The 139,207-nt window shown below is 45.0% G+C and overlaps 9 protein-coding genes, 2 long non-coding RNA genes and 1 pseudogene across 15 annotated transcripts; 7 read left to right on the forward strand and 5 right to left on the reverse strand.

Moving 5' to 3' along the window:
• Positions 1–7,494: 7,494 nt before the first annotated feature.
• LOC133736379 (flavanone 3-dioxygenase 2-like) lies at positions 7,495–9,976 on the reverse strand (annotated as a pseudogene).
• A 3,651-nt stretch (positions 9,977–13,627) lies between these two features.
• On the forward strand, positions 13,628–16,469 carry LOC133739823 (uncharacterized). 2 transcript variants are annotated; one of them, XM_062167628.1, is made up of 5 exons: positions 13,635–14,121; positions 14,294–14,344; positions 14,903–15,036; positions 15,584–15,684; positions 15,804–16,469. In XM_062167628.1, the coding sequence occupies exons 1-5, from the start codon at positions 13,762–13,764 to the stop codon at positions 15,977–15,979; spliced, it is 822 nt and encodes a 273-aa protein (XP_062023612.1). In that variant the 5' UTR covers positions 13,635–13,761; the 3' UTR covers positions 15,980–16,469. The 2 variants fall into 2 exon arrangements, with proteins under 2 accessions (XP_062023613.1, XP_062023612.1); XM_062167629.1 differs by lacking the exons at positions 15,584–15,684; positions 15,804–16,469 and adding an exon at positions 15,361–15,565 and having other exon boundaries at positions 13,628–14,121.
• A 610-nt stretch (positions 16,470–17,079) lies between these two features.
• LOC133735236 (uncharacterized) lies at positions 17,080–19,489 on the forward strand. Of its 2 annotated transcripts, XR_009858850.1 has the most exons (4): positions 17,080–17,686; positions 18,020–18,232; positions 18,743–18,783; positions 19,183–19,489. It is a non-coding gene; the product is annotated as an uncharacterized LOC133735236 (long non-coding RNA). The 2 variants fall into 2 exon arrangements; XR_009858851.1 differs by lacking the exon at positions 18,743–18,783 and having other exon boundaries at positions 17,081–17,686.
• A 4,998-nt stretch (positions 19,490–24,487) lies between these two features.
• On the forward strand, positions 24,488–26,155 carry LOC133739991 (hyoscyamine 6-dioxygenase-like). The gene is made up of 4 exons (XM_062167818.1): positions 24,488–24,831; positions 24,933–25,183; positions 25,289–25,604; positions 25,699–26,155. The coding sequence occupies exons 1-4, from the start codon at positions 24,619–24,621 to the stop codon at positions 25,978–25,980; spliced, it is 1,062 nt and encodes a 353-aa protein (XP_062023802.1). The 5' UTR covers positions 24,488–24,618; the 3' UTR covers positions 25,981–26,155.
• Positions 26,156–27,308: 1,153 nt separating this feature from the next.
• On the reverse strand, positions 27,309–30,050 carry LOC133740017 (protein KINESIN LIGHT CHAIN-RELATED 1). Its single transcript, XM_062167846.1, has 2 exons — positions 28,273–30,050; positions 27,309–27,888 (listed from the first exon to the last, which is right to left on the reverse strand). Exons 1-2 carry the CDS (start codon positions 29,967–29,969, stop codon positions 27,672–27,674), a joined length of 1,914 nt encoding a protein of 637 aa, XP_062023830.1. The 5' UTR covers positions 29,970–30,050; the 3' UTR covers positions 27,309–27,671.
• A 1,170-nt stretch (positions 30,051–31,220) lies between these two features.
• On the reverse strand, positions 31,221–37,684 carry LOC133735765 (autophagy-related protein 9). Of its 3 annotated transcripts, none has more exons than XM_062163205.1 (10): positions 37,350–37,684; positions 35,726–36,333; positions 35,267–35,587; positions 34,467–34,689; positions 33,559–33,738; positions 33,253–33,459; positions 33,077–33,154; positions 32,800–32,870; positions 32,568–32,678; positions 31,221–32,385 (listed from the first exon to the last, which is right to left on the reverse strand). In XM_062163205.1, exons 2-10 carry the CDS (start codon positions 36,301–36,303, stop codon positions 31,473–31,475), a joined length of 2,682 nt encoding a protein of 893 aa, XP_062019189.1. In that variant the 5' UTR covers positions 36,304–36,333; positions 37,350–37,684; the 3' UTR covers positions 31,221–31,472. The 3 variants fall into 3 exon arrangements, with proteins under 3 accessions (XP_062019189.1, XP_062019187.1, XP_062019188.1); XM_062163203.1 differs by having other exon boundaries at positions 35,726–36,352; XM_062163204.1 differs by having other exon boundaries at positions 35,726–36,406.
• A 173-nt stretch (positions 37,685–37,857) lies between these two features.
• Positions 37,858–41,491, forward strand: LOC133735766 (CDT1-like protein a, chloroplastic). Its single transcript, XM_062163206.1, has 7 exons — positions 37,858–38,326; positions 38,413–38,532; positions 38,634–38,889; positions 39,373–40,221; positions 40,621–40,822; positions 40,917–41,004; positions 41,106–41,491. The coding sequence occupies exons 1-7, from the start codon at positions 38,007–38,009 to the stop codon at positions 41,161–41,163; spliced, it is 1,893 nt and encodes a 630-aa protein (XP_062019190.1). The 5' UTR covers positions 37,858–38,006; the 3' UTR covers positions 41,164–41,491.
• Positions 41,492–43,829: 2,338 nt separating this feature from the next.
• Positions 43,830–45,917, reverse strand: LOC133740105 (WAT1-related protein At1g44800-like). Its single transcript, XM_062167968.1, has 7 exons — positions 45,596–45,917; positions 45,396–45,458; positions 45,171–45,287; positions 44,834–45,062; positions 44,548–44,706; positions 44,312–44,463; positions 43,830–44,242 (listed from the first exon to the last, which is right to left on the reverse strand). The coding sequence occupies exons 1-7, from the start codon at positions 45,799–45,801 to the stop codon at positions 44,041–44,043; spliced, it is 1,128 nt and encodes a 375-aa protein (XP_062023952.1). The 5' UTR covers positions 45,802–45,917; the 3' UTR covers positions 43,830–44,040.
• A 3,031-nt stretch (positions 45,918–48,948) lies between these two features.
• Positions 48,949–49,418, forward strand: LOC133737754 (protein DOWNY MILDEW RESISTANCE 6-like). Its single transcript, XM_062165252.1, has 2 exons — positions 48,949–49,149; positions 49,224–49,418. Exons 1-2 carry the CDS (start codon positions 48,949–48,951, stop codon positions 49,416–49,418), a joined length of 396 nt encoding a protein of 131 aa, XP_062021236.1.
• A 7,030-nt stretch (positions 49,419–56,448) lies between these two features.
• Positions 56,449–70,034, forward strand: LOC133737755 (hyoscyamine 6-dioxygenase-like). The gene is made up of 3 exons (XM_062165253.1): positions 56,449–56,876; positions 69,293–69,614; positions 69,783–70,034. The coding sequence occupies exons 1-3, from the start codon at positions 56,449–56,451 to the stop codon at positions 70,032–70,034; spliced, it is 1,002 nt and encodes a 333-aa protein (XP_062021237.1).
• A 13,059-nt stretch (positions 70,035–83,093) lies between these two features.
• Positions 83,094–83,608, reverse strand: LOC133735580 (uncharacterized). The gene is made up of 3 exons (XR_009859140.1): positions 83,530–83,608; positions 83,368–83,445; positions 83,094–83,231 (listed from the first exon to the last, which is right to left on the reverse strand). It is a non-coding gene; the product is annotated as an uncharacterized LOC133735580 (long non-coding RNA).
• A 47,691-nt stretch (positions 83,609–131,299) lies between these two features.
• On the forward strand, positions 131,300–132,383 carry LOC133736485 (uncharacterized). The gene is made up of 3 exons (XM_062163985.1): positions 131,300–131,579; positions 131,965–132,044; positions 132,277–132,383. Exons 1-3 carry the CDS (start codon positions 131,382–131,384, stop codon positions 132,317–132,319), a joined length of 321 nt encoding a protein of 106 aa, XP_062019969.1. The 5' UTR covers positions 131,300–131,381; the 3' UTR covers positions 132,320–132,383.
• The last annotated feature ends 6,824 nt before the right edge of the window (positions 132,384–139,207 follow it).

Here is a 139,207-nt window from a genome sequence, read left to right on the forward strand (position 1 = left end):
TATACATTAGTACCTAAAAACTAAACGGTCGAGATGTGGATATGCGACCGAAAAGTGACCCTAAACCCAGTGGCGGATCCAGAAAAAAATTTCAGGTTAGGCAAGACAATGGCAGGTTGAAGAAAAAGGGGAAGGGAGGAAAATTAGAGGGAAGCTATAGATTTTGGAGGCAATTGTGAAGATTTTGGAGAGATTTTGGAGGCAATTGTGAAAAGTTTGCCCTGATTTTGCGCTGGTTTTGCCCTATTTCTGCCATTTTATTCAACAATTCACTTGATTTTGCCTTATTTCTGTCAATTTCACATACCTAGCTTGCTTATACCAAACTTGTATAGACTCAAAAATCCAGTCTAGGCAAGTGCCTAAGCTGGCCTCTATGTGGATCCGCCGGTGCCTAAACCCTAACCTCGCTCTGAAATTTCAAAGCGAGGCATCGCTCTGGATAGGATCTGTATATATATATATATATATATATATATATGTATATATATATATATATATATATATGTATATACATAACCTGCAACTGCAGGTGAGGTGGCTGCCCAGAAACCGGCAAGCCCGACCTCCTCCGACCTCGAATGCCGCCCAGAAGAGGTCTGGGACGTCTCCGGCCTCCCTCCGGCCAGCCCCCGCGCCGCCGCCGCTGCCTGCTGCATCGACGTCCGCACTTTAGCGAAGTGAGGACGTCCGCTTCAGAACCGGCCTCTATATATATATATATACATATCCTATCCAGAGCGGAGCTCCGCTTTGAAATTAACGTGTGAAGTTCGAGTTTTTGGTCACTTCTCGGTCGCATATCCACATCTTGACCGTTCAGTTTTTAGGTACTAGTGTATAGATCATCTCTGCAAATTTTCAGCCAAATTGATGAACGTTAAGATATCTAACTCACTTAAATCAATGGACGGATTGAATCTGTCAACCTGAACCGTACTAGGTTTAAGACAGTTATCAATGCCTTAACGATCATCATTTTGGCTAAAAATTTGTAGAGATGATCTATACACTAGTACCTAAAAACTGAATGGTCGAGATGTGGATATGCGACCGAAAAGTGACCAAAAACTCGTACTTCACACGTTAATTTCAAAGCAGAGCTCCGTTCTGGATAGGATATATATATATATATATATATAGGAACGGCTCTGTCTAAAACTACAAACTTACATTATTACATTATCACATTATTACAGAATATATTCTCTATCTAAAAAATAGAAAACCTTACATTATTACATAAATTAATACATAGAGTGCACACAACCAGAAAAAAAAGTTTGAAGATGGGGCCTTTACGTCGGGTTCTTCGAAAGCAAAATGGTTGGTCTTCTTTGTGCATTACTGTAGGGGCCGGCCGGCCTCGATCAGGAAAATATTGATAAGTTTTGTCCGATCAGAATATTAATTAAGCATCAGGATAAACTCACCCATTTAATTTCGATTTGTTAATCTCATGCATGTGTACCACGTTGGTTAGTTTTCTAATCTGCATGCCATGCATGAGATCGTCTTTATCTTTGGAGAATCTAATGGAACTGCAGATTTTGTTTTAGTTAGTTGGATGGCCGGTTTGTACTTATCACTTCATCAGTTAACAGATAATTATTAATTAAAGACCAATTAATTGCTTAATTCTAGTTTCTTACTATCTTTTCATGTCCTGACTATGTACTTATTGATCGTCGAGGACAAAATGGCGGCGGCGGTGGTATTGGAAGCGGTCGATCTCTTGTAGGTGTACTCACCAAGAAACTTACATACTCACCAAGAATCACTATGGTTAATTAAAGCAACATTATAGAAGACTACAAATAGATAATATATACCTTTTTCGAAAAGATTTCGGAATCCATTCCATATCCTTTTTCACCTTTGGCTTTCCCTCTACCTGTTTTTGGAGAATGACCAGACACTATTGACAACAACAAGCAACAATAAGGAATTAATAAACGGAGATAACAATTTGTTATGTATAAGTTTTTACACCATACCTTGATCTTCTGATAGTGGAGCCTCAGAACCTATCTCTTCCATGTCTTGTGTTTCGTTGTGAGTCGATGACCCGTTGTGACGGTTTTGGTTTGAAGGGAGACCAGATGACTCAGGATGTGAGAAGCTTGATGCCCTTTTGAGTCTTTGCTTTGCCATAACTGCAACAATTAATACCAATGAAAATCAATGATAGACGCAAACAGAAAACCTGCAGAAGAAGAAGATTGAAGAAAGGCCATAATACGCAAACAGAAAACCTGCAGCGTTATTTTTTATTTTTTCCTCTAAACGCGATAAGGATTGATTGACAAAATTGAAAGGATAACTGGAAGAGTCGTGGGAGTTTCCACTAATTTTAGTGAATAAGTTTGTCACATTGTCCTCAGATCAAACTTTTTTTTTTTTTTTTTTGATCAAGGAGAAACTTCATTAATAATGAACTGGATACAATGAGTTTTGGCAACATCTCATATTCAGAAATGGCCACTGGACTTCACACTCGAACTCCAAAATGACTGACTGACAGAGCCAAAAAAGGCCCCGACTCAACTACAGACTTAAAACTTGCACAACAATTAAACAACAAAGACAAAATGCGCAGGAGCAGTTAATCCTTGACACACAACTTTGTCAACACAAACTCACCACTCAGAGTCCTACTGACCTGCCTTTGATCGACCAAGTCTACACTCGTTGTGACTTCGAACCCAACCAAATTGAAATGCTGGACAGTCAGACCTGAGACTAAATGCTGGACCCTAATGTCAACAACGTCAATCCACAAATGCTCCAAATCACCATCACCTCCGACCCGAAATCAGACAGGAACAACCCACTAGAAGGCCAAGGATGATTGTCTATGCTAGTATGCCACCGCCAGACATTTTCGCCACCGCTGCTGACCCAACTCCAGAACAGGAATGCCCCTTAGACCGTCGAAGAGAAGATTGTCTATGCCAAAATTGCAGTGCACCCGACCCAACAGCTAATACTTAAAACAAAACCTTGAAAATGACTTAATGCTGAAAAACAAAACAAAAAAAACCCAACCCTAAAAATAAGTAAAAACAGGCCAACGACAAAGTCCATCCGCCCCACCCCCTTCGTCCCAGCAAGGGACAGCGTCGCACCAACAAACCCACCTCGCCGCCACCTCCTTCAGACCCCAACCGCCGTCAACCAACATCGCCGGCCAATCCCCAACAAAAAACATCCCCTACCACCTTCACCTCAATCCTCGAAAGCCCAAGTTGGAGAACAAACCCAGCACTGAAACACTCGCCACCGCCCCCTGCTGCGCAATCCGGGACACTCACCACCGTGGTCACCGCAGGAAGAGTGCCAAACTGCATCAGTATCAGATCCACACTCCCAATTTCAGATCACCTCCAACTCAACACCACCACCACCCCACCCATCCCCCCTGAACCAGATCGGGAATGAACCAACTATCACCCCCGATCTGGGGTTTCCCGTCCCCAGCCAGCCACCAGACCATCCAAGCCGGATCGATCCAGCCACTCCATCCAGTCCCGATGAGTCGCGCCCATTCCAATCCATCTGTCCATCCTCCGCCGGCCGAAAACCCCACGAACTCACAATGGTCAAAACCTAATACCTACTGACCAAAGATCGACGCCACTACTTGCCGAGAAACATAGACACTAGGCCTACCCGTCCGGCAACAACGTCCGTCGGACGCGTCGCCGGACGAGTGAGAAGAAATTTGAGAGAGACTCTTGCGGCTAGGGTTTTTTGATATATTCGATGCACTTCGTCCTCAGATCAAACTTAGTGTTGCTGATCAAACAACAACACGTTTCATAACATTATTCATGTTTTGGTGAGGAGAAAGGGGACGTCGACTGGTGGCTATGGAGGCTGCGATAGCGCTCTCGATGCTCTGTAGGGATAGAACATGCCTATATCTGTTGTACTCTTCAAGTATCGAAAAATAAATTTTACACCAGTCAATAAATCGCGTTGGCGCAGAGTTATATCTAGCTAACAGGTTCACAATAAATGAGATATCCAGTCTTATGCATTGTGCTAAGTACGATAATGCACCTAATGCACTTAGGTAGGACACTTATGCTTCTAACACATTTTCGTCATTATCGTTGGGAGAAAATGAATCCCTTTTAGGGTCAAGATTATGGACAACCGTGGGAGTGCTTATAGGCTTGACTTTATTAAAATGCTTAAGCGTCCATCGACATGATGCTCAAGTTACAAAAAAAAAAAAAAAAAAACCGTGTCTTCCCAAAATCCTTCATCTCAAAACTCGAATTTAAGGTGTTCAATGGTTTCTCTTAACTCATCAAGGGTTCCAATGATGTTCATGTCAACATAAACCGTGATAATAGCAAACTCGGAACTTGTCATGGATATGCGTGAGCATAGTTCATTATTGATATATTCCTTCCCAATCAAGTAGTCACTTAGACAGTTATACCACATCCGTCTGGGTTGTTTCAATCCATATAGTGAGCATTTCAACCTTATTGCAAACGCGCTCCGGGATCTAGAGCCACTTGATTTGGGTAACTGAAGTCCATCAAGAGCCTTCATGTATATTTTCGTATCAAGATCCCATAAAGAGCACAATCAAAAGCTACATGCTCAGTTTTTCAGAAACTACCAAACTGACAAAGTAGTGAAGCGTAATGACGTCCATTAAGGGAGAATATGTCTCCTCGTAGTTGATTCCAGGGCGTTGTGAGAAGCCTTGCGCCACGAGGCGAGTCTACAATTTCGTTTTTCTCATCATGCTTTCTAACGAAGACCCATTTATGTCAACAAGTTTTATGTTAGGTGGTATTGGTGCAAAAGGCCCAAATACCTTCCTCTTCGCTAGAGAATCCAATTCAACCTGGATCGTATCTTTCCATTTAGGCTAATTTTCTCTACGTTGACATTTCATTCATTAACTGAGTGTGGTTCGGTATCAACGGACTCAATAATCTCACGCAAAACGAAATGCCGAATACATCATTTATGATGATGAAGTTTCTATCCCACGTCTCATGTATACTAGTGTAGTTTTCATAGATCTCTATATTATTAGGAATAAGTTCTGACGTTGAGGCATCCCCCAACGATAACTACAATTTGGAACATTCTCATGAGATGGATTTTGCGTGTTGATGATCAAAGGATCGGGTTGTGCCAAAGTATTCTTCGAACCCACGGGATTCCCACGCTTTCTAGTTGGGGCCATGGCCTATAACGCCATAGTGCCACTCTATGGTGTTGACCATGCCTACCTCTATGTAGGGCGGCGTCACGTCCTCTCGTAGGGACGTCCATCTTTGTAGACACATTTGCAGCAGGTATGTGTGATCTCATTATTTTACTAGGGATCGAGAGATGAGACAGAGTAGGGACAGACCAGGATAATTCCTATCATTTATGTTGAACGTTTGACTTTCTTATCTCCCTCTAACGATGGGAAAACTGTCTCATCAAAGTGACAATCCGCAAAACGAGCGGTCAGGAGATCGCCTGTTAAGAGTTCCAAGTAGCGGACGATCGTTCATATATGCTCATTCGTCTTCGTAGACTCATGCATCTTGGTGCATAATGGTGACGCAATTGGCACATAAACCGTGCACTCAAATATGCATAAGTACGAGATGTCAGACTCATACCCAATCACTAGCTGTAACGTAGAGAAATGTTGAGTAGCGGTGGGTCGTAGACAAATTAGCATAGCTGCATGCAATATTGCATAACCCCAAGCGGAAAAGAGATTGATGCGCATTACCAATGTCCGGACTACTATCGTAGTCGTTTAATGGTGGCTTTTGCAAGGCCATTTTGGGTGTGTACATGGGAACTTGATACCCAAAATCAATCCCCAATGACATGCAATAATCATTGAAAGTCTTTGATGTAAACTCTCTAGCATTGTCAAGTCGAATTGACTTAATAGTATAATTCGGGTAGTGAGCCTGTAGCAGTATGATCTGTGCTAGGAGTTTAGCATAAACAGCATAACAGTGGACGATAGCATGACACGTGATCAGTGTGTATGCGCATCAACCAACACCATAAAGTATTTAAACGGCCCGCAAGTTAGATGAATCGATCCACAAAATCCACTCGGATTCTATATAAAAACGGATGAGAACTTTCGTATCCTTTGCATAGGACAGTCTCAATCCTAGTTTCTCTAAGGAATAGGCTTTGCAAAATAAGCGAGAGGCCTTATAAGCGATCAATTAGGATTTTGGTTGGACCGGGGCACTAGAAAAGGCGTTGGCAGCAAAATTAGAGTGAATGGCGTCATCAAGAGGGACGGCACCGGCCCCTTGCCAATGGGTTTAGGCGGCGGTGCCAGTTATGGTGGCGGTGGTCCTACATGGTCCGGGAACCAATTTTTGATTCTTGGTTCATTTTACTCGAAAGAAATGATGTCCGTGTGAAGTCTTTAATGTACGAATCATCACATTACGACCAGGAAGACATAACCTGTCGTGTCAAAGCCAATATGTGTCAGAATCCAAGAGATCTTCTCTTATGACTTTATTGAATTCAATGGTTCGAACAGTGGTAACATAAAGTTCCCTAGAGAGGCACATAAGTTTATCTGAGATGCGCATTTGTCTGTAATCGTTAGAGGTGATGCAACGTGTGTTCTGTTCTCACTATGCATTTCCTCAAATAAAAGCTCAGATGGAGTTGAAATGAATGAACTCAACATTTTATTAATATAGCCAACGAGTACATCAAAGTTTCTGAATCATCAAAATCTAATCCAAACAACTAGCTAATGCAAGACAATGCTTGTCACTTAAATTCTTTCTGTAACTCCAAATTAGACATGACCAGGAAAGGAGGAAGAGATGTCGGTGGAGCAAAACTCTCTTACGTACCGCTAATCTCAACTACTTCCTAGGCCTCAGGCCTACCTTGGGTGAGACTATTCAAAGAAAATTAAAACCAAAGGCATCTATTAAAACATATGGCAATTGCCTTATTACATCAAGGACTCCTTACATCAATCTTGAAAAACATGAAAGACTTAAATGAAATCGGTAGTCTCTTGATCCTGGCCTGATTTGAAGTCTTCAACCCTTAACTGGAGATCATCATCTTAATCTTCTTGTTCCACATTGTGAGCTTCTCTTGTTTCGCAATACACTTTGTAGGCGATGGCAATATTCTCAGAGGTTCTACAAATGTGCGCCCAATGACCGGATGCTACAAATGTACATTCTTAGACATTACTGAAAATTGACACTTTATGCCAAAAAAATGCTGCTCCAAACTTCATAATCCATACAATTGGAAGATCATGCACAAACCATCTGCATAATCCTATAACTCCAGACATATATATTCAACCAGTTCTACAATATTGCTACAAATAAAGTTAAACTAGTTGTTCTGTCTTTGCTTCCACATAAAGCAATAAGACATTATTCAAATACACAAGACTCGTGGGCTTTGTCCTCTTAACAGTTTGACACCATGATCATCGCTCATCAACAACTAAGTTTGGAGTTTAAAGGGCTCAAGTACAACTTCGGTATTGCCCTGATCCATTAAGTAGTTGGCAAGAAACTCTTTGAATTGGAAGCTCTTATAGACTTGGGGATTGCTTGCACTGATAAGAGTTGTTGCAGGTTGTATGTGGCAATCTTGGGAAGGCGCAATGAAATATGCACCAGATGTGCAAGCATTACTTGAATTCATCACTGCTCGATGTTCTGCACACTTCAGCTTCCCATTACTTATGATCTGCATGCATCCGAAGTAAACCAAAATTTGTTATTGTAAGGAGGAGTGATTGAAGTTTATAATTTTCAGCATGAAAAATGGTGTACCTGTAACTGATAGCCTATGTTAACCACTAGTCCATGCGAAAGAGGTTCCACACCAATCCATTCCCCATCCTTGAGAACTTGAAGGCCATTTACATCCCTTTGAAGTAAAATTGTGATGAGGTTTGGGTCACAATGTTTACTTAATCCTAATGTCAAACTTGGGTCTGGCTAAGGTGGATAGTGATTAACTGAGAGAATCGATTCTTGGCTGACTTCATCTTTGAAATACTCTGATCCAATCCCCAGTCCTTCACTGATGAACTCCAAAATGTTCAAAGCCACTTTCCTCACTTGGGTGGAACATTTGCCAACATACTTTCTGAAATGTTACAGATTTCTAGCTATTAGATGAATGCCAAGTTACTATATTCAATAACATAATGTGATGTAGCCGGTATTTAATCGGTTGTTGAGGCCAAAGTGGAATGGATTTCTCTAAAGCATGACAAGGGTGTCAGAGGGCATCGCGCCAAAGATGAACATCTTCCCTATCATTATTTGCACTGCATGTGAAGAGCCTGCAGAGTTTGCTGGGGTCATTAGAACAAGTGCACCGCATCAGGCAAATGGCAAAGGCAAAAGGAGAGGTTTTGCCTCCTAATTATGCACTATTCATTGATTTTGCCTTTGCCTTTCATTTTTTTGGTGCACCCCTATAAGGAAAGACTTTCATCTGCTGCAGAGTGCATTTTTTCTTCTCAGTTTTGCCCTTGCTTCTGCTTCTCTTTCTTCTTCCCCTTCTTCTCTGTTTCTGTCTTCTTCTCTGTAGCAAGGTCAAAAGTGGGAAGAGAAAAAGTTGGCAGATAAAATAAAGTGTTTCATATGCTTTAATTACATAGGCCCCACTGGATTGGTCGACCAGATCAAGAGGCAAAAGCTTCCAGTGTGCTTGGTCGATCAGGCTTTTAATTGGGCAATAACCCATGCGGTGTATGGATTTTATTTGATTTTGGGCTGATTAAGAGGCAAGACCATGCCAGTTGCGGTGCATTTGCTAGAGTAAAGGCTTGCCTTGTCCTCTGGAGGCAACTCAAAAAACTCATTGTGTCATTCAACAAATTTTCAGATATGCCATGTTTGATCACCTACAGATAATTGATAGCTACAAGAAGTACTACTTCCTTGCTAATGTTAAATCAGTAGAAGACTTATCTATCCAAAAGTAAGAAGCAGTGAAGAATGAAGATATGGTTTAAGAGCCGAATATTTTTATTCTCCACTATTCTTTGCTCATGTTCTATTTTTAATTCCCTAGTATTTTTACAATTATGGTTGTTATGACTTTCTCTATTTTGTAAGACTCGATGATGAATTTCTTGGTTCAATAAAATGTAACTTAATCTTTTTTGTTGTGGAATCTTATTTATCTTTTTAATATTATTTTTATTCAAAAAGAATTCTTGAAAATATAATTTTTATTCCAAATCCTCGGAAATACTATTGTCAAAAATGATTAGTTTTGACAAATGTTATTGGTCAATAATAGTAAAATGTTTTAGTCAGAAATAATTATTCTGACGAAGTAGTCATCATAAATATGTTGTCGGAAATACAAGATGTCGTCGTTTACATAATGCATTTTCGACGGCATTAAAATATTTTTGACGGAATATTTTGACGGAAAAATTAATCTTTCCGACCACCACCGACGGCAAAATGCGGTCGAAAATGCTTGTTATTCCAACGACTGGTCGGTAATAGAGTATTTATGACGAGAATATTCCCGACCACCACCGACGGAGATTTTTTGTCGGAAATACGTATTTTCAACCAAAAAATGTCTTTTCCGACCGAATTCAGCTATCAGAAATGATGTTTCCTATTGTAGTGAGAGTTCATACATAACAAAGAATTGGATGATGATATAAGATTATAAGCATAGAGTAAGTGCAAGCAAGAAGAGCGAGATTTTGAAGCCAGCCTTAGTAACCTGAAAAAATCCAAACTCTTGGCCAGCCTCAAGTATTTGCTGAACCATACGAGTTCGATCATGACCTTCTGCTCCACCACCACCTAAATCAATCACAGGAATATTGTTGGATGAATGAGGGAAGAGTGCTAAGCTTCCCCGGTCTTCTATTGGGTGGGAATATGTATGTCTCCGGCAAGGGTTGAACATTGTACCAGCTAGAAACTAGCTTCTCCATTGCTTTAATTACTTGATTGTGATCAATCTGATCTCACGATGAACATTGACGAGAAACTAGTTCATTAGAAAGGCTTTGGAATTAATAAAGAACATATCTGTTTCTCTCTAATAATGGATTATTCTGCTCAAAGTCTTGCAGATATTTAAAGTAACAGTATAAATTAACAAACTGAGGAATGTGTCCAGGAAAAATGCTCAATTACCCCATATGTCTGTCAGATTGATGCCAGTTGAAGCATTGACCAAGTTTTAGATTGGCAACCATTATAAACAAAACTATATATGATCTGGTAAATAATGAACAATGGCATAAAGAGTGAATCAATTGCAGAAGATGAATGATATCGACCGGATTGAATATTATTACATATAAACCAGTGGTTGCTGCAACAGAATTTATTTGTGGGATCGAGATGAAGAAGCTTTCATATAAGCTCTAATTAAAACAAACTGAATTGCGAAGGATGGCAAATTCAAACTCAAAGCTTACAGCTTGCTTCTAGTTTATAGACAGACCAAGCTAGCTCCAATTCTCCACCATTTCTTGTATTACAGGACTAAAAAAACGTTAATATGGATTAATCATTTGTAAACTAATTAGAAAAATATGAATAAACATGAACTTATTAAAATGACTGTTCTACTATAAAAGAATCCATGATAATGACCCTTAACCACTAAATACTACGTACAGAAAAATGCAAGCACAAATCGTCTGCATAATCCTTGAGCTAAAGGCATTGAACTAGTTTAACAATATTAATAAACATCAATTTCATCTAGTTGTTCTGTCTTTCTTCCACATTGATAAAAAAAGGCATTCATATGTCTTAATGCACAAGACTGTTGGATTATTCCTTCTTAACAGTTAACAACATTAGGATCAACAGTTAATTAAGCTTGGAGCTTACATGTACGGTTCCAGAACGTACAACTTCGGTTTTGCCCTGCTTCGTAGATAGTTGACAAAGAACTCTTTGTATTGGAACCGTACGTAGAGTTAGGGATTGCTTGCATTAATAAGAGCTGTTGCAGGTTCTATAAGGCAATCATGGGAATGGAAAATGCAGCAGAAGTACGAGCAGTACTTGATGTTCAGCACATTTCAGGTTCCCACTAGTAGTCAGCACTTTGCCTAAGTTCGCTGTGAAATTTTCGAAATAAATGTTAATCAAAATATATTGTGATGTACCTGTGACTGATAGCATTTGTTAACCAAAATTCCATGTGGAAGAGTCTGCATAACTATCCAATTCCCATCCTTGAGGACTTGGAGGCCATTTACACCCCCTTGAAGTAAAATGGTTATGAGGTTAATTTGGGTCACTGTTCTTAGATAAGGGTAATGTCAAACTTGATCTTCTGCTCCACCTCCACCTAGACCAATCACTGGAATGTGTTTCCATAGAGGAACTGGAAGCTTCCGCCTCGATCGCTTCTGGTGGGAATATGTAACGACTCTCATCCCGGGTTCGAACATTGAAACAGCTCGAAATAAGCTTCTTCATTGTCTGCTTCAATGTGATCAGTTTGTTTACTAGGCTTACTAAGTTACTATAGCGCTTTGAAGTTTCGAATCCCAAGCTACATGAGCTTACCACATCTTTGAGCAATTGGTGTAATCACAGTTGAGCTCGGTTTTTTTTTTTTTTTTTTTTGGTTTTTGTCCATTTACTCAATTCTAGGGATTTTTTTTCCAAGTCCCCAGTAAGTTTTTTTTTTAATTCTCCCTTACCCAAAACACTCGAAGGAAGTCTTCCCTAGTAGCACATTAAGTTTTTATTTATTTATTTATTTGTTTTGTTTTTAGACTATTTTACCCTCACCCATTTGTAACATAGTGAAGAGAGAGAAACTATAGAAAACTTCGCCGGAGTCTGGTCACCGGCTGCCGAAATCTGTCACCGACCGCCGCCCACTGGACTTTTCTGAAAAACCTCGCCAGAGGTCCCCAAAGAGGTCGTCGAAGTTCTTATAGGTGGCCGGAAAGGTTTATTGCCCCTAAATAGACCTTTATTGGCCCCCTGTGAACCTCTATTGTGCCCGCGCAATGTACGTTTGTTGCCCCCACCCCCCCCCCCCCCTAATAGAACTTTCGATCGCCGGAATGAGAACTAATCTTCCTAAAATTTAGACAAATAAAACTTTGATTAAAGAAAAAAAAAAAAAGATTACATCAATTCAAAACGTCTATTGCCCCCTAATAGACCTTTAGCAGACTTCTATTGCCCCCCAATAGAAATTTTTTTTTTCATTTTTCTTTCCTTCGGGGCCTTCTACCCCATTTTACCAAAAAAAAAATAATTGATTTGGGCACCCACATCTTCACTTTTCTTTGCCGGTTGTTGTTTTGGGGCAAAAACGGCGTTGTTGTTAGAGCAAGAGCTTCGAACTCAGAGAGAGAGAGAGAGCACCGGCTGAGAACCCGAACCCTTCTTCCTCTTTATCGACCGCGAATCCTCCAATTCCAATTTCGATTCACTCTTTGCGACAATGACACTTTGATGTCTCCGATCAGCAAGGCCCGAATGAACCCCCCGCTCACCGATTTGAGCTCGGAGCGAACACCCTCAGATCGGTGATTGTCGGATCGAACTCAAACCGGCGATTGTAGTTGGTGTTGTCGTAGCTGCTGGAAGCCACGCTGAGGGACCACGAGACCTTGGATGGCGTGCTAGAAACAACGCCGGGCTCTGTCTCGTCGTCGTCACCCCTCTCGCTGGGACCAGTGATCTGTACGTACGGGGAGGGGGAGGGGGAGGGGGAGGGAGAGAGAGAGAGAGAGAGTGCAGATCGGAGGAATGAGTCTCTGATGTAATTGTTTATTTTGACTGAGGATAAAATTGTATTTTTACGTTAAATTAGGTTAGTGGGAATAAAAAACTGTTGTTGGGGTAAGTAGGATAATTTTGGCTAATTTTAGTGCCCGTACATCACAGAGTACCAAAGAACGACACTTGCTAATCCAAAACAAAAAGTAAGGTAAGCAGGCAATTCCATACAAGCAACTAGTTGAGCTCGGTTTATGCAAACTAGATACACATTTTGTTAGATGCTTGGCAAACTAAGAAACATCTTTGTATGTGTCTACTTTTTTTTTTTTTTTGATTGAATCTTGCAGTATCCCAAAACTTTCAACTAAAGACTAATCTGCAGTTGGGAGATTTTGTCAGAATGCTTCTTCCCCTAGCGGCAAACAATAACTTCGTGGATTGAACACAAATTGAGGGGTTCCCAAGCTGAACACTCAACCACTAGGCCGCACGTTATTTTGTAGCATTGTATTATAATATTTTAGTTTAGGTTTCGATAACTTGTTTTCTTGGTTATTGGCTTACTGCTTGGGGAGGTTTTGATTTAGTCCAATCCTTATTGTTTCATAATCTTTGATAAATGCAAGTATCACTCGTGGGACACTTTGAGAAAACCCCGGGAACTTACAAAATTCTTTTTGTGTTTAGAAGTACTGAAATAGATGTATATGATTCGAAAAATCTAATTAATCCAATAAGAGAATTATAATAGTATGTACGAAGTTTTTCAGTTAAGCAAAACAAAGTCAATGCACTGGAAATTCTAATCTTAAACCTAATCAAATGTTTAGATTTCAATATAAATATCTATAATTTGGCTATGATATAACATGCACCTTTTTCTAAACCAAATTAGTAAGTTCGTTAGAGGAGTACTATAAACGGTCCCCTCCAGACTTGGGTTTATCCGAAATGGCGGCTCCTCAAAGTCTGAAACTTTAGCACCTAAATCAGTAAATTTGGTGCCAAAATGAAATCTTTACACCTCTCCGCCCAATTTCGTGCCCTAAATCCCAATCGCACTTGTTCTTCTTCTTCTTCTTCTTCTTCGATCACTCTCCTCCGACCCTGCAAATTCAACTCTGTTTCCCTCGCCTCACCTCCCAAGCCCTCCCGCTTAATCACGCTTTGCGCTTCCAATTCCGACAAGCCGTCGTCGGAATCGGCGGCGGTGGAGTCCATCAGGGAAGGGTTTCTTCAGTTTCAGAACGACCCGTCGCAGAGTCAGTGGAATGTGGAAGTCGGAAGCCCTAACGTTCCGGGTCCGTCCGTGGCGAAATTGAGCTTGGGCGACCAGGCTTTCTTTCTCATGGCCTTCATCGCCTGCACGGTATGACCTCAATTAATCATCTTTTCTGTCTCTACAATTTGTTTTTTTTTAGTTATTTAATTTGGATCGATTTGTAAATGTTTCAATTCGATGATAGCTATAAAGATTTTATTTTTATGTGAAATAAGCTAATTTTGTTGATATGAGCATGAATTGAATTCCTTGTGTGCAGACTTCGGTGGCATTTACGAGCCTTGTAATTGCAGCTGTCCCGGCGATATGTGTAAGTGGTCTGCCTGGCTTAAATTCACAGTTCAATTTGAATGAAACGTATTAAGTAAGTGTTTTAGAGAAGAAGTAAGAGTTTTATGGAGTTCTGATTTCAGCATAGGATTTCCTGTTTTTGGTTAGGACCATAAACCTGAATCGATTCTATTCAGTTTATGCATGTCTTTGTAGTGTTTGCTCATATTTTCACTATTGATTGTCTCATTCACTGCTTGATAATAGTAAGTGGTTATTTTGAAGACTTTGAGTGCTGTTAAAGAGTTTCTGAGTTGTAAGAAGGTTGATTGTCTGCTGGCATATCATGTCATCATTTTAGTGACCTTTGGTTCACTATAAGCTTTCCTTTAGCTGGGCAGGATTCCAAGAAAGCTAGATCTGTAATACTAGACAAGGTTATTATTTTACAAAGCATCATTGGTTTTTCTCCAAAATTAGAACCTTAATGCTCGACAATGTTATTATTCTGGATTCCTTTCTTTGGTTTAACTGTCATGTTTAGAGATTGTCCATGTTGTGTCTCCATTATGCCTCTTTTTTCTTGTCTGTACTGTAGGCAATGGGGAGAGCTGCAACATCTCTTTCAAAGCTGGCAGATACAGCTCGTCAAGAACTCCCTAGTACTATGGCTGCCATTAGGCTCTCAGGCATGGAAATAAGTGATCTCACACTGGAACTGAATGACCTAAGGTGTTCATTTTATCTTACTTCCTGATTAGCTATATGTTGTACATTGGTTAGTTGATCGGCCCTTGAACCTTTTAGCATTACTTAAAGCCCTCTTTATCATGCAAGTCATTCTCTTCCTATGGACCACCCAACAATTTGTAGTTTTATAAGTCCTAACTCCAATATGAATCTTCAATGGATGACTTTACTTGTCATGCATTCAATATGCAATGAGATTTTTTAAGGGGGAGATCATTGAGTCTAATCTGTTTTTGTTTTTTCCTTTTTCTTCTTGTCTTCTAAAGTGTTTATTGTAAATGGTGATCAAGTGTAATTCTCCCACAGATATACTACATCAGGTTTTACTGGAGGAACTACTTCAAAAGGCAATTGGTCATCAATCATATCTGTTATAATCTCTAATTCATTTTTGAGTATTGTTATATGTTTCATGATGTCCCTTAGGGGACATCCGATAAATTTGGAACAATATATATGCTTCATGTCATCTTACTAGCTTTTTTCATAGTTGGATGGTATTTCATGATATTTTCCGATTTGACCACAGCCAAGAGATAGCTGATGGGGTCAACAAATCCACTCAAGCTGTTCAAGCAGCAGAAGCTGGGATTCGGCAGTTTGGCTCACTCGCTCGGCAGCAAACGATGTGTATGTTATAAGCTCCATCTTTGTGACCCCTGGATAGAAATTATATGCTGCTGTTTTCCTTATTGCAGGCTCTCCATTGATTTTCCTTGACTTCTAAACTACTAGATTTCATGATGCAGCAATGATTCAAGAGAGGGCAAACCTGCCAGTAATCTCTTTGCAACCTGCCGTAATTGGAGCAGCAAAGAAGACCTCTCATGCTGTTGGCCAAGTGACTAAGAAGTTCATGAATATAATCTCTCAAAGGGACTCAGAGGATGAGGATGACATTGGAATTGATAGGGTGGAAATTTGAGTTTGCTGTACTTACAAGCAGCAACTATATTTTTGGGAACTCTCTGCACAGACTTGTATGTACTGCAATATTTCAACTTGAGGTGGATATGAACTCTTTGCAGAAACGTGTGAAAATCGCTTGCTACCAAAAAGGTTATGCACTTTGTACAGCTTGTAGAGCATGGGGGCAGACCTTAATTATTGTTAAGTGGAAAGGTAAGCAGTCAAGGTACGTTGTTTCCATAGAAGTCCCCTTTGATCCCGTTGCAGTGGCAGTCCGCTTGTCTGTATTAAAGCTGTCAAAGTTGTAAGAAGTTTCCTAAGCTCCTATTGCCATGGTGGTTCGTTTCTTATGTAAGATCCTATGTTACCCTTCTGAACTAAGGTTGCTGTTAGAATGTTGATGGAACTTCATATGGATAAACTTGAGGCCTTTATACAATTACAAGGCTATTGAAATCAGAACTCGGGAATCATATGAAATCGAAGTGAAATTATAAGGGCGTAAATGCGTAAGGCATTGCCTTAGATTTGCAACTTTGATAATGACCAACATTCTTGTATAGGAACTAGGAAGAACGACAATATGCTGCGTGTCATCTCTAGTCTAAAGCAACCTCTAAAATGGTCTCTGTGTTTTTTTTTTCCTGAATTTAATCAAATTAGGTTATTACGATGTTATAAGTTTCATTTCAAAATGCAGTTGACTTTAGCAGAAAGAGATATGATTGGCCGGTGGGAGTTGGCTTGTTATAAACCGTTCACATGCATCAACGGCTTGCTTAGAATAGACAAAGAAAGCTGCACCTGGCTTTTGTTTATGAACTAGACTAAAGCTTAGTTTGGCATTGCTTTTGGAGCTGCTTTTGGGGTTGCTTCAGCTTTTGGACTTAAGATATGGTGTTTGGTAAACTCTCTAGAAGCTGCTTTTGGTCCAAATAGATTCTCCCAGAAGCTGAAAGTGAGAAGCAACCAAGTGCTAGCTTTTGAAAGTTGCTTCTCTGGAAAACACGGAGTGAACAGTGCTTCTTTAATGAAATTTATCAAATTCCCGATTTTGTCCTCATCATTTTCTAAAATTTACACTGAACCCAGTCATTTTTCTTCATCTGTATTCTGTGCGAGGCAAAACCATCGCACTCTCCTCCTCCTCCTCCCCCTCCCTTCGCCGTCAAATACTTGAGCATGATTCATACTCATCGGAAGAAATCGAGAGAGGGCGCTGACATTTTTTCCCTCTCAGTCTCTCTCTTCGACCGTCGAGGCTTCGACGACCCTCGCTCTCATCGACGGTAACTCGGTGACGGACTGCAGTCGAATAGTTGATCGATCTGTCTGGGTTTTTACTTTCTGGGTTTTCAATCAATCTCTCAAGTGTTCGAATAGCCTCGAACTCTTGGTTGCTCTCTTCCTCAAGCAGCAAAGCAGAAATTCTTGGTTGCTTTCCGGTTCGATTTCTGAGTTATGGAATTGATCAAGTTGTTTTGGACGTTAGTTACTGATTGAAATTGAATTGTATTGTATATTTATATTGCATCTGTTTTGAAATTTGGCATCAGTTTTGCCAGTTTTGATGGGAATTGAATTGCATCTGTCTTGGTATTTGGATGGAAATTGAAATTGTATCTGATATGAAATTGTTTAGGTGGAGGTGGAAACAAATTGGTGATTTCCCAAAGGGGGTTCTGGAAAGCATTGTGGGGATTAAACTCATTAAAGCATCCAAGTAAAGTGAAAATCTTTATGTGGAGAGAATGTTGCAACTGTTGCTAAAGATTGTTGGCTTTTCATGGAAGCATATTTATGATTGTAGATTTGTAATTGACAATTACAATATTGTTATTCAGAACGTTTTGAATCACAGTTTGTTTTGTTTGTTTGTTTTGATGCTTGTTTCATATTATAGCAGATTAATTGGAATTGCAAAGTTGTGGCATTCCAAGCTTTGGGTTTTCTAATGATGGATGAATTAGTTTGGGAAGGACACTCTAATTAAGGTTCTTGGTAATCATGCAGCTTTGGACCAAAATTGTGATTTTAGTTTGGTTTTGATATACAGGGGATCACAGGAGCCACAAGCTCAGCCACGTCCCGAGGATGCTCCAGCACAGCAGTCCTATTATCCTCACTCTGTTAACTCCCCGAGCTCTTCTCGTCCTTTAACTCCGAGTTGAACCTCTTCTTCTTCCAATTTGAGTTCTAGGGGTAACTCCCCGTCACCTGTTTCTCCCACTGAAGTTGCTGGTGTTATTGCTTCTTTGAAGGACAAAAGGTAGGGATCCTGGTGCTACAGATATCTATTGATTGTATATAAATAATGGTTTACTCATAGCACAGTTTTTTTAATTCCATGATCCTCATTATTCACCGTCTATTAAGTTCATGTTTCTAGGTTGGTGTATATCTACTTGTTGCTTCTTGTGCATCAGATTAGATAATCTGCAAATGCTTGTTCAGTCCTTTTGTTGCCATCCCTTACTGCTTGTTCTGGGGTAGTTGTAAGTTTTGTTTGAACTGGTTCATGACTTGAAATTGAGAACATACCTCAGAAGGTTTTGATAGACCGAAGAATGTTGAAAAGTAGTTGATGACTAATAGATGAATTGATACTGATCAGGATGAAAAGATGAGCTAATTTGTTCTCTCGTCATCAAGCTTTGTTCCTAGTGTTGAATCTTTCTCTGTAGATGAATAAACTTAAGTAAAGTACTTTCTTTTTCCTTAGTAAGCCCCCGGCCTTTTTCTTTTTTTAATATTGTTTCTACTTGTTATTCTTTTGCAGCGAGACCTATCAGTACTATGATTTGTCTTTCTGCCTTCCAGGTTAGCCTTTAGGACCGTAGTGACATTCTTTTTACGCAATAATTATGGAAGAAGCAATTGAAACCTGATATAGTTATTCAATGGAAGTTGGCTGCTAAGCTATCATATGCATACTTAAGATGCCAGTTCAAAACAGTAAGTTTGGTAGTTGAGTAATACCGACTGTATTAAAACTATCAACTTGTATTATCTCAATATTGAATGCTGATCTTAACAAAAACTTGGTGTCGAAAAGTTAAACAACAAATAATCAAGTTTTGTTGTTTTTAACTTTGGTTTTGTTCATAAGCTATTGCACATTAGCTTCCCAATCAGAATGTTTGATTAGTATTTACTTCTAGGATGATTTTATTTTCAAATATTTATACGAGTTGTCATGTTGACCATCATGACTTGCAGATCCAGTAATTCAAAAGAAAGAATCCATTGGGGAAGTTTTTTGTGTGGTGATCGTTTGACCAACAACTTATATCAGTTGAATTTCCGGCAGAACAAAAATGAGGAGAGACTGTGCCAGAAGAAGCTTAGAGTTTCTGAAGTTCGGAAGTTCAGGGATGCTATCCTTATTTTGTGTAATAGTAAAACATAATATGCATATTGAAGAGTTTAAAGTAAATCTTTTATTCGGTCCAACCAAGGGTACAAGAATAATACATGAGAAATATAGTTACATAATCAAAAAACAAAATTATGTATTTTAGTAGCATATCTTAGCATGTATGCCTATTTTGGTAATTATACCCAGCCAAAGCACTTTTGCCTTGCAACTTACCAAACACCTACAAATTGTTTTTCGTTCTCACAGCACTTTTAAAAACAGTTTACCAAACACCTCAGCTGCTTCTTCTCACAGCAAGTTCGGAAGTGTTTCCTCTCACAGCAAGTTCGGAAGTGCTTCCTCTCACAGCACAGCAATCCCAAACTAAGCCTAAAGTTGATGTGAAATTTACTTTTATTAGTAGTGGACTTATTATTATTGTACTCTTAAGATGATAATGTATGTTATTCCCTATGATATGTCATGTTGGTGTTTTCAAATGAGCCCCCAGGTATTTCAATTTTAGGGGAGCTGGTAGAAATGAACTGTGAGGTGGTCGAGGACTCAGGTCTGGCGCCAGCAGCTAGATATTTGCATATGAAAATAATCATATTTTTGGGACTTTGGCCCCAAAATAAACCCAAAAAAGAAATGAAAATTAATACTTGTGAATTCGTCTGACTTAGGGTTGAGATTAGGAATGGGATGGGCAAACGGGATATAGAGCCCATCCCTGCACCTACGTAAAAACAAATCGGGAATTTCACAATTTCACTACTTAATTCTTCACACCCTCGTATAACAAATCGGGAAATCTTTCCCCCTGCCCCGCGCCCATCTGGTACCCTTGCAATGTCTAAGTCTAGAAGTTTTCCTAGCTGGAACAGAAAACAATTTGGCATGTGAATCTCGAAAATTAACTCTGATTTTCCGTTGTTTTTAATATGTTTGGAGCTTCATGCCTTTATATATGGTCAAACTAGGAAAAACCAACTCCTTGGCACAGTTGACATAAAAACCGGTGTTGAGTCTTGGTTTGCGAGATTTGAAAACAGAGAATTTTGGGGTGACGATTAACTGCAATGGATGATAAATTTTAAATCTCCTCGCCCCACATCTGCAATGTACATGAGCAAGTCCCACACCCCCATCCCCGTCCCCGCAACGTGTTTGCAAGGTTTGAAGAATACCGATCATCAAGAGCTTCTATCACGTCTATAAAACAGAGCTGCACTAAGCAAGGACGATATGCCTTTATAACACAAATTCAATTAGCTAGAATGCGCAAAGTGATGTAGGACGAGCATGTGCCTGGTTTAGCCGGAAAATTAGAAAAATAAAGAAGCGGCGTGGAATCAAGAAGAGTGATTGGAAAATAGGTAATTCACGCATAATGAGGTTACTAGCCGCTGCAATATCCAAGAAAATTTGGTTTTGGACTTTTCAGGTTTCTCGTGCGAAAAGTCAGATATTAATTGTGAATCAGATTGGGATAAACTTTTGGCCAGAATGTCCGTTTGAGACGCATGATACATTTCCAGAATGGGAACGACGAGATCTTCAAGAATCACTTTGGTGAGCCCTAACAGATTTAGGCCAAAATATGTCGTTTTAATAATCCGATTCGGGATTTAATATTTTTACGTTTGTCTTACATTTGTTTTAGGATTCTTTTTATTTTATGTTTTTAATTTCCTTTTTAATTTGGATTCTTTAGGATTTCTTGTTAGACTATAATTTAGGGTTTTGGATGCCTATATAAGCACCATTATGCCTTGTACTAGAATCAGTTTATCACATCAAATTTAATAAAAATTAGAGATTTTTCTCTCTTTCTCTGGTGGATTCCATAACTATATCTTTTAGGGTTTATCGCTTGAAAACCCAGGTTACTTCCGACTGCGTCAGGTGGCATCAGAGCAGGTCTTTCCTGTCTCTCTTATTTACCTCGATTATCCATGGGTGACGAATGTACTACCGCAGTTACAAGAGCGGATTTGGATGCCCTTACCGCTCAAAATGATTGCACAGATGGCAGCCACGAACGCTCAAATGGCAGAATTTTGTGGGTTGTTGGAAGGAAGGAACAACAACACCAACGGTAACGGAGGCGGGGAAGGACAACGTGCTAGGGCTCCACACGGTGGTGGAGGTGATGTTGATCATGATTCCCAAGATCTCATAACCAAGGCTGATATTCCTTACTTTTCTGGTCACATGAGCGTGGAGGATTTTCTAGATTGGCAGGTTGAAGTGGATAGATTCTTTGAGATCATGGAGGTTCCAAAACACAAGCAGGCTAAGACGGTTTCTCGGAAGCTAAAGAAGGATGCTACTTATTGGTGGGATCAGTTGCAGAGTTCTCGTCAGAGGCAAGGAAAGGAGCGTGTTCGGACATGGCGGAAGATATGAAAGGTCTTCTTAGCGAAAATTTTTTGCCTAGAGATACAAGAATTACCCTCCTACGGTTTTTGAGAAGAAGTTACGGTCCAAAGAGTTTTCTTTGCCCGTTGAGATTAATAGTTTATCTGAAGAAAAGCCAGAAGAATTTCTAATGGAAGAAGCTCCACAAGAAATTATCCATGATAACCAAGAAGAGTTTAAAGATGAAATTGTTCATGTAGACATGGTTATTAATAATGAAGAAGTCTTGGAGCCTGAAATAAATCATTCAGAACCAGATATCATTCAAGAATGCAACCTTGAGAGCCAAGAAGAATCTACTACGGTTGCCTATGAAAGCCAAAATGCATATGACAGACTCATCCATGGTGTTGGGTTCATGATTGTGCCATCAGAATTTGCAGAGGATCAGGCCAATAGCTCACAAGTTCAATTGTCTAATTTTTTCTCGGGTCTTTTGTCTATCTATTCTTGTCCTTTATTCAAGAGGAACTCGAGGGCGAGTTCTTTCATAGTGGAGGAGAATGATGTAGGACGAGCATGGGCCTGATTTAGCCGGAAAACTAGAAAAATAAAGAAGCGGAGTGGAATTAAGAAGAGTGATTGGAAAATAGGTAATTCACGCATAATGAGGTTACTAGCCGCTGCAATATCCAAGAAAATTTGGTTTTGGACTTTTCAGGTTTCTCATGCGAAAAGTCAGATATTAATTGTGAATCAGATTGAGATCAACTTTTGGTCAGAATGTCCGTTTGAGACGCATGATACATTTCCAGAATGGGAACGACGAGATCTTCAAGACTCACTTTAGTGAGCCCTAACAGATTTAGGCCAAAATATGTCGTTTTAACAGATTAAGACTCACTTTAGTGAGAAAAGTTTGGTTCTCAGAAGAATCTGTCGTCATTGACATACAGCTACAAGCAAAGCATGCAATTGACGATCTGCCAAAGTTGAAAAATTGCAGTATTAAATTGTATATAGGGAAGCTGGCATCTTATTATAGGCTTTGAGGTTCCAGGTCAATTGGTGCATATATATTTTAATTTTTAAGGACCAACTTATATACAGTACATGTTTGTTGAGAATAAATTTTTTTTTTTTTTGAGAAGAATTTGAGAGAGGGAATATGAATAAATTGCATCAATTTTTGCCAGTATATTCCTCTAGCCTGTTGAAAATGCTAGCTAGCACTACTAGAATTAGTAGAATATATGCCCCGAGTTGCTTTCTATATGCTTCAAACTAATTTCCTTAAATGGTTAAATATTGCAATTGATGATGATGGATTATAGGTTCAGATCTCCCTATAATCGATGATCATATTCTTGATTGATTGGTTGATTGATAATGATAATTATCTAACTTGTAACCAAGGATAGTATTTGTGCCTTCAAACTAATGTTAGAGAAACCATCGGTACGGTTTTTAGTGTAGGTAAAACTCATTTTTATATACAATTAATGGGTCTTATTTGTATTTGAAATACACAATGTGGTCTTTAAATACCATTGTCAGGTAGCGGGTAGGTATGTAAGACCATCTTGGCATGAGTTTTCATCATCTTATATAATTAAGCTAAGGGTGAGGCTATTGCCACCCTATAATTTTCTTTGTTCACCCTACTTGCTCAGTACAGTACCCTACATTTTAATTTCAATTATTAGATTTACTTATCCAATCCATTTCTCTTTCTAGGAATATCCTCCATCATATGACATATCAAATTAAAAAAGAAATTTTGTTTAACGAAAATTTCTCATTTAATTTATATCAATTAAAAAGACGTCCTAAATTATATTAAAGTTTCCTAATAAAATAATAATTTGATTTACTTCCATTTTTTTATTTTTTCCATTCAATTTCAATGTTCGTTTATTTCAATCCATATTAAAAAATTAGTAAGTGCTACTATGAGCAATGAAAAAAAGATTGATTTTTTTTTTCGTGTTTTAAATTTTTTACTTTCGGTGTTTATAAAGGTATTATAAAGATTTTGATGAAGTTAACATTAGTGGTTTTGTGAATTGAATAATGAATTAACGATGAGGACGCAGCAAAAAGATAAAAAAGAAAATTGTAATAAATTGAATTTTGGATGGAGAAGATGAAGATTAATGTTATCAGAAGAGAAATTAAGTAGTTTTGTATTTAATTAGTTATGTATTTAGTTTTCCTTAAAGATTTAAATTTTAGAAAATTAGTGTACTTATTAGTTATTTTGCATTTGGGTAATATAGTCTTTCAATAATTCAAATATTTGTAGGGTGAACAAAGAAAATGGTAGGATGGCAATAGCCGCACCCTTAAGCCAATTCTTGAGGGAATGGTTAAATTTTTGAACTACCATATACGCCCTCACATAATATAGATATTAATAAACAAATTATTTCTATATGAGGATAAGATAGTCAACAGACTATATCATATTTGAAAAAATTGCAATACCTCCCTTGAAAAAAGGAGAAGCTTCCCCAAAATCAGGAGAGAAAATTGCTGTAACTATTTAATTTAAAAAATAAAAATCAATTGACATGTGCGGAGCACATGTTAAGGGGCTAGTTGAAATTAATTAAAAAAAAAAAATGTGGTATGTAAATGTAATATATTCTTATTTTTCCAAAGTCTTTAACTAACAACATCATGTCATATAGTAAATAGTTTATAACATTCAATCTCGAAATTTTTAATTAATATTTTAATTATTATACATTGGCTAAAAGAATTGCAACTTGGTCATTCTTAATGTTAATAACTTGTTGATGCATGTGAAATATGGCAGATGGCTTGCTATAAAAGGCAAGTTGGTGAGATCAGATGTTGTGCATGTTTGCTTTAGTTAACCATTTGGAGTACAACTACATTGAAACAACCATTCTGTTTCAAAGATTGACATGGAGAGGATTTTGGATCAGAAGCTTGTTTCAAGCTGGTTTGACGTTCATCAATCCGTGCCCGAAACATATGTTTTCCCACCCGAAAAACGACCCGGCAAGCTCAACGTTCCCCTATGCAAAAGCATTCCAGTAGTTGATCTCGGGAGCCATGATCGCCGTGACACCATTCAGCAGATTTTCAAAGCCAGCCAAGACTTCGGCTTTTTCCAGGTAATTCAAATTCATCACCTTCAGCGTCAGTTCTGTACTTTTTATATGATCTTCATGGCATATCAACAAGATATGCTAAACAAAAATTACACGATCATCAGGTTATCAACCATGGAGTTTCGAATAAGTTAATCGATGATACAATGAGTGTTTTCAAGGAGTTCCATGAAATGCCCTCCAAAGACAAGGCAAGAGAATGCTCCAAGGATCCAAGTCGAGACTGCAAGCTCTACACAAGCAGTGAAAACTACGCAAATGAAGAAGTTCACTACTGGAGAGATGCATTGACTCACCCTGGTCATACTTCAGAAAAATACCTGCAATATTGGCCTCAAAAACCAACTCAGTACCGGTAAGTACATAACGAGATTATTGCTTACTAATCTTAATGAGAACATGAACTGAATCATGTGATTGATCGATGATACGCTTGATTTTGTGATGTACGTCTTTGCAGAGATGTTGTGAAGCGGTATTTGGAGGAGGCGAGGAACTTGGGTGCTGTGATTCTGGAGCTGCTTGCTGAAGGGTTGGGACTTAGCGCTGAGTTCTTCAATGGTGGGCTTAGTGATAGTCCGATGCTGTTGTCGAATCATTATCCGCCGTGTCCGGATCCTAGCTTAACCTTGGGGTTAACCAAACACCGGGATCCTACCCTCATAACCATTTTGCTTCAAGATACAGAAGGGCTTCAAGTTTTCAAAGATGGGAATTGGATTGGGGTTGAGCCTGTTTCTACAGCTTTTGTGGTCAACATAGGCTATGTACTCCAGGTTGGTATATAAGTATATAACTTAACCCGATTATTCGATCTTTGTACTAAATTGCCTATGAGTAATTAACTTAATCTGCATGGATTAATTGTAGATTATCAGCAACTCAGAGTTTAAAGGTGCAGAACACAGAGTGGTGACTAATTCAAGAGTCGCAAGGACAACCATTGCTTACTTGATTTATCCTTCTAATGAGAACCTTATAGAACCTGCAAAAGCTCTATGCAACCAAAATCCGCCACTCTACCGATCGTTGACATTCAAGGAGTTCCTTAAAAACTTTAAGGCAAACTTTAAATCTAAAATCGACAGTACTGAATTCAGTACTGTCGATTTCGAAGCAGTGTTGCAGACTATAAGCCTCTCAGGTAGCTAGTGTTGTAATAGGAACTTTTATGACTAGGTGATCCTTGCAAAATGAATTAAACTTGAAAAGTTTATACAGGAAACATATATTTACAGTTTCACTTTCACATCGTTGAGACGTTGTTTTTTTTTTTTTTTTTTTTTTGAGAATATTGAGACGTTGTTATCATATTTGTAAGTTGTAACGGGAAAAAAAAAAAGTTGATATCATATTTGCTTTTAATCTCTTCTACAAACTAAGGATATGCAGAAAGCCAGAAATCAAATTATTACACACAAAAGTGTGCAGCTGTTCATACTGCATACAGAGATACACATCCCACCATGCTGACTTTCCACAGAAAAAAAGAAAGAAAAGAAAATCAAAGAATAATATATTCAATAGAAGGCCATTATTATAGAAAGGCCATCAACTATAATTATTGGTTACAACTTATAAAAAGCAACTTATTTTGAGCTAATCAAGCTAATCATTATAAAAATCTAATTGCTGTGCAGATAAGGACACGGGGAATCAATTACACAACCAGATAGAGAAAGAATTGGATTTAAAATGGTCGTAGACATGATAGTCTTGAATTTAAAAGAAAGAACAACATATCTGCTGCTTTGCCTACTTGATTAATACATATAGAGGATTGAATGCATTAATCAGATTTCAGAGACTTGAGAATTATTTAATATGATAAATAACGCAGGGGTCGAAAATTCAAACAATGAGGTTCAGTGCTATAGCCTAGCTTGCTATTGTTCTTGGCACATTTATAATACTAGCTAGGTTGTTGACTTGGAGTTGCAATGTTGCACACGATTTGTGATGTGAAGGAAAGGAAGAAACCATTAGTTTGACTAAAGAACTGTCACATGTAACTTTGATTATAGGTGCATATATAAACATTTTAAAATCAACATATTTAAGAGACAAGCATATAGTTGACAATGGCCTCTCCAAATCCATCAATCTAGCATAAGATAGCTACACAAAAGTCAAATTACAATAGTGTGCGAAAATTATACACAAAGATATGCAGATATGCAATAAAAGATAAAAAATATCAACCAAATCGTTTATTTTCTTACCATTGACATAACATGGGATGAGTATGACAGTAACATATTGTGTTTTAGGAAGGTAGCATCAGTCGAAGTTTAATTGTCATAACATGTAAACTCAGTGCCCATTGAGAGAGCACTCTGCAGCAAGTACAATGTTCTGCCAAGGCTCTTTACCAGGATTTCTTTGTAAACAGACTGTTTAGTCTATTTAAACATTGCAGTGAATTAGTTATATAGATGATCATCACAGTTCACAATATAAAGAAAGGAACTCATGCTGAGGAAGACAATTTGATTATTTGATAGAACTTTCTTCATGATTAGGAAATAAACAAAAATATTCCTCAATTCTAAAGCAATATACAATTATACATGAGCAGAAAAATGTGTTCTTCAAGATAATACAGTATAAGGGTAGAACAATGGCTTATTAAGATTCTTTCTTATAAAGACATCATTCCCCATCACCCGGGAAACAAAAAAAACAAAAAAAATATAGCCAAAACATTATGAGAAAAACTGAAACCAGCAGCCATACCCCCTTACACTCCAAGGATGAAGTTAACCACTTCCTGCAATGTGCTTTCTTATCCAGTATATCAATTACACCGAGCATCTTTTAAATTAAGTCCGATCACTTCAAATTCACAGGAAGTCAGCTTGTGAGCTCCTGGCAGATGGATGAGTTTGGGGCAAGGGCAAGGCCTTGATGGTTCGCTCATCATTTAAGAATGTCCCACGGGCTTTTTTCCTCAACTCTTCAAGAAGTCGCTGTGCTTCTCTGAGTTCGTCATGAGCACTTGGTCCATGGTTCTCCCAAGCATCAACTACTTGCTGCTGGAATTGGATTGCAAGGGCATAGCTGAAAACCCAAGAGATCAATTATGAGATACACATGATTGTGCCTTACATAAGACTAGCAATTTCACTAAATGCATCATGCCTTACATAAGACTAGAAATTTCACTACATGCATCAATCACCTCTTTTAATGGATGCTTGATGATTAGATACCAAGGGAAATGAAAGTGGGTGCATGTGTCAACAAGAAATGCCAGACCTATATTAAGTTTACATTTTCCAACCAGAAAACTATGGGAAATAGCACAAGCATTACTTATAACATGAATTAGAAACTATGTCAGTAACATAATAGGTTCTCTATTGCATAGATTAATAGAACCATATACTGGCCAAGTAAACATATACTGGCCAAGTAAACAAGAACGAGCAAGAGTATTTATACCTTTTCATGGCATCATATGCTTTTGAGACGTTCTGGCATGCCTCAATTGAATCTGCATGATGTGGACCGAGTGCGACATCCATGATGTCCTTTGCGACAGCAAACATCTGTGCAGCTGACTGAGGCCGGTCTAGTTCCAAATATGCTGCCCCCAAGTTGTTGTAAATATACCCCACACCAAAATGCTTGGGCCCAAAGCTCTCTTTCAATCTCTCAGCTGCACTCTCCAAGTACGGAATAGCCTGTGAGACCTTGCCAGTCAACAGAAGTAACCACCCTATCCTAGCAGAAACACTTCCCTCAGAATGTTGTTCTTGAGGGAGCTTCTCAAGCAATGCCAATGTCCTCTTTAACAGTGAAATTGCCGTTTCAAACTCGTTCATTGTCTCGTATTGCATTGATATTTCTGAGTATGCCTCGGCAACATCTACCGGGGCGGCTCTCTCTTTCTTGTCAAGAATTCCACAAGCAATCTCCAAACATCTCTTTGCATCCGAAAGCTTTTCCTGATTACATAATGCTTTTCCCATCGAGATAAACACTAGTGCCCTTGTCTCACTATCCTTATCCGTTTGCTGAACAACACCCTTCAAAGTATTAATAGCGTCATCATACTTCCCCAGTGCAATCTGCATATTCGCAGAATCAATCTCCGCACGAAGCAGATCAGAACCAAGACCCCAATTCTTCAAAACCTTCTGTGACAACATGTTTTGCTCCAAGGCCTTCTCATGCTCCTCCAACCCGGTATAAATAACCCCAAGAAGCCTCCTGTCATGTGCAACCTCCACTGAATTCTGCCCCAACTGTTCTTTATGAATCTCCAATGCCTTCCTACAGAATCCCAACGCCTCCTTAAAGTTCAAAACCGCAACATAAGCCTCAGCCAAGTCCCGGTTGGCCTTGCCAAGTTCCTTACTATCTTTCTCCAACATCACCTCCTTAATCTCCAAACACTTCCTCAGATTCTCAAGAGCCTCCTCTCTCCTCCCCATCGCCGTCTTCACATTCGCCAACTCCAACTGCACGGCATGAAGCACCGGCCTAATATCCCCAACATTACAACCCTCCTCCTCTAACCTACCCAACATCCTATTAGCCCTATTCAGATACCCCAAACTATCATTAAACCTTTTCAAGCTATAATTCGCAGAACCCATCAATTGTAAAGCCATTGCAACAAGAAACGAAGGCTTATTACCACTACTACTACTACTACTATCCCTATCATCATCTTGTTTATCAAAAGCATTAAAGGCCCTAGTAGCAAAAGAGAGAGTCTGTTCAGGGTCCTCACCTTCTTGGTCAAGCTTGAGCCCAAGTTTCAAACAAGCCAAGGCCAGCTCTTTCTCTCCGAAAACCGACTCCATTTCCTTGAAAGCCCTACGCATCTCTTCGGAAGTAGTCGCTGATTCAAATGCGTCTTCAAGCTCGGACCTTTCCTTGGTTTTTCTCTGCCTTGAGGACATTTGAGGGGCGAGGGTGTCCATGTTTCGAGATGGGTTTGCTTGGAATTGGGTGTTTTTGAAGAACAAGCCATGGAGTTTGGTGCAGGACCTGAACCGGGTCGGCGAAGAAGAAGAAGATGAAGAGGAAGAGAGAGGGTCAGAAATGTAATTTCTGGATACAAGAGGAGCAAAGGATTTGGAACTCCGACGACTGAGATGGGAGAAGAGTGAGATTGAAGACTTTCTCATGGTCGGAACTGGGTGAGGTTTTGTGGGTTCTAGCTTTCTGTTTAAACCCTTTGAGTCTCTAAACCCTCGCACTGAATTTTGGAGTGACTTTGAGGTCGGCGAAGTAGAAGGCGATGAGAAACCGAAACGACGCCGTTCAATAGACTCATTATTTCACATTTTTTCTTTTGTTTTAAGTTTAACCTGCTCTGTAATTGATCACGCAAATTATGTTCAATCACCGTTGGATATAAATTTAAAGATGGAAAATAAAATAATTGAACTTAAAAATAAGTATTTCTATAATTAAATTTACTTTCAAATGTGATTGAGCATCGATTTGCCGGTTGCTGCCTTGGTGGATCACGGTGCCGGATCCTCCTGGGGTGTGTTTGTTGGGCCTTGTGGGTGTGGTGGTTGGGCCGGTTCTCTGTTGGGGCCTTACTGTTGGTTGTGGGCTACTGTTTAGTTTGGTTTTGGTGTGTTTGTTTTAGTTTTAGTTTCTTGCAGTGTTTGGGTATTTCAAATAAGTCCCTTCTCTTTCGAGTTAGGGTTTGTGTCATGGTTCCGACGTTTTGGTTTGGATTGGGCTGCTGGTTTTGGGTTTTCAGGTCCTCTGCCGGCTTTTGGCCGAGCATTTCTCCCAGCCTGTGTTGAGTTCTCCGGGGGATCCGTGGATGGCCCGCCCAATAGCTTTCTATTGTGGTTTGAACCCATCCTCGTCAATGCTGCTTTATCGGGCCTTACTAACTCGATTGGCTTTCCAATTCACCCATCGTCGTTGAACCTTTTGACTTTCAGTATCAGTGTTGTATAGTTTGTTGGTTTTCAGTGTTTTGTAATGGAGTGTGGTACTCTTCCTTACTTTTGTGGTGAGGTTTAACGAGGCCACTATGTACTCCTTGATGTAAGTTGTTATATCAATAAAGTTTCTCTACTTTGATCAAAAAAAAAAAAAAAAAAATGTGATTGAGCATAATTCTTTTTATCAGTTACACCAGATGAATATATCCTATTACTGCTATTGCTAGTAAAGAAAATATCTGGTTAAATACAGAAATGTTATTCACACTTCGATCTATGCGTTTTTTGTGAGCGTATAAAGATGCGAAAAACATTCCCAGCTTGACCGGGTTTCAAACCCCTTATTCAACCAAAAAAAAAAAAAAAAGATGCGAATAACATAGCATCGAATTGAGTACAAAATGACGTCCTGGGAACACGAGCAATATCTCACTCTAAATAAGTGATCAGCTACGACAGATCTATTGGTGTAATGAAAAAGAAATTCGAAATGATCAAATAGTTCAATCTGTACATTTTTGGAGGACTTCTGGGTTTTCCTGTGACCTCAGTAACCCTCACAACTGGGAGAATAAAAGAGCATCAAGAATTGATTGAATTTATATACAACAAAGAATACATGATTCCTGATTCCTTAACGAGAGATCCAGTAGTGGATAACCAACCAAATACTTGAGCAATAAAGAACCTCTTGAAAAAGCTAGAGGAAACAAATAGATATCACTGAAGTTTGGTGGTTATATCTTTGGGGGTTTCGGGACGTCTACTATATACATCATCAAAATGAAGATTAAATTTTCCTGCCTCTAAGTCTAAGTCATCCATATAAGTAGTTCGAGATAAGTTATGGTAGTTCCTCCTCCAATCCAAGTTCTGTTCCTGCTCTACATCTTGTTCTGCATCCTGTCGTTCATTCCGTTCCTGTTCCTGTTCTTCAGCCTGTTCCTCTAAGCTTCTATCTGAGAAATTTTCATAAAAATTATCTGAAGGCCGGCACGTGAAATTAGGAGGCTCAAGGAAACTTGACTGTGGAGGATCAAGAAAACTTGACTGGGGCTGTGTACCATGAGGGCCAGTTCTAGCCCACCAGTGACTCCGAGTTTGGTGTGCCAGATTACCAGTATCGTGATGCTGAAGTACATTATCTCGGGGGAAAGGGGCTGATGTAGAAGCCCCCAGATAAGACCGTGATCGATCCTCATAATGATGGTCCCAAAGATCTTCAAATCTTGCTCCATTGTCTGTGAAGTTGGGTGGCATCCAATCCACAGACTGCTGCTCAGCACCTTCAAATGGTTCTTCCAGAATATCCCTCTTGTAACTCGTTGTATGGTGTGGGGCAGAGGTGTAATACCAATCAAGAAGGTATGGATGATTCTTCTGATCTGCATCAATTAACCACAGAGAACCTAATTGATAGCCAGTTCTAGGATTATGATGTAGCCTTTCCCTTGAGAGATAGTTCATGCCACCAAAAGTTCTCAAACTGGGGCTACCCGGTGACATTCTCTGAGGAGAATATGCATGTCTAGTTTCTTGTCCCTGCAACTTTTGCTCCCTGAAAGTTCTAAGATTTAAAAGAAACTGATGTCCTTGTGCATTTGGGTCCCACGAAGGATAGCTACTCTGGAAACTGCCACAAAAAATGGAAAATTTTTAAGAATTGAGATGTGCAAGGAAATTATTTGGCTAGCATGTAACTAGAACATCGCAAGAAGTAGTTTATGCTCTAATTGGAAAAGAAAAACATAAAAATGACACAACGAGCATCCCCAAGTAAATCTCTCGTGAAGGAGAAATGCCTTGTGATCATACCTCAAGAATGATTTCTCCATTTTACCCTGAGAACTCCTCTGTGAGCGAGGTACATTGAAAGGTGACCCATAGTTCCTATTACCATGTTTTTGAAAATCAAAGGCACTAAAACTGCAAGAAATGAACAGGCAGTCAAATTTTAGAATCTTGTCAATGTGAAAGGCTCAGAGCACACAAAATGGCTAATCCCTATCTGCACAAAGCCAAGAGAACAGGGTGCACAAATACTAACCTGCAAACATGACCAACACCTTCAACATCAATTGTGAATTCTGCAATAAACTCTAAAATGTCATCCACCCTCTGCACAGTAAACATGGATCAGACTAAATCAGTAAACCGGAAAGTGCATAGATGAAACAAAACAAAAATGAGATCTGCAATTCTCTGACCTTTGGAACAACAAATATAAGTAAATATGGAGTGAGAAAGATAGAGGCCATCTAAATCAGTAAACCGGAAAGTGCATAGATGAAACAAAACAAAAATGAGATCTGCAATTCTCTGACCTTTGGAACAACAAATATAAGTAAATATGGAGTGAGAAAGATAGAGGCCATCTCCTCAAGTAGCATCATTCCAGTATACTGCATTTAAAGAAAAAGAAAAAGAAAGAGAATAGTATGAACAGCAGCTTAATATTGGAGGATAAACAAAAGGAAATAGAGCTTTGCAGGGGGATTACCTGAAACAGGGATTCAAACTCTATCCGAACACCCTCAGTATTCTCTTTGCCACGCCATGTCTTGGGCATATAATGTGTGTATTGAACCACCATAGACATTGCCCCCTCTGGATCAAGGACCAGAAGCTCATCACTAATTGCAGCCCTGCTAATAGCTGTTATAGTTCCAAAAACAGCAGCATACCAGAACAAGTTGCGACCAAATATCTGCCCATTCATATTAAACTAAAAGTTAGCATCATATCCAGAGTTCCAAACAACATAGCCAAATGTGTCATTAAGAAAGTAGGAGTAAGAACATCTTACATGGCCCTCTAGCAGAGATTCCTCTAGGAACGCAATGATGATTAAAATAGCAGCAAAGCCACCAGAAACAAAAGAGATGAATTTTGCTATAATGGATATAATAGGAGAAGGAAATTGCTTCAAATATTCAGAAGCATGTACCAAACTGCTATTGATTCTGTGTTTGAACAAGTGGTCCACCTGCCACATTATGATGCCAGTTTTAAAACTATAGCAAAAGAGGACAGAATTCATAATTATAGACAATGGAAACAAAACCAAGAGGGAGGGGGAGACTAACTTTTAGAAAGATATATAGATGCATAACTCCTTTCAATAAAGTAAACCAACCATACCAAAGATAATTGATTCAATTTTGAAAAGCCATGATTCTTCATATAGTTTCATATCAAGATACAGGGGAACAAAACTCTAAATATATGATGAAGTGATAATGATCATATAAAACCTTTACCAAGGTGAAGTTTTTTGAATCTAACATGTTAAATCCAACCTTTTATTGTTACTGAACAAAATTTTGTGCAAGCTCATCAATTAAACATTGAAGGTTTTAGGCAGCAAATTTGCATGCAAATGAAAGGGAACACAAAAGAGCACAATAAAAAACTTTATGGTTCGCAAACAAGATTTTGGAAAGTTGGTTGATCCATATTAAGAACCCATGCAGTCAATTTTGGGAAAGAAAAGTGTTGGCTGGAATCGCAATTCATCTTTTCAGTAAATGTCCAAACTCCAAACTAACTTCACACAGTGGTTATCAAAGTAAGAAAAAGATGCCAAAGAAATCACAGGTAATGCATCTTTCAATCACAAGCACAAGTACCATACATGAACATGCATTACTTTGTTTCAAGCAAAGGACCATCTGAACTTGAGAGAAAAAAAAAAGAAAAAAAGAACAATATTACCTCATTGAATTCCCTAAACATCCACCTTGACAAATTTGACCATCTTCTAGAAGAAGCAGTGCTCGGATGATTATAAAATTGTTCTGCATGCCTTAAGAAGAGATATACCAGCATGAATATGACAAGAAATGGCGAAAGGAGAAGCATAGCAAGCCCAACTACCATAAGTCTTTTCTGTAATGTTCTTGGATTTGATACAAAGTCCCTTCTAACACAAAAATTCCTGCAGAAAGAATACACAGTAAAAAAAGATCATAACTATGCACACCATTCCAAAGTAGGCCCACAGTACAAAACAACGATGCATGAATATACAACTCTGAATCAAGCCATTTTCTACAACTCAAATCAAATCGATCAAATCTCCTCCTGAAATGTTTGGTGCCGGCAACAAAGATTCCCATTGTGCTCTTTTTAGAGCCATTATCTACAAGTATACCAAGTAGATGTAAAAGCTTCAAGCATCCATCATAATGAACATAGTTTGACCAAGAGACTTTTTCTGCTAAACCAGTCTAATCCTCATTTTCGCCATTTTTGTCATCAGAGAGATTAGCTGGGGAAGATCTCATCAGAGATATTAGCTGTTTCTCGTTTTTTGACCAAGAGAAACTAAAGTTTTCTCATATCTATAACATTAAAGTTTTATTTACAAAACCAGAAAAAGAAGGCAGAAAAATGATGTCCTTATATTCTAGACAACTATATTGGTCATGCCACCTGAACATAAATATCAAGGCTAGAAATTATAAATTAAGTATACAGGTATTTCAATAAGTATGTATTAAGATTGACCATACCGATCAAACATGCTCTGCAGTATGCACCAATTTAAAGTCCACTCAAGGGTTTTTGTCAGAATTAGACGCTCTCGCTTTCCATCCGAGGGCAATTTAACAGTTGGGCCACTACCTGGGACCCACTGTGAGATTGGAAAAGCAAGAACACCCTTGTTAAGCATTCCAATTAAATAGTTCTCCTTCCGCATCAAACGCATAACCACATCATGAGCAGAAAGATCTTTGACCACACAAAGCTGCTGTGATCTTTGTAGCTGGACAACCTTCTCCAGAATTGATGCCCATGGCATGGTCTTAATTTCATTGTCCGTGACATGGAGGCTGCAAGAAAACAACCGTGCCCACTTTTCTTTACTAATTGAATATTATAAATGCGTATACTTTTGAAAAAAAAAAAAAAAACTTAAGCAACTGCAGTAATTGCATTATAATTTCAATGCTAATACTCTTCAGACATACCTGTGGTGATAGAAGTGACGGACTCCCAAAGTATCTCGTAGTTGAGCGAAAAACCTCAGAAAACAGAAGATCCAGTAAATGGAAAATATAAACAAATATCCAACAATTATAGCTTTGGAAAGTGTCAGAGGGCTTAATGGGTGCTGATGAAGAGCTTCAGTAGCAAGATCACAGGGCTTAGTTCCAGATTGAAATGCATCCATCCCACACTTCGCATTACGAAGACCATTCCAATCAACAAATAATAAGAAGAACCCAGAGAAGCATATGGTGAAACCCAAGCTGAGAAGCTCTACTATCCACTTTATGACGATACACCAGAGGCCTTTATCACAATAGTAACTGTACAGCCTTTCAAAGAACAGGTCCAAATCAGCAATTGGTTCCACATTTACACTCTCGCCATTAAGAAGCCCAGTTGGGCTCTCGCTGCCGGGACTTGGACTCGGTGCCCTTCCATACGCAGATAATTCAACCTCAGGAGCTGCATCTCTAAGCAATGATGCTGTCAAAGATGATTCACCGCGCCACTTAAAACTGCCGAGAGACTTCACACCCTTAAGCCAACCGAACATCATTCATACACACTGACTATGGGTAGATACAGCCTGTCCATTCGACGGACAACTGAAATAGTTAAGCAAGATTTTGTAAGAATGAGGGGATAAGATATGGTCCCATCTATAGGCACGAAAACAAAGTTCCATATTAGTGAGTAAAAAAGAAAAAGAACAGGGTAGCAACCATAGTAAACCATATGCATATGCAACCAGGAAATAACAAAAAAAAAGGTAAAAGAAAACATTCTTCTTCTACTCAATTATCATGGCAAGCTTCATATCGTCTTCAGCATTTCTAAACTAATCGGCTAAACCCTTCTTTGTTCGGATCAAAAGCAATCTAATTAGCAGCTAAACAAACCAATGCAACCAAAACTTAGAGAAGAGGTTCTTGTATCAATACCAGTCTATGAACCTAGCAGCAGCTTGTTTTTAAAAATAACATCTGTCACTCATTTCCTTCAGCTGGTTCCTCTATAATGATTTCAAACTTTTGTACAGCAAAGACATTATCTTACTACCTTATATTCATTTACTCAGCACTAAGAGCTAGTTTCCTTGACCACAAGTCAATTCATCAAGCACATATCCAAGCTTAGCAGCTACTCAATAATCATTGCAAAGTTCCGATTATCTTCAGCATTCTTAAACTAATCAGCTGAAACCTTTCCTCAAATAGAAACTAACATAATCAGAAGATAATTATCCCAATCATCCCAAACCTAGGGAATAGGTTCTCATATCAATATCTGCTCTAGAAAAACCTAATGCCAGCTTTCTTTTTCACCATAGACTTCACCTGGTTCTTCAAATTGAGGTTTTTTCCTACAGCAAACCATGATCACCCTAGCTAGCTTGGTCAAGCAAACTCAATTCATCAAGCAAATATCAAACTTTAGCAACTAAATTATCCAAACCCAGCTATAAACAAAACAATAAACAAGAATGAAGCTATCATCTAAACCACAATCAACCCCACCTCCAAGATATTCCCTTTTCAATTTGGGCAGAACAAAACAAAACAAAACCCAGAACCAAGAAGCAGCAAAAGAACAAAACTTTACCTCCACCCAATTGACAGCCCCAAAAGAAGAGTTCAAAGCAATCAAATTTCACCTCCACCGGAAAAAATACGCCACCGAATTCCAAGACGGTGAGAACCAAAACGGCGAGGGCACGAAAACCAAGAAGCAGAAGCAAATGGTCCAAAACGAATCAATTCCGATTAAAAATTTTTTAAAAAAAGAGGAGAAACCGAAGAGAGAAGAATAATATGAAGCCTTTTTTCGGGTTTCGTTTCTCTCTCTGTTTGTTTTGCTTGTGTAATTGTCTCTCTCAATATGATATGATTGGGGAAGACGAAGAAGAAAGAAGAATACTTGCTTAACCCAACTTTGTTAATAGAAGCCGCTTCACTTTCTTCACTCTTTCTAAACCCCTTTCTTGCAAACCCAACTTTGGGCTGGGCCAAGACACGGCCCATGTTTCGCAATTTGAGGCCCATCGGACGTGTCCACTAGCTTCCTACCCGACCCGAATCCGAGATAAAAACTCGCGGGACGCAACGGATCGATTTGGCGGGAGGCAACGGTAGCACGCTGGTCTTTCCCGCCAAAGGACTATAATAAATACCCGAAACCCTCATTTCGCCGGCGCCTCTCTCTCTCTTTCTTTATCTGAATCTGTCTCTGTGCGACTGAGATTTCTATCTCTCTTCTACAATGAGTTCCTCAGAGACCAAAGAAGGTTCAGATCTGGCTCTGAAATTCAAATCGAAGAAACCCTTAACCCAAACGAAGCCCCAATCGGTGGAGAAAGACCCGATTTTGACCGCGCCGACGCCGGAGAAGACCCTGCAGCCGGCGCCGCCGCGAGCCCGGAACCGGAACTTCGCGCTGTCCATCGGAGAAATCAGGAGAGCCGCGGCGAAAAGCGTCGGCGAGAAGAAGGAGCAGATCGGATCTGCCAGACGGCAAATCGCGTGGCCGGAGGAGAATCCGAAGAAGGCCCGTGCCGGCGCACGGAAAAAGCTACCGGAGAAGTAAGGTTTCTGAATTTCTGGGATTTAATTAGGCGATGGCAATTTGGGTGGGTTTTGATTTTTAGGGTTTTGTGGGGTTTATGCAGGTTTGAAATGTTGGGTGAGTTTTTCAATTGCTTGGATAGTTCGATTCGGTTGTTGAGGTCTAAGGGATTGAAGACGAGCTTCAGGAACATCTGCCCTGCGGTTGAGGATTTGACTGATAGGTACTTTTCTTTAAAAATCTCATCTTTTTAATTTTCTATGAAGAAATTTAGGGAATTGAAAGTGATGGATTTTTGGCTATCTTGGATTTTTTTTTTTTTAGGAGGTTTACATATAGTCACTTGGCTCAGATGAAGTTTATTTTGCCTGAGGTGATTGAGATAAAGAAAGTGCTTGTGTTGGATGAGCGAACCAGTTGTTTGAAACCGGATCTTCATGTTGCCTTGAATGTTCAAGCATTAGAGAACGATGGCAAGTCGAAATCTGAAGGTGGGGGGATTGTGCAGTTGAAGACGACACTGAATTTGAGAAGGGTGTTCCGTGATCGGCTTGTGGAGGTTTCAAGATCTTATCCTGAGGTAACAAAACTAATATGCTTTCATTTGTTTTATGATGATTAATCAACTACATGGTTTTTAAGGGTTTTGTAAGCCCTCTGCAGAATATTATATGTGAGTCGCACCTTTACTTTTAGATAGTGTATTATTCTAGCAATCTATGAGGCTCTTGTGTATAACAAGGGCTCAAATAATCTTGATTATGATGCGTAGCCTATATGAGTCACAGCTTTACTAACTGATGATCTGGAATTATATGACCAAGTTCAGTGTTGTCTTATGCCTGGATTCAATTTATCCCCAAACAGTTGTTGTGCAATCATATTAGACTAGGACTTGAACAAAATGCAGAAGTTGTTGTCTAGCTGAGAAACAAGCTTCACGTTTTATAAATAATAAAGTTAGCTTACACTCATTTACTTAGGACTTCCAGTTTTATCATGTCTATAACCTTCTTGAACTTCTGCGTAGCATGTGGTCAAATAATTCTAAATCATCTTTCAGGATTATGAAATTCCAGAAGAAACTCTGCCCCATCCATTCAACTGTGGCAAGCAAGATATACATTCAAATAGGGTCAAGTTTTCCTCCTCATCCTCTCCTGGGGAGGAGGTGTCAACCAGTGTAGACACAGTTGAGCAACCAGCAGTTTTTAAGACCTGCCTTCAGGGTGATGAAATTCCAGATGAAACACATCAAACGCCATCTAATCAATCAATGGAGGATTTGAATTTTAACATAATCAGAACCCCCAGTGTTCCATTGCCTATTAAGACATCATTTGAAGCACCTAAAAATCAGCAACCAGAAATAGCATCTCATCTTTCGCTATCTTTTCGAAGGCACTTTTCTCAGAAAGCTAAACACAGTGAGTCAGAGAACATACAGGATGATCCACCGAAGGCATCTCTCCGAGCTTCAAATCTTTCAGTTTCAGAGTCAAATCTCAATACAGTTTGCTCCATTAAGGAAGATAGTATTGCTGCTTCTTCCCATGGTCAAGTGCCTGCAACCCCAACCAAAAAGATAGACCCTGTAGAGGATGATGGTTTGCCTGGAAATAATACTGCCATCCAGTCTGCTCCAGGAAAGCTTGCTTCAACTCCAGCAAAGCTTGTTTCCACTCCAGCAAAGTTGATGTCCATCACACCTGCACCGCACGCACCAAAGCGATGTTTTATGAGCCCAGAGGATAGCTCACCGAACAAGTTGGTCAGGCGTCCTCCACGCACCAGGTCGTTGAAATTTGACACTCCTGTGAAGAGTAGAAATGCAGATGAAGTTCTTGATACGGATGACGCATCAATGGATAAAGACATTCTTGATATTCTTCCTAGGGATCTTTTGCAATCGGTATGCCTCTGCGTAATCCTTATTGAGCATTTCTATTTCTATAATTGCTTAAAATTTGCTAGACGTACTAGTTATTTAATTTATCTCCATAAAATTTCATATCCCTATTGTTTGTTCCATTTGAAAGTCTCTGAGACTTGTTTCATAACCATTCATGTATATGTGACAACTTTTTCTGCATACAGCCTGCAATGTGTTTTTCTGCAACCTTTTTTGGGCTTCCTAACATATCAATATAATGTAAATGTTTACTTTTGCTTTTGTTTCATACCAATATAATAGGATCAACATAGGTTGGATTTAGTTGTGCTCAAATTAGTCATGATAGTTTTAGCAACCAAGTGACAGTTGGAACACATGCTTATTAATGGATTAATCTCAATATCAATATCTTTGCAGCTTAGAGATAAGGAGAGGAAGGCAACAGAGGAGAGAAATCCAGCCATCTCACAAGCTAAGAGGCGGCAGAAAATGATTGCCAACCTGCCTAAACTCTTTAACATGATTCATTTCCTAGTTCAGTCAATGAACCGTTCTTTTATCACCAAACAGGAGCTTGTACACAAGATAATTTGGAACCATTGTGACATGATTGACAGAAGTAAGCAGATAATATCTCAGTCTTTCTAGTAAAAGTATAATTTCTTATCCCATGAAGTTTCTTCTGAGCCTAAATCATTTTGTTCTTTTCACAGAGGATGTTGAAGAGCAACTGAATTTACTGCTAGAATTGGTTCCAGACTGGATCTCTGAAAAGAAACTTGGAGGAGATTTGCTTTTCTAGTGAGTGTTCTTTATAGCTAGAAAACAAGTTCATGTTTTTTTCCATTGAAAAGCTTGAAACTTGATCATAGTGTTTAATTTTATTTTCTGTGTTCTTGCAGCATTAATAAAAGATCATGTCCTGAGGCAATACGTTCCCGTCTTGAAGAAGCAAACTGAGCTGGAGAATGCTAGATTTTCTTTAGTTTACTGTAAGAAACTAATTTAGGGTGGTGTATGATTTCCCTCCTTCATTGAGCTCCTTGTAATATGTTTTGGTTAGCTATTTTGTCCTGTAAAGTTAATCTGGGTGGCCTAATCAGGTAGTTAGCATGAAGGCTTTTGTCTAGAGGGATTCACAACAAGAGTATGATTTGTCAAAAAGTATCTATTATCTATTCACAACAAGAGTATGATTTGTCAAAAAGTATCTATTTCCCTGTATTCCCTTTCTGGTGTTTTTGTAAATGAAAGCAAACAAAAGGTTCTCAGAGTCCTGGATTGAATGTGCAAGTTTTCAATTATCATCGCTAACTCGTACTGATCAATTGGAGGTTTTTAACATAATCAGCATACCCGACCAGTCATTTTCCCAGTAAGACATCACTTGAAGAACCTAACAACCAGTATCCAGAAATATTATCTCATCTGTGAATCAGAATACATATAAGAAGACCTACGAATGGCATCCTTCGAAGTTTCAAAGTTTTCAGTTTAAGAGTCAAATTTCAATACAGTTTGCTTCATTAAAGAAACTATTATTGCTCGTTCATCCCATGGTCAAGTTCCTTCGACCCAACCAAAGAGATAGACCTTTTAGATGATGATAATGATGGATTGCCCAGCGAAAAATGCTAGCATTCAATCTGCTCCAGAAAAGCAACAAGGCTGAAGATGTTCTTGATACAGATGACGTACAGATTGACAAGGACATTCTTGATATTCTTCTTCCTGGGGATCTTTTGCAATTGGTATGTCATTCTCCTTTTTCCCACAAAAGCTTCTTTCATTACTGCATCATATTATGCACGATATGCAGATAGCCATAAAGCTTTTTGAAAAGTGATTAACTTCTTAGGCATCCAGCCTCCAATAGGTTATTGTGCAAACATTTTTTTTTGGCTCCCTAAGATATCTAATAGTGTAAATAATTTTTTTTTTGTTTTTTCAATTGCATTATGATTATGCGCAAACTAGTCATGAAAGTTTGTAGGAACCAACTGGCAGTTGAAAGTTGAAACACATGGTTGGAAATGAACCTCAGAATCAATAATTGAAGGCTTGCGACCCCATGTGTTTTTTTTTTATGTACTTCCAAATGAACCATCATAGCTGTAATCTTGAGAAGTATTCCATGCATTTCTATATAGTGTGACTTTGTAAGCTTCTACACAAGATAATTTGGAAACGTGGTGACATAATTGACAGAAGTAAGCAGATAACTAATCTCTTAATTCTTTTGGTAAAATGATACTGTCTTATTCTGCGGAAGTTAATTCTGAGCCTAAAGTCGTCTTTGTTCTTTTCATAGAGCATGTTGAAAAACAACTTAATTTGCTGCTAGAGTTAGTTACAGATTGGAATTCTGAAAAGAAACTTGGAGGAGATTTTCAAGCGAGTGTTATTTAACTTAGAGAGCTGAGGTAATTGAGATAAAGAAAGTGCTTTTGTTGGAAGAACAAAGCATTTGTATAAAGCCAGGATCTTCATGTTACCTTGAATGTTTAGGCAATAGAGAATGATGGCAAGTTGAAATCTGAAGGTGGTGGGATTATGCAGTTGAAGAAGGGTTAGAACTTAGAAGGCAGTAAATTGCAGAAGGGTCTTCCATGATTGGCTTGTAGACTTTTAAGATTCCATCCTGAGGTAACACAACATTCATTTCTGAAAGCATTTCATGTTACTAAATCAACAAGCATGGTCTTAATAACGGATCTAGAAGCCTTTTAAGATTTTGTGCTGAATGTTCCAACAATCTAGAGGCTTGTGTGTTTAAAAAGTGATCAATTCATTTGTCATCAGTATCCAGCTTTGTGAGTTGCACCTTCGATCACTAGCACAGAATCTGGAATCATATTGCCCTACTGGAATAACTTTGCTGTTGTCTTATGCCAGAATTCAGCATTTTTTTTTCCGAACAGTTGTTGTCCAATCATATTAGACTAGAACTTGTGAAGACACTATTCAAGTTTTATAAACATAAAGTTAATTAGATCATACTCCTATACTTGGGATTTTTTTTTTGGCTAAAAGATCGTGGATACGAGAGGAAAAAGCCTCCCTATCACACCATTTTATTAATCAAAGAAGAAGAGCGAAGGAGGGGGACCAAAACCAAAACCTCCTAAAAAAACAAACAACAGACTAACTAAAACGAAATTGAGGCAGACCTCTAATGTCACTATTACAATACTCCTATACTTGGAATTTGTACGGTCAAGTGTAAAGAGAAAATGCTTTAGATAATGATGATGCTTAACTCATACTCACACGCAAAAACTGTTCTTTCTTGATGAATTAATAAAGTATTCTGTAAAATCAACTAAACTATCTGGAAGATGGGGTACTCTTTTGCTGTATAGAATGAACATTTCATTAGGAACCTTGGAAATGTTTAGGTTAGTTATTTACTTACGTGAGTAAATTTCGGTCCTAATCAGGTACCTTTTTTTTTTTGGGCCTAATCTATCGGCTAGTTAGTAACTTAGTATACGCAAGCTTTTGTCAAGAGTGACATCTGTAACAAGTTTATAATTTATAACATAGAAACATATATTCTGATCTCTTCATTTTCTGGTGTTTTCTTAAATGGATGAAAAAAAGAAACTGCCAGATCAATGCTGGATTGCAAGATGACTGGATGGAGTGAATGTGAAAGTTTTCAATTAACTATAACGCCTAACAGGCTTGGATATTTATGGTACTCATGGACCTTACATATCTACCAACTTCTTATTTAGTAAAGTCATGGATAGAAATCAATAGTACTAAAGGCACAGACCCAGCTAACTTGATGATTGCCTTATTTCCCTCTTAAAATGTTATTCTGAATCATATTCAACCATCGGTTTTATCTTTATCCTCAAGGTCCATTTGGAGGACCTGTCTTTCTGCTGAAGATCCCACTTGCATCTTGGGTTCCTTCTGGTTATCACTAATCACGGTAGGTTGCTCTTGGGATTTGAAATGACTTTGATCTCTATCTTTGCCCCATAAGACTAAGTATAGACCGATAATGATAATGACCGCTCCCACTATTCTGAGTAAACCAAATTGCAAGTTAGACATTAACTTAAAAGAAAAAATTTGACATAAACTGTGTTACTACCTGCCAATGTGCAGCTTTTCGCCGAGAATGAAGTAAGCTAGAATAGCCACTAATGCTGTTGCAAGAGGACTGAACATGGTCACGAAGACAGGTCCTTTTTGTTTTGTACACCATAGTTGAATGAAGATTGTTATACCTGAGCATACAACTCCCTACAGTTAATCATCATAAAAATATTAGTATTAGTAGCTGATCAATAAATCATAATTTCACTCATATCATATACTTTTACTTACAGCATATATGATGGACCAGAAATCATTGTTGTATGTAATTCTCCATGCTTCCCGTTTGTGCTGTATTATAACTGTGAACACAGCGGATTGTGCTGCAGCGATACAATTGATCCATGTGGTTAGTGACAGTTGTGCAGGATATTTCTTCAATGTAATCCCCTACAGTTAGCAGAATAGTTACTGCAACTGAAACTCTTTGATCATGCTATTATATCATTCTCATATTTCTAAGGTGATTTTATTTGTTTTGTAACAAATCTTGTATTTCTATGAATTCGGTAGCTACCTGCATTATGTACCATATGGACCATGTTATACAACTTGCAATCACAAGGATTGAACCCTTTGTCCAGCTTTTGTGAACAAAATTACTTCTTATGTGTTGTGATGCTCCTGAGAAGCTTTGTATTGCAGGTCCTTTGTACGAAGTCATGGTGATGACCCCAGCCAGAGATATTAAGGTTCCCAAGAGTTTAGCTATTCCGCGCAGATTCCTTACATCTAGAGCCTCCATCCTATGGGTAGTGAGTATCAAAAAGTATCAAAAACATGTTTGTCAAAACAAGAGGAAGCATGTAAGATGTATACGTATCTAACCATTGTTCATGATTTCGATGCCTCACCTGAGTATGACTGCAATCAGAAAAGTCAGGGATGGTATGGTATTGGCTATTGATGTGACGAAGCTTGAAGATGTGTACTTCAGGCTTGCAAAATACATATTAAGGGTTAAGCTAACCCTGCTTTGCATCAAGAGAAAAAAAAGTGAGATTTTCCAGCAGGGAAATTAAACTTGAAGCTCAAATTCATTTCATGCATGTAAATTTGAAGAAATGCCAATATCCTACCCTAGAAGGGAAATCACAAATATCTCCATAAACAATGCTAGAGTCAACTTTGGCCTTGCTTTTCTGCAGGGAAACAAAAAATGTAAGAGAGATTAGTATGCCTCAAAAGTCACAAAAAAAAAAAAAAAAATTGGTGTTCTGATTGTTTAATTAGTTCATGTTAGAAGGCTACAAGAAACTGTCAGAGCTTCGGCCTCTACCTTTCAAGAAAATAGGCAAATGGAAACATGACTAAGCCACCAACTATATGTCGATAGGTTACAAAGACATGAGGGTTCATCCCATGATTGAAGGATGCATCGGTAATGAAGTAGAGAAATGCATAACCGATCTGTGTCAAAACCATGAGAAGGTGTGGCTTGAATCTTCTGTAGATCTTCATGTATGGACTCACTACAAGAGCCATAATTTGTTTGTCTGCAACATATCTTTTTGCTACTCAGGTTGTTTATAATTGAAGCATTGAAGCCTTAACATGTTCATTTTACGAATGTGAATAAAAGGATTCTGTTTTGATTGGTTATGCCTTCTTGTTGACAGTATCATGTTCTTAAATTCTTACTTAGAGAGTGAGTTTTGTAATGAAAATGGCAAAGTACAACATACAAATATTGTTATATTCCTGCTAATAGGTTAGCTGGGCTACACTAGTTAATTATATTCCTTAAACTAGATCAATAGTCATTCTCTCCTCAAAACTGTAGATGCTTAGTAAAAGTGAAGTACGTTTACTCTGGAATACTTTCTATAATACAGAACTAATGCAGAAATTTGATAAAATATGACTTGTACTTGCATGAACTGAACATTACAACTTCATGCATCTTCAGTTCTGATTTTCACCATCTTGTGAGCTTATAAGATCGGAGAAAGCGAAGCACAGGCCGCATAAGCGAGACATAACAAAATCTGTATAGAGCAACATTACTAAAAGATCATTTGGCCATCATGTGAGCTTATCAGATCATATATACTTAATAGTGATTTAGATTGTCTTAATTAATTAAGTTCTTAAACTATAAGGCTACAATAAATCTTTTGTGCACATTTTTTACTGATGCACGATATAGTGACACACTATAACACTTGGTCCTGTGGAGAATCAGAATTATTCTTCCTGTTGGTTATTCTTTCATGTGAGTGACTTGTGCAGAATACCATCTGGGTAAGGGAACAAATCCATTTTTTTCAGTTTAGATGGATAATATTGAAAGATAGAGGAATAACAGAGCTTCTAGTCAACTAGAAGATTTGGACTTGATCTGCAAGGAACGAAGCTTCTGTTCATCAAATATATTGCCTCCTTGTAATGTAAGACTGAAATACACCAAGAAGTTCCATTGAAAAAACAATGAAATAAAGATGGAGACAACAGAATTTAACAAGAACAATCCAACTAGGAAATTACTTTGTATCTTCCTATTGTTGGCATCTGCACAATTTTTTCTACAGAAATGGACATTTGCACCACCATGCAAGTTCTTGAAGTAATCGTACCGTTTTGTCTTCATCGAGTCTGAACTGTTCCGATAATTGGAATTACCAATTTGGACCTCCTGAGAAACAATACCATTCAAATTATGGCCTATGTAGCATGACTCAAATACCAGTTAGGACAGTATTATTGTTAAAATTTACACTCTTAAGTCTTAACTGTTTACTGTAATTGCAATTTTTTACTGCAGTGAATTTTTGTATGGTCAGATTATATGCCTCATGTGTGGTTCTGATCATCCTCAGTCTTGACTTAGGGAGATGTCCTAAGCCTCACAAATCAGTTGCTTAGTGATATATTAACGAAAATAGGTCGTAGCCAGAGTGTGAGCACGACTCCTTTATTCTCTCTGCCTCTCTTCATCTGCTTTCACCGCAGTTATCTGTCACCGCAGTGATCATATTTGTTGTTGTGAAATTGTGTGAGTGCAGGTGGTCGATCAAGCAAAGAGCTAAACTCCAACATAGCTATAACCCTCTGACACATAGGGAATATATTCCTAGCCTTGCATAAGAATATATATCTGAGTACTGTGTGAAAGGTACCATACTACCATGTCATTAATTTTCTATTATAGGCAGCCGGCAGTGTGTATGTGGATGTTATGGTAAATTAGCTCCTAATCACTAATATAATTGAAGGTCTTACAATGAACTTTGAAGAAACCAATGAAGCTTTGGAAATTTTGTTCCGGCATCTGCGATAAAAAGATGCCCAAAATACCAACATAATGACATAATAACATTTTGGAGGTGAGAAAGAGAGAAGGCAATGAGGCAAAGAGAGTTGCTGGAGTTTAGAACACCTCAACACCCATCATCATTGGGTGCAAACAACTGGGGTGGTGCATCTCCCTTATTAGCAAGAAACATACCGAAAGAGTCACTTGAACAGAAGTATCTGAAGCTCAACACCATTCGCCTGCGTGATGAAATCTTTCCTGATGCTGAGGAAGATGAGTCCATGGATTACTTACCTAGAAACTCTCCTGGCCCTAAACAAGAATGTCCACCAACGCCGAGCCGAAGAAAAAGATTTCTATCGAAGCTTTTCTTGTCATCTCCAAAGCCAAAGGCTAATTTGGGTTCAAAGAAAAAGTCATGGTTCCCTAGATGGGACCCTCAAAATAGGTGGCCTCAAGGTTGGTGATGATGCCATGGCATACATGGCAAAGGTTGGAGAAGAAAATTCAAGTGGAACCAAAGCATGCTTCAGAGTGGGGGAAGAAAAGCATTGCTTATGTGTTGATCGGAGACAATCGATTACTAAATTCTTGGTTGAGAGATTTCTGTATTTACTAAGATATATAGATTAATGAATTTGATTTGAATTCTTATTAAAGCCTACATTGTGGATTGTGGTGCATAGCTGTATACTACAGATTGAGTTCATGTCTTTCTTATGGAGTGGGAATGTTTTTCACAGGCACAGACAATAACTCTGTATCTTCATTTCCAGAAGTAATATGAACCTTTGCATTTACTGGTTTGTTGCATATTTTACTGAAGTATATCAACAGTTGCACAGTAGTGAGTCAATTGAACATGCAAGTTAACTTTTTTCCTTTTCCCAGTCAAAGATGGAATGAACAATTATACAACTTCATAAATCAAACAAAGTCAAAAGAAAGCATATGCAGAGGAGGAAGCATAGTGCTGCTTGGAATGAAAGAAATGGTGTTATTCATAAATGTTCAATGAACTTTTAACAAATTATCATGGCTACTAAGAAAAGGATCCAATGTTCTGGGTTCCCTCATAATCATCTTTGTTCTTATTTGGCCTAGTTGTTTGTTTATGCATTTATTAACGAATAAAAAAATCAGGGGAAAAGGATTAGTTCTTATTTGGCCAGCTTACATAACATTTTGTATATTCATCTAATTTCATAACAATGACCTTTTTGTCAGCTCACCCAAAAAAAATCTTATCTGCTTCTGTAAGCTACTGTACAAATGAATCAATGAGTAGCCACATTATGGTAGGAATATGCTTAGTTAAAGCAGCTGCAAATCCAAGGACATTTTCACTTGGTTAAACTGCACTTTATTTGGGGGTAATGGAGAAGCTCATCTCCAGAAGAAGTGACTTGCAAGTTGTACCTGAGTCTTTCATCTTACCCCTGGAAACTAGACCCGGAAATACACAAGTTTTTGTATTGGAGGACATTCCGGTTATTGATTTTCAGCAACTTGGTATTGACAGACAACGGCTGATTAAGCAAATTATAAACGCAGCCCAAGAATTTGAATTCTTTCAGGTTTGACATTCTTTTTAGGTCACCCATTCTCTTTTTCATGGTATTTAATCAGGTAAATATTTGACACAATGCAGTTGATCAATCATGGAGTTTCAACACATTTGTTGCATAATGTATTAGATGTGGCCAATCATGAGTTCTTTGAGCTGCCTTTTAAAGACAAAGCAAGCTTCTATTGTGAAGAAACTAAGAAAAGTTGTAGACTATACACCAGCAACGACGATATATATGAGTGGGAAGGCACATTACGTACTGGAGAGAAAAATTAAGACACCTTTGTCATCCATTAGAGGAACACATGCAATTCTGGCCTGAGAAAAACCATCTAGATACAGATACTTTGGCCCTTCAAGACATGTAGTTTCAAGTCACCTTTTATATGTAGGCATATAGCAATCTGTTGAAGGATGTCGACATAATGTGTGCCTCTACAAACTAGGGTTTAGAGTTGTAATAGGAAAGTGTTCTAGGTATTCAATTGTATTCTATTACCTATTGTGTACCTTGTAATTAACTCCCTATATAAAGGGCTCCTATTATCAATAATAAACACAATTACAATTCTCCTGTAACACGTTATCAGCACGAGTTCTAACCCTAGCCCAAAAGAAAAAAGAAAAAACCCTAAAACTGCTGCAGCCTCTAACCATAGCCGAAAACACCTAAAACCACCCAGCTTCCTGCCGCAACTTTTCTAACCCTAGCCGCAGCCTCCTACTGTAGCCTGCAGCCCCAACCCACTGCTGCGAGTCCTCACAGCCTCCCTGCTGCTCCTGCCGCAAGTCTGCACACTGCTGCTGCTCCACGCTGCTGCCCCCTGTGCACCCTCCTGCACACCACGCTGCTGCCCCCTGCACACCACGCTGCTGCCCCCTGCCAGCACGCCTGCAACCTACCGCAAAGCCCTGCAGCCCTGCAATCCGCAACCTGCTGCACAACCGCGCGTACGCCCCCGCGTCCCTGCTGCCGAGCCCGTTTCCTGCTGCTGCCAAATCTGCCGCTGCTGCTACTAGTCACTGCTGCTGCGTCCCTGCTATTCACTGCTGCCCCAAAACATGCCTGCTCCAACACGCGCGTGTCCTCAAGCCAAGAACCATCACGTAAGATTTTGTGAATTAAAGTTGCTGCTTTCATGTATTTTAAATTCTTTTATTTTTTGCAGAATATTGGAATATATGTTGCCAAATGGTTTTTGAGTATTTAACAAAGCGGAATTGTGGGGATTCGCGCTTAACGAACTAAGAGTGTTCGTATGAACTAAGAGTGTTCATAACCAAACGAACTAAGAGCGTTCGTATGAACTAAGAGTGTTCATAATGCTTGGACTAAGAGCGTCCATAAGCATCAAATTGTGACCATATTATTAACATCATTGTTTGGTCTAATCCAAAAGAGATTCTTGGAAATTGATTTCTTGGTAGCATAGCTCGGAAATCTTATTATTTTAGTTTTCGTGGAAGTTTAGCTCCGAAACTAACATATCTTCTCTTCTTATTTTCAGGATGTCGAATGAACCTAGACTCGATTTTCCCATGCTTGACTCAACAGGCTCGGAGTACCATAGCTGGGTAACCGATGTTGAGAACCATCTCACTTCAAAGGGAATATTGCCAATAATCCAGGCACCTAACCCGGATCTTGTGTTCGTCCGATCATTTGCAAAACATGCTCAAGCAGTCATCTTGATGCGACGTCATATGGACAAAGCACTCAGATTGGAGTATATGTCGATCAAGGATGCAAGAGAGCTATGGGTAGCGCTAGAAGAGCGCTTTGGCAATGTCCAAGATTCCCTCCTCCCTGACTTGAAGGTTCAATGGAACAATCTGCGCTTTGCTGACTTCAAGTCTGTTGCTGAATATAATTCAGAAGCTCTTCGCATATAATCCATGTTGAGATTTTGTGGAAAACCTATCACAGAGCAAGAGCTAATTGAGAAGACTCTCTCCACATTCTCTGTTTCAGCCATTGTGATATCAAAGCAATATCGTACTGAAGTTAATGCTGGACGGATCACGAGGTTTCATCAGCTTATCAATATCATATTTGTAGCTGAGAAACATGATAACATACTCGTGAGGAATTATAATTCAAGGCCCATTGGAACTAAGAGAGTTCATGAGGCGAATTATAATGCACCCAAAGGAGGGCGCAAGGAGCAGAACCCTAGGAATAAGGGATATGAGGGACGTATGGGTCCATATAACCGCCCGAATCAGGAAGGAAACCGCAAGTTTGGAGCGGATACACGTGGTGGCAATGCCACACGTGGGAGAGGGGGTCGTGGCAACCCTAACCGTGGTGGTGGAGCCATAGTTCGTGGTGGTGGCGCCAACCCTCCTAGGGAACAACCACAACGTGCACAACGTGCACCTCAATTAAGGGGAGGTAACCACAATGACATGTGTCATCGATGTGGGTCTAGTGAGCATTGGTTCAAGCAATGCAAGGCAAGCGAGCAACTAGCTACAAGATACAGGGCATATAGGGACCTGAGGGAGCAAGAAGTGTACCTTGCAGAAGAAGGAGAAGAAGATGGTGGAGATGTCAACCTCACCATCGAGGACTTCAAAGGTGAAGATGAAGTGCACAAGGATGCTGTAGACTTTGATTAGAATAGTCCTTTTATTTTCCAAGAATTTTTGTAATGGCAAATAAGTCTTAGTCAATAAATGACAATTGTATCAACTCTTTCTTATGTGGCGCACCTAATAAAATATGATGTCTAGGAAAGTCATTGAGATAATTGGTACTTAAGTGAGCCTCGCTCCACCAACATCTCTCTCTACTTTCCTGGTCATATTTGATTGGAGTTACCAAACGGATAGAGTGACTACAATGTGTCTCAGTTTGATTTTCTTTATTTTTGGATTAGACTTATTGGAACCTTTGATGTAATCATTGGCTATTTTTATTAATAAAGTATCGTATTATTATTCAATGTCATGGACATGTTTTTTAATTTCGAACTTTATTATTTTTCAGTATGTTTCCTGGAGAGTTGGAATGCCTTGTTGATAGTGGCACCACACATACTATATTGCGACATAGGCAACTATTTCTATGGATGACGCCTAGTCGATCTTCTGTGACTACGATGGCTGGACCATCACAATTGATTCATGGTCGAGGACCAGCTCAATTTATGTTGCCAAATGACACAAGTATTAATGTCACCGAAGCTCTATATGCTCCTAGGGCTGGAAGAACCCTATTGAGTTTTAAAGATATAAGAGCCAATGGTTTTCATGTGGAAACACATTGTGAGAATGGACAAGAGTTCATTTGCATCACCTCTAATGACTACGGACATAAACGAGTATTGGAGAAACTTATGTGTCGCTCTAGTGGGTTGTATGCAACCACTATTCGAGTCGTTGAATCTAATCATGTCATGAGAGATGACTTATGGGATTCTGACACATATAGGCTTTGGCATGATCGTCTGGGACACTCAGGTCGTGATATGATGATCCGTATACTAAAGACTTCACACGGACATCCATTTTTCAAAACGAAAAGAAGTCAAAACCATAATTTGGTCCAAGGTAGAGCCAAAGCCGCCTACCCCCTGCGGCCCAACAGTGGCATTGACACCACTAATGCCTCCTTGGTTCCTTTTTCTACTTCTAAACTCAATTGTGACTTCGTGGTACAACCAAATTCTTCCTTGGTTGCTTCCAAAGCCCATCATTCGTTTTGCAAAGCTTGCTCATTAGCAAAGTTAGGATCTAAACCATCCTATGCAAAGGACACCAAAGAAAATATACCATTCTTACAAAGAATCCAAGGTGATATTTGTGGACCTATCCAACCAACTTGCGGACCATTTAGATATTTTATGGTGTTGGTTGATGCATCGACACGCTGGTCACATGTCATGCTTTTGTCCACATGAAATGCTGCATTTGCTAAACTCCTAGCACAAATCATTAAGTTATGGGCTCACCACCCTGATCATCCCATTAAGTCAATTCGTCTTGACAATGCTGGAGAGTTTACATAAAAAACTTTTGATGACTATTGCATGTCCATTGGGATTGAGGTTGAACACCCTGTTCCTCATGTTCACACCCAAAATGGTCTAGCAGAAGCTACCATTAAAAGACTTCAAATGGTTGCTCGAGCATTGGTTATGCGCACCAATCTCCCTGTTTCTGCTTGGGGCTATGCAATATTGCATGCAGCTGTGCTTATTCGTCTGAGGCCTACTGCCACACAACCCTTTTCTGCGTCCCAGTTGGTTACTGGATATGAGTCTGACGTCTCACACTTACGCATATTTGGGTGTGCAATTTATGTGCCAATTGCGCCGCCACAGCGCACCAAAATGGGTCCTCAAAGACGAATAATTTGGGTGTGCAGTTTAGGCATTTATGTTGGATATGACTCTCCAACCATTATCCGCTACTTAGAACCCTTGACAGGCGATCTATTTACCGCTAGATTTGCGGATTGTCACTTTAATGAGACAGTCTTCCTGTCGTTAGGGGGAGATAAGAACAATAATTGTTTCTGGTGGCTTTCTCCGGGTACCTCACACAGAATGCTATACCGTCTGGGGTACCGATGCACCTTCTAAATCCTGTACCAAGAACACACGCTTAGAGGGGTAAACCGTACCGGACGGTTTACACCTCTCCGATGCCTGAGTGAGAAGCTAATATAAGTGTACAGTAAGTAAATAGTAGACGAAGGAGTTATTACCCGTAAAAGGTGGTTGTGCTAATGCCTTTATACTCGAGCATGTCAAGGAAGTCTCCCCCATCTTCGATGTGGGACACTAGTTGTTCTTCTGATGCCATATCAGTTCTCCTGTGTAAATAGTTGGGCTGTGCTGGCCTTGCCCAGGGCCCTGGATGCCCGGGGTGGCATCCCAAATGAGCCCCGCCATGGTGGGTCGTGAACCCGGCCCATGGCATAGTACATGGGAGTACCGATGGGCCAAGCCGATAGTGCCAAACTTAGTTGAGACTTCCCTAGTATGTACAAGTCCCCCAAGTTCCCGTTCAAGATGTTTCTTGGGTGGGGACTTATTATTGTCTCGGAAGTTTGGCACTAGTGTGCCTATAGGGAGTCCCCCAAGTTCCCGTTCAAGGGATATCTTGAGCGGGTTACGCGGTAGGTAGCTAATCTACACGCTTCGATAGGGTGAGGGTTGGGCCTCCGGTACCCAATGGGGTAGAGGATGACTCGACTCTGATACCCGATGGGGTAGAGGAAGTGAGACTCCGGTACCCAATGGGGTAGAGGATGCGAGTCTTTGGTACCCGATGGGGTAGAGAGAGGACTTGGCTCTGATACCCGATGGGGTAGAGGAAGTGAGACTCCGGTACCCAATGGGGTAGAGGATGTGAGAAGCTCTGATACCCGATGGGGTAGAGGAAGTGAGACTCCGGTACCCAATGGGGTAGAGGATGCGAGTCTTCGGTACCCGATGGGGTAGAGAGAGGACGTGGCTCTGATACCCGATGGGGTAGAGGAAGTGAGACTCCGGTACCCAATGGGGTGGAGGATGACTCGGCTCTGATACCCGATGGGGTAGAGGAAGTGAGACTCCGGTACCCAATGAGGTAGGCGGTGCATGTCAGCCACGTGGGGCAGACTGAGTGCAATAAATGCCCGTCCCCTCAACTGACGGTTTTCGAGACGTGGGACACGTGTAGTGATCTGGCGGTTGAAGTCTTTTTGTCTTCAACGGTCCTGATGCTTTGGAGATTGAATTTAAGAGGGAAACAGACTGTTTCCCTTCTCACTTTTTCCAAAATTCTGAGTATTTGCGAGTTTGCTTTTTCACCTTCTCTCTGTGTGCTTCTGTTGCTGTGAGGAGTGAAGACGAAAGCCTTGAGGTGCGATCACAGAGAAGGCCTTGGCCGGATTAGCGACTGCAGGAAAAAAGGTAAGAGAATGTGGTTTTCGTTTGGCATGTTGTTTGTTTTTCTTGGGTTTTTTTGTGTTGCGCTTCTGGGTTTTTTCTGGGTTTTTGTTTGTTTGCGTTTCTGGGTTTTGTTTGTTTGCGTTTTCTGGGTTTTTCAGAATAAGCAATATGTGAAAGTGGGTAGGGATTGCTACAGCCGATTGGGTGTTTATGGACTTTGCTTGAATTTCTGGGTTTTTCTGGGTTTTTCGTTTGAAGTGGGGAGTGATCCGCGCTTCACCATGGTCTTAGATCTGGCTAGGCTAACCCTTGTGCTTCTGATTCCAGATACATCGAGTTTGAAGTCCCCGGTATCGTAGTTAGGATGGAATCAGAAACCAAGGGTGGGGATGCGGGATCGTCGTACCAGTCCTCTGCCAGGCAAGCTGAAGTGGACATCGATCGGTACTTAGCGCAAGTAAGTCAATTAGCAGAGAACACCGGATCCTCGACTGGGGTGTTCTCGGAGAGCAGTGAGGAGTCGGACGAGGGTGAGAGCGAGGGAGGGTCGGCGGAGGCCCCGGTAGTCACAGTGGCAATTCCCGAGGGCATACCGAAGCCTAGGTATATACTTGCGGACGGGACCGTGTGCGACGAACCCCGGAGAAGTATGACGATGAAGGAGATCATCGCCATGCGACTGAAGTGGGGAATACCGGATACAGTGGAGCTGAGGCCTCTCAAGGATGGAGAGATGGCCGCAAATCCTGCCCCGGGGTGGGTAGCGCTGCACGAGAACCAGTTCCACCAAAGATTATCGCTACCTCTGCCCCGGTGCCTACAGTATCTGCTGCGGATGCTGAACCTGTCACCGGGGCAGTTGACCCCGAATTCTATTCGTCAAATATACAGTATGTTGGCCATGTGGGACTTGTGCCAACAAGGGTGGCCTTCCGTAAATGAATTCCGCGCGGTGCACAGGATCCTGTACTCGAGGAAGCTATCCTGTGCGGGTACAGTGACATTTGCTGCTAGGGACTACGAACCGCTAGTTACCGATATGCCTTCCTCGATGAGCAAAAGGTGGAGGAACAAAGTATTTCTAGCCGGGGGCCGGTGGCAAATCAAAAATAAGAAGTGGCAGCTGACCGGTACCTTCCAAGCCATCGGGGACCAGGCCTACAGTTTGTCTGAGGTAGAAAGGAAGAGGATAGCCCGGGTATATGCTGTTTGGAGTGAGAAGGAGAGGAGCTCTTATAGATTCATCCGGCACTCAATACTTTATAGGCTAGGACTAGGATGGCTTCCCGGTGAGGCTGAGAGGTTTTTTTTTTGTTTTTTTTTTTTGTATGACACCCTATCCTTTTTCCTTGACTAACTTCGAACTGATTGCAGTGAAAGCACCGAAGAGGAAACCCCGGAAAGGCAAAGAGGAGGACAGGATGGACGATAATCAGCTGATGGATATGCTGATGGGGCAGGGAGAAGACGCCCTGCACATTGAAGTCGACCTCGGGTCGAAAACTACGGGTCGGTCCGTCGAAGAGACCCTACTGGAGCTTACCGATGCGGGGTACGGGGAACCTGATCCTGAAGCTCCCGCGACCCAAGTCGTACAGCCGTCAGTTGCTGACGTTATTACAATTGCTGATACCAGAAAGGAAAAAGCACCGGCCGCCGTATCTATTTCCTCCCGCTCCACTGGGAGTGATGAGGCCTTGCTTCCGGGTGAGAAGAAGAGATCTCACAAGCATCGGCACCGAAGTGAGAAGCACGAGGTGACTTACACCGGCCGGGACGTTAAGGGGTCCGGTGCTAAGAGACAGAAGAAGGATCACCCGGTACCCGAGTCGTCGCCTTCGCTTGCCCTGTTCTCTCCTTCCCTTCCGGTAATCCCCAAAAAGCCCATCAAGCAGCTGCTGAGTGAGTACGGGGTTGCTGACGAGAAGTTCGTGCGGTCCATGCTTAGTGACCTGAAGGATATTGATCTCGACCGGGTGCGGGCGAAAGACAATACTCCCAAAGAGAATCGCCGTATCGCCCGGGAATCCATGATGCGGGTACGGAGTTGGCTTTACCCTTGTAGCCTTTTATTATCATATATATATTTTAATCGGTGCGCTTGCAGGCACTCTTCAATGTCTACGCGGTGGATGCCAGCGAGGAAGACACTCAACTGAAGGAGGAGGTTAGCAATCTCTCCGGGCAGGTGAAGTTTCTTCATGGCGAGAAGGCCAAGCTGGAGAAGGAGCGGGACTCCTTGAAGAAGAAGGTTGAGTCCTTGACTCCCCTGGTTGCCGAGATGGACGCGGCCAAGCAGCGGATCGCCGAGCTTGAATCTGAAATCTCAGAGGCCCGGGAAGAAGTGAAAAGTGCCCGGGACTCCGAAAAAGAGGCTGCGGAGTCTGCCACATCCTGGAAGGAGAAAGCAGACTACCTGGAGGAGCGTCTTCCCGCGGAGAAGCACGAGGCTGTGGAGGAGTACAAGGCCTCCGAAGAGCTCATTGCCATGCTGGCTGCTGCCCAAGACAAAGCTGTTATCATGAAGTTCAAGGAATGGGTGGCGGCCGGGTACCTGGACGAGGCCAAATTCAGGCGGGGCCTTCTTGAGAAGAAGAAGAAAGACATGGATGCGGCGGCCAGGTCTGGTGCCGGTGGATCCCAGAGTACCGGTGGGGAGCAGTAATACCTGGATTCCCTTCTTTCTTTTTTTGTATATGTTTTTTTTGTAGAAGTAACCCTTGCCTTGAACAATGGCGTAATTCCTGTGCTTGGTAGTCCAGGCTTTTGTGGATTAAAATTTTTTGAATTTGAATGGGAATTGGAAAGGAATTAAAATTTCTAGGATTTTGTACCTTAAGCATTTACTTGCATCACTTATTACTGGAATAGAGTAACTGACAATAGCTATGTCCGGGCATGTCCGGGGTAGGTAAAAAAAAATGCTAGAAATGGTCTGAATAATTCATTTTTCCATTCAAATACCACATGGTGGTTAAATACAGAATGAGTACCCGATGGGTAGCTTGCCATAGCTATATGGTCAAAAAGCAAAAGCTAGGACAAGATGCTCCCGGAGCTACTTGTAATAGTACCGCAGGCGCTGGGTATTCCATGGATGCCGGGATACGACTCCGTCCATGTCCCGGATAAAAAAGGTTGCGGGGCCTACCTCTTCAATGATCTCGTAAGGGCCTGTTCAGGATGGATCCAGCCCCCGGGGCTCTGGGTAGACCTGCTTCATGACCCAGTCCCCCAACTTCAGTGTGCGGGATTGTACCTTGGCATCGTAGTAGCGAGCTATCCTGCGCTTGTTAGCCAAGTTATGCATGTGTGCCACATCCCTTCGTTCCTCTAGTAAATCGGCATCGAGTTGTAGGCCTTCCGAGTTGGTACCCGCATCGAAGTATTCGATCCGGGGACTCTGGACCTGTGTTTCGATAGGGAGTACCGCTTCTGTCCCGAAAGCCATGCAGAATGGGGTCTCTCCGGTGGCCTCTGTTGCCGTGGTCCTGATAGCCCATAACACCTCCGGGAGTTTAGCAGCCCAAAGTCCCTTGGCATCGTCGAGCTTCTTTTTCAGTATCTTCTTGATGATCTTGTTGACAGCTTCGACCTGACCGTTGGTCTGGGGGTGGGCCGGGGACGCATACAGAATCCGGGTGCCCAGGTTCTCCGTGTAAGCCCTCAATTCATCATTGTCAAACTGGGTACCATTGTCCGTGATTATGGTGTCCGGGACTCCAAACCTGCAGTAGATGTTCTTCCACAGAAAATTTTTTACCTTTTCCGTGGTGATGGCGACAAGAGGTTCTGCCTCAACCCACTTTGTTTGATAGTCCACAGCGACGATGGCGTATTTGAATTGTCCCACTGCAGTGGGAAGTTTACCAATCAAGTCCAAACCCCACTGACAGAACGGCCACGGTGCCAGGAGGATGGAGAGCGCAATGGGCGGTGCCCTTGGGATATTTGCATACATTTGGCACTTGTGGCAAGAACTGGATATTGTTTGGGCTAGGGCCGACATGGTTGGCCAGAAATATCCTGCCCTTAGGGTCTTGTGTGCAAGAGACCGGGCTCCGGCATGGTTACCGCATACACCAGCATGTATGTCCTTCATTATTTTGTGACCTTCCTCCGGTGTTACACACCTCAGACTGGGGAAGCAGTGGCCTCTCCGGTATAACTTGCCATTCATGATCGTGTATCGAGCTGACCTTAACTGCAATCTTCTGGCCTCGACCTTATCATCCGGTGCCAGGCCGTCGATCATATATTTCAAAATTGGGTCCATCCACGAAGCTGTGTGATCCACAGCGAATATTTCTGACACCGTTTTAGAGGTGCTGGGTCTCTCGAGTATTTCGACTTTAGTGGCTCCATAGGTAGGACTTGGGGAAGCTGACGCAAGCTTAGCAAGGGCGTCTGCCTTGTCGTTTTCTGCCCTCGGTATTTGGGTAAAAATGTAAGAGGTAAACCTCTGCACTAATGCCCGGGCCAGAGCCTGGTAAGAGGACATGTGGGGCTCCTTTGCCTCGAAGTTACCGCTGACCTGGTTCACGACTAACTGGGAATCACTGAAAATACTAAGGTGCTGCACTCCTAGTTCCCGGGCGATCTGCAGACCTGCTATGAGTGCCTCGTACTCTGCGGTGTTGTTGGATGCCTTGAAGGCAAATTTGAGGGCGTACTCGTACGCTTGATCGTCCGGGCTAATTAGCAGGATACCGGCTCCACTTGTTTTCTTGTTGGATGCGCCATCAACATATAATCGCCAAGTGCTCGGTGCAGGCGGATCCGGGGCTAGTGGTTCAGATGATTCCCGGGAAGGGTTATGGGAGGGAATCGCCTCAGAAATAAAATCTGCCGCTGCCTGGCCCTTGATAGCTGTCCGGGGTTGGTACTTGATATCGAACTCTCCCAGCTCGATGGCCCACTTAATTAACCTACCCGATGTCTCCGGTTTCTGCAAAACCTGCCTCAGCGGGTGATTAGTAAAAACGGTGATTGAATGTGCTTGGAAGTAATGCCTTAGCTTCCGGGCCGATACCAGGAGGGCCAGTGCTATTTTTTCAATGTCCGGGTACTTGGACTCTGCACTAGTGTACCCCTTTCCAGCATAGTACACCGGGTACTCGCAATCGGAGTCCTTCCTAATCAAAGCTGAGCTTACAGCCGTCGAAGATGCCGCCAAATATATGTAGAGCATTTCTCCTGGAACAGGTTTGTAAAGTAGAGGTACCGCTGATAAGTACGAATTCAAGCCAATAAAAGCAGTCTCGTGCTCAGCTGTCCAGGCTATTACCTCGACGTGCTGGGTTTTCAGCAGGTTGAAGAAAGGAGTACACTTGTCCGTCAGCCTGGAGATGAACCTTGACAGGGCGGCCACCTTGCCTGTAAGAGATTGGACCTCGTTCCGGTAGGTTGGGGATACCATGTCTAATATAGCCTGCACCTTCTCCGGGTTGGCCTCGATTCCCCTGTGGCTAATGATGTACCCGAGAAACTTTCCTACTTCGACCCCGAAGATGCACTTCTGCGGGTTAAGCCGCATACCATTGCGTAATATGATGGTGAAGACGATTGACAAGTTGGTTACGTGGTCCTCCGGAGTTAAACTTTTTACCAGCATATCGTCCACGTAAACTTCCATGATAGTACCGATGACCTCTTCAAACATAGAGTTGACGAGTCGCTGATAAGTGGCACCTGCGTTCTTTAATCCGAAAGGCATGACCTGGTAACAATAGAGACCCTTGTCTGTGGTGAAGGCAGTGTGCTCCTCGTCTGCCGGGTTCATTCGAATTTGATTGTACCCACTGAACGCATCCATGAAACTGAGTAACCGGTACCCAGCAGTAGAGTCGATTAGTTGGTCAATTCGCGGGAGCGGGAAGCTATCCTTGGGGCATGCCCGGTTGAGGTTTGTGTAGTCCACACACATGCGCCATGATCCCTGGGATTTCTTTGGCACCATGACCACGTTAGCTAACCACCGAGGATACGTGACTTCCCTAACAAAGTTGATGGCCATCAACTTTTTTACTTCAGCTTGGATAGCCCGGTACTTATCATGTGTGAAGGCCCTCCTCTTTTGTCTTACTGGTGCTGAATAAGGGACAATACTAAGATTGTGCGTGGCTATCTCCATTGGTATACCGGGCATGTCCTCATATGACCAGGCGAATGCAGATGAGTTTGAGCGGAGGAACGAGATCAACCTTTCCCTGATAACCGGAGGGAGCTTAGTACCTATCCTAACAGTCCTGTCCGGGAACTGCTCTGATAGAACCACTTCCTCAATGTCCTCTACGGCACCGGGCCGTTCTTCGTCTGAATCGGTATCATCCCTGGGATCCTCGTACCGTTCCGACAGAGGGTTAGTAGCCACCGGCAACATCTCAGACTTTCCCTTACTGCGAGATACGGTCAATGAATAGCACTTCCTCGCTGCGGCCTGGTCACCCCGGATCGTAGCAATGCCGACCGGGGTTGGCACCTTCATCATCAACATGTGACCTGCAATGAAGGTTTTCAGACGCCAAAGTGCCGGTCGGCCTAGGATAGCATTATAGGATGAGACGCAGTCCACCACGATGAACTCTGTTTTGATGGTTGAACAATTTGGGCTTTCGCCTACCGTGATTGATAGGTAATCTGATCCGAGTGGTTGGACAATATCCCCCGAAAAGCTAATGAGGGGCTCATTATCCTGCGACAGCTTGGCTCTCCCTCTGTTCAAAGCTTTGTACGCATCGCGAAATAATACGCTAACTGAAGCCCCGGTGTCCACTAGAACCCGGGACATTATATAATGGTCCATTTGGAGCGTGATTAAGAAGGGATCATCATGGGGCATTTTCAGATCGGCCTCCTCCTCCTGCAGGAATGTCACCGATGTCCATCCAGTACCCCCGTCCGGCCGCGGGGCCTTGTGGAAGTTGAAAACTTCCGGATGACCGAAACTAGAATTTCGCCTCTTCCTTTGGGGATGTAATTCCTTCGGGCCCCCACCGTGGATCGTGAAGATTTGGCCGTACACGTCCACCGCTCCTATCTCCTTAGCAGGCAGGTACCGCTGAAGCTTGCCCCTCTGGATAAGGGACTCGATAGTATTTTTTAAAGCAACACAGAGATTGGTATTGTGTCCGGCATCCTCGTGATAAGTGCAGAACTTTCCGGTATCCTGCTGGGTAAGTTTATTCTTCGGGAACTTCCTTGGGGGTGGGCCCGGTATCTCATCCTTACTTTCGTTCCAAATAGTCTCGTATGAAGCGTTAAGGATTGTGAACACCTCATACCGGGGGGGTGGTGGTGTTCGCGGGGCCTGCTGTACCCCTGGCTCCCGCTGATGGTGAGTGGTCCCATAACTGTTAGTCCTGGACGAGGACTCCTTGCTTCTTTTGCCCGAGGTATGGGGTGACCTGTCATGACTATGGGCCCACTCCCTCTTTCGTGGCTCATCCCTGACAGTTGAAGCCGGGGTTGGCACCCTTAGCTCTGGTCTGGGGGTGTCCCCGTAGGTTTCGAATTCGGCCTGGGCGTGTCTGATGGCAGTGGCCATCAGCTCGTCGTAGTTGGCTGGAGGATTATGGTTAATCCCATAGAGAAATTCTCCGCGCCTCAAGCCTCTCCTGAAAGCCAGCTCGGCCAGTTCCTTGTTAAGGTCCCGGCATTTGGCGGTAGCCGCCTGCCACCGGTTTACAAAAGACTTCAAAGTCTCATTCTCTCCCTGCTGGACCTTTAATAGGCCCTTTGGTGTGTGTATCCCATCGGTGCGTAAGATGAATCGAGCTACAAACTTGTCAGCTAACTCCTTGAAGTTCCCTACAGAACCGACCGGCAGTTCGTAGAACCAACTCAAAGCTTCCCCTGACAAGGTTTCCTGGAACATATTACAACACACCTCATCCGTATATCCCTTGGCGCTTGTTTGTGAACGGAAGGCCTGTAGATGCTGATAGGGGTCTCCAACCCCCGTGTAGTCAATCTTTAGTGGCTTCGACATATCCGCTCGAATGGCTCCCCTGACTTGTTGGGTGAAAGGACCCGGGCGGTCCTCGTAGGTGGCCAGGGCCCTCCATGTGTCCCTGGTTTCTGTGGCCCGCACCCTTGCCTGCAGAGCATGCAAAGAGTTGCTCATTTGCACAAGTAATGCCGTGTTTGCGTCGGTTACCGGGGGAATATTCGGTACTGGCTGTGGCAACGGTGGTGGTGGTAGATGCCTCAAGCTTTCCGGGAACAACTCTACCGGTACTTGGATTACCCGCTGGGCAGCGTTCACGCCCGTTGCTGGTTGGGATGCCCTAGCCAGGGCCTGGGTGAGCGCCTCGTTGTGCTGATGCCTCCGGTCCAGTGCTCGGGCCAGCGCTGTGTTTTCATCTTCCAGCTCCTGCATTTTCTGTTGCGTAAGGCGGTTCGTTTCCCTATCGGTACTCTGTTGTTCCCGATCGATCCTGGATTGTTCCCTGAACGCTGCTATCTCCGCCCGCATGGATTCCAATTCCGATACCGGAGACACTTGGTCCGGGACATGCGGGTCCGAGGATCCGAGACCATGAATTTCTTCAACACCTGGCGCTTGTGCTGATGAAGTACCCGGAGAGAATATCAGTGCCCGGGCGACACTTCTACCCTCTTCTGCCGCTCCTTCCGGCTCAGTCATGATTGCTCCCCTATCTGGCGCGCCAATGTTTCTGGTGGCTTTCTCCGGGTACCTCACACAGAATGCTATACCGTCTGGGGTACCGATGCACCTTCTAAATCCTGTACCAAGAACACACGCTTAGAGGGGTAAACCGTACCGGACGGTTTACACCTCTCCGATGCCTGAGTGAGAAGCTAATATAAGTGTACAGTAAGTAAATAGTAGACGAAGGAGTTATTACCCGTAAAAGGTGGTTGTGCTAATGCCTTTATACTCGAGCATGTCAAGGAAGTCTCCCCCATCTTCGATGTGGGACACTAGTTGTTCTTCTGATGCCATATCAGTTCTCCTGTGTAAATAGTTGGGCTGTGCTGGCCTTGCCCAGGGCCCTGGATGCCCGGGGTGGCATCCCAAATGAGCCCCGCCATGGTGGGTCGTGAACCCGGCCCATGGCATAGTACATGGGAGTACCGATGGGCCAAGCCGATAGTGCCAAACTTAGTTGAGACTTCCCTAGTATGTACAATAATGTTCAACAGGAACGACAGGAATTGTCGTGGTCTGTCCCCACTTTGTCTCATCTTGATCCCCAAACCGCACAGTCCTAAATTGAAGTGCGGAGAATTCTCGATCTTTAGAACGTAGCAGACTCTATGCCTGACGCGTTTTCTGATATCGCTAAAGTGACAAGATCACATATACCTGCTGCAAACGTGCCTGCAAGGATTGATGTCCCTAAAAATCATGGATATGGCGCCACCCCTAGGGGTATTGGGCATGGCGCCGCCACCACTAATAGTGATGGTAATGTGGCTCAGGCCAGGCTCCTAGCAAGGAAACGTGGGAGGCCCAAAGGTTCGATGGATTCTCTGAAGGAATTGTGTCCTAAAACAATCATTTTGATGTAATTATTATTAATCAAAAGGGCAAGTTTATTGTTCATTGCTTATATTTGATATTTGATTGAACAAGGTCCAAGGAATATGAGTTAAAGAGAAAGTAATCTAAAGAGTTAGATGTGTGAGACCTTTACTCTTTCACACTCTTATCCTAAAAAGTTCCTAGTCATAGGATTATCACTTGGACATTGATAATCCGGAAAGACTAGCACATACTATGTATGCTCAATATGGAGGATGATATGTCTCTTGTCATTTGTGTAGAGACACTAATATAAGTATGTGGGTGCTCTTAATTTAAAGAGTACACTGAACGCGATCATTAGAGTTCTTGTATGGAGTCTTACTTACATGTCAAACTTGAACTCTAAATTGCAATAATACAAATTAGTCCTTTGACCTGAGACACCATAGTTGTCTTATGAGTGAATGGATTATCTCTTGATGATGCAATAATATTGTGTCCCTTAATGGATATAATAGATGCATTCATTGGTATAATCAATTCGGTCATGGAGACATGTGAGTGTACAATAAGGAATCTCTATCCTTAAGTAAATAAGATGTATGTTCAAAGATATGATTCAATGAGTCTTTGGCCAAAACATTGAATGAGATTAAAAAGGAGTTTTTAATCACATTCTAAGAATCACATAAGAATGAAAATCACATTAGGGGATTGACATATCAATTCCATACCCCGATGATGTGATTTAGAACATAGTGTTAGAGAAGGACCGTATTGTATTGTAATTCCAATTGAATAGGTTCTTTGTCATTCTACATTAACTAGGGTAGTCATGATATGTTGCAAGACGTCACTCATGACTTGTGAAGTCCCCGAGTGTTAATGCTCAAAGTCTGGCGGTAGCCAAGCCTTCGTTTAACGCGGGTCCGGCGGGCGGACCGCTACTCTGTATACTTGGTGATTCCTGCTAGCTGCCAAATGAAAGGCAGGGCGTCAGAGGGAGACCGCGCTGGGCGGTCTTCACTTCTCCGATGCCTAAGTCAGTTGATATATATAGGCAGCATAGTAATAAATGAGAGTTAATGCGTAATTTAATGAAGGGAGAAGAGAGGACCTTTTATAGGTGAGGAGAGGTCTGATCTTCTCCTTGTTTTCGATGTGGGACTGATGTGCTTCAGTTCCCAGTTTCAGTAGCTTCTGATGCCGTCTTGGCAGAGTGCGTGGCGGCGCGTCAGCGGTGATCCTGGGGAACTCTTGTGCTCCGGCCGTGGCCCGCCTGGCTGCCTATCTGTGGGTTACTCCTTTGATGATAGTTGGTACCTCTGGCGGTACGATGAGTGTGTCTGATTATAGCTAATTATGCTTTGCAACGTACATGTAGGTACACCGAGGATTAATAAACATTTATAATCCTAATAACAAGGGAGAATCAAAAATGGAGTTTTTGATTCGTAAACAAAATAGAATGGTTTCTATAAACTTCACTGCCTTGTTAATTAGAACCTAAGAGATCGCACACCATATAAGTGGATCCTTGAGATTGTATATGAAGAAGATTAAACAAGAGTTGGTTATGACCAAATAATTAATTAGATTTATTATTTGGACATAATTAGGTTTTTCGGGTAAAACCGAACCTATTGGGCCTAAACGATTGTCGGGCTTTTCGTGTGGACTTGGGCTTCACTAAATGAGATTTAAATGAAAGCCTAAGACACATTTTTAGTGCCCAATAACAAGTATGGACCAGCCAAAATATTGGCTTTATGAAAGTCAATATTTTCTTTTAGTAATTGGAGTTATTTCCTATTATATAAAAGTGAAAGCATGGACAAAGAGAATAAGAGTGTCTCCACACTATTATTTTCAGATTTGAGAGAGAGAGAGAGAGAAAGAGAGTTCTCTCTTGGTCCATTTTTCAGAAATTAAAGGAAAGAAGAACACTTGCATAATTTCTTCTTTTCTTTCATCTTTCTTCATCTCTTGATTCACTTGGTGAAGATCCTTAGAGGCCATATCCTTTTGTGGCTTTACTTGTTACATCAAAGAGAAGATTACAAGCACAAGAAGGAGTACAAGAAGGAGTTCTTAATCCAAGGTGCTTCAAGGTGGAGGAAACACACACAAGGAGAGATCAAGGAGAGGAACTTTGGTGGTTCACTTGGATCGGATTAAAATCACGCTCCAAGGGTGAGTAGAACATAAACTCCCTCTTTGTTCTTCCTTACTATGCATGCTATGTTTATATACATATCACAATAAGCCAAGATCATGGGTTAAAGGAATGGATTTTATGTTTAGTTAGTAGTTTAATGGTTAAACTAATTCCGCACTAATTAAAAAGTTTTGAAATCCATCCATTCCTTCATTCTCGCCCAAGAAAGAAAGCGAGTTTGGCACAAAGAGATCCATTAATTATCGACACAAATAACCGGTCTCATGAAGATATTCCGGATTATGGTTATGTCCAAGAGACATCATTGGGGGACGCTCCAATGGTAGAACCAATTCCAGGGAATAGGGAGATCTCCATGAATTACACTAGTGTACATGAGACGTTGAATCGAGATTCTATTATCCTTGATGATATATTTGCTTATTCTATCGCTCAAGGAATTATAGAACACGATGACATCGAACCTCGCTCCGTTGAAGAATGTGAACGAAGAGCAGATTGGCCTAAATGGAAAGATGCGATCCAGGTTGAATTGGATTCACTAACAAAGAGACAGGTATTTGGGCCTATAACGCTGACACCCCCAAATATAAAGCCTGTTGGCCATAAATGCATGGGTCTTTGTTAGAAAGCGTAATGAGAAAAATGAGGTTGTTAGATACAAAGCCCGCCTTCTGGCGCAAGGTTTCTCACAACGCCCTGGAATCGACTACGAGGAGACATATTCTCCCGTAATGGACGTTATAACATTCCGCTACCTTGTCAGTTTGGTAGTTTCCGAAAAACTTGACATGCAACTTATGGATGTGGTTACAGCATATCTCTATGGGGATCTAGATTCAGAGATATATATGAAGGTTCCAGATGGACTTCAATTACCCAAGTCAAGTGGCTCTAAACCACGGAGCGTTTTCAATAAGATTGAAACGCTCACTATATGGATTGAAACAATCCGGACGGATGTGGTATAACCGTCTAAGTGACTACTTGATTGGGAAGGGATATGTCAACAATGAAATATGCCTATGCGTGTTTATAAAAAAGACAAGTTCCGGATTTGCAATTGTAGCAGTATATGTCGATGACATGAACCTAATTGGAACTCTAGATGAGTTAAAGGAAACTGCTAAATACTTGAAATCCGAATTTGAGATGAAAGATATTGGGAAAACACGGTTTTGTCTCGGACTAGAGCTCGAGCACCTTAGTGATGGGATTATGATCCATCAGTCAGCATATACTCAAAAATTACTAAGGCGCTTTGACGAAGATAAAGCAAAGCCTGTGAGTACGTACTCCCATGATCGGCCGTAGTCTTGAGCCCGGAAAAGATCCGTTTCGTCCAAGGGATGAGGACGAAGACTTATTAGAGGCTGAAGTGCCCTATCTAAGTGCAATAGGCGCATTATTGTACTTAGCTCAATGCACAAGACCGGATATCTCATTTGCAGTGAACTTGTTAGCTCGACACAGTTCTGCGCCAACACGCCGCCATTGGATTGGTGTAAAGACAATCCTTCGATACTTGAGAGGTACAATTGATATGGGCTTGTTTTATTCCTACAGAGAGAAAAGAAATAACGGAAGTGTGGGATCGGACTCCACAAGGCAAAACGCCACATTCCGTGCTCCTCCCCCCCTCCATCAAAATGACAACGATGTCTTGATGGGTTTTGCTGATGCAGGGTATCTCTCTGACCCTCACAAAGGTCGCTCCCAAACGGGTTATGTCTTTACCATGGGAAGCACTGCGATATCTTGGAGGTCTACAAAACAGACCCTTGTTGCTACTTCCTCAAATCATGCAGAGATTATTGCTCTACATGAAGCTGTGCGAGAATGCATATGGCTAAGGTCTATAGTTAGACATATTCGAGGAACTTGTGGTTTGAAGTCTACCACAGATGAACCTACATGCATTTATGAGGATAATGCAGCTTGTATTGAACAAATGAAATTAGGTTTCATCAAGGGTGACAACACCAAACATATATCGCCTAAGTTCTTTTACAACCAGCAACAACAGGCGCTTCTAAATATTGAAGTGAACCAAATCCGATCTGAGGATAATGTAGCGGACTTATTTACTAAGTCGTTACCAAAATCCACCTTCGAGAAACATGTGAAGAGCATCGGATTAAGGAAGTTATCCGAACTCCCATGATTGTAGCAATCAGGGGGAGATATGGACATCAGGGGGAGGTATGATGTCTACATGTTAGATCTCGAAGAGTGAAGGACGTGTTGTGCTCTTTTTGTCCTTCGACCAGGGTTATTTTTGTCCCACAGGGTTTTTGTTACCTGGCAAGGTTTTTTAACGAGGCAACAATCAAAGCGTAATCACCAAGTTTGAGCGGCACAAGGGGGAGTGTTGAAGGATGTCGACATAATGTGTGCCTCTACAAACTAGGGTTTAGAGTTGTAATAGGAAAGTGTTCTAGGTATTCAATTGTATTCGGATTCTATTACCTATTGTGTACCTTGTAACTCCCTATATAAATGGCTGCTATTATCAATAATAAACACAATTACAATTCTCCTGCAACACAATCCTTGTTTTACACATCTTTTTATTCTTCTCACTTAATTTCAGAGAGGTCATTGGAAGTTATTCTGTGGAGGCGAGGAAGCTAAGTTTGGGCCTTTCGGAACTTATATGTGAAGGTTTAGGACTCGAATCTGGATTTTTTGGTGATGAACTTACCCAAGTGCAAGTAATGGCTTTGAATCATTACCCGCCTTGCCCCAACCCTAGCATAACCTTGGGATTACTTAAACATTGCGATAGCAACCTCTTAACTCTGCTTATACATGAACAAGAGGTTCATGGTCTTCAAGTCTTCAAAGATGAGCAGTGGTTCGTTGTTGAGCCTGTCCCTGATGCCTTTGTGGTTAATATAGGCCACACTTTACAGGTGCATCCACTAATCTTTTAGCATTTCCGTAAGGGCAATGCTACTCTCACTCCCAGTTTATCATCATGCAAGGCAATAAGGTATATTAATTTTGAAGACGAACTGGGAATGATACAAGCTGCCTTTCGAAAATTTTTGTAGTCCTGAGTTTTGTGTTTGTGAATACAGATTATCAGTAACGGGAAGCTAAGCAGTGCTGAGCACAGAGTTGTAACAAACAAAAAGGTTTCAAGGATGTCAGTGGTCAGTTTCATCCATCCTTCCGGAAACTGCCATATTGATCCTGCAAAAGCACTTCTTGATAAGGATTGCAGTACTCCACTCTACAGAGATTTGATATATAAAGACTTTTTCAGCACCTATATAACAGATATCCAGGAGGGATTGCCCCCACTTCAGCATTATAAGCTCCGGCCTTGAAGCTCTTCTTGCTCCAGGAAGAGGCAACTATGACATCAAGCAATGTAATCAAATTTCAATTTTCTAAAAATAAGACAATTAATGTTCTATTGTACCTGTAACTTCAGCAGATCAGAAGCAAGCATCATTTTCAATACTCTCTTCTTATAATTTAACACGACTTATTGATTGTCTACATAGCGCCAGACCTGAATTTACCTAGTTCGCCTAGGAAATTAAGTTGGGTTGCCCAAATGTCAATCATAACACTACTCAAGGATTGCATGATGCCTAGACATGCACTCCTCCAACTAGTTCAAATGTAAACCTTTGCATGCATGTAGTGGTAGTGAGTCAGTTGAACTGAACAAATATACAGCTTCACAATTAAACAAAGTGACAGAAAAGATATGCAGAAGCAAAAGTAGTGCTGGGAAAGGGGGTGCCAATTTCAACCCCCTTGATAAAAATTCATTGAACATCAAATGAAACAAAATCATTTCTATTATTATCATGGCTACTAATAAGAAAAGGATCCAATGTTCTGGATTCCCTCATATATCATGTTTGTTCTTATTTGGCCTAGTTGTTTGTTAGTTTTATGCATCTATAACCAAATAACAAGTTATTAGACCTCCCAGCTGACGTAACATTTTGTATTCATAGATCTGATTTAGTGACAAACTGACAATAATCTATTTGTCTGATCACCTTAAAAAATGAACTTATCTGCTTCTGTAAGCTACTGTACAAATGAAACTATGAGTAGCCACATTATGAAAAGAATAAGTTTCGTAAGTTAAAGTAGCTGGAAATCCAAGGGCCTTTTCACTTGGTTAAACTTGACTAATTTGCGGTAAATGGAGAAGCTTATCTCAAGCAGAAGTGGCTTGCAAGTTGTACCTGAATCTTACATCTTACCTCCGGAATACACGTACAAGTTTATGTGTTGGAGACCATTCCTGTTATTGATTTTGAGCAACTTAATTGGTACTGACAGACCACAGCAGATTAAGCAAATTATAGACGCTGGACAAGAATTCGGATTCATCCAGGTAGGACATTTTTTTTTTTTTTCTTTCACTCTTTTCTTCATGGGATTTATCTACAACTATTTGACACAATGCAGTTGATCAATCACGGAGTTCCAGAAAATTTGTTGCATAACGTATTGGATGTGGCTAATGAGTTCTTTGAGCTGCCTTCTAAAGATAAAGCAAGTTTCTGTTCCGAAGAGAGAGGGAAGTACATTACTGGAGAGAAAAATTAGACACCCTTGTCATCCATATTAGAGGAACGTACGAATGCAAGCCTGGCCTCAGAAACCATCTAAATACCATTAATTTGGCTCCAAAACATGTAATAATTTTAAATCACTTTTGACTATATAGCAAACACTTGTTTAACAAATAATCCCATTTTTTCTTAAATTAATTTTAGAGAGGTAGTTGGAAGTTATTCTGTGGAATGAGGAAGCTGAGTTTGTGTCTTTTGGATCTGATCACTGAAGGATTGGAACTTGAATATGAGTTTTTTGAGGGTGAACTTAGCCAAGTGCAAATAATGGGTATAAACTATTGCCAACCATGCCCGGACCCAACATTAACCTCGGGATTACTTAAACATTATCACATTATGATGGAAATCTCTTAACTTTTCTTCTACAAGAACAAGTTCATGACCTTCAAGTCTTCCAATTAAGGAGCAATGGTTGGCTGTTGAGCCTGTCCCTCATGCCTTGGTAGTTAATATTAGGGTTTAGGTAAAATTACAGATGCATCCACATCCCTACCTAGCTCCCTCCTATTTTCTTAACATTTTCGGTAATGGCAATGCTACTATCACTCCCAGTTTATCATCCAATTAAGTCCATAAGGTAGTGACTTTGGAGTGTTTGCAGCATATGAACTGGGAGTGAATAGTATCTAGCTTTCGAAATTTTATAGCCATGAATTTTTGTGAATTGTGAGTACAGATTATCAGTAGTGGGAAGCTAAGCAGTGCGGAGCACAGAGTTTTGGCAAACAAAAAGGTTTCAAGGATGTCTGTCACCTATTCAAAAAAAAAAAAAGGATGTCTGTCACCAGCTTCATCCTTCCTTCTGGAAACTGCCACATTGAACCTGCAAAAGCACTTCTTGTTAAGGACTGCAGTACTCCACTCTACAGAGATTTTATATACAAAGACTTTCCTAGCACCTATAGAACAGATATTCTGGAGGCATTACCACCAGTTGAGCGGTATAAACTCCAGCCTTGAAGTTTTACTAATGCTCCAGGACAAGGTCGACAGGCATGATCAAGCAATGTAATCAAGTTTGGATTTCCTTGGTATAAGAGAATATGCATTTCTATGCCCGCTGTACTCATTCTCTAATAGGAGGGCTGGAAGTACAGATGCTTTGGAGCATCATTTTCAATACTCTCTTCTTATAATTTAACTGTGTCGAATTACTAGAAGCAACTTATTAATCATCTCTGCAAGGCACCAGATCAAAATTTACCTACTTCTCCTAGGAAATTGTTGTGTTGCTTATATCAAACCACTACTCAAGGATTGCATGATGCCTAGACATTCCTCTAACTAGTTCAAATGGAACAAAACAAAAAGACATTCTTATTTGCTGCTTTTATTTATGATGGTTTGGCACTTAATATTTTTCTATGCATTTTATTCTGCCTCCTGTATTTGAATCGATTCAAGATGCAAAGACAAAATCTTTCCACTTTAAGAAATAATCCAATCATTCTTTTTTTTAAAACCCTATTTATTCATTTCTTTGTGCTGGGGACGAATCAAATGGTGTTGATCCCTTTCAAGGTCAGCTCTGTTCTTATCTGGGGCTAGCTGAGTAAAAAATTGTTCTCCAAAAAATCCAACTAATAATCAATTAAAGAAGACCAACTAGTCTAGCTAGTGTCAAGATTGTTTTGTTTTGTGCCTCTAACATATTAATCATGGAGTTGCTCAACAATAACTTGTCTGGATTTAGGAGTCACTATCAGAATAGGATATGGTTATGGAATGAAACAATAATTCATGTTTTTTCCTTCCTTCCATTGACAACTAGCTGCAATCTCACTACTATGAAGAAGCTCATCATCTCACATAGAAGTGACTTGCAATTTGTACCTCAACTTTACATATTACCCACGGAAACTAGACCTGGGAATACACAAGTTTCTATATTTGAAACCATTCCTGTTATTGATTTTCTTCAACTTGGTACTGATAGAGCAGAACTGATTAAGCAAGTTACAATGGCTGCTCAAGAATGTGGATTCTTCCAGGTTAATTTGACATACTTTTCCTTTTTCTTCATTTTTGTTAACAGGTTTTATTTGACTAACTGTTTATATGATTCCAACATATAATGCAGTTGATCAATCATGGGGTTAAAGATATAACTTGTTGGATAAGGTATTGAATGTAGCCAATGAGTTCTTCGAGCTGCCTAGTGATGACAAAGCAAGTGTCTATTCCGAAAATTCTATGCAAAGCTGTAGATTATACACCAGCATCGACTATATGAGAGAACAGGTACTGTTTGAGCCCAAAAGTAATTTTGGCAAGATCCTTTAGTGGATTTAGCATAGCAGGCCGATACATGCGTCCCAAAAATAAGCCTACTTGGGTTTGGGTTACAGCTTCATCCATTCCAAGGTCCATAAGGAAAACGAGCCCTTATTGGAGTCAATTAGCGGAGATTGAATAGGAAACTTCAATCAATAATCCTTCTATGGCAAGGAACAGTCGAAACCCTAGGTATAAATACTAGGTTTTAGGGACGTATCAAGGACAACTCTCAAATCAACTAATCGCACAGATTATCAAGCCTCCCCGGAGCAAACCTTCAACCTCGTTGAAACCCGGCGACCGTACTTCCAGTCCTAGTCTCCCCAGGAGCCGACTGCCAGTATCACTGCCACCGATACTACCAGCGAAGCAAGGGTAACGCCCTCGCAACCCAGCGAAGCTAAAGTCACGCTTTAGCAAAACCCGTGCTTTCTCAGAACTTCCCAGTGATTGCTCTGCTCAACCTACAACGTTGAGTATCGATTTGGTGACGCGAAGAGATCACAACTAAAGCCCTTATCTGTAAGGCAAGAAGTCCTTTTCAGGAAGGCAGAGAAAAGAGCCTTGTGATGAGGTTGGTGCTCTCCTCGTCCGCAACGCTTGAAGAAGAAGTCAGGTCAAGGGACTCCCCCGACGACTGCACCCCACGGTGCTGGCACGCCCGCACAATCACAGTAGCAAAAGAGACAATTTGTACGCCAACTGATTTTTGTGTCAAACATTTTGGCATGCCCAGTGGGACCTACATAACGTTTCTTAGCGAACGTAACCATTGGGAAGTCAAGCGAAAACCTTTACCAAAAGGTTTACGCTAACTGCCCGAAGCACAAGACCTCCAGCTACAGACCTGTACATACATGTACATTTGCAAGCATAATTAGCTATAATGGGTCACGCTCATTATACCGCCAAAGGTACTAATTCCAACTAAAGGAGTGACATACAGATACACCGCCAGGCGGGCTACAACCTCAGCGTCAGATCACCCCCAGGTCACCGCCGACGCGCCGCCACACACCGTGCCAAAATGGCATCAGTAGCTCCCAGAGCTGGGAACTGAAGCACATCAGTCCCACATCGAAAACAAGGAGGAGGTCAGCCTCCTCCTCACCTATAAAAGGTTCTCTCCTCTCTCCTCATTAATGACGCATTCAATACTTACCTACTGTTACTTTGTCAACATAAATACATTGACTAACTTAGGCATCGGAGGGTTGAAGACCGCCCAGCGCGGTCTCCCTCTGACGTCGCTGTGTATTTTACTTGACAGGTAGCGGAAGCTTTGAGAGTACCACTAGTATCGATCCGCCCACCGGATCAGTGTTAACAAAGGTTCAGCTACCGCCGAACTTTTAGACATTAACATTGGCGCCGTCTGTGGGAATCCTTGAACAAAAGGTCATCCCACCACAATCACCATGACTAACGGTAACGGGGGAAACGCTGAAGAGCAGGCAGACCATTCTGCCATTCCCCAACCCCCTGACCCAGCGGTAGCTGTCAACCGCGCACTATTCACAACCCCGGCCAACCCCGGCGGCGAGGCAAATCCAAGCAGCAGCCGCCCGCCGGGCCAAGATCTCGTCACTATGTACGAGCTAGCACTGGCGGATCTTCATCAGGCAAACAGAGAACGTGAGGAGGAGCGCAAGGAAAAGGCTGAGGCCCAAAGACAGGTGGCTACGCTCATGACACGTTTTGAGGAACTGAAGAGGATGCTGGAGGCCACCGCCCGCCCAGCACAGAGCGAGCAGTCACGTAGCACCAGGCGTAGTTGACCAGGCACTGGCACATTGTTACCAGGGCCAGTCATACAGATGCAGGTACCGCTGGACCCACCTGAACTTTTGGGGATGGGACCACCGCCCATCCCCCAGCTAATGATAGAGTAGGAGGCGGAATCACTGCCACACACCAACCGCTCGGAAGCTAGGGCGAGGACTGAAGGCAATCCGCCTGCGCCGAGACGCAGGCAGACCCAGCGGATTATTCAGGCTGATTCCGTCGGCGATGCAACCGCCCAGATATTGGAAAGGATGCACCAGCTGGAGCAGAGGTTGATCCGGGCAGAGTCGGGCGCCCCAGCGCCAACTCAGAATTCACTTTTCGCCTCCAGACCTGGGCCCTTCACCGCTGCAATTCTGCAAGCTATCAGACCAGCGTCTGCAAAAACCCCAAAGATGTCGCATTACGGCGGAATGTCTGATCCCTTCGTCCACATGGACACCTTCAAGAAAGTCACCAACAACAAGGGATTTGACGACGCCACCCTGTGCCACTTGTTCAGCGAAACATTGGACGGTGAGGCGATGAGCTGGTTTTTCGAGTGTCCGCCAGGGTCCATTGACTCATTCCATGCACTGTCACACGCCTTCCTCTCTCGGTTCATCCTATTGTCCGCCGGACATCACAACACAAGTCAGTTGTTCTGCGTCAAGCAAGGGGCGGACGAATCACTGAAGGCATTCGTCACAAGGTGGCGAGCGGCAGCGTCTCAGTGCCGTGACCTAGACAAAACAATGGCATTGGCGGCCTTCAAGCAGGGACTCCTCAAGGGGCCATTCCTCTATCATCTCAACTACAATCATCCTAATGCGGCATATGACCACGTCATGAGTGAGGCGGTCATCCATGCCCAGGCGGAATTCCTCACATATGGAGAAACCCCACCGCCACCAGAAACTCCAACAAAGCCAACACAGCCATCCTCCAGTCATCAGGAAACTGCTCACAAGACCCCTTCAGCACCGCCAACTGACAAGAAGAGGGAGTGGCAGCAGGGCCACCACCAGAACAAGCGGCAGAGGGACCAGCAATACAACAAGGGCAATCGCCCAACCCATGGGGATAACCGCAACAAGCAGGCAGAGTCTTCGCAGCGGTATGCAGTGTTCACGGTCCTCACGGCCTCGTATGAAGACATCTACAATCAGTGCAAGGATCAGATCCCACCGCCACCCCCTCCAAAGTACCCAAAAAGGGGCAAACCTAGGAACACCGGCAAGTGGTGCAAATACCACGAGGACAGCGGCCACAATACCAACAGCTGCAATGCTCTCAAAACGGCCGTTGAGACCTTGTACCATGACGGCAAGCTGGAGCAGTTCAAGGTACGCCAACCACCGCCAGTAATTGCCAACGTTGAGACCTTGGGCCGCATCAACACCATCGATGGCGGCGCTCCAATCACTAGCATGTCTCACAGGGCAAGAAAGCGCTATGCACGCGCCAATCATCCAAAGGAGGTCTGCAACATCCGTTACGAGAGGTCCGCCAAGCTCCCAAAGGCAGGTTGGGAACCTATTACCTTCTCAGAGGAGGAGGAGCGCGGAGTGCATCTACCACATGACGACCCATTCTTGGTCGACGCCATTCTTGGCAAATTCTCAGTGGGGAGAATCTTGGTGGACAGCGGGTCCGCTGTCAACGTCATCTTCAGCGGATGCTACAACCACCTCAAGCAGAACAAGAAACTACTCCAGGATCACGAGCCACTGCTCAGCTTCTCCGGCGACGTCACACAACCGCTGGGGTCGGATTACATGCGACTGGTTATTGGTGCTAGCCCATGCATGGCGGAGGTACATACGAAATTCATTATTGTTGATTGTTTCAGTTCGTACAACGCCATCATTGGACGACCAACGCTTAACAAGCTCAAGTGCATTATCGCCGGATACATGCTTCTCATGAAGTTCCCCACACCCAACGGCACGGGCTGTGTGAGAGGAAGTCAACAGTTGGCTCGAGAGTGCTATTCAACGACTATGGCGCGGTCAGCCCGCCGCCATGAAATTATGACGGTGGGTAATCAGGCACCAAATATCTTTGAGGATCCTAGGGATGAGGAGAAGAAGTATGTAAAGAAGGAACCGGTCAAACCGGAGACGACGTTAAAAGTCATCTGCATCTCGGACGAGCACCCTGAGCGGACGGTCCGCATAGGCGCCCAGCTAGACCCAGAGGTAGCGGCGGAGCTCACTCAGTTCCTTGGTGATAAAGCCGCCGTCTTTGCCTGGTCCTACGCTGACATGCCAGGTATCTCTCCTGAAATTATAACTCACAAGCTGACCATCAAACCCTCCTTTTATCCCATCAAGCAGAAGCGGAGGGCCTTTGATGAGGAAAAGTACCAGGCAATAGGAGAGGAGGTTGCCAAGCTCCAGGGCATTGGATTCATCCGCCAAGTCATCTATCCCCAGTGGATCTCCAACTTGGTAATGGTCAAGAAACCCAGCGGCAAGTGGCGGATGTGTGTCGACTTCAAAAATCTCAACAAGGCATGCCCAAAGGATAGTTTCCCGCTACCTCGTATCGATCAGCTAGTCGATGCAACTGCCAGACATGAACTCCTCAGCATGATGGACGCTTTCTCCGGATATAACCAGATCAAGATGCACCCCGGCGACCAGGAATGCACCACTTTCACCACCGACAAAGGCCTTTACTGCTATAATGTCATGCCTTTCGGTCTGAAGAACGCCGGCGCAACTTATCAGCGGTTGATGAATGCCATGTTCGCTGAGCATCTGGGAAAAATCATCGAGGTCTACGTGGACGACATGCTAGTCAAGAGCATAAAGGCCAGCGGACATGTGGCAAACCTTAAGATCATAGTAACCATTCTCCTGGCCTATGGTATGCGCCTCAACCCAGAAAAATGTTTCTTTGGAGTCACCGCTAGCAAATTTCTGGGTTACATCGTCAGCGAGCGAGGCATCGAGGCTAACCCGGACAAGGTACAGGCCATCCTTAACCTGGCGGACCCCGAGTATAAGGTGGACGTACAATGCCTCCAGGGCAAGTTAACCGCCCTTTCTCGATTCATCTCCAGACTCACTGATAAGTGTGCCCCATTCTTCAAACTCCTCAAAACGACTCACAACAAAGTCATCAACTGGAACCCAGAATGTCAGGCGGCGTTCCAGGGCCTGAAGGAATACCTAGCGGCAGTCCCTCTCCTTTCTGTCCCTGTGCAAGGAGAAACACTGTTCATCTACCTAGCGGTCTCGGTATCGGCGGTAAGCTGTGCCATTGTCCGGCAGGAAGGCCAAGACGAGCTCCCAGTGTTCTACGCCGGCAGAGGCATGAACGGAGCAGAAACAAGGTATCCTCCCTTGGAGCAACTAGCCCTCGCACTCATCATTGCCGCCAGACGCCTCCGCCAATACTTCCAGGCTCACACTATCCATGTGATAACCAATCAACCGCTGAGGCAGGTGATGCAGAACCCTGAACACTCAGGGCGCCTCAGCAAGTGGGCCATTGAGCTCAGAGAGTTTGACATAGACTACAAGCCAAGAACCGCCATGAAGGGCCAGGCAGTGGCGGACTTCATCGCTGAGCTCACCGAGCGTCAGCCAGAACCCGGTACCGAGACAGAGCCCGGAACAGAAGTGGTAACCGCTGAGGAAGCAACTCCCCCACACTCGGATTGGAACCTGCATGTGGACGGCTCCGCCAGCTCCAAGGCCAGCGGCGCCGGAGTCATCTTAACAGGACCCAGGGGACTGAACGCGTAGTACGCGTTGAAATTCAACTTCAAAGTTTCAAACAACATGGCGAAATACGAAGCACTCATCGCCGGCCTGCTCCTCGCCATTGACTCAGGGGCTGACAGCGTCAACATCTTCAGTGACTCTCAATTAGTCGTTAACCAGGTCAACGACAGCTTCCAGGCCAAGGACCAACAATTAGCGGCTGTTAACGTTAGTGATCCGTGGGGATCTCTAGTTAGCTATAAATAAAGAAAGAGAGAGAGAGAGAGATTGACACAAGATGTATAGTGGTTCGCCTCCGCATGAGCGGGAGACTACGTCCACTTGAAAGCTTATACTAGTGTGTTGAGCCTTGCGGCCTAACAAGATTACAAGAGATGTAATGAATGTGTTGAGTTGTGGGAGGAGGCATTCCTTTTATAGATGAAGGAATGCTTCTCTTTTACTTGTTCTTCGATGTGGGACAAGCAAAGTTACTATTCTAGTCTATTTAACATGCAGAAAGCTATGTTATGGAGGCATGTTGGCAAGGGCGGGAAGGTGGCTTCCCGGTGGCGGATTTGCGACTTCCGGATACCGCCGCGTAGCCTGAACATAGGGCTACACGATGTATGTCTCGGTTGGGCCTTGCCATGTCTTGTGGATGTCCCAAAGTGGGTGTTACTTATGCTTGGTGACGTAGTAAATACTCCATATTATTGGAGGTATGTACAAGTCCCCGAAGTCCCCAAGTAAGAGGAGCTTCTTGGTTGGGGAGTTCAAATCATGAAGTCATCAAGCATAAGTAACCGGGCGGTACGGAGCCCCTACAAGTCCCCGAACTCCGTAAGCAAGAAGGGACTCGTTTAATCCTGCACAATAAAAGACAATAAGACAGGCATATGTAGAATGCTTGTTGCACTGGGCAACAAATGTGAGTTGTATTGATATGCGTTGGCATATATAAACGTATGAGGTGCGTGATACATGTTGATGTATACACGCGAATGGCGTCGAGGACGATCGATTATGACGTACAATCGCGAGAGCGCGTATGGCCGTGTGAGCATATGGATTGCATATGATAAATGTAAGTTGTATGAGCGCTGCGAAGGTAAACGTTTGTAGCGTGTAAATGATGAGTACGCGAACGCTTGTGTTGGTTTGGTTGTCGCTCGTATTAATGGAACGCGAAAAGAATTCAATTTGTCGGGAGCGACAAATGGTAGAAGAATTCCATGTTCCATTAACGTGTGGTGTGTCGAGTAGACATGAATGTGAAGATTTGGGGATGCCGGGAAGGCGTGAGCGGGAAGCTCGAGGATTGCCGGGAAGGCATGAGCGGGAAGCTCAAGGGGGATGAGCGGAAGCTCAATGGGTTGCCGGGAAGGCATGAGCGGGAAGCTCGTGAGCGGAAGCTCAATGGGGTGCCGGGAAGGCATGAGCGGGAAGCTCGTGAGCGGAAGCTCAATGGGGTGCCGGGAAGGCATGAGCGGGAAGCTCGTGAGCGGAAGCTCAATGGGGTGGGCCCCTGCTAGGCCCCGCTAGAGAGTCCCCGACTCCCCAGCCATGTGTGTTGAGGGGGAGCTGCACGGAGCAGAGGGTGTTGGGAAGCGATCCCAATCTTTGGTACCCAAGCGTCGGGGTTAACTGCCGGATCAATGGCTGCCGTAGGCTGTGTTAACTAGTCCCTTGCTGCCGGATCAATGGCTATTATGAGGCGTTGCCTGACCGCTTGGCGGTTTTGGTCGTAGACCGTGGACTCGTGGAGTTTGTATGTGCACGAAAAAAAATGACACACACATAGAGCAAGCATGTACGATGTAGTAAAGTGGCCAAGAACATGTCGTAGGCATGCTTAAGGGTCATGGAGATATGTATAGACATGGCAATAGCTCTTAATTGCGAGAGCGTAAAAGATAAGAGGAAGACACTTATCCGGTGCCGGTTTGGAGGCGAGCGGAGTTGGCCGAGCGTGACGCTCCATTGCATTGTGGCGGATAAAGTACTTCGATAATGTCCGCCAACTCGTAGTTGAGGTTGAATACTCAATAGAAATAGTTGAATTGCCTTGAAACAAAATAGATGATTAGTATGCGGATTTGGAAAATCGACACCAATAATTTGCATGTGTACTTTGGTAAGATAGTAAGCAAAGTGTATAAACAAAATAGTAGTTGATGACAAATAACTTGCATATATATCCACTTTGAGTGTCAAAATTGTGGGGAATGAAATTCCTATTATGTGCCATAATGGAACATAGCCGTGACTGCATCATGTATATGTAGATGCTCTAGTTATGTGGCACAAGGGAGATATTGCAAGTGTTGATGACATAGCGGGGAGCGCATGTATGACATAGTGGCTATATATGTTCAGACATCCATTCTCTAATAATTAGTGTTGTGTGCATGCTTCTAGACTTTAGCATGTCTATGCATGTGACATGATAAGCACGTTTCAACTGAGCAAATTATGTAAGCGATACACATGTTGATGATGTACATATATATATCCAGCTTGAATATAATTAAATGCAAATTTCACTACACCAAAAATGGTCTTTTACCGCCCACAATGTGCGCCGTAAAAGGGTATTTACGGCGTAAAAACGCAGGCTGTAAATGCCCGAGCCGTAAAAGACATACCTCATTTACGGCACACTAAAATGCGCCGTTAAAGTGCATCAAAGAACGCCGTCAAAGTAATATCACAAATGTCACTCACGTTATTTACGGCACACTCTGCACGCCGTAAAAGACTTTCTTTTTAAGGCGTATAATGCGTGCCGTAAAAGAGCTATTGAGATCCTATTTAAGGCGTACTTTGCACGCCGTAAATAAGGTTTCAAAAACAAAAAAAAATAAATAAATTTTAGGTGTACCAATTTCACATTAGTATCACCACTGATCACTCATGCATCCATGACAAATTAAATGAATGAGAAACAATTTCAAATTATAATTAATTTCTTTTACAAAATGCATAACAATATTTGCATGAAAATGTATAAGTAGCAGATCACATTACATCAAACTTCAACTCTACAACTTAAACCCACATAATCTGAAAATATATACCAAATCATCTAATTCTCTTTGCTGCTCAATCACCTGATATACAAGGGCAACGACACTAGCAACTATCCCATCAGGAACTCGCAGATACTTAGTAGTATTTCCATGGATGTAGCACTCACGCATCCTCCAAAACCTGTCTCCATCCTACACAGTATTGGAACTACATGTATGAAAAAAAAATCATGGAAAGAACTGTATCTATATGGAGATCAATGCAAGGTGGCAAGATTCATCAGACGAACTGCAATAAATGATCTTAAGTTTGACTGAAATAGGAAGGAAACAAGAGATGTCCAGAAAGGCTAAAAGCCAACTAAAATGCATATCTATACTTTAAACCTGAAATACTTATCAATTCATATAATCCAAGTGTGCCATGAACATTGTACATAAAGTATTTGCCAATATCAATTCCACTGAACCTGTTATTATTCATACGCATTATAAACATGACAAGACACATTATATTCCACCATTTTAATATATATCTACTATCCCCTTCATAATATTTTCCTCTTTTTTCACTCTTATTATTCGGCAATGAAAACATGCATTAGAATAAAGAAAATGACAACAAGAATAAAAATGTTGACATGGGAGAGAAAAGACTGGTAGCACAAAATATGTCTACACAAACAAACAAGTTCACAGCATGATTTGTATTCCCAATTAATGCAGTAAATTTGTAGAAGAGACCAAGCATGTTGAGAACATGAGACAAAATAAGAAACTGCATTGCATTAGGATCGTAGAGCACATGAGAACCAAGTTGATTAGGTTTCAAAACTAGAACGAGAGTAACCATCCTAACCATCCTCGTGTGGCCTATGTTTCAAGGATAATATGTGCCACAAGTATACTAACATGAGCAAAATATCGTTTTGTTTTTAAGGTTTACCAAAGCTCATTAACAGGGATTAGCTTGAATAGAAAAGGGGTGGTCACCTGCAAAAGAATTTCAGGAAATGTTGAAGTTAGAAAATGTTCAAGGCAGGTCGGGTACATACACAGACCACAGAATGAAGATTATATCCTACCAGACTAAGTGTTGTGGTTCCAAGCAGCAGCAGATATAATTTCCCCTGAAAACAGTCAAAGTTTCATAAATATCTTACATATATGCTACAAGGTGGATGTTTAAGAGATTTAGAGGTACTGTGGCCATAAGTTATTTAGGAGGTCATCAATTATTGCGGAAACTCCAATGGTAGCACTAACCTCGACTAGATGGAGATTAGAGGCACGACTTAAAAGAACAAAAGCAAATTCGCCTATCTGTGCTAGAGATATTCAAACCTATACAAATACACAATCCAACATCTGTCAATAACTGAATTACTAGAAAGAAGCAATATCAATGCAACTGGAAATCCAACTTACTAGGAATGATGTTTTGTTGTTGTATCCAAATCCCTTGACAACCATGGTTATAATAATTGTTTTTATGATGATAACTAAGATGCAGACGCGAGAAATATATCAACATGATTCCAGAGAAACTGAACATGAATCAGCATCCCAATGCTGGCAAGGAAAAGGGCAGCAAAAAGGTTGCGAATGGGTTCAATCTGCAAAATTAACAGGCTTGAGCACTTTCAAACAATGAAACAAAGTGGCAGAATGCAGTAACATTTAAGTGATTTAACAATAGTGGTAGAAGAATGCATTAAAATAAAAATAGTGGCAAAATGCATCTGAAACTAAAGTACTATAAGATGGCAGAATGCATCTCTATTCTCTAACTAAAATGCATCTCTATGAAGATTGATTCTGACCTTAACAGAACAATCTGTCGATTCTGTCCTTTATAGAACAAAACTCTAACAGAGCATATTAGCATTCCAAAACTTCATATTCACTTATAGGCTATTAGCATTATCGCAACAACAGATGTGGCCAACTCAACAAGCCAACAATTATCATATGAGCAAGCCAACTCAACAACTCCAGCAGAACAAAAGTTTGCAGCTTAACGATAGCATATGAACAAGTTTCCAACTTTCCATATTCAACTCAACAATTATCAAATTGATTATCAATTGACTGCAATTGACTGCAATTGATTGCAATTGATTATCAGTTTATCACGTATCAGAACAAGAAGATGAATAATTCCCAGAATTGATTATCAAAGTTTCCAACTTTCCATATTCAACTCAACAATTATGAAATTGATTATCAATTTATCACTTATCAGAACTAAGAAGATGAAGAATTCCCAGAATTGATTAGCAAATTGACAAATTCCAATTTTCTAATTCAAGCAAAGATGAATAATTCCCAGAAACCCAGATTATCAATTTCTCAAAACAAGAAGATTGGAAGAATAGAACTTACGTTAACTCGTTAAGATGTAAGGCTGGAGGCTGACGGATGAGCTTTGGGGAGGAGGGGCGCGGTGAGGACAGACAGAGAGAGAGAGAGCGACAGCGATGTGAGATAGCAACGGCGAAGAACTGATCAGCGACGACGATGTGAGAGGGCGACGGCGAAGGCTTGATCAGCGACGGCGAAGTGGGACTGACAGTGAGTCAGTGACGAAGTGAGATTCGATCCCGTTTTGGGGCTTTAGGTTTCGCGGAAATCTAAAATATATATATATATATGAAACGCCCAGCGCCTTCCGCCTACCGCCTACCGCCCAGCTGCCTAGGCCCGCCTGGGCGCCCGACTAAGATTGATCAAAATAAGCAGCCAAACCAACAAACTAAGCAAACCAAGCAGACAAGAAACCTTCCCACAATTGAAAACCCTAAATAGATCAAGCAGAAGATGAAAACTGAAACAATAAGTGAAAAAAATTGTACCTTGATTTGGCCAGAGAAAAAAACCAATGAGCAAGACAAGGCCAAAGTTCTCAACTTTCTCCAAAAGGGTTTCAGAAACTTCAAGACCCTGAAACCGGTGGCCCCAATCTCCGAGAGCGGCAACCACTTCAATGTTCTTTAATTCGTAGCTCAATCGATCCACGACATCTCGATGAGAGGAGTAGAGAACGTGGTGGTGGTGGTGGGAGATACGCGGCCGGCGACTCGGAGGTGGAGCAAATCCAGTGAACGGCGACTTGGCGGTGGGAAGAGACGTGGAAGGAAGAGATGGCGAAAATTGAGGTCTGTGTCAGGGAGAGAGAGAAGTTTTTGTGTTATGAAATGAAAAAAATGAAAAAAATAAAAATGAAATGTGTAGAGGGAAACGATGGAGGGAAATAAAAACTTTGGTGAAAATTTTTGTGTCTTTTACTTTTACGGCACACATCAATGCATGCCATAAAAAACCATATTAAAAAAGGCATTAACAGCGCACTATTCTTGCACGTTGTAAAAGATAATACTATTACGGCGTGTATCTATGCATGCCATAAAAGACCAAATAAAAAATGACATTAACGGCGTGCATCTAATGCACGCCGTAAAAGACCATATCAGAAAGGGTATTAACAGCCTGCGTGAAAATGCGCCGTAAATGTGTGTCTATTACGGCACGCATTAGATGCACGCCGTAAAAGACCATATCAGAAAGGGTATTAACGGTCTGCGTGAAAATGCGCCGTAAATGTGTGCCTATTACGGCACGCATTAATGCACGCCGTAAAATGTGCGCGGTAAAAGAGTCATTTTCTTGTAGTGTTTGTCACAGAAACATGGTTTTCACTTTTCAGTGAGCTAGATAGCATGCCTGACAAAAATGAAAAGCGTGTACATGAGTTGACTTGTATGGCATGCAGTTTATGCATGGGCAATATATGAGTGCAGCTAGCAGATTGTGCATGAGGAGCATATGTATAACGCATAGATATATGTGGCGCTTGCATGGGTGGACCAAGCGTCAAAGGGTATTACGCTATTGAGAAGTGGCAATAGAGCTATGTATTATACTCACAAATAATAGCTTGGCTGTGTAGAATGGAAACATGTGTTATTCACAGTTCTACATGTATATATATATATATATAGCAGATCGATTAAGAGCGGAATTATGCGGTGCTCGCATCAGTATGAGATATCAGTAAATGGGGAAGTAGAGAGGGAGGGGAACTTAGCTGAAAGTTGATGCTCGAATCAAGTGAAATTTGTTGATGAAATTGCAAGGAATGAAAACCTGGCGGAGGCTTTTGGCGGTGCAATGAGCAAAGGAGGAAGCTGGGTGCCCAAAGCTGGGTGTCCAGCGTAAATTGACATCCTCCTCTTTTTTTCTTTTATTTTTGGTAACGGTGAATATCACCGAGACATGGCCTGACAGCTTACGAAGCGAAGTCACCGCTGGTTGTTACTGGAGGTTGGAGGTGATGGGTGAAGCGCTGAAGTTGGGCGGAACTTCAAAGTTGGGCGGAGGCCTGCAGTGGGCGGAAGGCTGGGGTAGGCCGAGCTGTGCCGAGCTGTTGGAGTTGGCCGGCGGTGTCTCCGAGCTCAGCGGGGCGACAGTTGGCAGAGGTGATGTACCTACATGTACGTTGCAAAGCATAATTAGCTATAATCAGACACACTCGTCGTACCGCCAGAGGTACCAACTATCGTCAAAGGAGTAACCCACAGATAGGCAGCCAGGCGGGCCACGGCCTGAGCACAAGCGTTCCCCAGGATCACCGCTGACGCGCCGCCACGCACTCTGCCAAGACGGCATCAGAAGCTACTGAAACTGGGAACTGAAGCACTTCAGTCCCACATCGAAAACAAGGAGAAGATCAGACCTCTCCTCACCTATAAAAGGTCCTCTCTTCTCCCTTCATTAAATTACGCATTAACTCTCATTTATTACTATGCTGCCTATATATATCAACTGACTTAGGCATCGGAGAAGTGAAGACCGCCCAGCGCGGTCTCCCTCTGACGCCCTGCTTTCCATTTGGCAGCTAGCAGGAATCACCAAATATACAGAGTAGCGGTCCGCCCGCCGGACCCGCGTTAAACGAAGGCTTGGCTACCGCCAGACTTTGAGCATTAACAGGTGATGGTTGAGCGGAGTCTGTCCGCGGAGGGTGCCAGCGGGAGTTGCTTAGCGGTGACCCAAGCTCGCCGGAGACTCAGAGGGAGGAAGAAGGCCGGCGGAACCTTGGAGTTCAGCGGAAGCCTTGCCGGAGGAGGGCTGCCCAGATACTACTGACCAATTGAGGGCCAGCGGAGGAGTTCCGCCAATGGCGTAACAGAGGCCGGAGTGGGTTATGGGTCACGGCGCCCAGCGGTGCCAGCGGGGGAGGTGGTCAGCGGTGCCCTTGGAGCATGGAGGAGGAGAGTAGTGGAGAATGTCGGCGGGGCACCAGTTCGGCGGTGAACCAGTTCGGCGGAGATGGAGCCCAAGAGTTCAGCGGGGACCCTTCCGGCTGTGAAGCGCAGCGGTGGTCGGTGGAGCGTTTGTTTGTGAGTTGGGCGGTGGTGTGCCGCCGGTGATCCCCAGCGGTGGAGGTCGGCGGAGACTCAAAGGTTGCCGCTGACGAAGCTCGGCGGAGGAGTTCCGACAAGGAGTTCGTCCCATCGGAGGTGCAACCTGCAGCAGGGATGGAGGCGGTGCTGAGAAGAAGTCAGGCGGCGAGTGCTTTTTTTCGGCGGAGGATGATGTCCGGCAGAACCGGAGCCTTGACGAAGACATAGGAACTGGCGGGAAAAAGTTTGAAAAGGGGAGGGGTGCCCAGAGCAGTTGTCTGGGTGCCCAGAGGAATTTGTTGTTTTTTTGGAGTCAGCGTTGACCTTCATGGGTTGGGCGTTGACCAACCTTGACTGGTGCTGACCGAAAGTGTGACCAAGCCTGATGGGCGTTGACCAACCCCGCCGGGCGTTGACCAAACTTTGACCGCCCCCAATGTTGGTGTTTCTGCAAGTTTTGACCACTCCCTGGGCGTTGACTAACTCCGCTGGGCGTTGACCACGTGTTGACCAGCCCGCAAGGTGCAAATTTCTGCACACTCTGCTCTAGTTGCCGCCAAGAAACATTAATTCAAACATAAACTCAAAGAAGGAAGGAATTTCTTCAAGCTCCGCTAAGCAGACTTAGCTCACGGTAGGTGACGAAGCCATTGTGTTGGCTTCCCACAGACGGCGCCAATGTTAACGTTAGTGATCCGTGGGGATCTCTAGTTAGCTATAAATAAAGAAAGAGAGAGAGAGAGAGATTGACACAAGATGTATAGTGGTTCGCCTCCGCATGAGCGGGAGACTACGTCCACTTGAAAGCTTATACTAGTGTGTTGAGCCTTGCGGCCTAACAAGATTACAAGAGATGTAATGAATGTGTTGAGTTGTGGGAGGAGGCATTCCTTTTATAGATGAAGGAATGCTTCTCTTTTACTTGTTCTTCGATGTGGGACAAGCAAAGTTACTATTCTAGTCTATTTAACATGCAGAAAGCTATGTTATGGAGGCATGTTGGCAAGGGCGGGAAGGTGGCTTCCCGGTGGCGGATTTACGACTTCCGGATACCGCCGCGTAGCCTGAACATAGGGCTACACGATGTATGTCTCGGTTGGGCCTTGCCATGTCTTGTGGATGTCCCAAAGTGGGTGTTACTTATGCTTGGTGACGTAGTAAATACTCCATATTATTGGAGGTATGTACAGCGGCATATTTGGGGTACGTCAAAACGTTGCTCAAAAAGTTCAAATTTCACACCATCACACAAATCCCCAGGGAAAAGAACGCCAAAGCTGATTCACTGGCGAGACTGGCAACCGCCCAACCACATCAAAGTCCAGCGGACACAAGAGTGGAGTGCCTTGACAGGCCAAGTATCACAAAAACCCTGGCGGAGATCTTCAGCATTGAGGTCAGCCCCAGCTGGATGGACGAGATCATTGCATACAAACGCAGCGGCACATTGCCGGAGGACAAGGTTCAGGCGCGAAAACTCAAGCGGAGAGCAACTCGCTACAACATCCGGAATGGCAAGCTTTACCGCCTGGGATTCACCCATCCCAACCTCCGCTGCCTAACCCCGGAGGAGGGAAGAGTGGTTCTAGCGGAGATACACGGCGGAGAATGTGGAAACCACTCGGGCGCCAGATCCTTGGCCAATCGTACAATGCGACAGGGCTACTTCTGGCCCACACTTGGTGATGACGCCCGGCGGATTTCGAGGTCTTGCCACAAATGCCAACAGTTTGCAGATCTCCCACATGCACCGGCAGAACCGCTGTCAATCATCGTAGGCCCATGGATTCACTCCACGTGGGGCCTTGATTTGATGGGAAAGTTCCAAACTGCCAAGGGCTAGTTCAAGTACATCATTGTTGCTATCGACTATAACAGCAAGTGGATAGAGGCGGAGCCACTGACGGCGAAAACCACCGCTAAGGTAACTCACTTCCTTTGGAAGAACATCTACTGCCGCTATGCTGTCCCACATACAATCATTACAGACAACGGCACGCAGTTCAACAACAAGGAACTCATCTCCTTTACCGCCAACTTAGGCACCAAGTTGAGTTTTGCATCTGTCGCCCATCCCCAAACCAACGGCCAGGTCGAAGCAGCAAACAAGATAATCAAGAAGCTGCTAAAAAAGAAGCTCGACGACTCCATGGGTTTGTGGGCGGAGAAGCTTCCAGAAGTCCTCTGGGCCATCCGGACAACTCCAACTACCGCCACCAACGAAACTCCTTTTTGTATGATGTACCTACATGTACGTTTGCAAAGCATAATTAGCTATAATAAGCCACGCTCATTGTACCGCCAGAGGTACCAACTACCGTCAAAGGAGTGACCCACGGATAGGCAGCCAGGCGGGCTACGGCCTGAGCACAAGAATACCCCGGGATCACTGCTGACGCGCCGCCACGCGCTGTGCCAAGACGGCATCAGAAGCTACGGAAACTGGGAACTGAAGCACTTCAGTCCCACATCGAAAACAAGGAGAAGATCGGACCTCTCCTCACCTATAAAAGGTCCTCTTCTCTCTTCATTAAATTACGCATTAACTACTCATTTATTATTGTGCTGCCTATATGTATCAACTGACTTAGGCATCGGAGAAGTGAAGACCGCCCAACGCGGTCTCCCTCTGACGCCCTGTCTTTCATTTGGCAGCCAGCGAGGATCATCAAGTATACAGAGTAGCGGTCCGCCCACCGGACCTGCGTTAAACCGAGGTTTGGCTACCGCCAGACTTTGAGCATTAACATTGGCGCCGTCTGTGGGAACCCTTGAACAAAAGGTCATCCCATCACAACTACCATGACTAGCGGTAGTGGGGGAAACGCTGAGGAGCAGGCAGACCAATCCGCCATCCCCCAACCCTCCAATCCAGCGGTAGGTGTTAACCGCGCACTATTCACCACCCCGGCCAACCCCGGCGGTGAGGCAAATCCAAGCAGCAGCCGCCCACCAGGCCAGGACCTCGCCGCCATGTACGAGCTGGCACTGGCAGACCTTCACAAGGCAAACAGAGAGCGTGAAGAGGAGCGCAGAGAGAAGACTGAGGCCCAAAAACAGGTGGCTACGCTGATGTCACGTTGTGATGACCTGAAAAGGACGTTGGAAAGAACCGCCAATCCAGCGCAAAGCGAGCATTCACACAGCACCATGCGTAGTCAGCCCAACACTGGCACATTGGCACCAGGACCAGTCATACAGATGCAGGTTTCGCTGGACCCACCTGAACTATTGGGGATGGGACCACCGCCCATCCCCCAGCTCATGGAGCAGGAGGCAGAGTCGGTACCGCGCACCAACCGCTCGGAAGCTAGGGCAAGAACTGAGGGCAATCCGCCTGCGCCAAGGCGTAGGCAGGCCCAGCGGAGTACATATGCCGGATCCGCCGGCGACGCAACAGCCCAAATTCTGGAGAGGATGCAACAGTTGGAACAGAGGTTGGTACGGGCGGAGTAGGGCGCCCCGGCGCCAACTCAAAGCCCACTTTTCATGTCCAGACCAGGGCCCTTCACCGCTGCAATTCTGCAAGCTATCAGACCTGCGTACGCAAAAACTCCAAAGATGTCACATTACAGCGGTACATCCGACCCCTTCGTCCACATGGACACCTTCAAGAAGGTCACCAACAACAAGGGATTTGACGACCCCACTCTGTGCCACTTGTTCAGCGAAACACTGGACGGAGAGGCAATGAATTGGTTCTTCGAATGTCCGCCAGGATCCATTGACTCATTCAACGCACTATCACATACCTTCCTCTCCCGGTTCATCTTATTGTCCGCCGTACATCATAACACAAGTCAGTTGTTCAGCGTCAAGCAGGGAGAAAACGAATCACTAAAGGCATTCGTCACAAGGTGGCGAGCGGCAGCATCTCAGTGCCGCGATCTAGACAAATCGATGGCATCGGTGGCCTTCAAGCAAGGACTCCTCAAGGGGCCGTTCCTCTATCACCTCAACTACAATCATCGAAATGCGGCATATGACCATATCATGAGTGAGGCGGTCATTCACGCCCAGGCGGAATTCATTACATATGGAGAAGCCCCACCGCCACCGGCAACGCCAGCAAAGACAACACAGCCCATCTCCAGTCATCATGAGACCGTTAATAAAGCACCCACCGCACCGCCAACTGACAAGAAAAGGGAATGGCCACAGGGCCACTACCAGAGCAAGCGGCAGAAGGACCAATACCACAAGGGCAACCGCCCAACCCAGGAGGATAACCGCAACAGACAAACGGAGTCTTCTCAACGGTATGCAGTGTTCACGGTCCTCACGACCTCGTACGAGGAAATATACAATCAGTGCAAGGATCAAATCCCGCCACCCCCCCCAGCAAAATACCCAAAGACGGGCAAACCTAGAAACACCGGCAGATGGTGCAAGTACCATGAAGACAGCGGCCACAATACCAACAGCTGCAACGCACTGAAAACGGCCATTGAGACCTTGTACCGTGAAGGCAAGATGGAACAGTTCAAGGTGCGCCAACCGCCACCCGTGATCGCCAACGTAGAGACGTTGGCCCGCATTAACACAATCGACGGCGGTGCTCCAATCACGGGCATGTCTCACAGAGCAAGGAAGCGTTATGCACGCATTAATCACCCAAAGGAAGTCTGCCATATCCGTTACGAGAGATCCGCCAAAATCCCAAAGGCGGGTTGGGAACCTATTACATTCTCAGAGGAGGAGGAGCGCGGGGTGCATCTACCCCATGATGACCCCTTCTTGGTCGACGCCATTCTTGGCAGGTTCTCAGTGGGGAGAATATTGGTAGATAGCGGGTCCGCTGTCAATGTCATCTTTAACGGTTGCTACAGCCACCTCAAGCGGAATAACAAGTTGCTCCAAGACCATGAGCCACTGCTCAGCTTCTCCGGTGACGTCACACAACCGCTCGGTTCTGACTACATGCGGTTGACTATTGGCGCTAGTCCATGTATGGCGGAGGTACATACAGAATTCATAATCGTTGATTGTCTCAGCTCGTATAATGCCATCCTCGGACGACCGGCGCTCAACAAGCTTAAGTGCATTATCGCCGGATACATGCTTCTCATGAAGTTCCCCACACCTAATGGCACGGGCAGTGTGAGGGGAAGCCAGCAGTTGGCACGCGAGTGTTATTCAACGACTATAGCACGGTCAACACACCGCCATGATGTCCTCACAGTGGGAAACCAGGCACCGCCACCAAATATCTTCGAGGACCCTAGGGATGAGGAGGAGAAGTATGTAAGGAAGGAGCCGGTCAACCCGGACACATCCTTGAAAGTTGTCTGCATCTCAGACGAGCACCCTGAGCGGACAGTCTGCATAGGCGCCCAACTAGACCCAGAAGTATAGGCATAACTCATTCAATTCCTACGTCATAACGCCGCCGTCTTTGCATGGTCCTACGCGGACATGCCAGGTATCTCCCCTGAAATTATCACTCATAAACTGACCATCAAACCCTCCTTTTATCCCATCAAGCAGAAGCGGAGGGCCTTCGATGAGGAAAAATACCGGGCAATCGGAGAGGAGGTCGCAAAACTCCAGGACATTGGATTCATCCGCCAAGTCATCTATCCCCAGTGGATCTCAAATTTGGTAATGGTCAAAAAGCCCAGCGGCAAGTGGCGGATGTATGTTGACTTCAAAAATCTCAACAAGGCATGCCCAAAGGATAGTTTCCCGCTACCCCGTATCGATCAGTTGGTCGATTCAACTGCCGGACATGAGCTCCTCAGCATGATGGACGTTTTCTCCGGATACAATCAGATCAAAATGCACCCCAGCGACCAGGAATGCACCACCTTCACCATCGACAAAGGCCTTTACTGCTACAATGTCATGCCTTTCGGTCTGAAGAACGCCGGTGCAACTTACCAGCTGTTGATGAACGCCATGTTCGCTGAGCATCTGGGAAAAATCATCGAGGTCTACGTGGACGACATGCTAGTTAAGAGCATAAAGGCCGGCGGACATGTGACAAACCTCAGGATCATAGTAACCATTCTCTTGGCCTATGGTATGTGCCTCAACCCAGAAAAATGTTTCTTTGCAGTCACCGCTAGCAAATTCCTGGGATACATTGTCAGCGAGCGGGGCATCGAGGCTAACCCAGACAAGGTACAGGCCATCCTTAATCTGGCGGACCCCGAGTATAAGAAGGACGTCCAGTGCCTCCATGGCAAGTTAACCGCCCTTTCTCGATTCATCTCTCGACTCACTGATAAGTGTGCCCCATTCTTCAAACTCCTCAAAACAACGCACAAGAAGGTCATCGACTGGAATCCAGAATGTCAGGCGGCGTTCCAGGGCCTGAAGGAATACCTGGCGGCAGTCCCTCTCCTTTCTGTCCCTGTGCAAGGAGTAACCCTATTCATATACCTAGCGGTATCCGCATCGGCGGTAAGTTGCGCAATTGTCCGAAGGGAAGGCCAAGATGAGCTCCCGGTTTTCTACGCCGGCAGAGGCATGAACGGAGCAGAAACAAGATATCCTCCCTTGGAGCAACTGGCCCTCGCAATTATCGTTGCCGCCAGACGCCTCCGCCAATACTTCCAGGCTCACACGATCCATGTGTTAACCAATCAGCCGCTGAGGCAAGTGATGCAAAACCCCGAACATTCGGGGCGCCTCAGCAAGTGGGCCATTGAGCTCAGCGAGTTCGACATAGAATATAAGCCAAGAACCTCCATGAAGGGCCAGGCAGTGGCGGATTTCATCGCTGAACTCACCAAGCGTCAGCCAGAACACGGTACTGAGCCAGAACCCGGACCAGAAATGGTAACCGTTGAGGTAACTCCCCTACGGTCAGAGTGGCACCTGCATGTGGACGGCTCCGCCAGCGCCAAGGCCAGCGGCGCCGGAGTCATTTTAGTAGGACACGGGGGACTGAACGCGGAGTACGCGTTGAAATTCAACTTCAAAGCTTCAAACAATGTGGCGGAGTACGAGGCACTTATCGTCGGTCTGCTCCTCACCATTGACTCAGGGGCTGACAGCGTCAACATATTCAGCGACTCTCAATTAGTCGTTAACCAGGTCAACGACAGCTTCCAAGCCAAGGACCAGCAGTTAGCGGCATACTTGGGATACGTCAAAACGTTGCTAAAAAAGTTCAACTTTCACACCATCACACAAATCCCCAGGGAAAAGAACGCCAAGGCTGATTCACTGGCGAGACTGGCAACCGCCCAGCCGCATCAAAGTCCAGCGGACACAAAGGTGGAATGCCTTGACAAGCCAAGCATCACAAAGACCCTAGCGGAGATCTTCAACATTGAAATCAACCCCAGCTGGATGGACGAGATCACTGCATACAAGCGCAGCGGCACATTACCAGAGGATAAGGTCAAGGCACGCCAAATTCAGCGGAGAGCAACCCGCTACAATATCCAGAATGGCAAGCTTTACCGCCAGGGGTTCACTCACCCCAACCTCCGCTGTTTAACCCCGGAGGAAGGAAAGGTCGTGTTGGCAGGAATCCACGCGGGGAGTGCAGAAACCACTCGGGCGCCAGATCCCTGGCCAATCGCACAATGCGACAGGGCTACTTTTGGCCTACGCTTGGTGACGACGCCCGGCAGGTGTCAAGATCTTGCCACAAATGCCAGCAGTTCGCTGATCTCCCACATGCACCGGCGGAACCACTTTCAATCATCATCGGTCCATGGGTTCACTCTACATGGGGCCTCGATTTGATGGGAAAATTCCCAACCGCCAAAGGACAGTTCAAGTACATCATTGTTGCTATCGACTACAACAACAAGTGGATAGAGGCAGAGCCACTGACGGCCATCACTACCGCCAAGGTCATTCACTTCCTCTGGAAAAACATTTACTGCCGCTATGGTGTCCCACATACAATCATTACAGACAACGGCACACAGTTCAACAACGAGGAGCTCATTTCATTCACCGCTAGGGCGCCGGCCTTCGCCGATTCATTCATCGCCTTTTTGTATTCCGCCGACTGTTTGAATTTTTCCACAGCGGCGGCGGCGGCTCGGCTTCCCTCGTCCCTCAGCCGGGTCACCTCACCCTCCAGTCTCTTCACCTCCCCTTGCCTGGCGGCAGACTCCCGCTGCAGGATATCAATTTTCTTATCCTTGGCGGCCACCCGCTCTTGCAGCAAGGCCATGTCCTGCTCCAGCCTGGAGACATGATCATTTCGTTCTATGTCCCGCTGGACGGCCACTTCTAGCTTCCCACGAGCGTCCGCAGCATCACAGTCCGCCTTCATCAGGTGTCGCTCCACACCCGCCAGCCTGTCCTTCGCATCCACCAGCTCCCTCTCAAGTCTCTTAACCTCCTCCCGGAGCTGTACCTCAATTCGGGGTTGCTTGGAGGCCGCCAAGAACATTTCGTTCAGCCCAACCGCCAGGTGCCCAAAGGCTGAGCTAAAGGGCGACTGCTCGATCGCCGTTGGCCGCGTCATCCCTGCTAGACCGCCGAACCCCAACCGCTCGCACAGATGATAGAGAAACTCCTGCTCACTGTCGGTCATGAACTCGGTGAAGGCGGCGAAGGAGTCCAGATCGCTCACAGGCATCTCTCTCTCGGCCGTCACGGGGGCCTTCAACAGGTCTTGTCGGGCCTTCTTCTGCATGTGGACCTCGAGGATCTCGTCATCATCCTCCTCCCCGGCCGAGTCACCTTGGCGCCGCTTCCGCAGGATCCCCCGTGTATCTCCAGTGGGCGCGGCCCTGGACCCCTTGTGCGGTTGTTTCTCCACTGCAGTAGCGGCAGCCCCCGCCGGCTCCACAACTCTTTCCTTCTGTGGCCCACGTCGAGTGGCGACCACTCTTTCCTTCTGCGGCACGGTAGAGGCCCCCTTTTTACCCCCGCCCAAATTTCCATCCGCCTGCACGGTGGGCAGACCGTCGGCCCCTAGGTGGGAGTGGTGCGGCATGGGCAGCACCACCGGAACCTCGGATGCGCTCACCTCCAGAGTCTCTGGGTTCACAACCGTCATTTGGGCCGCCTTCCCTGAGGCATACATCGCCTCCAAGAAATTGTCGATCTCCGCACGATCCATGGCTTTGTCAAAAGCGTCGCGGCTCGCTTTGTTGCCTGGCGGAGTATCTGAGAATATGCAAACACCCGTCAGCTTTAACCAAGTTATCGAGAGATACAATGTGGCGGAGATCTCTTACCAATAGCGCGCGTTAGTCGTTGATCGACCAACAACTCCCAGCCGGTGAGGAGACGGAAGTCCAGCAAATTGCGATTCCTCCAACAGCCTTTGATACGCGCAACACGGCACTCTTCCTCACGCGTCAGGTTATAACGCAGTCCCGCTACAAAACAAGAAGCAAGGCGTCAGTAAAACGGTTGCAATACATATACAATAAACCGCCAACTATGTTCAGCGGAGATCGACGGACAACCTCGGATTGGCTGAAACTCCGACTTAATCCTAAACGTCGGTTCCCCCTCGTTGGACTCCGCTTGATACTCCCACCCCGTCATTGCCACGCAAAACGTCCCCCGCCAGTAGGACATCGAATCCCTCAAATTCTCTATCAGCTTGGGCGCTCCCTGCCGGCGGCTCAAATTCACTTGCCCTCTGCAACCTTGGCGATTCACGTACACCAGTTCGTAGAAGTGCAGTACCTCCGCCACAGTCGGCCCCTCGCACCCGGATAGCCGCCACAGTGAGTTCATCGCCAGCATCAACCGCCACATGTTGGGACAGATCTGCCCAAAGGCGACGCCGAATTCGCACACCAAGATCTGAAGGTTGGGTACAAGCGGCAACGTCACTCCTTGGCGGAATATTGCCTCGTGAACAGCGACGAACCCCGCAGGAAGAATTGAGGCCTTCTCATCCGCCGTCGGTTGACGAAGTTTCACCACTCCCGGCAGCCGGTATATCCGCTTCATCCGGTTGACAGCGGCGGCAGTCATCCGCCCTCCCGCCTCGTCAACGGGGGTCCCATCCTGGAGAACCCATGCCGACTCTGTTTCCTCCCCCGTCACATTTCCCCCGTCAGCGGAACCACTGGCGGCGCTGTTACTTGCTAACCGCTCCTCACGCCTATTCCGCGCAGCAGCATCCTCACCCGCCATAGAACTCTCCGGACGCGACGTACGGCCCATGACTACTTCCCAGGGTATGGTTTGTAGCGGCTCGATGTCTAGCGGCTCTGGCAGTGAGGTTCCTGCACGGGCAGACGGACGCAACGAGTCAATAAAAACCCTATCCGCCGCACTGATTGACACGTCAGACCCGGAGTCCTCACTGCTCGAGATCTCTATGACGTTGGCCATCCCAAACCCTAAAACCCAAATCAGTTAGCCCACAGAAGGATCTAACCTATCCCTACATCAGGTATAGCAAAGAACACCAAGAACAGCTACCCAGAAAATACCAAAATATGAACACACCCCCTCAACCCAGATTCCACCATCTAGCAAAACCCTAACTGACAACTCTCTGTCAAACACCATAACCTACCCCCAAATCTCACCCTACACCCCCGACGAACATCAAGAAAACCAGTTCACACACCAATCCCAGAAACAGCCACCAAACCCATAAATCGACAAAAAAAACGAATGCGAAAAGAAGGATAACCAGAACACTAACCTCAGTCGTGAACTCTCTGGTGTACTGATGCTCGCTATGCCCCGACGACGGAAGTTTTCGTCTCTCCGACCACGAGAACTCTACCAACGCGCGGCACTCTCTCTCTTCAATCTGGGATGGGCAGAGCTTGAAGACGACTAAGGTTTGAATGGTTTTCGTGGTGTCCATTCTCGATGCGTTCCCCCCCTTTTATGTCCACATTAGAGGCTTTTGGGCCGTCCGCTAGAAAACGACATCACACCCCAGCCGTACACGTGTCCCCTGCTCGCACTAACCCTCCGGGTTAACCGATGCGTCGCCTCGGTTACGAAATCCATCATTACTCGCATTAATGGCGAGAAGACGGCCAGACTGAGGAGACGCGTCTCCGCACGCTAACCCTCTAGTTATTTGCCACGTGTCAACCGCCGTCAGACGAGGCGTATCATGGAAGCAATCACAAGTACGCCCTTCTCCAAGTGACTGTCTCCGCTGGGTGAAACCCCGCCAGCGGAACTCACTTGTCCTCTCCAAGTGACGGTCTTCGCTGAGCGAAACCCCGCCAGCGGAACTTCTCACTTGTCATCTCCAAGTGACTGTCTCCGCTGGGCGAAACCCCGCCAGCGGAACTTCTCACTTGTCCTCTCCCAGTGACGGTCTCCGCTGAGCGAAACCCCGCCAGCGGAACTTTTCACTAGCTGTTATTCACGAAGTCTCCCAACAGCGGAACTTCTCCCTTGTCATCATGCAAACGGGGCGCCTTCCGCTACACACCTCTAGCGGAAACCTCTTTTATCTGGCAAGTCGCGTACTTTATTCAGCGCGGTACCGCTCAATAAAGTAACGCCAAGCACGTCTACTGGATGCTGTTTACTGCTATAAACCAGCGGGGGGACACCCGCCAGCGGCGGATCCCGAGGCCACGCCTCATTCTGACAAACGACCGCCACGCGGCGTTACAGTCAGATTGTCCCTACGGGACACGGGGACTAGTCAACAGTCTACGACGGCCCTGATCAGGTACGTTGACCCCCGTCACTCGGGTACTAAAGATTGGGCTCGCTACCCAACACCCTCTGCTCCGTGCAGCTCCCCCTCACCAAACAAATTTTGCGACCATCCGGAGGTCCATCTTAGCCGGGGAGTGGGGGACTCCCTTGGGGGCCTAGCAGGGGCCCACCCGAAAGGGTATAAAGCGTTTGCTCAGTAATATCCATGGCTGACAACGCACTGACGCTAATTATGCTTTTGCAAAGTCTAGCGGAAGAAAACGCTTCAAACCGCCGATCAACTCCCCAACCAAGATTGCCCTCCTTGACTGGGGACTTGGGGGACTTGTACCTACATGTACGTTTGCAAAGCATAATTAGCTATAATAAGCCACGCTCATTGTACCGCCAGAGGTACCAACTACCGTCAAAGGAGTGACCCACGGATAGGCAGCCAGGCGGGCTACGGCCTGAGCACAAGAATACCCCGGGATCACCGCTGACGCGCCGCCACGCGCTGTGCCAAGACGGCATCAGAAGCTACTGAAACTGGGAACTGAAGCACTTCAGTCCCACATCGAAAACAAGGAGAAGATCGGACATCTCCTCACCTATAAAAGGTCTTCTTCTCTCTTCATTAAATTACGCATTAACTACTCATTTATTATTGTGCTGCATATATGTATCAACTGACTTAGGCATCGGAGAAGTGAAGACCGCCCAACGCGGTCTCCCTCTGACGCCCTGTCTTTCATTTGGCAGCCAGCGAGGATCATCAAGTATACAGAGTAGCGGTCCGCCCACCGGACCTGCGTTAAACGGAGGTTTGGCTACCGCCAGACTTTGAGCATTAACATATGATGTTCGGCACAGAGGCTGTCCTACCTGTTGAAGTAACTCAGCCTACCGCTAGGGTCGAAGGCTACTGCCCAGACACCAACAGCGACGGCGTTAACCTGGACAAGGACCTCCTAGAAGAAAAAAGACACAAGGCCCATTTGCACAACTTGCAAAACAAAAGGCTGGTATCGCGTTTCTACAACGCCAGAGTCAGGGCCCGGAACCTCCAATTGGGGGACTGGGTAATGAAGGAAGTCATTCCGCCACCAACAAAACTCCGCCCAACTTGGGAAGGTCTATACAAAATTGTGGAAGTCGTTAGCCCAGGCACCTTCTACTTAATGGACAAGGATGGCGTCACGTCGACCCACCCTTGGAATACCGAACACCTTCGGTATTACTACAAATAGTCATCCGCTACCCAGAAGCATCTTGACTTAGCTAAATTTTTGTTCAATATTTAGCTAAGGGAAGCTACCCAACGGGTACTACCCCACTTTTGTACACGCTGATAAATCAGCTATCAATGAAACGAGGAATTATTCAAACCATTGTTACCAAGTCTAGCACTGAGGGCAACTGGCAACGCCAGCAATCATCGGCGGACCTCGTCCGCTACATGGTGCACTTGGACCAATCTTAATTCCTTTAATGTTTCATTGATTGACAAAAGAAAAATCTAAGTCAGAATACTAGCGGTACAAACACATCATAACAAACACATTCAAAAGTTCATTCCATTTCAAAATGTCTGGTACAAATTTTTATGCCTCAGCGGCTACAAAAGGAAAAGAAGGAAAATATAGTTAAGGTTCGAGCATCAGGGGTGGCCCTCGGCATCTTCTGCTTCAGCGTGCGGCGGTGGGATTGCTCGGCTCGTTTGGTGAGACCCTCGGGCTGTGGGACTTGGTGTCTCTATCGTGTCGTCCGCCCAGGTGTGCGCCGCCAGGAAGCCAGCACGTGACACCTCCGACTGGGTAGGACGAGGAGTCTGCTGGGACCCTTCCGCCGGCTGTGCGCCACTTTCTCCGCTACCTAAGCGGGCACCTTCCGCGGGGGCAGGTGCGACGCCTTTCTCCGGTGGGGCACTCTTAGTCGGCGGCACGTCGGGTTGAGACGCTTTGGCGAAGTCGATGGCGCCCTTCCGCTTCAGCATGTCTATGTTCGCTAGGGCCCCTTCCTTCGCCGACTGGGTCAGAGCTTTCTTGTACTCCGCCGACTGTTTGAATGCCTCAACGACGGCGGCCGCGGCAGTATTCCCTTCAGCCCTCAGGTGGGCAACCTCACCCTCCAGCCGCTTCACCTCAGTTATTCTGGCGGCGGACTCCCGCTGCACGATAATGAGTTTTTTGTCTTTGGCGGCTATCCGCTCCTGCAGCAGGGCGATGTCCTGCTCCAACTTGGAGATGTGTTCATTCCGATCCAAGTCCCGCTCGATGGCCACCGTCAGCTTGCCTCGAGCGTCCGCAAAATCACACTCCGCCTTCGCCAGGCGACGCTCTACCTCCGCCAGTTTCTCCTTCGCCTCCGCCAACTCCCTCTAAAGACCTTGGATTTCCTCCCTGAGCTCCCCCTCGACCAGAGGCTGCTTTGACGCCGCCACGAACATGTCGTGCAGCCCCGCCGATATTTGACCAAACGCCGAGCTGTAGGGCGATTGGTCAATCGCCGTGGGGCGCAAGATACCCGCTAGGCCGCCAAACCCTAGCCGTTCGCAGAGATGGAAGAGGAACTCCCGCTCACCATCCGTCATAAACTCCGCATACTCGGCAAATGAGTCCAGGTCACTGGCGGCGGGCGCCTCTCCCTCCACCACAGCAGTTTTCGACGGAGCTTGACGGGCCTTCTTCTGTCGGCGGGCCCCGATTGTCTCCACGTCCTCCCCCTCTTCCTCGTCAGGGGAGTCAATCTGCCGACGCTTTCTCTCCAGCGCCCTTGGGTTCCCGGCGGCGGTCCTCGTCACCCTCGCCGGCGGCTCCTCCCTTAGCGCAATGACAGTCTCCGCCGGCTGCACCACTCTCTCCTTTTGAGGGCCACGCCTGTTGGCAGGCATCCGCTCCTTCTACTGCCCAGCTGCAGCGATTCCCCTCTTCCCGCCTGCCACTTGGGCCCCCGCCAGAACTACAGGCAGACCGTCCTCACCAAGATAGGAGTGGTGCGGCATTGGCAGCACCACCGGAACCTCGGACTGGCTCAGCGCCAGTGTCTCGGGGTTCACCAGTGTCTTCTGGGCCGCCAGCCCCTCGGCGTACATGGTCTCCAGGAAGTTGTCTATCTCTGCACGGTCCATTGCTTTTTCAAAAGCGTCGCGACTCGATTTGTTACATGGCAGAGTTTCTAAAAAAAAAAAAAACCAATCAGCCTGGGTTACTTATTATAAAACAAAAGCGCTGTGGCGGAGATTTCTTACCAACGGAGCGAGTTAGCCGCTGATCGACCAGTAACTCCCAACCGGTCAGAAGTCGGAAGTCCAGCAAGTTGCGGTTCCGCCAGCAACCCCTGATCCTTGCTACGCGACACTCTTCTTCGCGCGTTAGAGTATACCGCAGTCCCGCTGCACAAACACAGTAGTCGTTAGTAAGAATACAAGTCTGCAAATACAAGAACCCGCCAACTACGTTCAGCGGAAACCGGTTACCAACCTCGGATGGGTTAGAACTCCGACTTAATCCTAAATGTCGGCCCTTCCTCGTTCGACCCAGCGTGATACTCCCAACCCTCTGTGGCGACGCAGAAGGTCCCCCGCCAGTAGGACATTGAGTCCCTTAGATTCTCGATCAGCTTGGGCGCTCCCTGGCGGCGGCTCAAGTTCACTTGCCCTCTGCAACCCTGGCGCTTTACATAGACCAGCTCGTAGAAATGAAGCACCTCCGCCACAGTAGACCCTTCACATCCGGACAACCGCCACAGAGAGTTTAACGCCAGCATCAACCGCCACATGTTGGGGCAGACTTGACCAAAGGCAAGGCCAAACTCGCACACCAGAATCTGAAGGTTGGGCACCAGCGGGAGTGTCACTCCTTGGCGGAATATCGCCTCGTGTACGGCGGCAAACCCCTCCGGGAGAATCGACGCCTTTTCATCCGCCGTCGGCGGGCGCAGTTTCACCGAGCCCGGCAGCCGGAACGTCCGCTTCATCCTATTAACGGCGGCAACATTCATCCGCCCTCTTGCCTCGTCCACAGGGGTGCCATCCTGGAGGAACCACGCTGACTCAGCGTCCTCCCCCGCTGTTTCCTCTTCCCCAGCGGAGCCGCTGGCAGCGCTGTTGCTTGCCAACCGCTCATCGCGCCTAGCTTTGGCCGCAGCGGCCTCACCCGCCCTAGAGCTCTCTGGACGTGATGCATGACCCATGACTACTTCCCAAGGTATGGTCTGTAGCGGCTCAACCTCTAGCGGTTCTGGCAGTGAAGTTCCTGCATGGGCAGACTGACGCAACGAGTCAATAAATAATCTATCCGCCGCGCTGAATGACACGTCAGACCCGGAATCCTCACTGCTCGAAATCTCTATGACGTTAGCCATCCCAAACCCTAAAACCCACACCAGTTAGCACAAACACAGATCTAGCCTATTCCTACATCAGTTATAGCCAAGAACATAAGCAACAGTTTACCCAGAAAACACCAAAACAAGAACAAACAACCCACAAACACTTAACCCAGATTCGACCATCTAGTGGATCCAGAAATCCCAACTGTGTCAAAAACACCAAAACCCATCCCCAAAACCCACTTTACACACTCAGAACACCCCAAATTCACGAAACCCAGAAAACTGACAGAAGCACATACACAGAAATTCAATGGAACAGGGATGGGATTCAGAGCACCAACCTCAAAGGCGAAGTCTTTGGTGTGATTAAAAGCGCTTGTCTTCACCGGTAAAGGCCTCGTCCCCAAGATCCGATAACTCTTGCAGCTTTCGTCCCCCGGAACTCTCTTCGCAAATCGCAGAGCTTGAAGACGACGACTCAGGTTTTGAAGTTTTCACAAAGTGTCAAATCTCGCTGAAGTTCCCCCCCTTTTATGTCAACATCAACGCGTTCTAAGCCGTCCGCTCAAAAACGACATCACACACTAGCCGTACACGTGTCGCAGGCCTCCACTTACTCTCCGGATTAACCAAGGCGTCGCCTCGGTTACGAAATCCATAATTACTATCATTAATGGCGAGAAGACGGCCAGGCTTAGGAGACAAGCCTCCGCACGCTAACCCTCTACGGGTTGAACACGTGTCAATCACCACCAGACGAAGCGTCTGGTGGAAGTAACCACTTGCGATGACCTCACCAACCGTCCGAAGCCTCCGCTGAGCGAAACACCGCCAGCGGAACTTCTCCCTTGTCATCTTCCAAGTGACGAAGCCTCCGCTGAGCGAAACCCCGCCAGCGGAACTTCTCCCTTGCCATCTTGCAAGCGGGGCGTCTTCCGCTACATACCTCTAGCGGAACTCCCTTTTCATCTTGCAAACTGCGTACTTTGTTCAGCGCAATATCGCTCAAAAAAAGTACCGCCAGGCACGTCTACTGGACGCTGCTTCCTGCTGCAATCAGCGGGGGGATATCCGCCAGCGGCGGATCCCGAGGCCACGCCTCACTCTGACAACGACCACCACGCGGCGTTACGGTCAGACCATCCCTACGGGACACGGGGACTTGTCAACAGTCTATGACGGCCCTGATCAGGCACGTTGACCCCCGTCACTCGGGTACTAAGATTGGGTTCGCTACCCAACACCCTCTGCTCCATGCAGCTCCCCCTCAACAAACAATTTTCCGACTGTACCTACATGTACGTTGCAAAGCATAATTAGCTATAATCAGACACCCTCATCGTACCGCCAGAGGTACCAACTATCGTCAAAGGAGTAACCCACAGATAGGCAGCCAGGCGGTCCACGGCCTGAGCACAAGCGTTCCCCACGATCACCGCTGACGCGCCGCCACGCACTCTGCCAAGACGGCATCAGAAGCTACTGAAACTGGGAACTGAAGCACTTCAGTCCCACATCGAAAACAAGGAGAAGATCAGACCTCTCCTCACCTATAAAAGGTCCTCTCTTCTCCCTTCATTAAATTACGCATTAACTCTCATTTATTACTATGCTGCCTATATATCAACTGACTTAGGCATCGGAGAAGTGAAGACCGCCCAACGCGGTCTCCCTCTGACGCCCTGCCTTTCATTTGGCAGCTAGCAGGAATCACCAAGTATACAGAGTAGCGGTCCGCCCGCCGGACCCGCGTTAAACGAAGGTTTGGCTACCGCCAGACTTTGAGCATTAACATTGGCGCCGTCTGTGGGAATCCTTGAACAAGAGGTCATCCCATCACAACTACCATGACTAGCGGTAGCGGGGGAAACGCCCATGAGCAGGCAGACCAGTCCGCCATCCCCCAACCATCCAATCCAGCGGTAGGTGTTAACCGCGCACTATTCAACACCCCAACTAACCCTGGCGGTGAGACGGATCGAGGCAGCAGCCGCCCACCAGGCCAGGACCTCGCTGCCATGTACGAGTTGGCACTGGCAGACCTTCACAAGGCAAACAAAGAACGTGAAGAGGAGCGCAGAGAGAAGACCGAGGCCCAAAAGCAGGTGGCTGCGCTGATGTCACGTTTTGATGACCTGAAAAGGACGTTAGAAAGAACCGCCAACCCGGTACAAAGCGAGCATTCGCATAGTACAAGGCGTAGTCATCCCAACGCTGGTACATTGGGACCGGAACCAGTTGTACAGATGCAGGTCCCGCTGGACCCCCCTGAACTACTAGGGATGGGACCACCGCCCATTCCCCAACTCATGTTGGAGCAGGAAGCAGAGTCGGTACCACGCACCAACCGCTCGGAAATTAGGGCAAGAACTGAGGGTGGTCCGCCTGCGCCAAGGCATAGGCAGACCCAGCGGAGTACATATGCCGGACCCGCCGGCGACGCAACAGCCCAAATTCTGGAGAGGGTGCAGCAGTTGGAACAAAGGTTGGTCCGGGCGGAGTCGGGCGCCGCGCTGTCAACTCAAAGTCCACTTTTCACGTCCAGACCAGGGCCCTTCACCGCTGCAATCCTACAGGCTATCAGGCCTGCGTACGCAAAAACTCCGAAGATGTCGCATTACAGCGGTACAACCGACCCCTTCGTCCACATGGACACCTTCAAGAAGGTCACCAACAACAAGGGATTTGACGACCCCACTCTGTGCCACTTGTTCAGCGAAACACTGGACGGGGAGGCAATGAATTGGTTCTTCGAATGTCCGCCAGGATCCATCGACTCATTCAACGCACTGTCACATACCTTCCTCTCCCGGTTCATCTTACTGTCCGCCGGACATCATAACACGAGTCAGCTGTTCAGCGTCAAACAGGGAGAGAATGAGTCACTCAAGGCATTCGTCACAAGGTGGCGAGCGGCGGCATCTCAGTGCCGCGATCTGGACAAATCGATGGCATCGGCGGCCTTCAAGCAAGGACTCCTCAAAGGGCCGTTCCTCTATCACCTCAACTACAATCATCCAAATGCAGCATAAGACCATATCATGAGTGAGGCGGTCATTCACGCCCAGGCGGAATTCATTACATATGGAGAAGTCCCACCGCCACCGGTAACGCCAGCAAAGGCCACACAGCCTACCTCCAGTCATGAAACCGTTAATAAGGCACCCGCCGCATCACCAACTGACAAGAAGAGGGAATGGCCACAAGGTCACTACCAGAACAAGCGGCAGAAGGATCAATACCACAAGGGAAACCGCCCAACCCAGGAAGATAACCGCAACAGGCAAACGGAGTCTTCTCAACGGTATGCAGTGTTCATGACCGATGAATACGTATTCCTTGTTGGAAATGCTTAAGTCATGTATGGATACAGGTTATTGGAGTTCAGTTCAGAACAGTGATCACTTATATAATATGCTCTCCAGATAATCCTTGTCATGTATTTGGTTCTTATAGGATATGCGTAATCAATAAAAACAATGAGACAAGATGCGGATCTATCTCTCTGTTTTTTATTATGACCTTCCAATGTCTTGTTTAATGAATTCTACAAGTTTTCTTATTATCACTCTCTTTTGTTTGCTTTTCCTCTCAGTGTGCAAGTGCCAAGGAACTGCTAAAGCACTGCTTTATTAGGACTGCTAGGAAGAGTCCAAGACTTCTTGAGAGAATAAGGTGCCATATATTGCTGTATGCTTGTCATTTTCTTATGTGTTATTTACTGATGTTCTTTCTACGGTGAGCATCTGCACAAGGATGCTCTCCTAGCCTCTGGCTGCATAGATAATGTAAAACTGTACACAAGTGCACCTCAGTTTGCAACTTCTATTACTATATGAGCACATTCATTTATCAGTATGTTGTTTAAGATTATATATCATTTTAAGCTGGAATTTATTATTTGTAGGATTTTTGGGTGTGAGAACTCTAGCTGGAGAACAAGAGGATGATGGACAGTTCTATTAGAGAAACAGAGAGGACAAACCTTTTGAGGGCATGAGAAGAACTGGTTTGAGGTTAAGAAAAGTGCTAAGCAAGGGCAGAAGGAAGTGGACTAGTACAATATGTTTCTGGCCTTGATGTTTTTGGGCTTTATGTTTAGGTAGGGTTATTATGTTAATATTGGGGTGATGATGGAATGAATTGGTTTTTAATGTTTAATCAATGGATATGTTTTTGAATGTTGGTCAATTGGTTTTGGTTAAATGCTATGTGCATAATGTCTTGTGACCCTCTCTCGTACCATTTCATTCCAAATGAAAACTATTGTCTAACAATTGTCTGACAATGGAACATTATAAAATGGTATTCAAAAACTGTTGTATGAACAATCTAATTACAATACTTTTCAAACAATTTTAATTGCCCAACTAGAAAAAATACAAGAATAAAGTACTATGTTCTGTAGTATCAAACCCAAACACACAATGCTTTCTACAAACTTCTGTTGTTTTGCTTCAATTCACACAACAGCGTTATCTAAAAAAAATGATGTATAACATTTAAAGGGACAACAGTTTCAACACAACTGATCTTGTCAAACTTTGCTTCAAAAGTTACTTTCCATGAGATTGCTACCGACTTAATATGACTTGCACAACGGACTCTACACAGTCGTATGTTGTCTTTTCTGGTATTCAGACAACATGCATATTAATACTAGCGCTTGTCCAAATTGGATTCAGACAACAGTTTTGCGATGTCGTCTGATACCTGCATCAGATGGCAGGAGTATTAACAACAGCAATTTTCACTATCAGACGACAGTGAAAAACTGTCGTCTGATTCATTTTTTGGCATAGTGCATGTTGATTGTTACGCGATAGGCGAAAGAAAAACGCTCAAATCATCAAGCCACCGTCTCCCTTCAACCCTGGGTATTGTTTTTTGATGGGTCCAGAACAGAGACACTCGCAGGGGCAGTGATTGTCCTGGAAAACCCAACGGGCGATCATTTTTCATATTCTTTCCAGTTGGAGTTTAAGTGCACGAATAACCAAGCAGAGTATGAGGCCCTTATTATTGGCCTCGAAGTATTACTGGAGTTGGGAGTGAGAGATGTTCAGGTACATGGTGACTCTTTGCTCGTGATTAATCAACTTCAGGAGAAGTACAGGTGTGTAAGTTGCTTGCTCGTACCATATTTGAATCGCGCCATTGAACTTCTGGATCAATTTGATGACGCGGAATTGGAATACATTCCTCGCGAGCGCAACTTTGCAGCCAATGAGCTCGCTCAACTGGCTACAGGTATTACATTGAAATATGGAGTTCGCGAGCGCATTCTGAAGGTTGAGCGCCGCACGTTGCCTTCGTGGCTTGTGCGCACTGACCTGCCTGAAGATCCGGTCGTCGCGACCCTAGAGTCTATTGACATGGATTAGCGCATCCTGTTGATAGATTACCTCAAGCAGCCAAACCCCACAACAGACAGGAAGATTCATTTTCTTGCTTTAAATTACTTCCTTCGAGGTGATGAACTACGACGATCCCGAGGCCACGCCTCACTCTGACAACGACCACCACGCGGCGTTACGGTCAGACCATCCCTACGGGACACGGGGACTTGTCAACAGTCTATGACGGCCCTGATCAGGCACGTTGACCCCCGTCACTCGGGTACTAAGATTGGGTTCGCTACCCAACACCCTCTGCTCCATGCAGCTCCCCCTCAACAAACAATTTTCCGACTGTACCTACATGTACGTTGCAAAGCATAATTAGCTATAATCAGACACCCTCATCGTACCGCCAGAGGTACCAACTATCGTCAAAGGAGTAACCCACAGATAGGCAGCCAGGCGGTCCACGGCCTGAGCACAAGCGTTCCCCACGATCACCGCTGACGCGCCGCCACGCACTCTGCCAAGACGGCATCAGAAGCTACTGAAACTGGGAACTGAAGCACTTCAGTCCCACATCGAAAACAAGGAGAAGATCAGACCTCTCCTCACCTATAAAAGGTCCTCTCTTCTCCCTTCATTAAATTACGCATTAACTCTCATTTATTACTATGCTGCCTATATATCAACTGACTTAGGCATCGGAGAAGTGAAGACCGCCCAACGCGGTCTCCCTCTGACGCCCTGCCTTTCATTTGGCAGCTAGCAGGAATCACCAAGTATACAGAGTAGCGGTCCGCCCGCCGGACCCGCGTTAAACGAAGGTTTGGCTACCGCCAGACTTTGAGCATTAACATTGGCGCCGTCTGTGGGAATCCTTGAACAAGAGGTCATCCCATCACAACTACCATGACTAGCGGTAGCGGGGGAAACGCCCATGAGCAGGCAGACCAGTCCGCCATCCCCCAACCATCCAATCCAGCGGTAGGTGTTAACCGCGCACTATTCAACACCCCAACTAACCCTGGCGGTGAGACGGATCGAGGCAGCAGCCGCCCACCAGGCCAGGACCTCGCTGCCATGTACGAGTTGGCACTGGCAGACCTTCACAAGGCAAACAAAGAACGTGAAGAGGAGCGCAGAGAGAAGACCGAGGCCCAAAAGCAGGTGGCTGCGCTGATGTCACGTTTTGATGACCTGAAAAGGACGTTAGAAAGAACCGCCAACCCGGTACAAAGCGAGCATTCGCATAGTACAAGGCGTAGTCATCCCAACGCTGGTACATTGGGACCGGAACCAGTTGTACAGATGCAGGTCCCGCTGGACCCCCCTGAACTACTAGGGATGGGACCACCGCCCATTCCCCAACTCATGTTGGAGCAGGAAGCAGAGTGGGTACCACGCACCAACCGCTCGGAAATTAGGGCAAGAACTGAGGGTGGTCCGCCTGCGCCAAGGCATAGGCAGACCCAGCGGAGTACATATGCCGGACCCGCCGGCGACGCAACAGCCCAAATTCTGGAGAGGGTGCAGCAGTTGGAACAAAGGTTGGTCCGGGCGGAGTCGGGCGCCGCGCTGTCAACTCAAAGTCCACTTTTCACGTCCAGACCAGGGCCCTTCACCGCTGCAATCCTACAGGCTATCAGGCCTGCGTACGCAAAAACTCCGAAGATGTCGCATTACAGCGGTACAACCGACCCCTTCGTCCACATGGACACCTTCAAGAAGGTCACCAACAACAAGGGATTTGACGACCCCACTCTGTGCCACTTGTTCAGCGAAACACTGGACGGGGAGGCAATGAATTGGTTCTTCGAATGTCCGCCAGGATCCATCGACTCATTCAACGCATTGTCACATACCTTCCTCTCCCGGTTCATCTTACTGTCCGCCGGACATCATAACACGAGTCAGCTGTTCAGCGTCAAACAGGGAGAGAATGAGTCACTCAAGGCATTCGTCACAAGGTGGCGAGCGGCGGCATCTCAGTGCCGCGATCTGGACAAATCGATGGCATCGGCGGCCTTCAAGCAAGGACTCCTCAAAGGGCCGTTCCTCTATCACCTCAACTACAATCATCCAAATGCGGCATAAGACCATATCATGAGTGAGGCGGTCATTCACGCCCAGGCGGAATTCATTACATATGGAGAAGTCCCACCGCCACCGGTAACGCCAGCAAAGGCCACACAGCCTACCTCCAGTCATGAAACCGTTAATAAGGCACCCGCCGCATCACCAACTGACAAGAAGAGGGAATGGCCACAAGGTCACTACCAGAACAAGCGGCAGAAGGATCAATACCACAAGGGAAACCGCCCAACCCAGGAAGATAACCGCAACAGGCAAACGGAGTCTTCTCAACGGTATGCAGTGTTCACGGTCCTCACAACCTCGTACGAGGAAATATACAATCAGTGCAAGGATTAGATCCCGCCACCTCCTCCAGCAAAATACCCAAAGACGGGCAAACCCAAAAACACCGGCAGATGGTGCAAATACCACGAGGACAGCGGCCACAATACCAACAGCTGCAACGCACTCAAGACGGCAATTGAGACCTTGTACCGTGAAGGCAAGATGGAACAGTTCAAGGTGCGCCAACCGCCACCAGTGATCGCCAACGTAGAGACGTTGGGCCGCATTAACACAATCGACGGCGGTGCTCCAATCACGGGCTTGTCTCACAGAGCCAGGAAGCGTTACGCACGCGTTAATCACCCAAAGGAAGTCTGCAATATCCGTTACGAGAGATCCGCCAAGATCCCAAAGGTTGGTTGGGAACCTATCACATTCTCTGAGGAGGAAGAGCGCGGGGTGCACCTACCCCATGATGACCCCTTCTTGGTCGACGCCATCCTTGGTAGGTTCTCAGTGGGGAGAATATTGGTAGATAGCGGGTCCGCTGTCAACGTCATCTTCAGCGGTTGCTACAGCCATCTCAAGCGGAATAACAAGTTGCTCCAGGATCATGAGCCGCTGCTCAGCTTCTCTGGTGACGTCACACAGCCGCTCGGTTCTGACTACATGCGGTTGACTATTGGCACTAGTCCGTGTATGGCGGAGGTACATACAGAATTTATAATCGTTGATTGTCTCAGCTCATATAATGCCATCCTCGGACGACCGACGCTCAACAAGCTTAAGTGCATTATCGCCGGGTACATGCTTCTCCTGAAGTTCCCCACACCTAACGGCACAGGCAGTATGAGGGGAAGCCAGCAGTTGGCACGCGAGTGTTATTCAACGACTATGGCACGGTCAACACGCCGCCATGATGTCCTAACGGTAGGAAACCAGGCACCGCCACCAAATATCTTCGAGGACCCTAGGGATGAGGAGAAGAAATATGTAAGGAAGGAGTCGATCAACCCGGACACATCCTTGAAGGTTGTCTGCATCTCGGACGAGCACCCTGAGCGGACGGTCCGTATAGGCGCCCAACTAGATCCAGAAGTAGAGGCAGAGCTCATTCAATTCCTACGTCATAACGCCTCCGTCTTCGCATGGTCCTATGCGGACATGCCAGGTATCTCCCCTGAGATTATCACTCATAAACTGACCATCAAACCCTCTTTTTATCCCATCAAGAAGAAGCGGAGGGCCTTCGATGAAGAGAAATACCGGGCAATCGGAGAAGAGGTCGCCAAACTCCAGGACATTGGATTCATCCGCCAAGTCGTCTATCCCCAGTGGATCTCGAATTTGGTGATGGTCAAAAAGCCCAGCGGCAAGTGGCGGATGTGTGTTGACTTCAAAAACCTCAACAAGGCATGCCCAAAGGATAGTTTCCCGCTACCCCGTATCGATCAGCTGGTCGATTCCACCGCCGGGCATGAGCTCCTCAGCATGATGGATGCTTTCTCCGGATACAATCAGATCAAAATGCACCCTAGCGACCAGGAATGCATAACCTTCACCACCGACAAAGACCAGGAATACAATCTGAAGAACGCCGGTGCCACTTACCAGCGGTTGATGAACGCCATGTTCGCGGAGCATCTGGGAAAAATCATCGAGGTCTACGTGGACGACATGCTAGTTAAGAGCATAAAGGCCGGCGGACATGTGGCAAACCTCAGGATCATAGTAACCATTCTCTTGGCCTATGGTATGCGCCTCAACCCGGAAAAATGTTTCTTTGCAGTCACCGCTAGCAAATTCCTGGGATACATTGTCAGCGAGCGGGGCATCGAGGCTAACCCAGACAAGGTCCAGGCCATCCTTGACCTGGCGGACCCAGAGTACAAGGTGCACGTCCAATGCCTCCAGGGCAAGTTAACCGCCCTTTCTCGATTCATCTCTCGACTCACTGACAAGTGTGCCCCATTCTTCAAACTCCTCAAAACAACGCACAAGAAGGTCATCGACTGGAATCCGGAATGTCAGGCGGCGTTCCAGGGCCTGAAGGAATATCTGGCGGCAGTCCCTCTCCTCTCTGTCCCTGTCCAAGGAGAAACCCTATTCATATATCTAGCGGTATCTGCATCAGCGGTAAGTTGCGCAATTGTCCGAAAGGAGGGCCAAGATGAGCTCCCGGTTTTCTACGCCGGCAGAGGCATGAACGGAGCGGAGACAAGGTATCCTCCCTTGGAACAACTGGCCCTTGCACTTATCGTTGCCGCCAGGCGCCTCCGCCAGTACTTCTAGGCCCACACGATCCATGTGTTAACAAATCAACCACTGAGACAAGTAATGCAGAACCCTGAACACTCCGGGCGCCTCAGCAAGTGGGCCATCGAGCTCAGCGAGTTCGACATAGAATATAAACCAAGAACCGCCATAAAGGGCCAGGCAGTGGCGGACTTCATCGCTGAACTCACCGAACGTCAACCTGAACCCGGTGTAGAGATGGTACCTGGAGCGGAAGTGGTAACCATCGGGGAGGCAGGTCCCCTCCAGTCGGATTGGAACCTACATGTGGACGGATCCGCCAGTGCCAAGGCCAGCGGCGCCGGAGTCATCCTAACAGGACCCGGGGGACTGAACGCGGAGTACGCGTTGAAATTCAACTTCAAAGCTTCAAACAATGTGGCGGAGTACGAGGCACTGATCGCCGGTCTACTTCTCGCCATTGACTCGGGGGCTGACAGGGTCAACATATTCAGCGACTCTCAATTAGTCGTTAACCAGGTCAACGACAGCTTCCAGGCAAAGGACCAGCAGTTAGCGGCATACTTGGGATATGTCAAAACGTTGCTGAAAAAGTTCAACTTTCACACCATCACACAAATCCCCAGGGAAAAGAACGCCAAGGCTGATTCCCTGGCGAGACTGGCAACCGCCCAGCCACATCAAGGTCCAGTGGACACAAAGGTGGAATGCCTTGACAAGCCAAGCATCACGAAAACCCTAGCGGAAATCTTCAACATTGAAATCAACCCCAGCTGGATGGACGAGATCACTGCATACAAGCGCAGTGGCACACTACCAGAGGATAAGGTCAAGGCACGCCAAATCCAGCGGAGAGCAACCCGCTACAATATCCAGAATGGCAAGCTTTACCGACAGGGGTTCACTCACCCCAACCTCCGCTGTTTAACCCCGGAGGAAGGAAAGGTCGTGTTGGCAGGAATCCACGGCGGGGAGTGCGGAAACCACTCGGGCGCCAGATCCCTGGCCAATCGTACAATGCGACAGGGCTACTTTTGGCCTACGCTTGGTGAGGACGCCCGGCAGGTGTCAAGATCTTGCCACAAATGCCAGCAGTTCGCCGATCTCCCGCATGCGCCGGCTGAACCACTTTCAGTCATCATCGGTCCATGGGTCCACTCTACATGGGGCCTCGACTTAATGGGAAAATTCCCAACCGCCAAGGGAAAGTTCAAGTACATCATTGTCGCTATCGACTACAACAGCAAGTGGATAGAGGCAGAGCCACTGACGGCCATCACTACCGCCAAAGTCATTCACTTCCTCTGGAAAAACATTTACTGCCGCTATGGTGTCCCACACACAATCATTACAGACAACGGCACACAGTTCAACAATGAGGAGCTCATTTCATTCACCGCCAATCTGGGCACCAGGATGAGCTTTGCCTCGGTCGCCCACCCCCAAACCAACGGCCAGGTCGAAGCGGCAAACAAGATAATCAAGAAGCTGCTAAAAAAGAAACTCGACACTGCCAAGGGCCTGTGGGCGGAAAAGCTTCCAGAAGTGCTATGGGCCATCAGAACGACTCCATCCTCCGCCACTGGTGAAACCCCCTTTTGTATGACGTTCGGAACTGAGGCCGTTCTGCCTGTCGAGGTAGCTCAACCCACCGCTCGGGTCGAATGCTACCACCTAGAGACCAACGGCGATGGCATCAACCTGGACTTGGACCTCCTAGAGGAAAAACGACACAAGGCCCATTTGCAAAACCTGCAAAACAAACAACGAGTTTTGCGTTTCTACAACGCCAGAGTCAAGGCCCGCAACCTCCAACTGGGGGACTGGGTAATGAAGGAAGTCATTCCAGCACCAACAAAACTCCGCCCAACTTGGGAAGGTCCATATAAAATAGTAGAAGTCGTTAGCCCAGGCACCTTCTACTTAATGGACAAGGATGGAGTCACTACGACCCACCCTTGGAATACCGAACACCTTCGGTATTACTACAAATAGTCATGTCGCTACCCAGGAGCATCTTGACTTAGCTAAATTTTTGTTCAATATTTAGCTAAGGGAAGCTACCCAACGGGTACATCCCCACTTTTGTTAACACTGACCAGTCAGTTATCAATGAAACGAGGAATTATTCAAACCATTGTTACCAAGTCTAGGACTGAGGGCAGCTGGCAACGCCAGCAATCGTCAGCGGACCTCGTCCGCTACGTTGTGCACTTGGACCAATCTTAATTCCTTTAATTTTTCATTGATTGCAAAAGAACATCCTCAGTCAAAACTCTAGCGGTATAGACATGTCATCACACAACGTCAAAAATTCCATATTTCATATATTCAGGGCTGGGACTCCCCACCCAAAAATTGTTCATTACATTCAAAAAAAAACAACACAACAAAAGTACATATATTTTCAGCCTCAGCGGCTACACAGTCAAAACAGGGCACGTCCGGCATGTCAGGGGTTGGCCTCGGCGTCGCCTACTTCGGCCTGCAACGGCTGTTCACGGCTTGCTTGGTCGGTCCCTCGAGCGGTGGGACTTGGCGTCTCAATGGTCCCATCCGCCGGAGTCTGATACCCACTGCCTGAGCTGCCACCTCCTGCTGGGGGACTGGGTACTGGCGGGGGTCTCTTCGTCGGAGCTGCATTTTTTGCCTGCGGCGCCTTGGGCAGGGACGCCTTGGCCCAATCAATGGCACCCTTCGCTCGCAACATCTCGACATTCGCCAAGGCGCCGGCCTTCGCCGCTTCATTCAGCGCGTTTTTGTATTCCGCGCTTTGCTTGAAATTCTCCACAGCGGCGGCGGCGGCTCGGCTCCCATCATCCCTCAGCCGGGTCAGCTCACCCTCCAGTCTCTTCACTTCCCCTTGCCTGGCGGCAGACTCCCGCTGCAGGATGTCAATTTTCTTCTCCTTGGCGGTCACACGCTCTTGCAGCAAGGCCTTGTCTTGCTCCAGCTAGGAGACTTGATCATTTCGTTCTATGTCCCGCTGGATGGCGACGTCTAGCTTGCCTCGAGCGTCCGCCGCGTCACAGTCTGCCTTCATCAGGCGTCGCTCCACATCTGCCAGCCTGTCCTTGGCTTCCGCCAGCTCCCTCTCAAGCCTCTTAACCTCCTCCCGGAGCTGACCCTCAATTCGAGGTTGCTTGGGCGCCGCCAAGAACATTTCGTTCAGCCCCACCGCCAGATGCCCAAAGGCTGAGCTAAAGGGCGACTGCTCGATCGCCGTTGGCCGCGTCATCCCTGCCAGACCGCCGAACCCCAACCGCTCGCACAAATGGTAGAGAAACTCCCGCTCGCTGTCGGTCATGAACTCGGTGAAGGCAGCGAACGAGTCCAGATCGCTCACGGGCATTTCTCTCTCGGCCGTCACAGGAGCCTTCGACAGGTCTTGTCGGCTCCTCTTCTGCCTGTGGACCTCGAGGGTCTCGTCATCATCCTCCTCCCCGGCCGAATCACACTGGCGCCGCCTCCGCAGGATCGACCGGGTATCTCCAGGGGGCGCGGCCCTGGTCCCCTTCGGCGGTTGTCTCCCCACCGCGGTAGCGGCAGCCCCAACTGGCGCCACGACCTTTTCTCTCTGTGGCCCACGTCGAGTGGCAGCCACTCTTTCCTTCTGCGGCCCGGAAGAGGATCCCTTTTTCCCCCCGCCCGCTTGTCCATCCGCCTGCACGCTGGGCAGACCGTCGGCCCCTAGGTGCGAGTGGTGCGGCATGGGCAGCGTCACCGCAACCTCGGATGCGCTCACCTCCAGCGTCTCCGGATTCACAACTGTCATCTGGGCCGCCTCGCCTGAAGCATACATTGTCTCCAGGAAGTTGTCTATCTCCGCACGGTCCATGGCTTTGTCAAAGGCGTCACGGCTCGCTTTGTTGCCTGGCGGAGTCTCTGAGAACATGCAAACACTTGTCAGCTTTAACCAAGTTATCAAGAGGTACAATGTGGCGGAGGTCTCTTACCAATGGCGCGCGTTAGCTGCTGATCGACCAACAGCTCCCAGCCGGTGAGGAGACGGAAGTCCAGCAAATTGCGGTTCTTCCAACAACCTTTGATACGCGCAACCCGGCACTCTTCCTCACGCGTCAGATTGTAGCGCAGGCCCGCTGTAAAACAACAGACAAGGTGTCAGTCAAACGATTACAACATGTATACCATAAACCGCCAACTATGTTCAGCGGAGATCGACGGACAACCTCGGATTGGCTGAAACTCCGACTTAATCCTAAATGTCGGCTCCCCCTGGTTGGACTCCGCTTGATACTCCCACCCCGTCGTTGCCACGCAAAACGTCCCCCGCCAGTAGGACATCGAATCCCTCAAATTCTCTATCAGCTTGGGCGCTCCCTGCCGGCGGCTCAAATTTACTTGCCCCCTACAACCTTGGCGATTAATGTACACCAGTTCGTAGAAGTGCAAAACCTCCGCCACCGTCGGCCCCTCGCACCCGGATAGCCGCCACAAGGAGTTCATCGCCAGCATCAACCGCCACATGTTGGGACAGATCTGCCCAAAGGCGACGCCAAACTCGCACACCAGGATCTGGAGGTTGGGTACAAGCGGCAACGTCACTCCTTGGCGGAATATTGCCTCGTGAACGGCGGCGAACCCCGCTGGAAGAATTGAGGCCTTTTCGTCCGCAGTCGGTTGGCGCAGCTTCACCACTCCCGGCAGCCGGTATGTCCGTTTCATCCGGTTGACCACGGCGGCAGTCATCCGCCCTCCCGCCTCGTCGACGGGGGTCCCATCCGGGAGCACCCACGCCGATTCTGTTTCCTCCCCCGTCACGTTTCCCCCGTCAGCAGAACCACTGGCGGCACTATTAGTTGCTAGCCGCTCCTCAGTCCTCTCCCGCGCAGCAGCTTCCTCACCCGCCCTAGAACTCTCCGGACGCAACGTACGGCCCATGACAACTTCCCAGGGTATGGTTTGCAGCGGCTCGATGTCTAACGGCTCTGGCAGTGAGGTTCCTGCACGGGCAGACGGACGCAACGAGTCAATAAAAACCCTATCCGCCGCACTGATTGACACGTCAGACCCGGAGCCCTCACTGCTCGAGATCTCTACGACGTTGGCCATCCCAAAACCCTAAAACCCAAATCAGTTAGCCCACAGAAGGATCTAACCTATCCCTATATCAGGCATAGCAAAGCACCACGAACAGCTACCCAGAAAATACCAACACATGAACAAACCCCCCCCCCTCAACCCAGATTCAACCATCTAGCAAAACCCTAACTGTCAACTCTCTGTCAAAGCACCATCACCTACCTCAAATCTCATCTTACACCCCCGACGAGCATCAAGAAACCCAGTTCACACACCAATCCCAGACACAAATACCAAACCCACAAATCGACAAACACAAAACCAAAGAGAAGGATCACCAGAACACTAACCTCAGTCGTTAACTCGCCGGCGTACTGATGCTCGCTATGCCCCGACGACGGAAATTTTCGTCTCTTCGACTACGAGAACTCCACCAACTCACGGCACTCTCTGCAAATCTCGGCTGGGCAGAGCTTGAAGACGACAAACAGTTCGAATGGATTTTCTCATCTCCCTTCTCAATACGTTCCCCCCCTTTTTATGTCAACATCAGCGGCTTTTGGGCCGTCCGCTAGAAAACGACATCACACCCCAGCCGTCCACGTGTCCCCTGTCCGCACTAACCCTCCGGGTTAACCGAGGCGTCGCCTCGGTTACGAAATCCATCATTACTCGCATTAATGACGAGAAGACGGCCGGACTAAGGAGACGCGTCTCCACACGCTAACCCTCTAGTTATTTGCCACGTGTCAAGGCGTATCACGAAAGCAATCCAGGGTACACCCCTCTCCAAGTGAGTCTCCGCTGAGCGAAACCCCGCCAGCGGAACTTCTCACTTGTCCTCTCCAAGTGAGTCTCCGCTGAGCGGAACCCCGCCAGCGGAACCTCTCACTTGTCCTCCCCAAGTGAGTCTCCGCTGAGCGAATCCCCGCCAGCGGAACTTCTCACTTGTCCTCTCCAAGTGAGTCTCCGCTGAGCGGAACCCCGCCAGCGGAACCTCTCACTTGTCCTCCCCAAGTGAGTCTCCGCTGAGCGAATCCCCGCCAGCGGAACTTCTCACTTGTCCTCTCCAAGTGAGTCTCCGCTGAGCGGAACCCCGCCAGCGGAACCTCTCACTTGTCCTCTCCAAGTGAGTCTCCGCTGACCGGAACCCCGCCAGCGGAACCTCTCACTTGTCCTCCCCAAGTGAGTCTCCGCTGAGCGAAACCCCGCCAGCGGAACTTCTCATTTGTCCTCTCCAAGTGAGTCTCCGCTGAGCGAAACCCCGCCAGCGAAACTTCTCACTTATCCTCTCCTAGTGACGTTCTCCGCCGGGCGGAACCCCGCCAGCAGAACTTTTCATTAGCTGTTATTTACGAAGTCTCCTAAAAGCGACACTTTTCCCTTGTCATCATACAAACGGGGCACCTTCCGCTACGCACCTCTAGCGGAAACCTCTTTTATCTGACAAATCGCGTACTTTATTCAGCGCGGTACCGCTCAATAAATTAACGCCAAGCACGTCCACTGGACGCTGTTTACTGCTATAAACCAGCGGGGGGACTCCCGCCAGCGGCGGATACCGAGGCCACGCCTCATTCTGACAAATGACCGCCACGCGGCATTACAGTCAGATTGTCCCTACGGGACACGGGGACTAGTCAACAGTCTACGACGACCCTGATCAGGTACGTTGGCCCCCGTCACTCGGGTCCTAAAGATTGGGTTCGCTACCCAACACCCTCTGCTCCGTGCAGCTCCCCCTCACCAAACAAATTTCGCGACCATCCGGAGGTCCATCTTAGCCGGGGAGTGGGGGACTCCCTGGGGGGCCTAGCAGGGGCCCACCCGAAAGGGTAGAAAGCGTTTGCTCAGTAATATCCATGGTTGACAACGCACTGACGCTAATTATGCTTCTGCAAAAGTCTAGCGGAAGAAAACGCTTCACACCGCCGATCAACTCCCCAACCAAGATTGCCCTCCTTGACTGGGGACTTGGGGGACTTGTACCTACATGTACGTTGCAAAGCATAATTAGCTATAATCAGACACCCTCATCGTACCGCCAGAGGTACCAACTATCGTCAAAGGAGTAACCCACAGATAGGCAGCCAGGCGGGCCACGGCCTGAGCACAAGCGTTCCCCACGATCACCGCTGACGCGCCGCCACGCACTCTGCCAAGACGGCATCAGAAGCTACTGAAACTGGGAACTGAAGCACTTCAGTCCCACATCGAAAACAAGGAGAAGATCAGACCTCTCCTCACCTATAAAAGGTCCTCTCTTCTCCCTTCATTAAATTACGCATTAACTCTCATTTATTACTATGCTGCCTATATATCAACTGACTTAGGCATCGGAGAAGTGAAGACCGCCCAACGCGGTCTCCCTCTGACGCCCTGCCTTTCATTTGGCAGCTAGCAGGAATCACCAAGTATACAGAGTAGCGGTCCGCCCGCCGGACCCGCGTTAAACGAAGGTTTGGCTACCGCCAGACTTTGAGCATTAACACCGACCATCAGGAGGTCTATCTTAGCCGGGGAGTGGGGGACTCCCTGGGGGGCCTAGCAGGGGCCCACCCGAAAGGGTATAAAGCGTTTGCTCATTAAATCCATGGTTAACAACGCACTGACGCTAATTATGCTCTTGCAAGTCTAGCGGAAGAAAACGCTTCAAACCACCGAGCAACTCCCCAACCAAGATTGCCCTCCTTGATTGGGGACTTGGGGGACTTGTACATACATGTACATTTGCAAGCATAATTAGCTATAATGGGCCACGCTCATTGTACCGCCAAATGTACTAATTCCAACTAAAGGAGTGACATACAGATACACCGCCAGGCGGGCTACAACCTCAGCGTCGGATCACCCCCAGGTCACCGTCGACGCGCCGCCACGCGCCGTGCCAAAATGGCATCAGTAGCTCCCAGAGCTGGGAACTGAAGCACATCAGTCCCACATCGAAAACAAGGAGGAGGTCAGCCTCCTCCTCACCTATAAAAGGTTCTCTCCTCTCTCCTCATTAATGACGCATTCAATACTTATCTACTGTTACTTTGTCAACATAAATACATTGACTAACTTAGGCATCGGAGAGTTGAAGACCGCCCAGCGCGGTCTCCCTCTGACGCCGCTGTGTATTTTACTTGACAGGTAGCGGAAGCTTTGAGAGTACCACTAGTATCGATCCGCCCACCGGATCAGCGTTAACAAAGGTTCAGCTACCGCCGAACTTTTAGACATTAACAAGACCGCATACTCTTGCTGACTGTCGTGGTCTTTCGGAAGAACAAGTAATTCACCAATTTTCTCTCAACCCGTCATCGATCGCAATGTCAACAGAACAGGGAGAAAATCAGTCACCCGTTACTGGGGGTGAAAAGTCAGCGCATGAGTCGACGAATGAGGTGGTCAAGGCTCCTGCGACTATCGAGGTTGCCTCTATCAGTGAGACCGTTGAAACTGACGAGTTTGAACCACTCATCATTCCACCAGATGCTAGCCTGGACGAGAGGCTTCGCATCCTTACAGAGCATAGCGACAACTATGAGAAGCGGTTGGCAGCTTCGATCGCAAGAACGGAACAACGTATTCGCGAGCTTGATCAGCGAATGATTCGAGATGCCGAAGAAGCCAAAGCGCACGCAGACAAGGTTGATGCTGTAAACCGCGCTCAGTACCGAGAACTCTTGGGTGCTGTTAATACGGTTAACGCTCAGGGTAAAGAAACTGCAGCCGGAATCGCGGCCATGCGGACAGAAAGGTCAAACCTCGCGACTGAGGTTGCCATGCAGAGGGCTGAGCTAAACCAGGCTAAAGAGGTTCGGAATAAAGCTTTAGGAGATCCTAATGCTATCCTCGGGTCGCTTGGTCAACCTTCAGGCTCTGGAAAATATATACCACCATATGGTTGGGAAAAGGGTAACAGCAGTACAGCTACACCTTCTGCAACGGTCACTGCCGCGTCAGCTAAGAGTAAGGAAAGAGCCTTGGTGATTGGTGCTAACAAGGCCACTCCACAAGCCCCGCAAAAGAATAGGACTCAAACATCCGGTGAAGGTACTCCAGCTGATCATGCTATGTTTACTCAGTATGACAGCGACGGGGCAGAGAATGTATATGAAGAGCTGCCAGGAAATTACTATGGCATAGATCAGGCTGGCAATCCGATCAAGATAACGGTGCTGGTAAAGGATGTGACCACGCCAACTGTGACCCTTCGACAGTCTATTATTCCCCGGACCATTCGTCTTGGGGAAGGAACGGCTGCTGCTAGCCAGGTTGTGCCTCTGCAACATGTTCGCCAAACTGCGGCGACACCTCCTCCTCCTGGTCCAGAATTTGTGCGACGTGAAGAAGTTGAGGAGATGATTAGGCTGGCTAACCATAGGGCCCAAATGGATGGAGTTTATGAGGGACCTTTTCCAGCGCATATTATGCTCACGCCTTTTCCTTGAGGCTACAAAAATATAATATTTTCTACCTTTTCAGGAGAGGACACTGAGAACGCGGCAACTCATCTGGCCAAGTTTAGGGTACAATGCGGCCAGTACCAGAATGAAGACGTCCTCAAGTGCAGGATCTTTGGCACTTCTCTTTCTGGAGCTGCCTTTAGATGGTTTTCAAAGCTCCGACCAGGGTCGGTGGCGGATTGGCCAGCAATGGAAAAGCTCTTTCGGGAAACGTTTGGGGCTATTGAACCTGAAGTTGACTTGGCCTCTCTTACCCAGATGGCCCAACAGCCCACTGAATCTGCTGTTGCTTATCTTCAACGTTTTCAAATTCAGAAGGCCAAACTGAGTATGATTCTGCCCGAGAAAGAATTGGTTAAGCTGGCGATCAAAGGCTTGGAGCCGCGCCAACGCAAGAAGCAGCATGGCAGCATGATCCAGTCAATGGGAGAGCTTATCACAGAGGTGGGCAGTTTTGAACATGTTCTCAGAGAAACTGATGCTCGGAAGAATGCATCCAAAGGGACTTACGTGCCCGGAAAACACCGCACAGTAGCGACGTTGAACTACCAGCTGACTACTTACGATCCCTACTACCACCATCAAGGGGAAGAAGTGTTCCAGGATGCAGATGAGGAAGAGGAGAATGACGTTTATGCGTTTGAGCTGACAGGAAGGAAGAGCTCAGCCCTCAAGCAATTGAAAATATCTAAGGAACCCGTCAAACTCAAGTCTGTAGCCTTCACCAAGCCTGAGTTCGCGACATATACATACGATGCCAATAAGGCACATGAGATTCTAGATGAAATGATCGCTGCGAAGATGGTGAAAACAGATTTTGGACCCTTTCCTCGACCAGATCAGCTGAAAGGAAAGAAGTATTGCAAATTCCACAACTTGTGGAATCATAATACAGCTGACTGTGTGAAGCTCAAGGACCAGATTCAGGTGTGGCTTAATAACGGTAGTTTGTAGGTGGAAGCTCAGGCGACTGCAGCGGCACTAGTTGACCTGAACCCTTTTCCTGATACCGGGATCAATATGGTCAATGTGAACTGGACCAAGCAAAACCAGAGGAGACCAACCCTGGACTTGACCACTGAAGGAAAAGGAAAAGAAAAGGGGAAAGACGAGGTCCCAGAAAAGAATAAGCTTAGACCTGTCAGCGAGGCTTCACCAGTGGTCTTATGCTCGCGATGCAAAGAAGAATGTGGCATCCAAGTGTCACATGCAGACGTCGAACAGACATTTCGTTTGGGTTCTCTCCCGCCAATCAAGTGGGCTTCGCCATCGCGAAATTATCAGCCTTCTACCCCAAAGCTAAAGAAAAATTGGAGTCACCATCATCCCCAAGGGACTCTAACTTATTCAAGAAGTTGAAAGCAGCCGCGACTGAACAAAGACAAGATGAGAGGACTAAGAACGACGTCTTGACCAAACCCTACATTCCACCTTCTTCAACATCTTCTATTAAGGAAGGCAAGTGGTATACCAGAGAGAAGGGGAAGGCTGTTGAAATAAGCCCTTCCAAGAAGAGGAAGCTGCAACGCAGGTTTGGGGAAGCCAAGCGGGCACTAGAGGCTTTGGATCAGGGCCTGATCAAGCCTTCGCAACTGGTTAAATCTCCTGAACAGTATCAGAAGGAGATGGAGGCACTAGCTACTAAGCCATTGGTGGCCCCTCGCAGCTTCCAAAAGCAAGCGCGCTCGGAGTCAGGGGCTTTTAAACCTAGTGTTTTCTGCAGGATCACGATGGAAAGGACACCTCCGCCAGTTAAGACAGAAAGCTCACCAACTAGGCGACCACATGTCAGGCGCAGGTTGTTTCGCGAGGAGACTGAGACCAAATCCTCTGTTTTTGAGAGACTGGGGGGCAAGGACAGCACTGCAGAAGCTTTACAGTGGAGACCTAAAAAAGTCCAAAGTGTAGTGGTCGCGCCCCCAAAGGAGAATACAGCAGGGAAACCAGGGTCGGACTCACCAAAGCGAGTGAGCGCGGTGCCAGAAAACAAGTATTGTGAGGTAAAAGGCCTTACAGAAGAATCACTGGTAGACCGTTTGGCCAAGCAATTCAACACCAACATCCCAGTCAATGAACCTAAGCTTAACTTCGAGGAGGACGTGGATGAGACGGACATGATTGATACTTCCTGCAACATGGTTTACGTGCCTTCTGCGAAGTATGCACTGCCAGTCGCCACGCAAGAATGTTTTGACACTGAGGAAAATAGTGAACAGCCCCTGCAGATTACTTCAGCGGCAACGACACCTGTCGAAGAGGCTGTATTTCTGGAAACTGAGGATGCCAACAGCGAGGAGTTCTTCATGAACTTTACAAGACCAACACCAGCTATGGTCCAACACATGAGACCTCTGTATATCACAGCAGAGATTGGTAGTACCAAGGTTAGCAAAATTATGGTTGATACTGGAGCTGCGGTCAATGTCATCACAACAAAAACCATGCATTTGCTTGGAATCAAGAAAGAAAAGATCCAATCTACCTCCCTCACGGTCAAGAACTTTGCTGGAATTGTAACGAAGACATTGGGGTTATTATTTTTGCATATCAAGGTAGGCCCCGCAGAGGGAGTTTATGCTTTCTTCGTAACAGACTGCTACGCAGCTTATAGCACCATTCTAGGTAGAGACTGGATCCACCGGAGTTACTGTGTTCCGTCAACCCTCCATCAGGAACTAATTATGTGGAACAGGGTAACAGACAAAGCTGAGGTGATTAAAGCGGATCCTCGTCCATTCCCAGTTTCCGCGAATTATGTAGATGCCAGGTACTACTTGGAGCCTATTACTCCATTGCAAGTTAGGGGCATCGATGACAAAGGCCGCCCCACAGGGGTGACGACCTCTGAATTGGCACAGTGGGGGCTCACGCTCGCAAAAGAGGGCTTGGAAAGGCCTGGCCACGCTATGCCCAAACCCTTAAGCGATTAATGGATTATGACCTTCTAGAGGAAGGGATAGAGGCCTTCCACTCATTGTATGAAAGACTATCATCGTACTTGGTGGAAAAGGAGGCCTACGATCAAATCGCGACCTTAGAAATTGTCAATGAGGAGTTCTCTGACCAAGAACAAGAAGACGACGAAGAGGTTCAGTTGGCTCCAGCAGCGCTGGATGACACACCTCCTAAAGTCAGAGACCCTACCGAGAAGGTCAATGAACCTAATCTTCCACGACATCCTTGGGAAGATTTTAGAGGTTTACATTGATGACGTGGTTGTGAAGTCTAAGAAGAAAGGTGACCATATCATAGATCTCAGAAAGGTCTTCGAGCGCATGCGGCAACACAAGCTCAAAATGAATCCCGCCAAGTGCGTTTTTGGAGTTCAGGCAGGTGACTTTCTAGGATTTATAGTCCACCAGAGAGGAATTGAGGTCCCCGAGGATAAGGCAAGCGCAGTTATCAACGCATCTGCCCCATGCTACAGCGATTGCTGGGTAAGATCAATTTTTTGAGACGGTTCATCTCTAACTCTGCAGGTAAAATCCAGCCTTTTTCCCCACTGCTGAAGTTGCAGGGACAGAACGAGTTTGTATGGGAACCTAAACATCAAGAGGCTTTTGACAAAATTAAGGCCTATTTGGCGAGCCCGCCAGTACTCGTTCCCCCTCGAGCTGGATTTCCATTGAAACTGTATATTTCAGCAGCTGAGGCTTCCATTGGCAGCCTGCTTGCTCAAGATGATGAGGGAGGTGTCGAACATGCCATCTTTTACCTCAGTAGGACATTGACAGATTGCGAAACAAGGTACAAGTCAATGGAAAAGCTGTGCCTTACACTATACTTCTCGGCATGCAAGTTGCGACACTACATGCTATCCTTTACTACTTGCATCATTGCTCAAACCAACTTGGTCAAGTATATGCTGTCACGACCATTTCTAAGAGGTCGCATTGGCAAGTGGGTCCTGGCCGTATCCGAGTTCTCGCTAAAATACGTTCCGCAGAAAGCAGTAAAGGGGCAGGCCATCGCAGATTTCCTAGCACATCACCCTATGTTGGATGTCCCCACAGTGAAAGAATTAGAGATAGCGGCCGCAACCACTCGACTAGATTTGGCGCGCATTCCAGAATATGCTATATGGTATCAAGTGATTCACACGTGATTTACGTGTGTTTCTAGCCCTAATTACCTTGAAATTAGCAAATACTCAAGCATTATTTCGTAGTATTACTTTGTTTTCTTCATTTGTAGGAAATTATAGTCAAGAGAGGAAAAAGACGAAAGAAGTAGCGAATTCAAGCAAAAAGTCAACTCTGACTAAAGGATGAAAAGTCAACTGGTTGACCGTCGAGTCAACCAAGTCAACTTGGCCCAATAGCAAGAAGTCTGAGGCCCAAGACCAAAGAAGCACACAAGTGAAGACCCAAGCCCATTTGTATTACATCTTTGTATTCAAATTTCAAATTCAAAATTGATGTAATAACAATAATAATTAGTGGACCACACACCTCACACACATCACACATGTGGATGGAGATATTTATTTGTGTTCACACTAGGCACACACTCACTTACACTTTTACCCTCCGATTTTCTTTTTATTTTTCAAAATGTTTTCGAATCTCCTAATTCTCTACATTTTTGTTAGGTTGTTTTAGTCTTTTCATTTTACCCTTTTTCTACTTGTTTTTGAGCCCTTGGATCTAGGGTACAAGTCTAATCTTGACCCTTGAACCCAAGGGGGTATTTAAGCACATTTGCACACACATTTCACAAGCTTAAGACCCATCTTTCTACACCCTAGGCCTTTTGGCCGAATTTGGGACTTCTCTCCCTTCTCACCTCTTCTTCTCTTCTTCATCCCCCATTCTTCACATGTAAGCTTGCACAAGGAGGAGGCACACACATTTTCGGTATCTAGGCCACCATCTCTACACCATGGCTTCATAAGGGTAGCAAGAGAAGCCATGAAGTTATGGCAATAGCTAGTGACAAGCTTTGCCTTAAATTTCATGGATTTCTCCTCTCTTTCTCTCTCTTATTTCTTACTTATGGTGTTGTTTGATGTGTATTGATATATATTTGTGTGTGACCTCTCATGGTTTTAGGGTTTTGAAACCCAAGTTTAGTTTTATATGGTTTTGTTGAGGAATTAATAAAATTGATGTTTATTCATATGATTTGTGTACTCTTGCTTTAATTTCTTCACTCTAGATGTATGGTTTAGGTTTTCCCCTCCTTAATCTATGTTTGGTGTGTTGGAATTGGAATATTAAATTGGGGAATTTATATTTCAATTTAGATTATGGCATGAGTATGGTGGAATTAATTTGCCCATTGCATATCTCTATTTCCATTTGCATTTCTTAGATTGTGGTTCTCAAGTCACCCAATTTTGAGTATTATTACCCTTGATTGTCGGAATAGTATTCGGAATTGTTGGGTAGGGTAATTGTTATCACAAGTACTCTTTTCGACCTTATTATTTGTGGTGATGGTTGTTAGAGTGTGTTACAATCGATTGTCGAAACCTAAAGCATTTAGTTTTGAGCACTTATGGCCCTAACAAGGCATAAGGTTTGAGACTAGTATAGGGTAGCCAAAAACTAAGTATTCTTTCTTCTTCTTGTTTTTGCTTAGGGTTTGACTACTATTTTATGACAATCAATTTAGCTTTCTTTTCGACCTCTTAATGCTAAATGAAAATCCGACAAAACATTTGAAGCATCATTTGAATTAATCATCATCATTCCATATGATTTTAGATTTGTGTGGAGAACCTTGAATTCCATGGTGACCCTTGATGCGATGCATCCCATCCTTCTATCTATCTTATTTTTATGTCGTAGTTAGTTAGTTTATTTATCATTTATGAAAATCCAAAAACATTGTGACTTTCCCACTACCATTCATTTGTAAATCCACGTGGGCGTGAGCATTACAAGCACTTTTGTGTGTTTCACGGCCCTATCTAGGCCTTGCTTGGTGCAAGGCCGTCTATGTGACTTTGTGTGATGCAAAGTCATGCTTGAATGAGGCTCGGTGCCTTGTTTAGCATTTTTTCTAGTTTTATTTGTTTGTACAAGTGATTTTCGGTGACCTAGAACCATAGGATTCTTAGCTAGCTCGTAATCCCCGAGGTACGATAAACCGTGACGTAAATACTTCCCATCTTTGATGACCGTCACTATGCCAAAAAACGAATCAGACAACACAATTCCAACAACAGCAAAAATTTTAACTGTTGTCTGATACAATCAGACGACAGCAAGAATTATTCTGTTGTCCAAATTTTTGATTCAGTCAACAGTTATTACATTGCTGTTGTGCAATTGTTATTCAAACAATGGTTATATTTTGATGTTGTCTGAGTGAGTTATTTCAGACAACAGTTATTATGTTAGCTGTTGTGCAATTATTATTCAGACAATTGTGGTATTTTGATGTTGTCTGATCGATTTAATTCAGACAACAGTTGTTTTTTGCTGCTTTATTATGTTGTATAACTATCTTTCAGACATTGGCTTCAGACAACAGTTATGTATTGATACTTTACTGTTGTGCAATTACTATTTAGACAATGGTTGAGTTTTGATGTTGTATGACTGATTTTATTCAGACAACTATTATTTATTGCTACTTTATTCTGTTGTTTAACTCTCCTTCAGACAATGGCTTCCGACAACAGTTATTTATTGATGCTTTAATCTGTTGTGCAACTCTCCTTCAGTCGACAGTGATTATGAATTTATGTTGTCTGAGTTCCGCACTTAGTCAAAACTCAATTTTTGACTCCCTCCATCGATTTTGCCCGCCCATCTTTTAGCCAAAACTTAAACTTCCCCCTCGTTTTATTTTGAGAAAGTTAAACAAGATTCAGATTCAACCCCCCTTTCTATCTCACTCTCTCTCCATAATTCTCTTCAACAAACCTCGACGCAACCGAAAAGCAAAACTAACTCTGCCTTAGATCCCTTCCCATCCTCTCTCTCTCAATTCCATCTACTTTTTTTCAATAACGATGTGTCGTCCTCCAATTCCCTTCTAGATCCCTATTCACTCTCTGTTGAATTCACAATCCCTAATTTTCTAGGGTTTCAATTTTCAATCTCAAAAGGAGAATGGTGAAGCGGAAGGCGTCATGGCGGAGGAGGATGTTCTTCTCACCATCACTGACCCCAATCCAAGCGGTCGTCATCCTCTCTGTCGATGTAACCTGGGTTTCCACCAACGAGCTCCAACGAAGCCAATTCGAAGCTGAGAAATTTCTACGGCTCCAGCTGCTCTTCTGCATTTTCCGGCGAATTCGGTAGCCGATGACGACATGCAAGGTAAGGAAATTAGTCTTCTCTTCGGGCTCTACGTCTGGTATATTTAGTTTTTTATTTTGGTTGAGTTCTGAACGAATTGATATATTTGGTGTCATTGGGCTTCGTCGGAGTTCACTACTCGCAGCGGGTGTCTCCTGTTCTTACCGGTTAAAGAAGAAACTTGAACCTCTACAGTTTAATTGAAAGAGTCATATATGGAGAAACGATTGAGACTACTTCGAGTCAAGGTAAACCATTCTCGGCATATTCTTGTGATTTTGAAGTTGGGTTGTCAATCTAAAACTAACTGCCATGTTGTAAATTGAATGGTTGAGTTTGGAGGAAAACGCAGAAATGTGAAGGGAATGGGACCCAGAAGCTTGAGGATGAAGAGAAGTGGGAACCTATATTTTTAGGCTCTGCTCGTGGATTATTAATGAAGATTTCACATGAAGGTTGTTACATACTCTAAAACCCAAATTGGGTTTTAGACAAAAAACTGAATATAATAGGTAATTGTGAAACACCAACCTTGGTAATTGTGAAACACCAACCTTGGAATTGTGCATCGTACGTTGGTTGTCCATAAAGAGTTGGATAGATTATATTAATTGTAATGGTTGGTTGTGTTGAGTGTTTATGTGGGAAACAAGAATGAATGTTTGGATTTGATTATATAGAATGCGAAATACGGGTGTGTACAGGAGGTTTTGAATATGTGGGTTTGATGTTTATTGTGAATGGCCTGGCATAATTAGTTCCTTTAATTGTTGAGTTGAAGTCATTGAAAGAACTATGTTGTGATAGAATTAGAACTTGGTCTATTGAAGTTGACGTACTAGTCATTGAGAAGGACAATAAAATAGAAGTAATTGCATGTACTGAGCCATGACAAGTTGAATAAGTTCACAAAAGTTAGCATTCATGAGTGGTCATGGAAGGTTTGAGACCTTGTGTACTACTTGCCTGGGAGTTTAATTGAGCTGTATACCAGATATGGTGGGACTTGATTACCATGAATGATTAAATGATGTTGTTGGTAATCAGTTTGAATTCTTAGTGCATTGGTATAAAGAAATAAATATTTTCTTGGTTGAATATGATTATAATGAATATGATTATAATAGAGTTTTGGGTGAATTGATTGTACTGGATACTTACTTATTTTCCGTACTCTCTACTTGTATATTTTCAAGTTTGTTAATTGAATGGATAGAGTATTGTTCTGCCGCAGTTTCTAGGTATATCTTGAGTCATTGATTACCAGATTTCACCATGGGGGGAGCTTGTTCTAGGAAGAGAAACCATCGAGATGATGAAGATAATTTTCCTAGAGGGATTCCCAGAAGATATTCAAAAAGTGGGAGTTCAAAGTGCTTGGCAACCGCCTTCTCTCGACCTGCTACAGATATTCAACATGAAAAAGGGCAATGCCCATCCCTCATGGACTTCTACGTACGGCAAATATGTGAGGTAATTGTTTTTCTCAATGTTTCTTAGGATAGAGAATAAGATTTGTATATCTTAGCTCATGCCAATTGCTTCTTTAAAGTCGTGACTGATGAACTTGGAAGTGGGTCATGACCGATGAATACGTATTCCTTGTTGGAAATGCTTAAGTCATGTATGGATACAGGTTATTGGAGTTCAGTTCAGAACAGTGATCACTTATATAATATGCTCTCCAGATAATCCTTGTCATGTATTTGGTTCTTATAGGATATGCGTAATCAATAAAAACAATGAGACAAGATGCGGATCTATCTCTCTGTTTTTTATTATGACCTTCCAATGTCTTGTTTAATGAATTCTACAAGTTTTCTTATTATCACTCTCTTTTGTTTGCTTTTCCTCTCAGTGTGCAAGTGCCAAGGAACTGCTAAAGCACTGCTTTATTAGGACTGCTAGGAAGAGTCCAAGACTTCTTGAGAGAATAAGGTGCCATATATTGCTGTATGCTTGTCATTTTCTTATGTGTTATTTACTGATGTTCTTTCTACGGTGAGCATCTGCACAAGGATGCTCTCCTAGCCTCTGGCTGCATAGATAATGTAAAACTGTACACAAGTGCACCTCAGTTTGCAACTTCTATTACTATATGAGCACATTCATTTATCAGTATGTTGTTTAAGATTATATATCATTTTAAGCTGGAATTTATTATTTGTAGGATTTTTGGGTGTGAGAACTCTAGCTGGAGAACAAGAGGATGATGGACAGTTCTATTAGAGAAACAGAGAGGACAAACCTTTTGAGGGCATGAGAAGAACTGGTTTGAGGTTAAGAAAAGTGCTAAGCAAGGGCAGAAGGAAGTGGACTAGTACAATATGTTTCTGGCCTTGATGTTTTTGGGCTTTATGTTTAGGTAGGGTTATTATGTTAATATTGGGGTGATGATGGAATGAATTGGTTTTTAATGTTTAATCAATGGATATGTTTTTGAATGTTGGTCAATTGGTTTTGGTTAAATGCTATGTGCATAATGTCTTGTGACCCTCTCTCGTACCATTTCATTCCAAATGAAAACTATTGTCTAACAATTGTCTGACAATGGAACATTATAAAATGGTATTCAAAAACTGTTGTATGAACAATCTAATTACAATACTTTTCAAACAATTTTAATTGCCCAACTAGAAAAAATACAAGAATAAAGTACTATGTTCTGTAGTATCAAACCCAAACACACAATGCTTTCTACAAACTTCTGTTGTTTTGCTTCAATTCACACAACAGCGTTATCTAAAAAAAATGATGTATAACATTTAAAGGGACAACAGTTTCAACACAACTGATCTTGTCAAACTTTGCTTCAAAAGTTACTTTCCATGAGATTGCTACCGACTTAATATGACTTGCACAACGGACTCTACACAGTCGTATGTTGTCTTTTCTGGTATTCAGACAACATGCATATTAATACTAGCGCTTGTCCAAATTGGATTCAGACAACAGTTTTGCGATGTCGTCTGATACCTGCATCAGATGGCAGGAGTATTAACAACAGCAATTTTCACTATCAGACGACAGTGAAAAACTGTCGTCTGATTCATTTTTTGGCATAGTGCATGTTGATTGTTACGCGATAGGCGAAAGAAAAACGCTCAAATCATCAAGCCACCGTCTCCCTTCAACCCTGGGTATTGTTTTTTGATGGGTCCAGAACAGAGACACTCGCAGGGGCAGTGATTGTCCTGGAAAACCCAACGGGCGATCATTTTTCATATTCTTTCCAGTTGGAGTTTAAGTGCACGAATAACCAAGCAGAGTATGAGGCCCTTATTATTGGCCTCGAAGTATTACTGGAGTTGGGAGTGAGAGATGTTCAGGTACATGGTGACTCTTTGCTCGTGATTAATCAACTTCAGGAGAAGTACAGGTGTGTAAGTTGCTTGCTCGTACCATATTTGAATCGCGCCATTGAACTTCTGGATCAATTTGATGACGCGGAATTGGAATACATTCCTCGCGAGCGCAACTTTGCAGCCAATGAGCTCGCTCAACTGGCTACAGGTATTACATTGAAATATGGAGTTCGCGAGCGCATTCTGAAGGTTGAGCGCCGCACGTTGCCTTCGTGGCTTGTGCGCACTGACCTGCCTGAAGATCCGGTCGTCGCGACCCTAGAGTCTATTGACATGGATTAGCGCATCCTGTTGATAGATTACCTCAAGCAGCCAAACCCCACAACAGACAGGAAGATTCATTTTCTTGCTTTAAATTACTTCCTTCGAGGTGATGAACTACGACGATGTGGCGATGACGGCATTGACTTCAGGTGTGTTTATGGCCGCGACGCAAAACGATTGATGCGAGAGGCCCATACAGGCGTCTGTGGAGCCCATCAAGCGGGTCCAAAGATGCGCTGGCTTATCCGGAGACATGGGTATTATTGGCCCAGCATTTTAAAGGACTGTATCACGTTCGCGAAAGGTTGCCAAGATTGTCAAGCACATGGACCAGTCCAGCACGTCCCCAACATTCCTATGCAACCTATTATTAAACCTTGGCCTGCGTGAGGCTGGGCTTTAGACTTGATTGGAATGATTCACCCCCATTCTTCACTCCAACACAAGTTCATCATCGTCGCTACCGACTTCTTCACCAAGTGGGTGGAAGCTGAGCCTTTGAAGGAGGCCTCTGGCGCGACCATTCGCCAATTCATCTTTCACAATATTATTTGCCGGTTTGGCATCCCTGAAGTATTGGTTTCTGACAGGGGGGCAGCATTTATGGGTGGCGAGGTAGAGAAGCTCGTAAATGACTTAGGAATCCAATTTATTCATAGCACTCCCTACTACGCTCAATCCAACGGTCAAGCTGAGGCCAGTAACAAGATTATTATCACCCTCCTGAAGAAGATGCTTGATGCAAACCCTCGCCAGTGGCACGAAACATTGTACGAAACGTTGTGGGCTTATCGGACTTCCAAGCGGAATCCTACTGCCACCACGCCCTATGCGCTCATGTTTGGTCACGATGCAGTTTTGCCTTTGGAACTCAATGTTCAGTCTCTGCGCGTCCAAGATCAACATCATCTGATTGGTGATGATTATGTCCAGGCTATGTGGCAAGAGCATGAACACCTTAGCGAGCAGCGCCTGGCGGCTTTGGATAACTTGGTAATGGAGAAGCAGCGGATCGCTCGCGCCTATGATAAGCGAACGCGTGGTCGCAGTTACAAGGAAGGTGAGTTCGTTTGGAAGGCAGTCCTTCCGTTTGGCGAAAAATTGACTGACCGCGGTAAATGGACTCCTCACTGGGAAGGACCTTTTGTTATTCACAGAATTCTGGAACGCAGGGCTTTTCACCTTAAAGATTTGGACGGCGACCTCCACCGTAACCCCATTAACTGTCGATTCTTGAAGAAGTATTATCCTAGTGTTTGGGAATTCGAAGACCCACCAGATCCATCTGTTCCTGGGACAGGGGGCAAACATAGTCTTCTTTGGCTTGCTCCATCCTTTCCATTTAGGCCTTTTCTGTGGCCTCATTCTCATGTATTCGCTCCACCTAAGAACACTAGGGGGGCAACACTCTATGCATCCAGGGCCTTGATGATGGCCATATATTTTGACAGGTTTTTTGTAACTTTTCTTTCTTTGTTCTTGACAATATGTGTTGGGAATACATGTAAGGGCCTATACCAGAGGCCTTATTCTTATTATATAATAAGTTTTTTTTTTTTTTTTTTTAGCAAATGACAAAACTTAGACAATTCCATACATAAAGTGGCTTTGCGGCCAAAAGCAGTACAATGTGTTCGAGAAAATTACATTTGCAGTTAAAGCCAAAAGTGGCTAAAACCAATAAGGATTTCAGATCTTCTAAGAGTTTCTGGATCTTGCGGCAGGAAGGGGCAGTGAGATGATCTTTCTTACTCTTCCTCTCTTCACCCACATCTCTTGAGTCCGGGCTGCAGCTGCTATAGTCTGTACTAGAAGAAGAGGGAAGGAAATAATCCATCGCAACCCTTCTAGTTGCTTATCCTCCGGGATGGAGATGGAATCAGCGCGTCAGCGCAGCCCAGTTGCCTCATCTACCTCCAGGGGAAAAACAGAAGTCGGTGCATCCGACCCCGGAGGTAAGCCGCGGAAGAAGAACAGTCGGCCCAGAGTGGCCTTCCGCCCTTCTTCGTTTTGCTCCGCGCAAGGAAATCTGAGGAGAGGGGCTCTCTAGAATATGAGATCTCGCGCTAGGAGCTCCTCGTGTTCTTCAGCCTATCCAAAACCTAGGATGTTCCATCTAGGCTTTCATAAACCAAAGACACGAGGTTGCCTGAGATTAGGCCATAAGGCCTACCCAGGCATTGAGATTAAGCCATAAAGCCTAAGATTTAGAGGCTAAGGGCGAGATCATGAGGAGAAGATTTCAGATTTAGAAGGAAAAGAAGCAGGGTTTGCAGAATTATTTCTGGGTAAATCATGTTTGCATTGGTTTTACTTCTCCAAAGTGCAACTATTTATAAGGCCAACCTCAGTGGCTTTGATCGTTTGATGGGCAGTTGAAGCAATTTCAACGCCATCAATGGGAATAGCTATAGAATTGAATGCTATGATCTCGGAAATGAGGGAAGATTGAAGACGTGTGGGAAGCGGAGCAGTCTTCGAGGAGATAACCGCTCCATTTCGAGGTTATCTTTTCAAACGGTTTTAATATGCAATAAAGGCAAAGTTGAGCGCTTAACTGCCTGTAAATCAAAAATATTTGGGCCAAGTAATGTGGGCCGAATATTTCACTAAACCATGAATAGTAATATTAATATTGTTCACACAAAATAATGGGCCTAATACTAGAGGCCTAAAGTCCTCGGCCTGCATAAGTTAGGCAGAGGAAATGTTCATCCAGACGGAAGCTGACATCAGCGGCAGCTTGAGCGGCTTGTTGGGCTGCCAGGCGAGCTTGGGCCAATTCTTGAGACAGCGTCTCGAAAGCAGCTAGGGGTTGCTCCAGTTGGGCTTCCTCATGGGCAAGCCTGGCCGTTACAGTAGTTAACTGGGCCTGAATATCTTGCATCTGGGACCTGAGATGGCTCCTCGTAAGCGTCAGATCCTTGATGAGATTACCCCGGTCGCCTAAGAAATCTCGCAAAGTGTCCGTCTGTTGAGCAAGGGTTTGATAGTGGGCTTGGGTATGTCTGGCCTGCGCGGTCGCGACTGCATTCTCATTGAGCCATTGGGGGAGATCCTGCAGTAGCTGATCAATATTGATAAACTGGGATTCAGTAACACCTCCTTCGCGGAGAAGTACCCTCAGATACTCCACGGCTCTCGCGGGCGCGCCGGGCAGCAGGATGTCAGGTCCCAGGAGACGACGGAGACCTTCTCTAGCATCATCTATAACTCCAGGAGGAGTCACTTCAAGCACGCGAGCCAGCCTTTCCAATCTGGAAGGAGGGGCAGGCGGCGGATTTGGAGCAGCAGCAACAGCAACAGGAACCTCGAGAGGCTCCGCGACAGGAACTGTTTCCAGCACCAGTTCAAGGTTCACTTCATCTCCTACGACAGGTGCTTGGGGGGCATCAGGGATAGCCTCTTGGTTGTACGCGTTCGCACCAGCTGGTTCAGCCGGGTTTTCACCAATCTCTTCTATGACAACAGCGGCCACTTCTCCGATAGGGGCAAGGTTCTATTGTTCAGAGAATGGTTAAAATGTCAAAAGATTAAGGCAGGAATCAGAAGATAGGGCTTGTTGACAAGAAGGTGTACCTCTAAAGCAAGTGGCTCGCGGAGAATTGCTATTGCCATTGGTTCTTGATCAACCTCGCCAGAAACTGGAATCGAGTCAGGTACTATTTGTTCCATGAGGGGTATTGCAGTTGGTTGCTCGCGAGGTGTCTGAGGAAGTGGTATTCTTTCCTCAACCTCAGGCGAGCTGTCATCTATGACTTGAACCGGTACCAGAGCCAGCTGCATATTGTTCGCAGTACCGATAGGAGGTGGAGGATTGTTGGAGCCGGCTGGTAATTGGGCCTGTGAGGCAGACGCATCGTCCCCAGCAGCGGAAGATCCTTCCCTTGTTTGTCTGAAGGACCTACGACAAACCTGTAAATGAGAAGCGTTATACGGTCGTACATAATGAGAACAAAGATTCCAGTACTCGCTTTAAGTATGTTTTACCAGTCGATCAGCGAGTGGTTCATCATCTACCCATGGATCAGTTCGAGGATCAGAGCGACTACGCTTACGGGCCAAAGCGGCGGCAATCTGTTAAGACTAAAAAGTTAGACTTGGACAGAAAATGTTGAGACCTTATAAATAGGGAAGAGCCTTACTGTTTGTGGGTCATCATCATCATCAGAGGAGTTTTCTCCTTCAGGCTCTGTCACTATCGCTTTCTTCTTCGCGGCCTGACCAGTGACCGGAGAAACATCAACTGCGTGACTGCCAGAAGGTGGCACACCTCCCTGATACAACAGAGTTTTGAGTTAAAAAAGGGAGAAGCAGACAGAAAAATAAAAATAAAAAGAACAATCTAAGGCAATTACCTCTTGAAGGGGCTCGCGAATTACAATCCTAGCCTGGACCGGGCGCGGAGCTCGCGCGGGCCGCGGAGCCTGTTCAGGTAGCGGAGGTCGTGCCTCATCTTCAGGGAATCGAGCAAGCAACTTCGTATCAGCCTCATAGGGGTATCTCAGTTCTTCAAAAATGGTCGTGAAGAGTTCGTCATCCCTTTGTCTCCAGCAGTTGACAGAGACTTCTGACCACCATTGTTCATACCCTTCAGCGTTCCCATCCACAGGAGCGATGTCATTAGCCCAGTCAGGGAGATCGACTAGGGCAAGCATGCTTTGCGCTGGTGGAGGCCCAGTAGTAGGGCCAATTCTGCGCCAAGAGGTGTTGTAGTTCCAGGCGTCATAGAGAGGGAATGGCACTAGTTGGATGAGGCCAAACTGGCGAGCAAAATGGTTAGGAGCGTAAAGCTCGTAAAAAAGTTCATCTACAGCAAGCCTAATGTCCGAACAGGAAATCGCGTGGCGAAAAGCTAAGCGCGCGCGATCGCTATAGTTGGGAGCCCCAGGAAAGAATCCATTTTCAAGCGGAGGAGGGAATCTTCCACCAAGCACTAGATTGCAGTAGGGAATTTCGTGCAGAAGGTACAGATATGTAAAGTACTCATAATAGGGAGGAGATGTGTACTTTTCTTCGCGGCTAAGCCAATGACCCAAGAGTTGATCAGCCGGTGGAAGCAGGGAAATGTCGTCGCGGCGGAAATATGGAAAATAAGTTTGAATCCAGAAATCAAGGATCCAAAAAGGGCCAGAGATGCTAGTCTCAAAAGGATGCATGGTGGCCTGGTATAGAGTGCGATAGAGGGCACCCAACACTGGTTATTCGAGTCCTACGCGGCGGCCGTTGTAGAGGGCCGTGGCCAGGAAAGTCCAAGCACCTGTGGGTTTGTTGGCAGAGGTGCAGAAGATGAACTTGCAGAGCGAGTATTCCAGAAAGGTGATCCCACCAGTCGCATTGTGCTCTTTACGGTAGTAAGCCAGCCATCGCGGATAGGAGCCGCTATGAGTGCTGCGGCCGGTTTGGGCCATGGTTGAAGCAAAGTTGACAGAGTCGAATTGGCTGTGAAGATAGGGCTCGCCATCGATGGGT

The sequence above is a fragment of the Rosa rugosa genome, chromosome 3, assembly GCF_958449725.1.
Source record: "Rosa rugosa chromosome 3, drRosRugo1.1, whole genome shotgun sequence".
NCBI lineage: Eukaryota > Viridiplantae > Streptophyta > Magnoliopsida > Rosales > Rosaceae > Rosa > Rosa rugosa.

Coding starts and splice junctions, on each gene's coding strand:
- LOC133739823 (XM_062167628.1), top strand. CDS start 13,762: ATGAAATCTTTACACCTCTCCGCCCAATTTCGTGCCCTAAATCCCAAT. Junction 15,037..15,583: donor CTGGAACTGAATGACCTAAG/GTGTTCATTTTA, acceptor ATTTGACCACAG/CCAAGAGATAGCTGATGGGG. Junction 15,685..15,803: donor CGCTCGGCAGCAAACGATGT/GTATGTTATAAG, acceptor TTCATGATGCAG/CAATGATTCAAGAGAGGGCA.
- LOC133739991 (XM_062167818.1), top strand. CDS start 24,619: ATGGAGAGGATTTTGGATCAGAAGCTTGTTTCAAGCTGGTTTGACGTT. Junction 25,184..25,288: donor CAAAAACCAACTCAGTACCG/GTAAGTACATAA, acceptor ACGTCTTTGCAG/AGATGTTGTGAAGCGGTATT. Junction 25,605..25,698: donor ACATAGGCTATGTACTCCAG/GTTGGTATATAA, acceptor GATTAATTGTAG/ATTATCAGCAACTCAGAGTT.
- LOC133740017 (XM_062167846.1), bottom strand. CDS start 29,969: ATGAGAAAGTCTTCAATCTCACTCTTCTCCCATCTCAGTCGTCGGAGT. Junction 27,889..28,272: donor GCATATGATGCCATGAAAAG/GTATAAATACTC, acceptor TTGGGTTTTCAG/CTATGCCCTTGCAATCCAAT.
- LOC133735765 (XM_062163205.1), bottom strand. CDS start 36,303: ATGATGTTCGGTTGGCTTAAGGGTGTGAAGTCTCTCGGCAGTTTTAAG. Junction 33,739..34,466: donor TGTTTAGGGAATTCAATGAG/GTAATATTGTTC, acceptor ATAATGTGGCAG/GTGGACCACTTGTTCAAACA. Junction 32,679..32,799: donor GGTGTTGGTCATGTTTGCAG/GTTAGTATTTGT, acceptor CATTTCTTGCAG/TTTTAGTGCCTTTGATTTTC.
- LOC133735766 (XM_062163206.1), top strand. CDS start 38,007: ATGAGTTCCTCAGAGACCAAAGAAGGTTCAGATCTGGCTCTGAAATTC. Junction 38,327..38,412: donor CGGAAAAAGCTACCGGAGAA/GTAAGGTTTCTG, acceptor GGGTTTATGCAG/GTTTGAAATGTTGGGTGAGT. Junction 40,222..40,620: donor CTAGGGATCTTTTGCAATCG/GTATGCCTCTGC, acceptor ATATCTTTGCAG/CTTAGAGATAAGGAGAGGAA.
- LOC133740105 (XM_062167968.1), bottom strand. CDS start 45,801: ATGGCTCTTGTAGTGAGTCCATACATGAAGATCTACAGAAGATTCAAG. Junction 44,707..44,833: donor CCATATGGTACATAATGCAG/GTAGCTACCGAA, acceptor TGCTAACTGTAG/GGGATTACATTGAAGAAATA. Junction 44,464..44,547: donor TCTGGTCCATCATATATGCT/GTAAGTAAAAGT, acceptor GATTAACTGTAG/GGAGTTGTATGCTCAGGTAT.
- LOC133737754 (XM_062165252.1), top strand. CDS start 48,949: ATGGAGAAGCTCATCTCCAGAAGAAGTGACTTGCAAGTTGTACCTGAG. Junction 49,150..49,223: donor AAGAATTTGAATTCTTTCAG/GTTTGACATTCT, acceptor GACACAATGCAG/TTGATCAATCATGGAGTTTC.
- LOC133737755 (XM_062165253.1), top strand. CDS start 56,449: ATGGACGATAATCAGCTGATGGATATGCTGATGGGGCAGGGAGAAGAC. Junction 56,877..69,292: donor TCGTCGCCTTCGCTTGCCCT/GTTCTCTCCTTC, acceptor ACTTAATTTCAG/AGAGGTCATTGGAAGTTATT. Junction 69,615..69,782: donor ATATAGGCCACACTTTACAG/GTGCATCCACTA, acceptor TTGTGAATACAG/ATTATCAGTAACGGGAAGCT.
- LOC133736485 (XM_062163985.1), top strand. CDS start 131,382: ATGGGGGGAGCTTGTTCTAGGAAGAGAAACCATCGAGATGATGAAGAT. Junction 131,580..131,964: donor ACGTACGGCAAATATGTGAG/GTAATTGTTTTT, acceptor TTTTCCTCTCAG/TGTGCAAGTGCCAAGGAACT. Junction 132,045..132,276: donor AGACTTCTTGAGAGAATAAG/GTGCCATATATT, acceptor TATTATTTGTAG/GATTTTTGGGTGTGAGAACT.